Below are 142,646 nucleotides of genomic sequence, written 5' to 3' on the forward strand. Positions count from 1 at the left end.
CTTGTAGATTTTGCTGCTAAAATTTGGAGTGGTGATAAATTAAATTGCATCAATGTAATATGGGTCGAAACTTAAGTGTTATTTATTGTAATTAAATGAAGTGTTTGTTGTTTGTGATTAGAATAGTGTTGTAGAGGGCAGCCACCGAAAACCCGTTGCCTAATTAAAGTTGTGCCTCACTGTAAATTTACTTTACAACGGAATTCTTCTAGATCCTCCGTTTCTTAAACTTTATTTAGCCTTTTTATTTTTTGCATGAAATAGAAAGAATAACAATGGAAGAGATAGATCAGTCAAAAATAAATAATAAAAAAATGTTTAATTAAGAGTTAATATTTAAATTGTGAAGAATTAGAAGATGAGAAAACTTGTAGTGTACGGAAAAGTTGTGCCGCCTTATTTAAGAAAACACTTTAACAAAAATGAAAGCTTCTAAAAATTGATGGTGTGTTTGTTGGTGAGAAATAAACTTGTTAAAAATGGAAAATAAATGAAATATGAAAATATAAATTATCCAATAGAGTGAAATTGTTTTTCTTTTTCCTTTTTTCATTCACTTGTTTTCTGTTTTTGTTTTTCTCTCAAGCACTGTGAAGCTAGACAAAATGATCCCAAAGTGAATACACGAATACTACATTGAGGTTTCAAAGTTTGCTTTGTTTGTGGGCGTTGAATCCCAGAAAAAGAGATTGCTCACAACAAAACCATTGACATCAAATATATGAAGAAAGTGCTTAGTTCCAGTACATTCAAATCCGTGTGGACCCTGTGCTCACCACCAAACCCTTCATCACCATTTTTAATTTATTTATGTTGTTTAGCTTAAATTTAGGATGAGATGAGTTTGAAGTTGTCGGTTTGAGAGTCATCGAAAATAAATATGGAATGAGAGGAGTGAAAGATAATCAATAATTTATATTATATTAAGAAGTAAAATATGTATAAAAAATTATTTTTATATATTTAATTATAGATTATAAATAAATAAAATTTGTTTGTTGCGTCTTTTTATTGGACAATCAAACAAATTACTTAAAAAATTTCTTAATATATGTTGATAATAATAAGATTTCGTTCTGAGTTTATCAACAGAGATTATTAATGATTAAAATTTTGTTAATAAAATAGTCATTGATAAATTTTATTTAAAATTTATTGGTAATTACCGATAAACTAGTGTTAAAAAATTTACTGGGTTGAGTCTTTTGTTGTGTGTAGCTCTCTTTTCACTGTTGTATGTTGGTAGATGTCACTGCAAATTATAAGTTTTCTTCATCCACCTTTCATCAAAATGAAAATTAAGGCACTGTTAAGTGACGAAAACAACAAAAACATTTATAAGATGTAAATGAACCATTCAATTCATCACAAAACGACAGAGGTATGTTTTCCTTAATCACAAATGGGTACAGAAGATCAAAGTCATATAAATTTTAACTAAAATGTCTATACTTTTAGTTTTTTTTTTTTAATTTGTTAATAATGGAGAAGAAGAAGCCAATGAAAAGAAAAACTTTACTTGATATTTTCCTTTTTTTTTTCAAGTTCATTATTTTGCCTACCACCACATGAGATTATATATATTGTGGTTGTTTTTTGTCAGGAAGCACATGCGATTAACATATGTTAGCTTAAAAGTGATATAAGGAGTTGAAGTTTTTTTATACACCTTTTTTTTCTATGGCACATATTTGGAAAGTTAAAAAGGAAGCAAAAATTGATGAAAGACAAAAATTTCTACAAAAATCTCTTTGGCAGAAATTCTTAAGGTAGAAATTAAGTTTTTTTTTCTTTGAACTTGAAAATATGTATAAATCAGTTTATGTATTAAAAAAAAAAAATCCAACTTTACCAGCTATGATAATTTAAAATCGTAAATATACAACAGTGTTAAACAAATGTAGAAGAAAGTTGTTTTAAGTTAACTAGTATGCATCATACCTTAAATATGGTTAGTTGGGAATTGTACAACTTATACTATTATTTATAATTAACTCCAAAATATTAAATGTCATAAAAAGTACACGTGGGGAGTAGCTATGAGATTCAATGTTCCTCGTGCTTCTAAAGATAGGTTTGATTAAAAATATATGTAGGATTACATCAAATACAGTTAAATTTGAATTGCAATATCACATCATTGTTTTTCAATAATTACATAAAATAAAAAATAAATAAAAAAAGGTTTACTATTTTTCCCTAATATTTACAGCCATCATTCAATATTTTTCTTAATTTTGTTCTATTGTCTAAATGTTTACTATTAGGAATAAATGTGGTCATTTATGGTATATCACAATTAACTTTGTTAGAAATGACTTATTAGAAAGATACATATGTGTTTTTGAAATAAAAAAAGTTCATTTCATTTTCTCAAATCATCATGATTTGATTACATTAATACTAATTTAATAAAAATGATCACATGGATTATTTTTAACAAATATTACGACCATGTTAAATATTTTTTTTTTTGAAAAAAGTAATAATTATTATAAATACTGAGATAAAAGAATATTAAGCGAGAACTAGAAACAATTGAAATTAATAATTTTTATTAGTGATGTTAATAGAATAGGTAAAATACGAGTAATACGAGTAATAATTTATTAATACGATTACCATCGTTATTTAAGTTAAATATTACAACTTTTCCCATAATTAACACCAACAATATCACCAATGGAATATTTTTTATCTTTTTTTTTAAAGAACATTTGAATGAGATAAATGTAAGTTAACATGCGTGACCTAATTGACAATTCAAATTAACACGGAGTGCTCATTAAATATTATAAGTAAATCTGTTCCTATACTTTGTTTTGGAAAATTTTTATTGTTTGAAAAAATGAATAGGCATAGGGTTGTTGGAATATTTTAATGAAACATCTTTTTTTTTTGTTTTAGAAAGTGGACAATAATTGGTTTTAGTGGATGATCTATGAGAAAGAAATGTAAATTTCAGACATTGGAGCCGTCTCAGCAACAACCATTTTGAAAATCGAAAACAGAAAATACCTAACTTCTTGGTTTCCTTTATTAAATTTATATAAATAATTTGTCTACATCACATGACCAAGTAAATAAATACTATAATAATGTTTTTTTATAATGGGTGTAGGAGGCGAATTTCAAACCAAAAACAATGACACCTAAACGAGTTAATGAATTATTTGCCATCACCATTATCATCGTGTTCTTCTTTTCCCTCTTTCAAATCTTTCTTATCATTAAAGTTTCGTTTTCAAAATCTCAATCAAGCTCATCAATGAAGATACCAAAATTTTAACTTTAAATCATCTTCACTAAGTCAATCCTAATAGATTTTAGAGTATTTATGATGATGCAATAATTGAAACAACGTTTAATTTCAAATAAATTAGTATACATTTAATAGACATAGTTAATGTATATGAAAGATTGATTTGGACATGTCTCCTTGTTTGCTTACAATATTCCTCACTTGTTCCTCTTTGCGTTTAAGTATTGGTCATAATCTCCTTGATTCAAGCATCTCAGTGTTTTCCACATATTAGATGCATCCCAGTTTTCAGTTCTTTATTTTATTATTTTCTGTCCACATTCTGAGTTTTTGTTCATGTGAATTTCAGTGTCTGGCCTCAGTTTTTTTTTTTTTTTCTTAAATAATTGTAGGCTTGGAAATGTAAACCATAGGGTATCTACAATTGGGCCACATACCCCACTCCATCTTTTGAGAAAAAAAAAATTAAATTTTTCCTCTCTACACTTACCAAATCACCATTTATGTCCCCTTTCCCTGTTCTTTTACAACAACAAAAAAAATTAAAAACTCTTATTCTCTTTAAACTCTATTCATCTTCTGTATCATTTAGATCCCCTTTTTGCTTCTTGGTCTTAACTCTATTTTTACAACTCCACTCCATTAATTTGTAAACTCTTTGTCTAATTTGTCTCCTCGGTTTTCTTCTCTATAGAAAATGTAATAGTTTTTTTTTATCATATTTTCATTTTCTACTTTGAATATGATATGTTAAATCAAACTTATTTATGTTAGTTGTGTGTATTTTCATGAATCCTATACGCGACAACGTGCATGGAAAGGTATTTTGTATTGTGTGACTTCTTTTAACGGTACACAGAACTACTTTCCAATTTTTATTTTCTGAAGTGCGCGCTAAAACATAGTTACATAAATTGCTTTCCAAAATAGCTACATGTTTATAAAAAGTAATTTATGAGATTATCTTTTTGTAATTTTCCATATCTTCTTCATTAGTGTTGCTGTATAATCTTGATTACTTGTCCTCATCAGAGAAGGAACACCAGTGACAGAAATTGAGAAAAACGAAAAAAAATCCTAGTGATTATTGTTAAGAAAAAAAAGGATGATAAATGAGCATAAAAGAAAAAAAAAAAAAAACTAACATAGTTCAGGTTGACTGGAGTGGCCCGCCATACTTGAATAATTGAGCGTGACACAAAATGTGAAGGAATTTGAAGCATTGGAGATTGATGTGTGTTGGGAGAGTGGTCCCATACAAAGTAAAACATTTAGATTTGGAGAAAAATGTTTGAAGTGGAAAAATATTCAATGTTTTGGTTAAACGGATTTAAACCTTACTGATTAATCTTAAACTCATTAAGAGGAAATGAAATTAGGTGTTGAGGATTGAGCACTAACACGCAAATATCCATAATGAAAGGAAGTGATTAGGGTGAGGGATCACTCAATTGACCCGAAATGGAGAAAAAAAGTTTGGTTGGGTTTTGAACAAAAAGAGAAAAGACGAGTCACGTGTGTGGGAAAATTGAGAGGAAAATGAAAGAAAAATACAAAAATATACATTATTTTCACCACTCTTTTGTGTTTACTAGTAGTAGTAACTAGAATAAATAAACAACTCTTTTCTGTTACATCCACTCCTCATCAATCAGCGCTGGAAACGCACCGTTTCACCCTCTCTTAGCGGCGCAGCTTGCCAAGCCGAAGCCGCAATCAGGGGCCGGCTATGCCAACCCAGAGTCAAACACCCTTGATTCTCTTCCACGCAGTAACCCTCGGCTGAGAACAGAGTCAACAGCATGCTGGCTTGTTTGTAAGCGTTCGAACCCAAATGCAAGGGCCTGAACCCGGCTTTAGCCAGCCGCTCCCTCCATTTCGCCAGCGGCTCGTGCCGCTCCAGTCGCGCCGGTCCCTCACAGCACACCACGTTGCAAATCTCCCTCTGCAGGTACATCTCGGCGAGACCCTTGTCCGGCTCCACCGAACACGCTTCCAGCGAGTCGAACACGGTGGAGTAGTAGTGCAGAGCCTCCGTGAACCGCTCCAGAAACCCTTCCCCGTTGTGGTTCGCTTCCTGCTCCACAACCGTCACGATCTTAGGGTTTAGACTTCGGATCCAGCCTAGAACCGCATCGATTCCCGAACCAAGCACGCGGTGTAGCTGCATGATCGAGTTCACTGCCACCGCCTCCTTCGGACTCACCTGCAGCATCCACGGCTTCACGTCCTCCAGCCGCCACGCTGCCACTCCGCGGAAGGTGAACCGCACGTTCACCGAGTGCGCCAGCTCCGCCAGCCTTGCGCCGATCTCGCGCAGTGTGTCTCGCTCGTCCGGCGAGGGAGTTCCCACGCCGGTGAGCCTCAGCGACGGCGGACCTCCCGGGCGGAGTGCTAGCGCTTGTATGAGAGCCGGCCACTGGAGCCCCTGCATCAGGTTGAAATCGATGACGTGGACGCAGTCGTGGCCGTTGAACGCTTCCAGGATCGCCTGGTTCGCAGTGAAGTGCGCGAACTTGAGGTAGGGGCAGGCCTCGTAGTAGTGGTGGTAGAGAACGTCGTTCTCGTAGGGGGAGGTTGGGAACGCTGCGCTCTGCGGAGATGAGATTCGGCGGCGCAAGGCGTCGATGAAGTAGCCGGCGACCTTCCCGATGCCGCAGGAGGTGTTCACGTGAGCCAGCAGTGCCTGCATGCTCTCGATGAGGGAGCCCGCGAATGCGAGGTCGCCACGTTGCACGGAATCCGCACACGTGATGAGCGTGTGAACGAGTCTTATCCCGGAGTCTTCTTCGACGGTGGTTACCATCCCCAGTTGGCGGTTCGGATCCGTGGGCAAATCGGGTAGGTCCGAAGATAGATCGTAGGGCAACGACACCGTCACGGTTTGGTCGAGCTCGGAGAGAAGCGTGTCGACCCAGGAACCTAAACCTATGTTGGAGGGATCGTAGAGGAGTGCATCGGAGACTACTTGAGAAATGTCCCTGGATGAGTTGACAGTGTTGATGGCGTTCTCTAAACGCTCCATATTCTCAGCCACTTGACAGAGCTCCGATGAGCGGACTTTGTAGCCCAGCCCCGCCAGCTGCCCGTCCATCTCCCTGGTCTTGCTTTCGCTGGAACTGCCGTTCATTTTGAAAGATGAAAGCAAAACAAAGGAATTTAATTAATTAAAAATTCAATTTGGTACTGGATGAATCAGGTTTTGTTGACATGGGGGAGAGATTTAAGTTATTCAGTGAGGAGGAGAGTGAAAAGTGAGTGATGAAAAAGAGGGAGGGAAAAGGAGAGAGAGAGAGAGAGAGAGAGAGAGTGAAAGAGAAAGGGAGAAAGGGATGTGTGAGGAAATTGACGGAGAAGCTGCCTTGTATAATGTATGAGGATGATGCGTTACTAGTTTGTGTTGAGTAGCTATCCGCGGTACTAATGCATCAAATTGATAGATACTACTGCTAATATAATTTCTGCCCTTTTTTAAAAGGTACCCCTAATGTCGCGGTAACGTGCCCTCGATTTTTAGTACCCTAAAGGTGCCAACCTGCCCTACATGCTCTGCTCTGCCCTTCCCACTCTCGTCTTTGGATTTGGGAGGGTTATTCAGGCCAACATAAACAGCTGATACCCTTTCATCATTACTATGCTGCATTGCTTGCTAACCGGGTATAACTCTAGATTCATTTGCATCACTCTACACTTTAAAATTGGATTCCCTGTATTTATTTTATAAAGGTATAAGAATTTGATACACAGTCTTTTGTATAATGTGATATTTATTTCTATAAATTTATTTACTATAAAATGTAATATAATATAATTGTTCTCTCTTTATGATTTATTTATACGAAATACTATAATTAATATATTTGTATTAAAAAGTTGGATTGGTCAGATTCTGTTTCATTTATTACTATTTTTTTGGGTCCATACAAGGGAATTGAATGCTATGCTTTACTAATATATATATATATATATATATATATATATATATATATATATATATATATATATATATATATATATATATATATATATATATATATATATATATATATATATATATATATATATATATATATATATATATTTCTAACCTATTGAACTGTTTTAGTGTGCTGTAACTGTTAGGCTTATTACTTAAAACGTTTATATTATGGTTAATCAATCTAATCAATCAAATGAATATTAAGAGGATACCTTTTTCTGTTTTTTAATTTATCAACCAGAGATAAACAGATTCAAAGCAAGTAACAAAACTAATTAAAGGTTTGGCTTAAGGCCCTTCAAAGTAGCCAACACTAGTTCCTCACTATTATAAAAGAAAGTACAAATGAACTCCAGTAGTACAGGGAGACAATTAAAATTTTTAGTTAATACATCATGTGGTTCTTAGTACACTCAAGTAAAAAGAAAGGTAATGTCTGCAAAAAATGTATACAGTTTTTTCTATATGTTCTTGATTCACTTATTGTATAGTATTAGGACCCCAATTATTCAGTTTCCTCATCCATCAAAACCAGATAGGAGAAATGTGGGGTGGTATGTGGCCATGAAAAAATCTACAGAAGCTAAATGTAGGTATACTGCTCAAACTATTAAGTCAAATCCAGGACTGGATGGAATAGTTGCATTTGAAGGAGTTCACTCCACTGATATGAGCAAAAATATCTGAGGAATCAACCATATCGTCTTCATCCTTCACAACTACCTGCAGGTTTAAAAAACTACATCAACAAATAATTGAGAAGGTACAAATGAAAAAGATTCTCTTGATTTTAACTCGGGCTGGTTGAATGAAAAGAGCCCTCTTAAGTGTTGTTTAATAAATCAATGAGCCTTGGAAATCTTACTTCTTCTTCGTCATCATCTTCATGATTGCTACTAGTAGTTCTATTGGTTTCTCCAAAGTCATCATTCTTTGCAAACCTTCCTCGAACCCGAGGTCGGCTATCTGCCAGAGTTTTGCGGCAGGCATACTGCACATTTGGTTGCATCGTTAGTTGAACTTGGAAGTATGCAATATGAAGTGGTTTATAAGCAAGGAGTACCTTTTGCATATATATGCTAACGTAACATCATGAGATTTTAATTTTGTTTGATGATGAGGCTGTTTTGAAGAGGGGAAGGAACTTGAGTGTACCTTAATTTTCTTGCTGAAGTTTCTTTCATTTCTTTTCTTCATGTATCTATTGATCTTTTCTTTCCTTTGCTCAACAGAAAGTTTTCCAACCTTGAATGAGGAGTCCTCTAAGTTAGAGATTTCAGGTGTTAGAGTGGTAGAACTACCACCCCCGGGAACTAGTTGCTGACTCTCAGTACCAAGTGCCTAGGAAATAAATTACAAACAAAATCAGTTACTTTCTTGCTCAGCGCAAAGGGAAATTGGTCATCACAAACTATCATTAACTTGGTTAGAGGTTCTGGAAAGCGATATGCTAAAAGAGTCACTTATGAAGTGGGTCTTTACTGATGGTGGTGCTGCTTGTTATCAATTTTTGTGGAAAGTTGCCATTCCATTCTGACTCGCGCTACTAACTAGCTCAGATTTTATGCTACTTTATAAAGGTGAGAATGAGATTATAAAGTGGTTGATATGCTGGCTACTGTTTTGATGGATATGGGCATATATTCTACGGGGCATACAGCTTCTTAGAAATTTTTGGGCCATTATGGTTCGCAAACTTTTCACCTCCTGTAAAACCCCTCTTTATTGTCAAGAACCTTACTGCTGCGACCTTTCAGACTAGAAACCTGAAAGAGCAAGCTTATAAAAGCAACTTAGCATTAAAAATAAATAAATAAAAAATCTTGGACAATTGACTTCTTTTTCTGTAATTTCTGAGCACTGAACACTTTTTATTTGGATGACAGTTAACAAAATGCAATGACGGAGAATTTAACTAAAATAGTTTGAAAATCATACATACCTGAAGGTCCGGAGGGTTAAACACCCGCTGCATTGAATCTGTACAATACATTCTTCCATTTTCTCCTTGGTATTCCAATTCTTGTGTCTGAAGTTCAGAACCAAGAAGAATGTTTCCACCAAAATATCCAGAACTATCAGTTGATAAGGCAGTAGTAAGGGGGCCTGTAGGCATGTATGGTGGCATGCCAGGACTGAGATAAGTGCAAGGAGATGAAGGGTTGAGAGGCACATAAGAAGGAACAGAAGATATGCAATCCTCTTCAAATACAGAAGGTAATGGAGCCCCCATAAGTGGAGGTGCAACGGGGTCAGTGGGATACTGAGAGAAGCCCTCCACAACCGAAAATGCTGGTAATTGGACCTGAGGCTGCACAGAAGAGAAATCAAACTGTTCTTGCTGGGATGTGACTGGGAGAAATGGAGGAACATTGAAAGATGGAGATAGTGAGAAGTCTATGGAGGCAGAGATGTCATTTTCCATATCTTCTTGGGGGTCATCAAAGATAATAGACAGGTTACTACTGTTGGTTGTGTTGTTGTTGGTGGTGGTGGTAGTGCTAGTTGGCGTGGTGACTGTGTTGCTATTGCTATTCAATTTATTTTCTACATCTACAGTTAAAGATTTGTTTGTTGTGGCATACGAGGAGTTCTCCTCATAGCAACAGTTTGAGCTGGAAGTAACCTCAGAATTTGGCAGAGCCTCTGAGAAAAGTTCAGCGTTATAAAAGTCGAAAAGTCGAGCGCTAAAAGGGCTTGAAATTTCTTCCTGCAGAAAGTGATGTAAATACAATCTAAGCATCATGACTACCAAAAGAAACTGCTAAATACATTGATAACAACATTTAAATATACCCTTTTATAAACAGTTAGAAGACTGATTCTACACCTTATGGGACGGTTATGTGATCTTATCAGACTCGTTTCTATCAACAAAGGAGGAATTGAGATCAATCGTATAATTATCAGAGTCTAAACTTTCAAAAGGATAATATTCTCTTGTTAGAATCAGTCTAAACTTTGGTTTAATGCATGTCTTCATCAAATAGTGAGCATTCTGAATTGAGTAAGTAACACGCGTCCAAGCATCAGGTATGTTCATCATCACTCTGTCTAGAAATAAATTAAATATATCATGTATAATACCCTACGATGAAGAACTCCAAATATAGATTTAGTTGGTTGTGCCATCTAGTCAGTTGTGTTTATATTTGGTCATGTGCAGATAATAAGTTCTACATGAGAGTTGTTTCTTTTGTAACATGAAAAGGATGGGCATTTATGCCTTAATGGGACAATGTTACATTTATGTTTGTAACAAAGACGGAACCTCATCCCATGCTACGTTGTGTTTGTTCGACGTATGGAAACTGATTTAATGGGGATGTGAACTGTTTCTTAAATCCCCTCTTCCTCTCACACTGAATAAGAATATCAACATTGGCAAATGGACAAGCACAGGCAGGTATGTATTTGTGTATTCCACAATAATTGAAAGCTACGTTTAAATGGCTATCACACTGCAAATCATGCAGAAATAGTTATCACTTTGCAGTTTACGATGTTGCCCTCAGAAAATGACATATTGGTGAATTGTATTGTCTGAGATTTGATAGGATAATATTACAAAAAGATAAAGCCTAATAATTCTTACGGAATCTCTATTTTTTTTTTTTCTTATTGCTTGTTAATAAGCATTATGCTCCCCAACTATATAATATTGGATAGAAAAAAGAAGGAATTTGAGAAATAATGGATTGTAGATATCATATGAAAGTTGCAACAAAGAGAAAGAAAGAAAGAAGCGATGATATGATTGATGTGTTTACAATGGGGAGTTGCTGTTGCGGTTCGGCCTTTGGTGGCAGTGGCTGATCAAAAACATCCTGCAACATGGTGTATCCCCTGGCAAGAGGCAATGAAGCCAGCCCAGAAAGTTAAGAAAATAGAAAATGTAGACAAAAAAGTATATGTGGAGAGAGATGGTATATATATAATTGTACTATGATGTCGGAAAATTGTGTTGTGATGAGACACGTGTGTAGGAGAGTGCAGAGGGAGAGCCCATAGGGAAGAGGGAGAGAAAGAGGGGGAAGTTATGTGATGAGTGGTTAGTTAGCTAGGATGATGGAGAGTATGAGGGTGTCAAAGACTGAAAGAATTAGTTATGTTGATATATAGGGCCATTGGGTTGTCCCTTTAGGCGTCACCCTGGCGTCAACACGAGACACACGCTCGCCCATTCATTCACTCCTTTCCTCACTTGGATTTTCTGTTGACCTATTCCCTTTTCCACACTCTCTTTCTTTGTATTTTTTTCTATTATTCTATTTATCATTTTTAATCTTACCATTATCATTGCATTCAAATCATATAACATATCTACCACCTCATGTGCATTGCATTGTTAGTTTGTTCAAACATTCCATGCCTGTCAATGTTCTGTTCCACATGTTCTGTTCTTTCTCTTCTCTCCACTTCAATGTCTAATACCAACTAATGGGACAATCATCATAACACCTCTTGCTCACCATTACAGAATGCCTCATTAATTGCCTACATTTTACACACATCTATATACCAAATTTAACATAAATTCGCAAACAACCATGGTATAGTTAGGTATGGGGTTTGGCATAGTACTACAACATTTGTTAGCTACAGTCACATTTATTTTCTTACTAGCATTTATTATAAATGTTAATATGTTACCGTACATATATTATATCTACATTTTCTTAAAAAATTTACTATAAAATATATTATCAATTTTATTGTAACATTATTTTAAAAACGTTACCATAAATCAATATTTTTTTTCTACTTTAGTAACATTCTTTTATTATAACTAACAAAAATGCCAATATAAAATAAGTTTATAAATTAGAATAACAACTTTTAGATAAATATTATTATAAATTATATAAAGTTATATTTTGAATAGATGTTATTATAAATACATTTTTTTTACTTTAGTAACATTTTTTTATTATAACTAATAAAAATGTTACTGTAGAATAAGTTTATAAATTATAATAACAATTTTTAGATAAATATTATTGTAAATTATATTAAGTTATATTTTGAATAGATGTTATTATAAACTATTAAATTATATTAATAATTATACTGTAAATCTTTTCAAATAAATGTCATTATTATATTTGTATTTTTGTAACTAGTAGTTACATAAGTTATAATATTGTCTATTATAATTAGATTATAATGCTTTTAAATATTAAAATAAAAAATGTTACCATTAATTTATATATATATATATATATATATATATATTATATCATATATTTATCACTGTATCATATATTCATCTTTACACAAACATAAGTTTATTTAGTTCTCTTTTTTATCAACTTATAGAATGACACTGAATCTCCTAGACCTGACTCTTCAATCAGGCGGAACAAACACTTCCTCAATCTCCACTCCCTAAACCTGCCAGGCTCAGACTCGCTTGGGAAGACGACGCTGTAAGCACAGCGCGCACAAAAACAAAAAGGAAAGTGGTTTGCATGAGAATGTCGAGGTTCAGAGTCTCGTGTGTGGTGAAAATGTTTTGGATTTTAAAGGTAGAGAGATAGGTAATCGATTCGATTTGTGTAGGTTTCTCAAATATTGTTTTTCTTTTTTTGGGTTTAATGTTTTTACTATTGCACTATTTTTTTTTGAAAAAAATAAATAAATAAATAATGTGTGAACGCTCCCTACATCAGAAGTGTTCTAGTGGGAAGGGATAGGGATGTGAGGGGCAAAATACTAAAACGTAAGTATGAAAATGTTTTTTCTCTGCCTCTGGTTTTGCTGGACTGGATTATTTGGTTGAGTTGACGGTGTTTTGGAAGGCAAAAGTTTTTTTAGCCATTTATTAAGCTTCATAGTGCAAGAATTTTGTTTTCTCGTTTAACAGTTTAACAGTACGAGAGGTCGTGTCGTGTCACCATTCAGTGTACATGTTACATGTCTCTTGGTATCCACTGAAAATGCTTTCTATTTGAAGATGTTTGAAAATAGTCTACAAAACTTATTCCACCACAATGCTTCATCTTTTATACCCGTTTGTTTCTATTGGCAGGAAATGTTGGTATTTGATAATAATGTCCGAAACTTCACCCTTTCACCCTTTTTTTATCAATGTGATGTTTTTTCTCGTTTCATCAACTATATATTGAAGCATTTCACTCATTTTTTGTTGTCATGAGACATTAATGTTTCGTAGTATTCTTCTAATTATGATATTAATAATAACAGCTGTGTAGATGGAGAAAAAAAAGTACTCCATTCATGAAAATTTTTCTTTTTTGTATGTATGTAGTGGGCTAGTATCCAGGATTTTTAAGAGATCAGTGAAAATTCCTTAAAACTGTTGTGAATAAGTTGTTGAGTTCATGCATGAGACCCATCCTGGAATTCTCAGGTTATTTTTCCTACTTTGAAGTTTTCTTACTTTTGGTAGCATGTTATTTATTATGATACAAATCATGGTTTGGTAGAATATGATCTTAATCTAAGCTAACCTCTTTACTTGTTATTTGTTTCTGTGCAAGCCTAAGTTTGTAAATTTGTGATCACTCAAGTAATTGGCTGCAAGTTTTTCTCTCCACAAAGTGTAGCCATTTTATTATACAACCTTGCATATGACTTGAGTAGATGGGATAATCCCTCACACTCTTATGCATAAACTTCAGTACGAGAGTACGAGATAATCCCTTGACACAGTGATTGGTATTGGTATTTTAGATGGGAGAAAATGAACCGTTTGTGTCTGAGTTTTTGAAAGGCCTTCCCACCACCATTATGTTCTCTTAAATTCACGATTTTCATGACTCATTACTAGTTCAATCTTTCAAAATTTGAGGGACTAAAAATAAGATACATGTCCTTTACCTTGACCCCCTAAACTTGTTATGGATATTAATTATTGGTATAGCTATGGCCTTTATTCATTTTTAATGTTGTTTTGAGTGAGTTGCTATTTCTTATTTCTTATATAAAAGAGATAGGGGTCTTGTTTCATTAATTAGTTATTTCTTGTTCTTTATGTCTAAATTTTGTTATTTTTGTATCTCTTATTCTCCTATTATTTGTACTTTCCATTCTTTTCCTCTAATAAACCATTTTCTGTTGGAAAAAATAGAAGACTTTGGGTGTAATTTGACTATATACTTATAAATTGTTACTTTTATTCTAATTTTTTTCAATGTTTTTCAGGTCAAGGGAAAGGATTTGATGTAGATTTAATTAACTTGAGATCAGACGCTGTAAGTATCCTGTGATTGCAAGTAGCGGTGTTGGTGATCCTGCAAACTTTTCTGATGTGTTCAATGAAACAAATGCATCAGCAGCACTTGCTGTTGGCATTTTTCACAGGAAGGAGGTATTAATTCTATTACCTTATAGAAACAAATTGGCAAACTTTATGAAGATATTTGAGAGTACTTTTTATTTATACTTTTGACTTATTGATGATCTATGGTCATCTAATGCAGTTAGTGCTAACATCTTCGATATTTGTAGTACAGATTCTTGTTTAGGCAATGCTACAATCCTTGTCAGTGGAGTAAAGTATAAAATGGTATTTAACACTATTGGACCAATATCAATCGATATAGCTTTAAAATAAATCAGCCATGGTTTGAAAATATTGATCTCATATGGAAGTGGAAATTTTACTTAACAGTTCATAACTGCCTGAAATATATTATTTCAGGTGCTTTCAGAAAGGTAATAGTATCATATATTTATAAGAAGCACTACAATGATATGCAAAATTAATGATTGAAGTTGAATTCATGTTTCTCTATTTTATTGCCAGCCTTGAAATCTTGTTTGAATTCATTCTATCTTTTTCTTAATTTTACATGAAATTTCTCACAAGAAAATAAGGATGTGAGAATGAGTTTCATGCATTCTTTTGAATGGTGTTTCCTTTACTTGCAAGTTGCAATAGATTTACGCACTGTTAATGTCGTTTATGGTGATTTTCTACTGAACAGGCTAACTGGAAACAACATAAAGCAATCAAAGGAGGAATATCAGCTTGCTTTGAACGGGTTAGTCTTAGTTCATCACAGGTGGGCGTTAGAGGTAATACTTTTTGTTTATCTCACAATGACATAGAGGAGCATTTTTACATTGTTTTTTTCAATAAAAGCTTTTATCTCTTCTCTTTTTTCCCATCTAACTTCGTCTTGATTTTGATCATCCTTCTCTCCTCTGTCTTGAGATGTAAAATACCAACGGTTTCCTGTTGATAATTTTGTCAATTCTCTTAATTTTTCAAATAGTGAACCCAACATTGCAACTGTGATTTGGTCGGCATTGTCGGAGAAAGGTCATTATTGGTTAAAGGACGGTTAGATCAAGGTTATTCATAATTTTTTTGCGATTTGGATTGATGATAAGCGTGCATGTTGTGTTTAGAACAAATTATTGATATTGTTTATGATTTTGATTTAGTATTTTATTGTTAATGGTACCTACAATGTTCTCTTGCACTTTATTTGTATAAAGCTTTACATTAATAACATATTTACAATGTTGTCTCTATAGATATGTCGTCTCTGTCACGAAAAACACTTTTAAGTAATTTTAGTAACGTTTTTAACATATAACCTTTTATTAAAAAAACAGTTACCTTGAAAACTAATTAAACTGTTCAAAAGTATACTCATCAATACTTTTTGTTACCTTGAAAAAATTAGGAGAAGTTTACCTCTTAGATTAAGAAAGGAAAAAAACTTTCAGTTAGTAAGTATATATAAAGGTATTAATTTGTCGAGAATTCGTATTATTCTAATTGATGAATGTCTAAGGATCATCATAATTTTTAATTAAAATTTTATTTATGTGATGTGATCTGGTTCATAATAATTTTAGAATATTAGTTTTAGATAAAACCAAATGAAAAATATCATCACTTGTAATATTCTAATAGCTTCATTATTTTATTCCCTTGCCCTCTCAGTTAACTTTCTTTTATATAGTTAAGAGAAGTTCTCGTGTAGCATTAACAAATTTGAGTACTATAACATTTTCGAGTAAAATATCATTTTACTCAATTTTTGTGAGAAATTTGAAAAATAAAATTCAATATTTGATCCTAAATACTAAATAATCACGTAAGAATATTTTTGTGAATAAAAATTCATCACAATTAAAAATATTGTGACTACTCTAATTTATTGTATCACTCCTCAAGTTCAATCATTCAAAATAAATATTTATTCAAAATAAATATTTGCGTTAACATTATTTATAATGTAGTCAAAATAAATAATAATATTTATTTTAAAAATTAAATATTTAACATATAATATGTACAAAAATATATATTAAATACAAAATTTCATAGTAAGTAGAAAAACATATGTATGAGATTAAAGTGTTAAAATTTATACAATAATTATAAAATTGATTAACTAATATATTACATCTATGAAAATAAATCATATGAATATCTTATTATCCACATATCACGTATTTGAAAATTTTTCAACAAAGAAAAAAATCAAAACTCAAATAATTAATTTGTCTAGACTATGTTATGTTATGATTGATTAATTTCTAAGGATGGTTACAATTTTTAATTAAAAAATTATTTGCTTTATTTAGTTCATAATAATTAGAAAATTATTTTTAGATAAAACCAATTAAAAACATCACTTGTAATATTCTAATAGTTTTACTATTTTATTTCCTTGCAATCTCAGATAACCTTTTTTTACATAGTTAATAGAAGTTCTCATGTAACATTAAGAGTAATGTCCTAGTGTAGTAGATATAGGTGAAGAACGGATTGTTCTCTACGAAATTTGGATATTATAACATCGTCAAGTAAAATATCATTTGCTTATCATATATTAGTGGAAGTTAGACGCTTTCGGTACTACATTCTTTCATGTAATTCAAACCTGTTGTGCAAAGGCATAGATATTGAGATGGCTTGTATCATGAGTGAGGAAACAGTAAACGAAACATAGAAACATCTATAAAAATCAGATAGATTATCACAATCATTCATATGAAAACAATAATGAATGCATTTTTAAATATGATATATGAAAGTTACTACTCATATTCTACCTATCCTATTACTCGTATCCTATCTGCCCTATTCTACCTATCCTATTACTCGTATCCTATCAATACATAGAATAATTTTTTAATAATAAATTTTAACCATTTGCATCAAGCTCAAACTTCCTTATTACATATGCGATGACAATTTTGACCATGTAACTATAAAAAGAACTTGTTGAAGTAAACTTCGTTTGTTCACATAATCAATGTGTTGAATGGAAAGTCGTTTCAACTAAAAGAACCAAGCATGTCGTATGACAAAGAAGAAAAAAAAAAGGTGATTTCAGTACGAGTCAAATACAACCTTGACCGTTGGAACTTTGCTTTTGAATAATGGCATACCAGCATTAACCACCCAAATTAAATTGAAGGCCAGAGATTTAATATAACTGTTCAAATATAATTTAACCGTAATCAGGGAAAAGTTTTTCAAAAAGCTCATTGTTAATAGACAGGAAAAAGATTACATCATAAACAGATCAAACACGAGTAATTATATTTTAATACACTCAATCAAGGTTTAGAAGACATGAACCAAAGTCAATTAAATTACATAGTTGTAGATACGTTCTGTCATGTGGCCAACCAGTTTCCACCAATAGACATCCTTGTTCTTTTTGAATACATCTGAGAGCGTAGTGGCACTGCTTTAAACCATCACCAAAGGACTTGTCTCTAATTTGTTTAGTTTGTCAAATCAAATTGTAAAACCAGTGTTATATTTGTGGGTACTGAACTGAGGTACAAACTTCTCATGTTGTATACCTGGCCTTCTATAGTTAATGCATATATTTGCATGTAGAATATTCTACTACACAACCTTGTGTGCACACCATTTCGCTTTCACAAACCCAAACTTTAAAAAAAATGGAATTTCAAGCAACAATACATTACTAAAAGAATTTGGAACATGTCAGAGAATAGAGTAGGAACATCAAATTGATAAATAGTTCAAGGCTAAACTAAACTACATCCAAACAGAGAAGAAAAGTAGAAGAGAGAAAAGCTTCTTTTGGACATCAAACAAGCACCTTAGCCTTGAAAAGGGGAAGCATGCGCAAAACCCCACAACTGCACATAATAGAGATATAGTGAATGATGATTCTACATTAACAAATAAAGAAATGTGGAAGTAGTGTATTACCTCGACATTCTTCAACTGAAACTCTGGACTGTGAGCAAGACACGAGTTTCCAAATGTTTCACTTGGTCCACTAGTACCAGATAACCTTTTCAACCAAAAGGATGCATTCAATAAGAGAATCCAATAGAGCTACTTCAATGACAAATTAAATGTACTGGAACAAAACTAAGCGACATTATTAAATACTTACAAATCCTCTTCTAAGCATAAAGCATAACTACCCCCACCACCAAGTGCAAGTAAATCGTTCATACACATGCAGTAGTATCGGTTGACACCTGCACATACAATTAACACAAGTTCAGAGAAATAATAAAAGTTGAGAACTTTATACCGTGAACAAAGATAATTTATTGTTCTTATTATAGAAATAGAGTAAAGTAGTAAGGACTCCAAATGGTTCTAAAAACTTCAGACACCAGAACATCTAACATTTCTTATTGTCTTGATAAATTATCGTTTCTTCCTTTCGTTATATATGTAAACTGAAAATCCTTATAAGTGCAATGGTCAAAATGATTAAAACATATTGATATTCTCGTGGGAAAACAACTTTTTCTAAAGAAACAATTCAAAAGGTTTTTTTATGATCGTAAAAGTATGTGATTATCTGTAAAGAGTTCATATTTGTAAAATACTAATTCTGCAATGATCTGAAGTACGGTGAATAGTCATATTTACAATACGTATTAAAGAAGACCCAATGATTCCATTGATCCCAAACCTTTCTCAATTGCAACTTAAACTAAAAGAAGACATTCAAGAGGTGACAATGAGCCAGTTTTTTCTAACAAAAAGATTATTCCTATATCAAGCTTACATACTTCCACGTTATAAAATCCAGGTCCTGCTGAATATTGATGACTGCAATACAACATTAAGTTAAGATATTTAACCAACACATGTAAGTGTCACTCTAGCTGATACGAACTTGTCCGTTTGTTCACCAGTCGGACAATGCATCAATTTAAAACATTTTCCCAAGTTCCATCAAAATTCCTACCAAAAATTATGCATTAAAATGATGAGAATCCTTACCAGTAGGTAGAAACAACCTTGGCTGACCATATACAGTTGTAAAGACAAAAGTTTCATTCGTTCCCTGTCACCACAGTATACAAAATAAAATCACACTTCAAGATGAAAAAAGTTCCTTCACAAAGAAGCATTATCCATGAAAAAAGAGAGTTGACATACTTGATATTTTCGCTTTGCTGTAGGTTTCAAGGGACATTCTAGCAACCCTCCAAAAACAGCACCTTGCATATCTCCCACGATCTAATCGTTTTGCATGATAGACAATAATTCATTGTTAACAAAAGAACCACACCTTGATATGTAGATGAAATATTATGTGTACACCACGACTGGAAAATAGTTCTGAAAGGTTGACATACCAGCAAACCGGGACACGAAAGCTCAGCACTCTTGCGAATAAGTGTTCGAAGTGATACGCCATGTTTTAACGTACTGCCCTTAATATAAAGAACAAATGTTGAATCAATATTTCAAAGCAATGGCAAATTACTTTCAATACAAAAAACAAAACCCTACTGAGAAAAGTTACCTATATAGTAAGACCCATTGGCGTCCTTTCACTATATTAGGGAGGCATATTTCCAAAAATTCATACAATTCAGGAGATATAAAAGTAGATTCATCACTAAGATTGAGTCGAGACTTCTTTGAAGTCTTTGGCGTTTGCATCTCATTTGCTTCCTCAAAAACCTCAGAACTGCTACTGCTCCTTCTAGAGGTATGGTCCTCGTTAGTATTATTGTCATTACCATCTTTCACTGAGTCCATATTACTGTACATGGGACTACAGTCAACATAATTATCAGATGGAACATCCTGATAGTCAAAATTCTCATAATTATATCCAGCAGAAGGTGATTTACTCTCATTTTGATACTTGCTTGTATTGGAACTATCAAAGCTGATCGAAGGGATAATGTAAGATAAATATGAAGACGCGGGTTTATCCTCTTGAGAATAAGGACTATTCTGCACAAATAAAAACCTCATTTCAAATATAAAAGATAAATAAAGCAAGGTAAGGGGTTATTTTTCCAACTGGGATAAGTAGAACAAATTAGTACAATGTTACTATAATGCATGGCATTTGTACTGGAAGCATAAAGCAGTGACATAGGACATTTGAGGAAAAAAAAATATATTAAACCTGGTGATGCACCTAAATTTTTAAATAAAGTAAACCTACTCCAAATAAAGTTTGCTATCCACCTGAAAATTCAATCCCTTCATGATATAAGACAGATAGAAGAAGAGAAGGAATCATTTTCCTGGTTCATTTTCTACCCACCCCAACAAAATAACGAATAGCCCAAAAGCCGAATCTATATTCTACAACACTCGCAGCCAGTCAAACAGAACTCACGGCCATACCACATATATAATACATGCTACCAAAGACAGATAACAGAATAATACTAACTGTTAGTAATGTACACAGGCCATAAAACATAATTCTTCATGTGAATAGAAAACAGTAAAAAACCCATATACTCGATTACAATTCAAATTGAAAACAATATTCAGCTTATTAACGAAATGAAGCAACACGATTGCCTTTTCTTCCTTCTCTACCATGTATCTTCGGCGCATTTGTCGGAAAACTCAAAACCGTGATGAAAAATAATTAAGCCAACTTAACCCAGATTCAGATTTATTCACACACATAAATCAGATTGAAGATCGAGGGCAAAGACGATCAAAGCTTGTGTTCAAGGACAAAATAAGAGTGCCCACCACACCAAGCTCAGATTTTTATTTAATCGAGAATGACATGCACGATAACAAATAAGCAAATGCAGATCATGAAAAAAGAATACCTGGGACGAGGAGGAGTTGGGAAAGAGATGAGAGAACTTCTGCGTCACTTTGTCTCTGAAAGAATGCATTTTGAAGAGGCGAATTATGAATGCGATTCCATGAAATGTGATGAAAAATAAAGGGTTTGTATGGTGTTGTAAAGAATGAGAATTGGGAATTGGGAATTGGGAATTGGGAATGAGGAATTAGGAATTGGGAACGACAGGAGTATGAGTCGGTGGTGACAGAACACGACAACAAACAAAGAGGTGAAAAGAAGCCCAAAACGTAAATTAAGCAAGATTGATTGGTTGACGGGACAAAGATTTTATTTACGTCACCAAACAACGTTAAATTAATATTAATCTTCTCAATTCTGTTAATTTCACCGATCTCTTCAACATTTTCATGCTTTTCCTCTTTATTTTTCTGTTTTTGTTTTTCTAATAGTTGTTTTTATTCTGTCTTCTCGATTTTTTAACAACATTATATTGCTCCTAATATATATAAATGAAGCTCTTTAAAAACTTATGTATATTTATATAATGCTAATTATGCTAATTGATCATAGGGTTTTCATTTATATTTGTATATTCTTAATATATGACAAAATTACTAATATAAGACACAACACGTTGATGGCGTGACCATATGAACCAATAAATTAATGCACCTTTTTAATTAATATATATATATATATATATATATATATATATATATATATATTAACAAACACACACACAGGCACTGTCATGTATGTGTATCCGCAATTTTTAATTTTTATAAGATCAATAATATTTATTTTTAAAACATATATAACAAATTGTAAAATAGTTATTAAATAAAATAAGGTTTTTGAAATAACGGTCAAAATAAAAAAGATTTAAAAATAACGGATAAAAAATAATTATAAAATAAATAAATTTTAAAATATAATTAAAGGTAAAATTGGAAAATGAGAAGTGGACACAAAAAGATGAATTCCCTTTATATATTGTTATAGATGAATGATAGTATTTTAGTAGGTGATAATATATAAAATAAATTTATATTTATATTTATATTTATTAAAAATGAAGTGAAATGATAAAAATAAAGTGAAATGAATAGAAAAGTTAATTGTTGATGAATAAAAAAATAAGATAAAAAATTTTATAGAAAATAGGTAAAAAATAACCATTAATTTTAAAAAATAATAAATAATTATATTATAAAGGGTAGAATTGGTATTATGAAATGTGGACACAAAAGAGGGAATCCTCTTTATTATTTACTAGCGCTATCGTGTATGTGTATATACATTTTTTAAATATGCGTGATATTATATTAATAGGTGATAATATTATAATGTTATTAAGTTAATATATATATATATATATATATATATATATATATTAAAATTATATTTATTAAAAATAAAGTGAAATATATCATAACAAATAAAAGAATATCCATTGATAAATAAAGAAGAAGAGAAAAAATAGAAACATCTGATTTTATAAAAAGTTTGTAGAAGTAACGGTCAATTTTTAAAAATTTAATAAATTATTATATTTAAAGGGGTAAAATCGGTATTTTGAAAAATAGACACAAAAAGGGGAATCCCCTTTATATATTGTTATAGATTATTATAAAAAAAATAAGATAAATTTTTTTATAGAAAATAGGTAAAAAATAACCATTAATTTTAAAAAATAATAAATAATTATATTATAAAGGGTAAAATTGGTATTATGAAATATGGACACAAAAGAGAGAATCATCTTTATTGTTATACTAGTGTAAACACAGGCGCTATCGCGCCTGCATGTACGCATTTTTCGAATTATATTAATAATTGATGATATTGTAATGTTATTAAGTTAATGAACAAAATAAAAGTATATTTATAAAAATTAAAGTAAAATGTATGAAGAAAATATGAAAAAAATAATTGTTGATGAATAGTATGAGAAAAAAGAAAAAGGAGATAAATAAATAGTTTTATAAAAACTTGTAAAATTAACCGTTAATTTTTAAAAATTTAATAAATAATTAAATTGTAAAGGGTAAAATTGGAATTATGAAATATGGACACAAAAGAGGGAATCCCCTTTATATATAGTTATATATATATATATATATATATGTTAAATTACTACCGAATAAAATTTTTTACCATATTATTACTATTATTAACACTGTTAGTATACTAGTATATAACAATAGGTATAATGATCTCTAATGAATATAAATTATTAAAATCAGAATATAAATAAATCAATAGAGTATATAAATAAATCAATAACCCTATATCTCAATCTCCTATACGTAAATCAATAACCCTATATCTCAATCTCCTCCCTTCGATGCTAATTTATAACTATATATAAAGGAAATTTCCTCTTTTGTGTCTACATTTCATAATTTCAACTTTACCCTTGACAATTTAATTATTTATTAAATTTTTTAAAATTAACTGTTACTATTACAAGTTTTTATAAAACTATTTACTTATCTCCTTTTTTTTTCTTCTCCTACTATTCATCAACAGTTATTTATCTCATATCTTCTCTATACATTTTACTTTACTTTTTATAAATATACTTTTATTTTATTTATTAACTTAATAACATTACAATATCATCAATTATTAATACAATTTAAAAAATGCGTACACACAGATTGTGCCTGTGTTTACGCTAGTAATAATAATATATATTTATTTCCAACCACTAATATATTAAGAGTATTACCATTATTGGTTTATCAATAATATTATTAGCACTAGTGTCAAGATCTACTGCTGCTGATTCACAATTTTCATCACTAAAATTCATATTTATATTATACATTTTCAAAATTTACTAGCGAAAACAAATGTATTATGTATATGTGTTAACTTTTTTTATAATAATATAATATAATCAAATTTCAATTATGAAAAAATATAAATAATTTTTACAATTTAATTATTGATAGTTTTTTATTTATTTTGTAGATAATTTTCATTTATATTTAGAGAAAATAGTTAAATTTAAATTATAATTATTTTGAGGTAAATTTAGAAAAAAAAAATAAAAAAAAAAAATTATCTTTATATAATATTATAGATAAGAAGTAATTGTATAAATGTATCACATTTTAAATTATCAATTAACTTATGACCGTATAATCTATTAAGACCGTTAATAATACTGATACATAATAAATATAAATTTATTTTTTAGAAGTAGATAATGTACACGTGTACAATTTTCATTTAAAACTAATTGCATATATATCATACTAGAGAAGTACAATCTATAGTAGTTAAGGATGGTTTAGTAGTTAAGATAAGCTAATGACAATGTGGGTTAGGTTTAATGTACCAACTTGTAGGTTCGCAAAAAAAAACAAATGACAGTCTAAAATATTGAGTTCACTAATCCACATAATATGTGGTCTGTACAGGTTGGTCCACGACTCACATAACAAAAAATAATTGCACTCCCGTATACTAGTTTTTTTTCTTTTTTTCTAAACTTCTACATATGAATATTTCAAATTTTTGTATTAATGAAAAATAATGTTATGTATTCTTGAATGTGTTCAGATTTGAAAAATACATTCTATATGTTAAAGTACGAATATAAATATGATGAAAAGTTGAATTGTTAATTTATCATCCAACTTTTCAAAGTCTTAACTTCCAAAGTCTTTGCTTAATTTTGTGAACTTGTTAAAGTTTATCAATTTGTTGAACATCAAAAGTTTTACCATTAGATTTTTCTTTAATTTTATTTTAAAAAAAAGGTTGATCCACGAGCTTGTAAGCCAAAACTTATGTAGAATAGACCAAATTTTTTACTCTGCATTTTCAACATGAGACGGGTAAACCCAATCCACATTTTGCTGGCCTAAATAGGACAAGTCAACCCACAATATCACTCCTAAAATAAGTTATTAAAACCAATAATGCAGGTTCAAATTTCACTAAAATAATTATGGTAATTTTTTCCCTAAAATAAGTTATTAAAACCAGTAATGCAGGTCCAATTTTCACTAAAATAATTGTGATAATTTTTTCATTTATGTTTTAAGGTCAAAAATTTTATAAAACAAAATTAAATAGGTATCCGATAAATAAATACAATAATAATGGATAATTTTTTTACCAATCGAATAATAGATAAACATTATTCATGTTCGACTTAACCGTTGTCATTCCTGATTAAAAAGAATTAACTATGATAAAAGAGAGGTAAACTTAATTGGCGATGAGAATAACAAAGCCCTATCGTAGCGCCTTGTTCCAGTTCGTCAGTGCAGAGAAATTTGGTTAATCAACTTTTATTTCCTGCACTTAGGGATGTCAACGGGGCGGGTAGGGTACGGGTAGTAGCTCTCCCGTATCTTACTTGCTGGATAAATATTTGTCCCGTACCCGTACCCGTACTCATATCCGTCGGGTATCCATTATGCGGGTACCCGTTTATTTTTTTTCATATCCGCGGGTATCCACGGGTATCCGCGGGTATTTACAAAAATATTTTAAAAAATAAATATTTAACCAGAATTAGTGCTTAGATCAACAAGTCCCCTTTCTCCGATTGATTCTTGAAAAACAAACAAATAAAAAATCACTACCAATTTATATTGTAGTTTATTTTTGAATAAAATATTAAAGAAATTACTAACTTCATCAATGTCCACCTCTTGCAACATTGTATAAAGTTTCATGTTGTCTAATTTTAATCTAGAAAAGCCTTAAAACATAAGAAGTTCAGTAAAAATTTCTTACAATCACTTAATTAAAATATCTAAGTAAAAGTGTTAATTTCATTACCTTCCATGTTGGTCCATAATCAATCTTAGAGACACATCAATACCTCCACAATATATGGAAGTAATTTACTCATTTGTAGGGTAAGAATCTGACCACCATTATTAGATGAAGACTCATATTGTTGTTTACTAATATATATATATATATATATATATATATATATATATATATATATATATATATATATATATATATAAGGTAAAATTTAGCGGGTACGGGCATCCACGGGTACGGATACTATGATACCCGTACCTGCCCCGTTAACATGCGGGTATCAAAAATACTCATACCCGCGGGTAGCGGATATCCATTTTTAATATCCATTTTCTACCCGTTGCGAGTTTTATCTGCGGATACCCGCGGGTACAAATTTTTTTGACATTCCTACCTGCACTCCTTATCATATTTCTACATTCGGCCTCTTTGTATTTTCAAAATAACGAGTTGACTATGATAAAAGTGAGATCTGAATTACATATTTCAAAAACATTTTTTTTTTCAGAATCTTCAGAACAACTTTTTCGAAATAAAATTTTCAGTGAAATCTTTGGAACAAAATTTTCAAAAAAGTAAGAAATTTATTCCAAACAAGTTTTTCGAGAATAAGATTTCCAAAATTAACTTTCTGAAACGTATATATTTCTTCGAAACGTGTTTTCGAAATATCCTTATATAAAATGTGTTTCGGAAAAAACTTTCCAAATAAATGAAATATGTATAACAAAGAGTTATTCCGAACAATATTTTTTCTCATTTCTTTTTCCCACGGTAATGGTGACAGTGAAATCAATATCACTCGCAACATAAAAAATGATAATATAATATAATTAAGAACGATAATAGATTAGATCAAATTAGAGATGAATAATATTTACCTGCTACTCAATTCGTAATAAAAGAATTTATTTGTTATCCATACCGTTAAAATAATATGTAAGTATTCATAGATAACTGCTTTTTAATATATATTATAAATGTAATATAAATTTAATTTAATTTAATTTAATAAAATATGAATTAAATTTTAATTTTAATTAAATTTAATAAAATATAAATTTAATTTTAATTTTAATTAAATTTAACTTAATAAAATCTAAATTAAGTTTTAATTTTAAATTTTTATAAATAAAAATATCTACAAATAATATGATACTCATATCCATAAACACTAATTATCTGTCAGATTTTTATCTGTAAATATTTATGTATACGAGTAGTTTTATCATCTAAGTTGTTTTTGAGTATTTTTCTGATGCTGTTAGTAATTATGGAGGTTACAAAGCAATAGCCGATTAATTTTGGCCCAATAACTTTTGGAACAAAATTATTCTAAAAACACATCTAATTGAAATTCACCCTATCATCTTATCACTAAATTATTCATTAATTTTAATATACATGTTCTTGTTGAATAAACATATACTCCGTAATTCATTGGATTAAATTGTGATTATTATGATAGTGATAGGTTATGAAATATATGTTAACTATATATATGATGATGTATATAATAATTATAATTTATGCATTAGATATGTTTGATGAGATCAATCATTAATGTTGTCATATATCCAGATGTATTCAAACTGAGACCTGAGATATTGAGTTTGAAATTTATCTAGACATAAGATGTCTTATATTTTACTCATAATCCTATCATGCCTTAAAAATCTCATATTAACCATTACTTTCAATTAACTAAGACATTTTTTAAAGATAGTGTAGCATGCCTAATAAAAAGAGAGATAAAATGATAAAATAAAAGAAAATAACTTTAAATATTTTTTAAAGGAGAGAGACTAGAATAAAAGCATGAAAAAAAGTAGTGCATCTCCTCTGTTATTTTCTTTCTTTCGAGTCATACTTTCCTTCGAACCTTCCTTCATCAGTCCTTTTTTCTCTTAATCTTTCTTTCTATACTGATCCATTTCAAAAATTGCCAGTACTGCTGTGTAGTCAAAGAGTTAAAAATAATTTTTAACCGAATAGATTTTGGAACAGAGTAACTTCAATTTCTATCATTTATTCTTTAAAATAAGATTAAATCATTCTAGAGTTCTTTATTTTTGTAGTAAAATATCAAGTAGGTCCCTTCATTTTTATTTGACTCAATTGAGTTCTTATTTTTTAAAATTCGTTGCAATCAGTTTCTTTCCGTTAATTATACAGTAACAATGTTAATTAGGTGTCACGTGTCAGCACATATTTTTTTTATTTTTTTTTTATTTTAAATAAAATTGACACGTGTTAATCTGACATTGTGCCACGTGGCAAAGATAATGTGATGTGGCAGTGACAGTGTCACGTGATGTGAAAAAGTTTCAACGTAGTTCCTGTATTTGTTATTTTGTCTCAATTTGGTCCCAAAATTTTTAAAATTGAATCAATTTCGTCTCTGTATCAAATTTAATTTTTATATAAATTTTACAAAGATATTTGTATTATAGTTGATAATTTTAACAAAATTAAGTTTATTTAAATGTATATTTTGCACTGATATTTATTTATATTTTTAAATATTTATATATCTATAATTTATAGATAAATGTTAGAGTTGTTTTAAAAATAAAAACTTTATAAATTTAAATATAAAATTTTAAATATAAATTATAACATTTGTCTATAAATTATTGATGTATAAATATTTGAAACAATATTTAAATAAAGTTCAATGCAAAATATACATTTAAATAAACTTAATTTTGTTAAAAATATCAATTATAATAAAAATACCATTGTAAAATTTATATAAAAATTAAATTTGATATAGGGATGAAATTGATTTAGTTTTAAAAAAATTGAGACCAAATTGAGACAAAATAACAAATATAGGGACTACATTGAGACTTTGCACATCCAATAGTGGCACGTGGCACTGCCACGTCACATTGTCTCTGCCACGTGGCACAATGGCAGATTGACACGTGATAATTTTTAATTTTTTTAAAAAATCATAAAAAAATCAAATAATTATTAAATAATTATAAAAAATAAATAAAAAAGATAAAAAAAACCACGTGTTGACACGTGACACATAATTAACACCGTTACTGTACAACTAACTGAACTGATTGTAACGAATTTTCAAAAATAGGGACTCAATTGAGTGAAATGAAAATGGGGGACCTACTTGAGATTTCGCTACAAAAATGGGGACCTCTGGAATGATTTAACCTTAAAACAATTTGTTTTTCCTTTTTTATGTAGCATTTTTCGGTTGTATGTGATTTTTCTACACTCTGAACAAATTTTTGTTTATTAGTGATCATAAAATTATATTCTGATCATTAATTGAACTTTTCTTTATGTGGATAAACATATTTTAAACTCTGAAGTTATGCAAGAGAAGAATAATATTAAGAATATCCCTTAAGGTAAGGGAAGATAATTATTTTATTTATGTGATTTGTGTTTATAATTATATGGATAAAACTTTGGGATACATGCATTTTAATTGTGGAATTATTATTGTTGAATATTAAATTCAGTTGTGTTTGTGATTTACTGATGAGATATATATATATATATATATATATATATATATATATATATATATATATATATATATAATTGTTTGGAGGATAATTTGTTCAAGAAAAGTCTAAATGTAAGACTTGTTGAACTATGAAAGAGGAAAAAAAATATGTTTTGAATTATTGAGTCGTGTAGCAATGTATAATAAAAATGATATTAAGAAGGTGGATTATGACATAACTTTTGCATATATATATATATATATATATATATATATATATATATATATATATATATATGTGTGTGTGTGTAATTTTATGCTATTAATGAATTTTGTTAAATGACAGACTGAAATTTTATTTATTTAATTATTTATTATTTATTTTGATTTTTTATTTAAGTTTAATTATACTACTTCAATATGGTATATGTTATTGACCAATTAGTTTTTTCTTTATGTTTATCTGTGAGATACTTTTAATACAAAATATAAATTACATTAAATGTATGTTTATTGTATTATAATAATAAAAATATTATTTTATAAGTAAAATGTAGGAGATATAATTATTATATTTTAGATTATTGTTGTTAATTTATAATGATGTTTACTATTTTATGCTCGGTTAAATATTTACTTTTTAATTACAAAATGATGGATACATAAAATACGATTTTATAAATTTAAAACCTTATAATTAATCATCAATACGAAGTTATATAAATAATAAAATTATAAATATATTAATCATATAATTTATATGATAAAATTACGGTTGATTATAAAGTTATATTATTATATAAATTTAAAAGTTATATAGTTATACGCATTACCGAAAATTACGTATAATGATACTAAAAATTGTAAAAGTATAAAATCAGAAAATTATAAAATTATATATAGTTCATGTTAACAAAATTATAAAATATTAATTATAAATTATTCAATAGACTTAAAGTACACTTCAATAATAACTTTGAAAAGACTTTAAAAATTTATTTTTGGTTATAAGAATGACTTTGAAAGATTCTTTTGAGAAATAAAACTAGTAGATCATGTGCAATTCTCATTTTTTAATTATTAAGTCCAATAAATATTTAACTCAGTTTGGGTATTTTAAGTGTAACTAAGTTTAAAACTTCAAGCAATCCACACCGTGAGTTTATAATTTATAATGTTTATATTATTATGTTTTGTACAGTATTTATCTAGGATAGTTTAATTTTACAAAAGCATATGTCACTAAATTTATATTTTAATATACATGCATGAATTCTTTTATCAATATTTGAAAGAAAAAAAAAAGTGTTCACTTCTTATACTAATTTGTGCGGAACATCTTGTTACAGATCTCACAACTTTCTTTATATATATATATATATATATATATATATATATATATATATATATATATATATTTTCCAAGTTTATCTTTTAGATTATGGTTAATAAATTTTAGCATACCCAACTGAAATAATTCATATAAAATATCATGATGCAAATAAATTTAAGAATTTAGCCACACCACTCATGTGCTAACAATATTTCTGATTTGATTCTCAGATAGATGAAAAGCATTTATGTGAATCCATGTAACTTGTTATTCTATTCTCTTGTCCTGTTTCAAGGAAGAGGATTCCTCTCCATATATACCATATTCTCCTTTATTTTCTTTCTCTTATCACTCACTATAAGTAATTTCATTTGATTTGATTTTTTATGTTGCTCTTTAATTAGTCATTCTTATAATAACTATTAGTATAAAATCCCAACTTTTTTTATGGAAGAATAGCATAAAAAATAACATCAACTAAGGTATATAAACATTATCTATAGCAATTAAAATTAATTATTATAAAATTTATATCATTTTTCAATTATATCGCTATCTATTATTGATTTATTTCAAATTACAAACTATGTAGCATATAAAATTATAATTTGAAATGATTATGAATAATTTTATAAGGTTATTTATAACATAAATTATGATTTTTTATTACAATAATTTCAATCTAATCGCTTTAAAGTCGTTGAAGAAAAAGAAAGTTTTTTGCTGGTGCAGGTGGCAGAACTTCTGCAACTCACCGCACCGCTCGAACAATAGCACACACTGTTGTCTGAATTCAATTTGTTTCGATTAAAACAGAAATGTGCCAGCTATACTTTTCTTTCTAATTTGTCGTGTTCTTCTCATATTATCGTTTTAGCCAGCCATATATCTGTGATGTTTGCAGTCTTTTTTACAAATAAATCACGGGATTTGCAGTGACTTGAAGAAACAAAAATTATATTTGTTCAAAAGATTCTAATGTTTTAAACATTTTAACCATTTGAAAGGATTAGAATGTGATACATCATATCTTAGTTAATACTCATTTTTGTTAAGCTTTGTTGTGTAGAATTAAAAAGACAATGTTGAATTGAGATGAAATCTTAGATAGAGCACAATGTGTTATGGTCAAAGTGGCATGTTGTTTGTTCTCTCTTACCAAAACCAGATTCCTTTCTCTTCATGCACTCCAAAACCAAGACCTGTGAATATTTCTCCCACTACTTTTAACGCCTAATTAATTCAACCACTTTTGTTCTCATTCTCTTCAAATAATAAAAAACTGTTCACCATTCTCAAAAAACTTACACCCTCTTTTCAAAACCCATTTTCTGTAGTATTAACCAGTTATTAAACACTTTTGAGAAAAACCAGATATAGAGAGAGAAAGAGAGTATACATGGTATGATACAGCTAGTGCCCTTATGCACATCTACAGAGACATTGCACTATATATTACATTATGATATCCAATTTTCATCCATCCATCCAAAGAAAAGTGAATCCCAAGGACACAATTTTCAGAATGTAGAGTCACTCCACCACACCACCCAGAATCCCTTTCTCTACTGATTCAGCTAAAAGGCCAAACCTTCAATCACAACCCTTCATTTCTCATTTCCTTAATCAGACTCTCTCTGAATCTGATAGCGCCACACCACATCGTACCATACCACACACACATTCATACCCTTCAAGTTTTCTCCTTTTTTTTCCTTTCTTTCCCCCTCCAAAACTGTCATGATTTGATCCTCTCATCTCTCAACACCACACACTCAAATGGGTCTTCCTTTAAAGTCTCTATTTCTTTTTTTGTTTCTGATTTTGTCCTCAGAGCTTGCTGAATCTGCTTCTGATTACACCACCTTGGTCTACAAGGGCTGCTCCAAGGAACCTTTTACAGATCCAAATGGGGTATACTCGCAAGCCCTTTCAGCACTGTTTGGTTCATTGGTCTCACAATCCACTAAAACCAAGTTCTTTAAGGCCACAACAGGGAGTGGCCAAGCCTCCATGACTGGGCTCTTCCAATGCAGAGGGGACCTATCCAACTCTGATTGCTATAACTGTGTGAGCAGACTCCCGGTCTTGTCTGACAAATTGTGTGGCAAAACCACAGCTGCTAGAGTCCAGCTTCTAGGTTGCTACATGCTGTACGAGGTTACTGGGTTTGCACAAATCTCGGGGATGCAAATTTTGTACAAGACTTGTGGGGCAACCAATGCGGCTGGAAGAGGGTTTGAGGAGAGGAGGGACACTGCTTTTTCCGTGATGGAAAATGGGGTGGTGAGTGCTCATGGCTTCTATGCAACCAGCTATCAGTCTTTGTATGTGATGGGACAGTGTGAAGGAGATGTTGGTGATTCTGATTGTGGGGAGTGTATAAAAAATGCTGTGCAGAGGGCTGAGGTAGAATGTGGCAGTTCCATTTCAGGCCAGGTTTATTTGTACAAGTGCTTCATCAGTTATAGCTATTATCCTAATGGGGTTCCAGGAAGACACTCTTCATCTGCGGCTTCATCTTCCTCTGGTTCCTTCTCCTCATCTCCTTCTGGTAATAACTAATACCTAAACACCAAAAGAGATAATATTGACAGAAGAGACTGTTCATTTCTCTTGTCATATTGAATGTGTTTGTTTGTCTTTGTTTAATTTCACATACACACAGCAATTTTGCTTTAATTGTTCCATTGTTCAAATGCAATGGTGAATGTTCAACATTCCTTCCTCAATGTGGATCGTATTTGGATTGTGAAGTGTTTTGTAGCTAATTGATGTAATGGCAGGGCAAAATCCAGGGAAGACAGTGGCTATAATATTAGGAGGGGCAGCTGGAGTGGCTTTTGTGGTTATATGCTTGTTGTTTGCTAGGAGTTTGAAGAAGAAACATGATGGTATGTGTTAAACATCACTATATGGAATGGTTGGTTTTTAACATTACTAGGTTCAGTTTGTAGTTTGGTTTCTACATTTCTATATTCTGCTTCTGTCATCTAACAACATCATTTTCCTGCACAGATTATTGACAGTCGAAGATGATTGATTGAGGAGGCATAATTCTTCATGCAATGGATTGTTTCTATATATAGCTTTTGGATGAAAAAGATTGAAAATTTCTGGTAATTAGACTTTAGCAGATAGGAAAAGAGTCTGGGACGGTTAAATTTGGGACTCTAATTCTTGTAGTTAGGTGAGATGATTTTGCTGTGAAGAAGGGTGTAATTAGCTCATGAAAGTGACATTTTTTTACATTACAAGGTAAAGATGAAATATACCTAGAGTAATGAATGTTTGTCATCCTGAATGGGTGAAAATTTTGTGTCTATTTCTTTATCATTTGGATGATTCTTTATTCCCTTCTCTCCACAGTACTGAGTCTCTATTTTTGCATCAATAACTTTAACTTTTTAAAAAGTTGCATCATCCTCTCTCCTCCCTTTTTCCAAGCTTCCCCTCTCCAACACATGTTTTGGTTTGTGTGTTTAGGTAGACAATGACAGATACACTACTTCAAGTCAATTCTAATTAACTAAACATTTAAGTTACCGAGGGAAGAAGCAAAAGTTGGCACAGTATTTGGAGTTTCTGTGTGGCATTAACCTGAAAAGTCTGTGTTATGTTATTAACAAAGGCAGGAAGAAGTTTAGCTTTGGAATCATGGCATGTGCTTTGTGTCTTCTGCTTTCCTCATGGTTGTGTTGTGGGAAAATAATCATGTGTGGTCTACTTACTAGTATTTCTTTTCTCATTCATTCAGAAGAAAAAAGCAAATATCACCATAGCTATTTTTCAATCTGTCTATGCTTTGAGAGTAAGCATTGTAGATTTTCTGGTGGAACATTAATGCTTTGCCATTTACACTTCAAAAGTTCAGCATTTAGTATATTCAGGATTACTCTGGTACATGATTCACCCCCAAAAAAAGGATTTACATTGACACAGAAAAATTTAGAGGAAAAGATGTTCATTTCTAAAGTCAAGTATGTCATCAAATTCAATATTTTTATTTCTCATATTCATAGGAATTTGGGAAATAACTAGTATTTTTGAGTTTTCACAACTAAATATGATTCAAAATGGATAAGATGTGAAGTTGAGTGTAGCTCTTATATTAAGTTTGATGGCACTGTACCTTTTCTTTTGATGAAGCATCGAACCTAATCTTCTTGCAGAGTTAATTCATCGAAACAAAGAGACATTTTCACTGGCTCTTGGGTTTAAAGCAAAAGATGTGTTATTTGTAACTTGTAAACATATTCACAGTCACATAGACTATTAAATTTCTCAATTGTAAAACCTTAGATAATCATGTTAGTTTGAGCTGTTGCTTATTTTATTTTTATCTAAAAAAGAAACTTGCAATATGACCTAAAAAATGTTTAGTTTACAGATTTGATGAACTTACTTACGAGATTATTATGTCCATGGTAGAATCAAATGATGTCCATGATAATAAAGGAAATTTGAAATTTTAGAACTTTAATATAAGGATAGTTTAATTGAAAACATTGAAACTTTTAAGAAAACGTTATTAACTAAGATTTTAGGGGATTTCATTAATGTAAATTTGAAAATAACTATCTGTATACAATTATGGTAACATGATCTAAGACTGATAAGTTATTAAATTTTTTGAATAAGGAAAAAATAAGAAGATAAAATAAGTTGTTGTTTTTTATAATTTAAAATTAGTTTGTGAATAAATTGAAATTAAAAGAAGTTATATTAAATGATTTTTATACATTATGTATAAACTAATGTTAATTTATGGAGAAGTTAATTTTTTTATTTATGTATTTTAAGAGTGTTTAGTTAAAAGTTAGTATAATTTTTTTTAAGCTTAGTGTTAAATCCTAAATGGAAATTTTTGGTTAATTTCCAATACAAAATGTGCTGATTATTTAGTTTTATTTAGCTTTTTTAGTTATGAATGTCTGAACATCAACACTCTTTTATTTATTTCCTTTTATTCATAACTTTCAAATTGAAACATTTTCTTCATTTATATGTAGTTTTAATAATTTCAAATAAAATAATTATTTGTGTTGAAATATAAATAGCATTAATTTTCATTTTAATAAACACTTCAATCAAACTCTTTTACATCTTTTTCATTAGGTCTTCCTTTGATAAGAGTGTTGTCAAAAACTAAACTTAATTAAACTAAACTATAAAAAATTACATTAATTTTATTAAAATAAACTATTTTTAGTTGCTTTTTAAAAACTAAACTACTTAAAAAAAAGAAAAGAAAAAACTCAGCACACTATTGTAATTATTATAAGAATGAAAAACATACTTACATAATTATCTACTGTTAAGTGAATTTTCGATTGTGGTTTTTCATCAATAAACTTAAATTTGAAGTTGTTTAGTTCCTTAATAATATCTGCATTGTATTGCCATGATTTTACATTGTCAATGGCTAGTTTCCTTCCAAACTTTTATATTTGTGTTAGCTTATTAATAAATATACTATTGAAAAAATTGGTGGTTATATATTACTAATAAATGAATTTATGTATTAATTTGAGTTGAAAGAAATAATAATAAAATCTTTTTTGTTTTTTTTCCTTCTAGTGTATTAACAATGCAATTCAATCATTTACACCAGTTAGGTCTCCAAAGAAGGAAAAAACAAGCTCATTTTAGTAGTTTGAACTACATTTTAGTCAATTTAATTTGGACAAATTATTCTCTAGTTTAGTTGAATTTTTATGCAATTTAATTCAATTTAACACATTTGAAAACTTCTATTCAAATGGTGTTCTAGGAACCTGCTTATGAAAATTTATTACCTTCATTACTTTTTCTTTATTTATAACTATTTTAGCATATTTTGTTACGAAAAAATATGTATATTTAATGAATTATTTCTTTTCAATTTGGTTTAGTTGTTGAAGCTATAATAGTTCTATTTAGTTGTTTAGTATAAAAAATTAACTAAACAGTTTATTTTGTAACATCCCGTTTTTATAGTTTTTAAACTATTAAGCGAAACATTTAAATTTCAATAATTCAGAAGCAGTTAATGACATAGGTCAGCATAACTAGTACAGTCATCCAAAAGAAGTGCATACACTGATCAATATGTACAGCCCACATCACTGAAGGTTACGAAACATTCTAAACATTTACTAGAGAAACAAGTGGCTACTACAGCTGGGAAACGTCTGGGAACTCACTCAACGTCGGTCCGGGAAGGGTGTACCTTCACCTGCACTTTTATCTGCTCGCGCCGTTCATTAAAAACGATCATTGCAAAAGAAAAATAGAAGACACACAGAACACAAAAGAAACTAAAAGGGTAAGCTAACTGGACACGGAGTAAATCATGCAATTGGTATTTTTATTCTACCACAGAGAATATACTTTTGTTACATAATCAATTAAAAATCAATCCAATTAATCATGGCCATAACATCACACCTCATTCTAGACTCGATATCCGGATTATGTAAGTGGCATTGGAGCTCTTGGTGACTTGCACTTGAAGTGGCTTCTAAACTCTGCAGAGTCTTAGGCACAAGGGGTATTCACCCAACCACTCTCAAGGTAAATCCCATCACCTCTATGATGGATCGGAATCATAGACCAGGACCTCCTGCTACTTCCCCCGACGTAATCCATCACACTCTATTTGAGTCTTAATGGTTACTGGAAGCGTCAGGATGTCACCAATTTGAGTCCTCATGCCCTTACATTCACTAAACCACATACTTTAGGATTTCCCTTGAAATCCTAACTATAACATACTCCATTCACATCACACTCACACCCAAAGTTTGCATACAGTTTAACATACATAAAGATCTCACACAATTATCAACCCTCATCATCTTAAAGCAACCAATCAAGCATCAAGGAAACAAAACAGTGGGAAAAACAGTCTTCTGCAGGGGATCTCGCTTAGGCTAGAGGGTCTGGCCTAAGCTAGAGAGGTTATCTCGCTTAGGCGGGCTACCCTCGCCTGGGCGAGAGCCCTTACAGTGGCAAAGAGAAGTTCTGGACGAATTCTCGCTCAGGCGAAGCAGGCTCGCCTAGGCGAGAGGCTATCTCGCTCAAGCGACTTCAGCTCGCCTAGGCGAGATTTCGCACAATGACAGAGGTGAGCTTCTGGTATTTTCGCTCAGGCGAGACCAACTCGCCTAGGCGAAACTACCAGAAAATCCTCCCTGTTCTGCACATGCAAACTCGCCCAAAGGCCATCCCCACTCAATTTCATACTTTAGCAGTCTCAAACGTCAATTAAACAAGCAATCATGCAATCAAAGCACTCCCAAACGCAATTCACACCAAAATGAGTTACAAAGTTAGCTTCCCTTACCTTTTTGCCAAGACTTTAACTGGTGGACTCAAGCAGATTTACAAGACAGCAGAGTTTTAGCTTAACCTAGAGGAATTCATCACAACGACATGGAGAAGAAAGAATTTCGTGATTAGATTCAGAAATCAGCGAGTAACTAGAGGATTCTAGCTGGAACCGAACCCAATTTTAAAAGAAACCTACCTTGGGGAATGAAGGTTTGAGGGAGGAAGCTGCGGAGGTTCCTGCTGGTTGGTTCTTCCAGAATCTGAGTAGGAAAAAGGAAATGGTGAGATGGCAGCACAGAGAGAGGGAATGGAAGAGAGTTTGGAGTTGCAGAGGAGAGTGGAAGGAATGAGGAAGAAGAGTGAGCTTCTGTTTTGGAAGAGGGTAAAAAGAGAGGTATTACATATTTCATCTCAGTTCAATACATAATTAATTTAGTTTAGTTTTCTAACAGTACTTCACAGGTTAGCTTTTTCTACAAAAACTAAATTATGATCAGTCCAAGTCTCTCTCCATGCATCTGAATGCAGTGGTACAGTTGGAGGGTCAAAGTTTAATTTAATGTATCATCTTTCAGGTCCAAGTTGCTGCTATGGAGAGGATACAGACAAAGGGTGATTGCTTCCAAGAGGATTAAATAACACATCATCTCTTAATGACAGTTAAGAGAAATTAATCCACTTTTTATCTCTACTGAACTAACTAAAGAGATAATAATGGATAGAAAAGATAAAATAAATGTTTGATAACCATTGGAATGCATTTGACAATACTCTTACTATATAATCTCGAAGACAATTATTATAAAAATTAAGCTTATCAGTTAAGGTAGTTGATCATTAATTGACCATGTTAAGTTGTTTTATAGGATGTTTAGGTCATCTTCCCATAAATAAAATAAAATAAACTGTGGTGTCTATAGATTTCTTTTAAAATTAATATATGAATTGTATTATTTTTTAATCTGTGCACAAAAAAAATTAAGCATATAAAAATAAACAAAAATAACTCCTCCAAATGTGTAACCTTAAAGCCAGTGATCTAGCACTCTTAAAAAGAAACACTAGTATACAGTGAAGACGATTCTCCGTTGTAAAGGTTCCCAGCTGCTTTATAATTCAGTCACCGGCAATAGTATAATATAAGTTCTTCTCCATCTCTACTAAGAATGTCACCATTCTTGTTTCTCCAAAAATAGTATGAGTAGTTCTCCATCTCTACAAATAATGTTTCAATTTTTGTTTCTCAGATTGTTCTATGTATTGAAATTTCTATGATCCATGTCTCACTTTTTATTAGCACAAGCAATGCGGGCGGTATCCTAACTACAGCTTCTCTGATTGTAAAGGTTGAGGCTTGAGAGTGTTCTGCTTGGAGCTCTCTTACACACTAATGAGCACTGACCCGAAGCCAATAAGAGTGCACATGAGTTTGCCTCTTCAATTTCAAAATAGCTTTGGAATCACTGTTCATCTACTGGAGCATTTAAACTGAACAACACCTCATTTACTCCTTTTAACCTGCCAAAGCCATGGTAACCCAGATTGCGTGCAGCATCACTAAATTGAAACGCAGTGGCTGAAGCAATTGCTTAAGCGAACAAACTCTTAAGCAAAATTTCTAAAGTTGAAATGAAATGATAAAGGGAAACAGTAGTAACGACGATAGTTTAGATCATATGACCGTTGTGACAGCCACATCATAAACCGTTATCAACTCATTTCTAATACTATTGCTCTTGACTTCTATTCTAATGGTTATGGCTCAATAGTCATCTCTAACGCCCTTGTCTCCGTGCAAGAGGAGTAGATTAGCATAAGACAAATTTTCATTCTGGAGAGTGCACAAACAAACTGAAGAACATGAAATACCCTTTTGACCCAATGGCATTGTCCTGTAAAAAGTAGTGACAGAAAAGCATGGTGTAATTGTAACATTGAAATAGAAACAGAAAGATTAAGAATCAATTTAGCAAAAATAAAACTAAAATGGCATAAAAAGGGGAAAAAGTGTAATAAAAAAATCATATTACCAGTGATCAACCCTTTTGTGATCATTTTGGGGCATTCTGATACGATACCAGTCTCCATTCTGAATTCCCGGTTGCAAAGGCTTTAGGTTGCATTTCATATATTCTAAAATTCATTGGAGTGCTGTTAACATTAACACTTGATGATAATCAAATAACAGAACCTCTTGTTACCAATAGTTGCCGCAAGAACATTCGCCATTTCTAAAATGGTGAAATCTCTTCCTATCTCTGACAATTATCTCTCGATCTACTACTTTGGAGATAAATTTGAATGCACTATGGCAGTCCCCGCAAATCCTCAAATTTTTGAAAACCCGAATTGTAGCTCCTAAAGGAATTTTCATAATTCCGTAAACAACAGCAAGCTTTTCACTATGAGTAGACAAAGCATTTTCCTTTTGTTCAGATTCCATATCATGCAATACATACTTTGTATCAGGAACATAACCCAATTTCTTCATTTCGTGTACCAGATGCTCCAGATATTTATACACAGCATGCACCTCAGGGTGTACAGCATCATCAACCAAAAAGACATGGACCATGTTTTCAACCTCAATCCAACTACACCCAGGTTCCTTCTTAACCCCTCGCTCCCTCATTAATTTCCTCACCCTGGCAACTTCATCCCACTGACCTAAAGTGGCATACATATTGGAAAGACTAATGTAGGTTCCATCTTGCTGTGGCATAAGCTTTAAGAGCTTTTCAGCAGCTTGAATACCTAATTCCGTGTTCCCATGAATCCGACAACCAGAAAGAAGAGCCTCCCAAATTGGTGCGCTGGGCTCAAAAGGCATTGATTCGGTGACATTCTTTGCTTCCGAGAACATACCAGCACGACATAACAAATCAATCAAACGAGAATAATGATCCTCTTCTGGGGTTATACCATAATGGGCCCGCATTGTATCAAAATAATGGCGTCCCTCTTTGACCAAACCTGCATGGCTACAAGCAGAGAGAATTGTGAGAAAAGTTATCCGATCAGGTAATATATCCTCCTTCAACATCTGTTCATAGAGTTGAATGGCTTTTACACCGTGCCCATGTTGTGCAAGAGCAGCAATCATGGCATTCCAGGAAACTGAATCCACATACGGCATTGTGACAAACACTGTATCAGCGGCTTCAACAAGACCACACCTTGCATACATTGTAATCAGTGCGTTGCCAACTGAGAGGCTTGAATCATGACCTAACCGTATTATCTGAGAGTGTAGTTGTTGTCCATTGTCTAATGATCCCAGAACAGAACAAGAGGCAATTGCTCCAGCATATGCATAATCACATGGTTCCAATCCCTCTAACTTCATCTGGTTGAATAGCTTCAAACCGTCTTCTCCAAACCCATTTTGTGCTAAGCCTGATATCATCACAGTCCACGTCAACAGGCTCCTCTCCGGCATTTCCCCGAAAATGGAATTAGCTTCCTCAATACATCGAGCATTGACATACCCAGACAAAATCGCATTCCATGAAACAAGATCTTTCACAGGCATCTTGTCAAAAACTTGTTTCGCCTCAGCCAGTTTACCAAATCTAGTGTAGAAAGTAATCAAAACATTATTCACAGATAAAACAAAATGCTGTGATGGCTGCAACACTGTTCTTAGAACGTAAGCATGCACCTGTCTTCCAATATAGAACAACCCAGCATTAGAAGCAGCACTAATTACACTGGTGTAAGTGTACTCATCCAGCTGAATTCCCAAGGAATGCATTTTTCTTAACAAGTCAAACGCCGACTCATAAAAACCCCTGTGCACATAGCCAGAAATCATGGCATTCCAAGCAACGGCAATGTGATCAGTCATTCCATCAAGAAGCTCACGCGCGGCAACAAGGTCACCATTCCTGACATAGCCAGCAATGATGGTAGTCCAAGAAGGTTCATCCCTCACACCACGAGGTGCCTCATCAAAGAGCTTTCTAGCAGATGCCATCAACAAACAAGAGTCTACCAAAGGCGAAGAGGCGCAACCAACATAAGAACTCATCAAAGCATTCAAAACAGAAGGCCCACAGAGTACACCCCTCTTGAGAACCTCACAGTGAAACTGCTGACAATGCCTCTCTTCATCAGCTATCAGAGACAGGGCGCCAAGAACGCTTGAGAAGGAAAACGGGTCGGGAACAAAACCGAGCCTTTTCATTTGTATGAAGAGTTGGAGAGCGGCGTGACCATCGTGACTGTGGGAAAAGGCAGTGATCATGGCGTTGTAACTGACGGTATCACGAATGGTCAAGGGGGTGGCGTTGAAGAGTTGGTGGGCGAGTTTGATGTTGCCAGCAGCAGAGTAGGCGGAAAGCAGGGTGGTAGTTGCGACGATATCAGGTTTGGGAATTCTGTCGAACAGGTGGCGGGCATAAGTGATGTTGGAGGATTTGCAGTAACGATCGATGAGACGGTTGATGATGAGAGGGAACGGCTTGAAACCTGAGGTGAGGATGTGAGCATGGACGGCACGTGCGAGGGAGGTGTGGGTGAGTTGGGCCAAGTAACGATTGCCCATACTCCGAACGTCCATGTTGGTGAAGCGTCACAGTGCCTCCTCATTCAAACCTGGAGGATAATTGCTTTCACAATCCTTCACCTTCGTCCTGTTACGTAGCTTGTTTAGTTTGGTACTGTTTCATGCTAAGAATTGATACCATGATGAAGAACAGTTGTCGACATTTTCTTGGGACACTTCCCCAACCTCAGCGTGTTTTTTCTTGTTTGGTTCCTTTTTATATACATCCTTAGTGTGGTGTTTTTGGCGGGTGTTCTCGTGCTGGTTCAAGGAGAGTATTTATTTTTCTGTTAGATTCGCTTCAGGTTTAGGTTAAAGAAATGGATTTGCTTCAGGTGTGATGAATCAGGAGTTAATTTACCTTCATCTTGTCTTGAATCGATTTAATCATAGATTAAAAGAGTTTGTGATTCAATTTGAACTACATTTCAGAAGAGTAATTTTTTTCTAACTCAATCTTTTTGGTGATAAATCGAATTGACTCATAAATTTAAACTCATTTTGCCATCAAAATGGATTAAGTTTACTAATGTTTTTAAAATTTAATGAAGAGGATAAATAGTTGACCAAATTATATATTTATCTCACATTTACTTTATTTAATATTTGAGAGTATAGAGAAAAGGGAAAGTAATTCAAATCATATTTTGCTTTAATAACTACATTATTCTAAAATGTCTGTATCGAAATCCAAATTTACCTTTCATATGCTATTTTTAGGGACCGTTTGACCGCATGATGTTATGTTATCCCTGACCATTGTGTATGAAATTGGCTTTATTTTAGACCGTTATGGTTTTACAGAATTGATTGTAGTTAATTTGATTTTGAAGTTAAAGGTAGTAGTTTGTTTTTTTGTTTGAATAACATAATAAAAAAGTTTCCTTTTGAAGAAACTATTGTTTGAATTGTATGAATCGAAATTAGATGTTTTTTTTTCTTTCATTTCGTGTTAATTATTAAATTAAACATACATGTTAAATATTTCTATTTTTAAAATAGAACCCATAACCATTATAAAAATATTAAGATTGGATCATAAAAATAGTAAAATTGTAAAATTAGCAACAGTTGAAAAGTACCTAAATTAAATAAAAACTACTAGAAAGAAACATAATGTAAAATGCAATACAAATTTGAGTGCATATTGAGGGTGAATGAGAAACGAGAACTGACAACAAAGCTAAAATGAGTAGTTCGCATTAAATTTATATCCACTCAAGCGTCACGTAATCTACATACAAAACATACAGTATACGTAGAAAAATGTAAGATTCATGTTTGCTCCAAGGTATTAATTTCTAATACACATTAGATACCATGAATCGCTGCTATATGATATGCTTCCTCAAACAAGCTAAAAAGAAAGATTAAAAATGGGGGAAAACTGCAATATATATGATGACCCTTCGGGCATTGGCTTCTTCCTTAGAGAATCTTGCACGTGCGCATGAAATGGTCATTCAAAATTTTGAGGCAAGTATAGCATGCAGAAGTGGCTATATTACATGAAACACCAAAGCATGCATCATTGTATTCTCTCTTTTTGTATGGCAGGAAACCTAATCCTAGATTAAGATCACACTAAATTTTTATCGCCAAAAAACTGGTATCTAGTCATGCTCCTAGATTTCACCAAAACTAAAATCTCCAGGGTACCTTTTCGAACTTTATGCTACCTTTATGGGTTTTTTTCTTTCCTACAGAATCAGTTTCTTCTTTAGACCCAGGTTCCCTGTGTTTTCTTGTCTCTGGAGGAAAATCAGTGACATCATGCGATCTAACTTTGCAATGTGCGTGTCGATTTTGCAACACTGCACCATTCTTTGAAGTAGAAAGTCTTCCATCTCTAGTCTTGTTTCGATTTCCAATCATACTGTCATTATCTAAATACAAAAAAGTATTCCAAGCTCTGTAAGCAATCACGTCTGGGAACTAGCAAGCACCAAGATAACTCGTATCTCCATATATAAAAAACTAGAATCAGTATTGAACATAAATACATAAAACATACCGAGTAAGATTTAAAAGGGAGTTTTATTTGCATCTATTTTACTTCAAAATACGTCTATTATTGATTTGTGCCAGGTGCACAAATCACAATTGTTCAGAATTATTGATTTGAGGGAAAATTGAAGTAGAGTGTGAAAGGGAACACAAAATAGGCAAGCTAAGTTACGTAGAATGGTTGCTGACGATTGCATTCATTAATACAGAACTCACAAAATTACACCCACACCTTTTACATAGGTCACACTGCTAAAACATAGGTCACACTGCTAAAACAATTTCCTAATAACATAAAACAGCTCTGTATTCCTTGACAGGTCTAAATGTCATTATCTGAAACATAGGTTAGGGCTTTTATCTGAAAATCCCATTTTGCCAACATGTGTATTGCATCCCTTTGGAAAAAATTTTAACGGATAATAGGATATCTATACTCAGCTTTAGTGGCCAATCAAAAGAAACCCGAGATATTGCTATGCATATTATAAATCATGATAGTTCTTATGATCTCATTGTCAATCTTAGATTCAGAAAAAAATTCAGATATTCAAATTGCAAGAGGCATCTAGTACACAAATAAATTTAGCTAACAAAATCGGATGAAAATTATGAGATTTTACCAGGACTAGAAATGACAGCACGAGGGGGAGGAATTGAACTGGCTCTAATATTTACTTTAATTTCATCAGTACTGCCATCCTTCTCAGATCCTGTAGTTACTGGAGAATCAGATGCCAAACTGAAGTCTCCAGAATCTTCAGTTACGGGTACTCTTGGAATAGCTACATGCGGAACATAACACTCCGGTACTCTGACAACAGAAGGCATGGAGACAACTTTCTTGTCTGTCACTGTAAAATCAGACAATAGCGATTCTTTTCTATATTTAGTAAAATGAATATGATAGATCATAAAGACCAACTACAATTTTGACTAACTAGACGAATGAAAATGTTTAGCGTAATAATGCCAATATTGCATATATAATACAAATCACACTCTCAACCTCCAAATTTAGGCCAAAACTGCAGTGAAAAACCAATCATAAACTAAAACTAACAAAAGGGAAAAGGAAAACAACATCACTCACTCATCCATGTGATTACTAACCCAACTACTGCTTCAAAAATCTTTAAGCATGAAGATTAATGATAAAATCAGGATAATTCGTGCATTAAGAAACGTAAAACAAACAATCACATAAATGCCAACTCTAACAAAAAACTTCAGCTATTCGAGGTCTCAAACGTTTTCTCGAACAGTTTAGTTGCAAATTAAAACCAGCAAAAGAAAACAAAATAAAACACATGTTAAAAGAGTTCAAATACAATTTTAATCAAATTTTACTCTGTTTTATTGAATCCCCAATCTTTCTCCTTTTAAAATAGGGGATACTTGGTCTCTTGTTTTAGAAATTGGTCTATTTCGCTTTTAATCTTTAATTTTATATATATACTATTTTTCTTTTATTTAGTTCAATTGAAACTATAGATTAATTCAAATTAATATAAAAATAATTTAAAATATATATATATATATATATATATATATATATATGTAGATAAAATTAACAATGAATCAAAATTGGGAGCTTTCTAATAATGGAATTTAAACACGGGGGACACAATTTGCAAACTAAATAAAAAGAAAAAAAATTGTATTTAAACGAAAACAAATTAGCAATACCTGGAGAAGATGGCTGCAAATACAGAGACAGGAAAGCTTTGAGACCAAGTTCACCGTCGTCATCGTGTCTTACCTTCACCTTCGGATACACTGAAAGTTGCAAACAAACATATAAACAAAAGCAGCACACACAGATGGTAAAAACAAGAACTATAAAACAGGATTGAAATTACGAACTTGTTTGATTTAGGTAGAAAGTGAAATATGGAAAATCGGAGAAGAGAAAGTGTAGAGAGAGAGAGAGAGAGAGAGAGAATAAGAAGGCGTGTGATTGATTGTGAGGAAAAGGAATGATTAGGTTGAGTCAAAGGAGTGATCGATTCCTTTCCCTTTCGCTCGTTCCGCGTTGCGTTGCGTTGCGTTGCGTTGCATCATTGCATTGCACTGCTCCATTTCATCGCACCTGGGGAATGGTGGGGTCCACATTTACGCCACCTAAGTTGATTCCTTATTCAATTCAACTACGTTTTCAACGCTTCTTTTATCCTTCCACTCTTTTTGTTTTTCGATTCCCATTTCCTATTTAATAGCTTTTAATCACTTTTATTTGCTTTCAATGTCTACATTTATATTGCCTTTTTGAGTTATTACGTTGTAGCAAAAGGTTGCTCCATTTCTTTTTACAAAAATGGCTCTTCGATCATATTCAAAATTTCAATTGAATAATAATATTTCATGAAATCTTATGCTATATAAAAGGTCGAAATAAAACAATAATTTTAACTTGAATGACGTTTATAACTTGAGTATTTCTATAAATTAATTTTTTTTTCAATAAATGAATATATAAAATGTTTTCGCTGATGTAACTTTCTATTTTATTTAAGAAATAAAAAAGGAATTCGAAATATGTTTAGTTAAATTTTAAAAAGTATATGTTTTTCAACAACCAATATAAAAATTATTTCCCATTAATGTTACTAAGCTTGCTAGCCATTACTCGCTCCTGATTCAGTCAGTAACTTTTATTCTCATTGAATTTGGAATGGTGAGCCGCAATGTTGAGTATAAGAGAGCATTTAATCATGATAGATAATGTTAAATTTTTTTATAGACTAATAGTTTTATTTAAATATATGATTAGAATAAAAGATGTCTTATCATATTTACATTTTGAGATGTGAACTTTTTTAAAGTAAAATAATATATATATATATATATATATATATATATATATATATATAAATGTATTTATATAATATAAAAAAGTATTATTTTTGTAATTATTTTAAATTTTAAACATAAAAAAATTTTAAAATAAAATAAAATAAAATAAAAAAACGGGTTGGCGGACTGGCCAGTTTTGGCCTGCTAAATTGGCAGGTTAGGCGGACCAAATTACAACGAGTTGATGGACTGAAAAGTTTCAACCCGGCTCACCCTTTTTTTGACGGGCTGGCAGACCGACCCAATAGGCCTGATCCGTTTTGACATCCCTAATTATGGCACACTAGGTGGATGTAGTATGATGAATGTCATCATAAAAGTTACCAACCATTTAAAAAGCTATCACACTATGATAAAATGATTAACTCATATCTAATCAGGTCATTCTTTGAATGCCTACAAATACATTAATTTTTCCACAAAGAGAGAACTAACCCACAACATATTTTTTGTATGCAAATTTCGTACTCAACTCTCTCATTATATATTATTTAGATCCTTAAACTCTTACAATTTTTTCTATACAAATGTTTATTATCCTATTCACGAGTTTAAATTTATGCATAATTACAAATGTTTTTACCAACCAAAATTGTCTATCATTCAAACCTTAGAAACCAATGTATGTTTATCTTTCTATTATTCGTGAATGGCAGAATTTGGACAAAAAAATTATGATTATTAAATTAGATTTTTTATATGTAATTTTTTTTAGTTAAAAAAAATTCTTCATTTTCTCTTTTCATTTTCTATGCTTAAAACAAACACACGTAATAGTATAATTCAAAAAAATCTAACTATCATTCACTATTATATCATGATAAACCATGAATACCATTTTAGATAAGTCTTTCGTACCTTGTTAATAGGGATGGCAACGGGTTGGGTCGGGCACGGATAGTGCCTACCCGCAACCCGACCCGCCAAAACAAAATCCGCCTGCTACCTGCCTGTTTATCTGCCGGGTATCCGTTTAAAAAATACCCGCGGATATTTGTAAAACCTGCAAGTACCCGTGGATACCTGATACCCGCAAATATTTAAAAAATATATATATTATATGAATTGTTTAATATAAAATTATAAAATTAAAATATAAATTAAATTAATTATAATTAAATTTGACATAATAAAATATATTGCTAATTTTAATTTTAATTAAACTTAACTTAATAAAATATAAATTAAATTTTAATTTTAATTTTTTTGCGGGTACAGATAGTATGATACCCGTGCCCTACCCATTTATAAGCGGGTATTAAAATACCCACTACTCGCGGGTAATAAATATGTGCGGGTTCTAACTATCCATCGCAGATTTTATCCGCGGGCATGTGTATTTTTATCATCTCTACTCGTCAATTTGATTGGTTGGGTATTATCAAATTTGAAAAAGCTTTTCCTAGATGGCGTTCTAATGAAGTTTTAAATTCATTATATGTAACTCTAGGAATTTTAGAGTTTTGTTTTTCATTATCTTGAATTCTTGGTTCTCACGAGATTTGTGAAGTTTAGTTAACATAGAAGACTTTTTTTCATTTTTATCACAAACCTTCCTCCTTTATAAAAATAATCAATTATTTTACTCTTTATCATAATCTTTCTAATATAAATTTATCACTTCTCACCTGATTAGAAAAAGATAAAAAAATTATATTCATACATCACAATTATGACATTGCAAAACATAACAAAACTCATGCTTTAATTAAATAAGCAACCATGTATAAATTCAAAACTTCAAAAAAAATTACCATAGGTAAGAAAACACAAAATTCCTTAATTTCATAAGTAAGGGTTATACTAATTTGGGAAAAATTATAATTAGGGTTTATATAAATTTCATAAAAGAATCCCTAAAATCATAGTTAGGATTTATACTAATTTGGAAAAAAATATCCTAAAAAGAATCATAAATTTAACATACATAAATCATTATAAGATACTAACCTTGATATGTAAATGTAAAATTATATATTTCAATCTCAATCTATGTGTTCTTCAACCTCTCTTTCCCGATCTATCTCTTTGTATTATTTTCTCTTCACACACTTTCATAATAACTTATACGGTGAAAAAATCATGTAAAAAAAATCCTAACATCTTTTATAAATCAATGTCTCCATTAAATTTTTTATTTTTTATTATTTTCCATAATATAAACTTAATATAAATAATATATAATTATAATTTTAAAAATATATAAGCATATAAAAAACAAGTTAATTCCAAAAAATTTGGAGGAGTCATGGCTCTCCCTGTCCCTATAATATTATGTTAGGGCCCCTCACTTAATTTATATTTGGTTAAAAGCTTTAGATTGTTCTTATTTTTGTTCAAAATTCTCCATTGTGTCCTCGTCACAATTGGGTTATCATCTTGAAAGTATGCTCTAATTTGGTCATTTTTATTAGTATAACACTAACAACGTTAATTGTGTGTCACATATTAGTTTGTGATTTTTTTTTTGTTTTTGTTTTTAATTTTAATTCTATTTATTTTTTATAAAAGATGTCACGTGTCAAAATAGAATTTTGCCACATGACAACTCGTGAATTTTAAATTTTTAAACTTTTTTTAATTAAAAAAAATGTCACGTGTAAAATAAAGATTATGATATGTGTCATTGTTGATGTGAAAGATTTCAACGTGGTCATGTATTTGTTATTTTATCTCAATTTAGTTCTATAGTCTTTTTAAATTAGAACAATTTCATCACTTTCAAATTGATCCCAAATTTAACTTTTATATAAACATTACAATAAATATTTATTATAATAGATATTTTAAACTAAATTTATCTTCGTAATATTTATATAAAAATTAAATTTAAAATTTAGAAAAAGATGAAATTGTTACTTTAAAAAAAAATGAAACTAATTTGAGATAAATCAACAAATACACTTAAAATAAAACACATCTCCCCGTCTAGGATAACCATTCCGATGTTTCTATCATCATTTCAAGGTAAAGTTAAATATAAATGTTTTTCAACTTCAACCTCCTCTCAATTTTTCCTATAAACATTGTTACAAATAAAAGTAAATAAATCTTGAACGTATCGTCTCAATTTTTTATTGAACGTAAGAAACAAAACATGAACATTATGATATAAAGTTGATGATTCGTGAACAAATAAAGGCTAATCGTCACATTTTTCTACTTAGCAAGAGAGATAAACAAATTTAATGTCAACTACTTAGCAAAACTCAGATTATAAAAAAAATAATTAAAGTTAATAATTCTTTATAAATAAATACTTTAATAGCCTTTTCACATCAAAATTTTGACAACCTTCCAAATATATATCATTAATGGAAAAATTCATCAAATTTTGGTAGCTCCTTTCATTGACCTTTTCATTTTGTTAAAGTCAACTTAATTCTTTTACTCCTTATAATGCTGGAGACAGTTTCTTTTTGAAAAAAGTATATGTTGTAAATATTTGTACATATTTACATGTATAATAACGTTGAAAACGTAACACATGGCCATAATTTAGACATACATTTATTGTTCTTTTTATTATTCATATAGAATCGTTATCCTTATCGAAACTTAATTTTAAAAATGAAATGTTATAGTAATTAAAATAGTCTCGTATCATTAAATACTATAATAATATTTTAACCGTAATTAGAAGCCATAGTCATAGCATAACATTTATCTTAAATTGTTTTTAATTTTCTTAATGAATGTTATCATTTTGGAAACTTAACTTTGAAAGATTTACTTTAAAATATTGTTTACATAATAGAATGTTGTAAACATAGTTACACAATAAAAAAATCGTTATCGCATCCCAGTTATTAGAACCTTGCCCCAATAAGAATAAGAATACAATTATAAATTACAAAAATCTATTAGAATTGACTTTAGTAAAAATAAAAACTAATGAAAACACGCCATATATTCTTATTTTTTATGATAAAATATAAAATAAAATAAAATAATTATTGTTATAATTATAAAAGTAAATTTAAATAATTTTTACAATTGCTTATAACTTTTAGTTATTTTAGATAATTCTTTTACTATAAATAATTTTTTTAGTGAAAAATAATAGTCAAATTTTAAACAAAAACTGTTAAATTGAAAAAAAAAATTAAATTAAAAAAATTCACTCAAAAGATAAAATTGGTAAAATATATATATTTTTTTAAAAATACTTAAAGGGTAAAATTAAAAAAAAATAATAAATCTTCTTTTTTATATAATAGTATAGAATATAATTTTAACTGTTATATTATAAATTAATAACATTTTTATCGTATATAGATTAATCTTAATAACTTTACTAGCTAAAACAATTATAGAAAAAATTAAACCTGTGTTTAGAAAAAAAGAGTGACTATAAAACCATATATGATAAACTAATAACAAAGAAAGTAATAAAAACAACACTTTAAAATAACGTCTTTCGAATATTATTTTTATTTAGAGATATTATTTTTTATTAAGAAATATCATCAACTTATTAATGTATGTTGCCAATTATTTATCGCATTTGGAAAATGACTCATAAATTATGGACATTTTATGAGAAAATAACTAAAGCAGAAAAAACATTTTAAATACTTTCTTTCTATAAAAAAACAATATCAAACTTTAGTCTGATTTTTATGAGAAATATATTTAAATAAATTATATTATGTTGAATTGATTTATTAACCCCATTAATAAATTAAATATATACACATTATTGTTATAAAATATTTTTACATATTCGTCCAATAAGATTTAACTATTTTAAACAATATCTTGCTTATGCTGTATAAATTAAACTTTGATTTTTATGGTTTAAAGTTAATTATATGGTTAACTAATAAAAGTATATGACTACAAAAATTAATATTTTTATAATATGTTATTAAATGATAATATAACTTTTTTTTTTGCATTCCATATTTCAATTAAATTAAAACATGACAAAAAGAAAATATCTACTATCATTTTTAGTGAAATATTTAAAGGACCGATGTTCGCATGAAGAACCTTGTTATCAGTTCTACGGTGGAGCCAATGTTAAATTACTATGCATATGAGGTATTGTCGGCACCATCACAAAATTACTATGCATCTGAGGTAGGGATGACAATGTGGACCGACCCGCATAATGCTCGTACATCGCGAACTAACGCGTTTTTTTTTTCTTAATTTTTTTTAATTCTTATGATAAAATTTTCAATGTATAAAAGTTGAGAAACTTTAAGAAATTTCCAAAATTAAGTAAAAACTGTGGGGAGTTGGATGATAAATTGATAATTCAACATTTTCATCATATTTATATTCATACATTATGACATACACAATGTATTTTTTAAATTTTAGCATATTAAAAAATACATAATACTTGTATTTTCCAGTTATACAAGAATTTAGGACGTTAATGCAGGAGTCCATAAAAAAAATAACTAATATATATATAAGTAAAAGTTATTTTTTTATGCAAGCTTGCGAGCCGGCCCGCGCGGGCCGCAGGCTTATGTGGGCCGGGCTACTACGGGCTTGTGATTCACTATCATGGTCCGTCCCGTGTTTTTTTCGTGGGCTTGCGAGCCGGTCCAACAGGCCAGACCCATATTGCCATCCTAATATGAGGTATTGTCTGTTCTGAAGCGTCAAAACTGTCACAATTTTGTCCTTGAAAAGTATTTTAAAAAATAAAGAAAAAAATAGTATTTAAACTATTTTAGACCTCAACTTTTAAACAATATAAAACTATTGAGTGCCATAAAAACATAAATCTATCTAACAAGAATGAACAAATCATCCTACTGAAAAGCTTAAGGGACCTATCTTAAGGGAACATATCTAACAGAGCTATTATCCCTAAACAAAAAACTATCAAATAAATCAAATTTATATTTTGAACTAATCATGATGTTATTGTCATGTTAGAAAATGTCATCTGTCATTTTAGATGCACAAAATGGGACAAAACTTTATAAAGTGGACCAAATTTCATTAATTTTAAAAGGTAAAAGCCTAATTTAAGGCACTAAAATCTGAAACACCAAAATATCTCATATTGGGAATTAGTGCAGAAAAAAACAATTGTAATTAAGCCTGTAGAGTGAGACAGTGAAGTGGGGGAAGGCTCAAAAGAAAAGGGGGAAAAGGTGTAGCATGCTTCTTCTTCCATCATCCAGCAATATGATATCATCAACAACACAGCCTCAGACAAAACAAAACTAAACTCCGACATACCACACCACAGACAACATTAACTATACAAAAATAATTCTCTTTCTTTCTTTCTTTCTCTCCCGCTTTGTCTGTGTCTCAAATCTCACCTTCTTGCCGTGGTGCAGATCTCAAGAGGGATCTGAGGTGAGGTTTTGATTGGGGGAGGGGGCAAGACGCCTCCTTTTTAGGGTTTTCTACAATGGCCACACCCTTTCCATTTCCCCTCTCCGCTACGCAGGTTCACGTGTAATTTCTTTTTCCCACGTACCCTTTTTCTCCATCATTATAATTAACCTTAAAAGCAACCATTTTTGTTTTGTTCAGGTGGGTACTTACTTTGTGGGGCAGTACTACCATGTTCTTGAGACCAAGCCCGAGTTGGTGTATCAGTTCTACTCTGACGCCAGCACTATGGTACGCATTGATGGCAACGCCAGGGACACTGCCAATGCAATGCTGGTTCGTTTTTTTCTCTTTTTGTTTTCTATTTTAAGGATAATTTTATTTTATATTTTTGGCCTTTATATTGTGGTTTGAAATATAATTGCATTATTGTAAATTTGATTATTTGGAATATGTTATAGGGCATTTTCAGCCTTTCTATCTTCTTGTTCTGGTTTTGTCTTGTGTGATGTGTAATCTTTGGATAAGAGGTTCTGACCGATGTTTTTGAATGGTTTTAGTGTATTAGTCAGTTTATTTTGTGGTAGAACTGTTTTGGTTTTGTCCAATTATTATAGTGAAACTCTTATTTCCCCCAGAATTAAAGAAATTTCTCTCTGGGCAGCAAATCCACGCGCTTATTATGTCAATCAGTTTTACTGGAATTGGAATCAAGACAGTACAATGTCTGGAATCTTGGAGTGGTGGCGTTCTTATATCGGTTTTTGGTTCTGCGCAACATAAGGGCTACAGTGTGAGGAGGAAATTTACGCAGTTATTCTTCCTTGCACCCCAAGAAAAGGGCTTCTTTGTGCTCAATGATATTTTTCACTTTGTTGAGGAGGAGCCAGTTCATAATCTACAACCTGTATTTTTGGCTCAGAGAGACTCAAAATTGAATGCTCCCAGCACAATGAATAAACCAGGTATGTTCTACTTCAGCCTTTGGGATCTTTTTAGTTTTGATTGAATCTTATAATTATTTCTTCACTTATTAGTTATTGTCATTTGAAGATAAATGAAAAGTGCAATGTTGTTTCTACTGCTATATTTACTTAGAAGTTAGGTCTCAATGACTTTCTACTGGATGATCCCTGTTCTTTTATGTGGATTTTTTATCTGATTTTGTTCAAAACCGGACTTAGACTGGTAGTTGAATTTTCATTATATATTGCTTGTCTCAGAGGATCTGGTAGTTCTTAAGATGTTAAGTCAGAAAATGTAACTTATTGAACTTTATTCCCTTATTTGGATTCCTAAGCTATTATCATCACGTCCATTGCATCTGGTGCTACTGAAACTGATAACTGTGTAGCTTAAAAATCAACTTATGCTCTTTAGTGAAAATCTCTCGTTTAACTTCTCTGAAAATTGACTTGCATATTTTGATTTAACTTATGGAAGAATGTTCGATTTTTTTTTTTTTTTTTTTTTCTTTTATACAAATAGGGACTTAGTATAAATGGCAACCCCATATTTCTATCAAGGAGTTTCTAGCTTAATAAATCTGAACCATATACCATATGAATATAGCCATAATATGTGGTTGGTGGTGATTTTGTTTTATGATGACAAATGGTAAGTGAAGATTAATTGCCATAACAAAGAGCTTCTAGCTTTGTAAATCTGAACCATATATCCATATGAATTTATCCATAACAAGTGGTCGGTGGTGATTTTATTTTATAATGTAAAATGGGAAGGGACGATTAACTGCAAACTGCATTTATTGTCGATAAATGTTCTTATAAAGCATTAAAACTTCAAAAACTTTTACTCATGATTTGTTTTTTGTCTTATAACCGTTGTGGCTGGTTATGGAGTATACTCAATTCTTCAAACTATGGTATTTTCTAGTAATTGAGATCTATGAGTTTTACTTTTACAGTTTCCAACTACATGTTGGATGGAGATATACAGGCAAGGGACTTCATTGCTACAAATGAGGTCAAAGAAAATGGCGCAGTCAATACTCATGGATTTTCACAGCAACAAATGGCAGAAGTCCATGAATCTGAACATGTTCGGGAAGATGTTATCGCTGAAGAGTTACATGGTTTTCTTCAACCTTCTGTGAATGATGTACAAGAACACGCACCTTCTTCTGCCGAAGAACCTCCTGTGGAGCCCCTAAAACATACTTATGCTTCCATCGTATGTGTGACCTATCAAATGGATTACTTACTTGCCACACAATGTTTTTCTTTTGAGATTCTGTTATGACTTCGGAACTGACTATGTTATGAAACTAATGGAAGTTACAGGTTGCTAAAGGACAAGTTACACCATCTGTAGCTTCTCAGCCATCTCTGAAGAAATCGTCTTCTTTGGACAAGGAGCATTCTACACCAACTAATAGTCAGCAAACACCTACATTGAATAAAGCATTTGAAAGATCTGAAACTGATGCAGTGGAGGACATTCCCACAGCTGAAGATGAAGGTTACTGTGTGTACTTGTTGAGACTAATTCATTCAATCTTTTTATTTTTATTTTTGTAGATAGTTACTCTTTGGTGTTGATACCTGTTTATGACGGCTCATTACATCTTTTAACCAATAATCTAATTTGCTTAAAATAATCATTGCATGGTTTTGTAACTCCTCATCTATTTGTAACATTTTATTTGATTGAAAATGCCTTCAGATGAAATCAAATCTGTTTATGTGAGAAACTTGTCCCCTACCGTCTCTGCTTCTGAAATTGAAGAGGAATTGAAAAATTTTGGCAGGATTCGACCGGATGGTGTAGTCATAAGAAGTCGTAAGGTAGGTTTTTATATAATGTCTCCATCAATATTATGTATTTGTATTGCAATTTATGTAATGTGTAACTTCAAATTAGCAGTTATGTGGCTTTGCACTGCTATTAGGGAATGACTACTATGTTTCAAATAATTATTTTACTTTATTAATTCATTTGTATCCCATTACTGAGCTAATTTTTCCAGTTATCTCCAGGACGTCGGAGTCTGCTATGCATTTGTTGAATTTGAAGATATGAATGGGGTTCACAATGCAATCAAGGTTTGGATTCCCTTTTCGATAAATTTATGATATCCACTTGCTTTGGAATTAAAATCATGTTTTAATATCACCCCTTTTTTCAGCCAAAAATAATGTTAAACAAACTAGTTGCTCATAATGATTACACAAGTTTTCAATCTGCATTGCTGATCTACAAATTAAACTGTTTCTGATCTCTGTAGACTCATGTTTGTTTTGTATGTTTACAGGCAGGATCTGTTGAAGTAGCAGGAAGACAAGTATACATCGAGGAACGAAGACCAAACAGTAACATCCCTTCCCGAGGAGGAAGTATGTTTCTTAAGTTTTCTTCTCTATTGTGTATTTTTCTCTCCAAAATTTCTCTGTTCATGAATATCCTTGACTCCATATGTACATATAATACTTAGTTAAAATGAAAGTTCAGAGAACTTACATGTTTTGGAAGCTTTTTTTCTTCACTTTTTAGCTGTTTTTATGAATCTGAAAATTTGTAGCTTGTGATTATTTTCTAGAAACTTTTTTTCTTGTTCAGCTTTATGGATGTTCTGACTTGATCATGAACAGGGAGGGGCAGAGGAAGAAGTAGCTATCAATCAGAGACACAGAGAGGGCGTTTTGGTCCAAGAAGCTATGGCAGGGGAAATGGGCAAGATGGAAGTGAAAGAGAGTACAACAAAACTAGAGGAAACGCTTTCTATAGACCCACTACCCGCCAAGAGAGGGGATATTGAGATTATCAAGGTTCAACTATCACCATAAATTTTTACCAAGAGAATCAATTTTTGAGATTTCAGCATTAAATAGTCCCTTTCAATAGATTTTAAGAATCAAATATTGATATTTTTATGCCTTCATTCATGTTCTTGGAATATGATTGTTATTTATTTATAATGTAAGAGCCGTTTTGTTTCATTTGTTTTATGATTAGTTTGCACTGTTTTGAAACGTTCTGCAGTTGTTTTCATCGCCTTTGAAATTACTTATTTTTCTCATCACTTCCGAGTCCAAGTACTTCATTTTTTAAAAGTTATATGTCGATGTCTGGTCTTTATTATTTAAATAGAGTCAGGATCATTTGGAGTAATACGAACTGTTACATACTTTCTTGGAGGAAATATAAGAAACAATAAATGGTTAAAGTAATTTAATTGTTTCTAAATCAAACTGTGTATGGTCTGTTATTTTGCAATATCTGTGAAAATGTGCAATTTATAAGCGCTTTCATTACATTATTCCTGTAGAAACTTCTTACAGGTCCAGGAAACTATATATAATTTGTTAATATCTTAACAAAAAGTGAAATTATTGTGCGTGTGCTGGGGCATTTCAAACTACAATTTCCATTACAAATTAGTGGAACACAATTAAAAAAAATGATATTATTATGTTGTCTCTGTCATTATTATTAGCATAACTTAATCTTTACAAAATAAAGTGTAGGTTTTTTCATGGAGTTATTTGTGTGGCTACATTAGAAAATTTTATCCCTAACTAGCTCTTTGTGGATGGACATAGTATATCAGAATAGATTAAAATCAGGTCCATGAATTAGACAGGGTACACTCTTAATGGCTGCAACACTAACTAGGGAAAGAAATTTCTCTTAACTAGTTGAGTTTTTTTAACATAATCATAAATCATTTCGTAAGCTATTATTGTCCTGCTGCAACATTAGATACATGTCATTCTAGAAAAATAAAGGCCAAAAAAATGCAGTTAGTAAATAAATATGGTTTTCTTTATTGTGGATGAGTTGAGCCTTCTCCTTAGATGTGTTGATTGTGTGCGGTTTCTTAATTCACCAGAAGCCACAAGAATTTATTTGGCACCTTTTTCTGCAGAATATCACTTGAACATGGCTCTGCCTCTAAATTTCAGCTTTCCCCATCATCTGTTTCCCACAGAAACGACGTATATGCTGCCAGAACATTGCTGAAAGAAGAAAAGTTGTAAACAGTTGCATCTTAATTATTTATGTAAAGATTTCTTTTTCTTTTGTTCAGAATTAAGGGCACATATATACTGCATTGCACACTAGTTCTAGATGATTCAACAATGCTTCCAATGAAGGATCAAGAAGAGCCAGGCCACCATGAATTTTTCTCTCATATTTTTCAGAATTATAAACATGTTCAGAAGCATAACATTTTGTATAAGACGTGTCTCAAAAACTGTACCTATCCCCTGGAGTAGCCTGAACTGCTTGCTCAAATAAAAATGAAGCTTTTTCCTCATCATGATGAAGTTCCCATACTAGCTTGGCATATTCTGATATAATTTCACCGTCACTGGGATCAGCTACTATTGCACGTGAATAGTAATCCTCTGCTTCTTGATGATCTCTCTTGGACTGTACATTTAGGACCAAAAAAGAACAGAAAATAATGGTAAGAAGACCTTCTTCATTCAAAATATTAAGACAGTTGAAGAAGCTTGCATGTGTTGCTACATTGAAAAAAAATTAGACAAAGAAGCATCTGTTGGTGTCTAATCATATGTCCAACATAGTTCGTAAAAGATTTGTTTGACTCTGAACATTAAAATAAAACGAAAAACCTCACCTGCAACAGAAACTGAGCATACTTTTTCAGAAACAAAGGATTATTTGGATTTTCAGCAATCATCTTCTTCAAATAATCTTCAAAATTACTTTCGTCACCACTATTAGCTGCTGTAATTTGTGCTGCATCAATCTCCTGTCTACTTGAAAGAACTGAAAGTTGGCTGATTGGATCACTTGTTTCTTTGGAGGGCTTCAAAAGTTCGGTCTCTTGATTTTTCATCTCACTCTGCGCTTAGATATAAACCGTGAGTATTAAATAATCAATGTGTCATTCGGAAGACAAAATGACCCGTAAGGAATGAAAAGATCAGAAAAGGCAAAAGCACCTGAATTTCATGTTTTCCATCTTCATCCTCAAAATCTTCGACTTTCCAGAGAAAACTAGCATATGCTGCAAGAACATGGCTGAAAAAGGATACATTACATGTTTACTTTTATCTTATTTTAGTCATGGAAAGCTGCACAATTTGCATGTCTAAATAGAAACTTTAAGTTTCTACAGGCTACAAAAAGGTTGAAGAGCAACTTTTAGGCAAGTACTAAGCTCTAACTGATGACAATTTTATCCTTTAAACACAATGCCTATGCTGCAATCTACCTGTCTTGAGGTGCAGCTTGAACTGCACGTTCAAAATAGACTAATGCTGTATCCTTGTCACGATGATTCTCCCACGTTAGCTTCGCATACTGCGTCAAGGTTTCACTGTCATTAGGATCTGCCATGGTAGCACGAAGAAAGTATTCTTCAGCCTCTTGAAGGTCTCCGTTAGACTATCAGCATTAGATGTAAAAAATTGGATGTCAAGCTTCTGAGAAAAACTATGACAAACTTCATGCTAGCCTCAAAGAAACTAAAGATGATGATTAAACAATATACCTTTATTTGTCATCCAAGCATGCCTCCTACAAACCTAATTAACTCTTACAAATGATTTTTAGAAAACGAGTAGTCCTAACAAAGCATGTCTCATGGGATTTACTACAAACATGAAAGGTTCAATGTCTATGCCCATATCAATCTAAAACCAAGACCTGCATCTATTCATGTCAGAACCAAAATTTCAAAACTGATGTACTTTTGAATTGAAGAATACACAAACTAATCCGAAATCTGCAAGATTTGCAATAGTTTCATTCATGATTGACAACTCACTTGTAAAAGCTGCGCATACTTTTTGAGAAGCAAAGGGTGGCAGGGATACTCATCAATCATCCTCTTGTAATACCCTTCAAGATCCTCACTTTCTTGCAAGTTGGGATTAAATATATCACCATCCATGAGTTTATCAAATCCTGCGTCAGCATCAACCCCAAGCCCTGATGCAAGATACATGGGAGGACTTGCTGGTTCAACATCTTCCTCTTCAATACTCAAATTCTGAATCCCATTGGACCAATCATTCTCATTCTCACCTTCCTCAATCAAATCCATCTTCTTGTTCTCAAAACTGAACTCACCACTGCCCGTGACTTCCAAAGTGTCTCCAAACAAAACAGTTTTCTTCAAAATTTCATCTTGGGTGATGCCATCATCTCCATCAGGGTTGTTGTATATTGCAAATGATGGAGCTGAATGCAAGGTTGTTGATTCAAAGTCATCCTCCATCACTGACTTGGAACCGTCCATGGTGCTATCAACAAGATATGCCAATATCTGTAATTTGCTACTACTCTCAGAGATGTTAAAGTTGATATACAAGGATGAAAAACAGAGTCTAAAAAGGCAAGGTCGGTTGTTAGATGTTGCTAGCAAAAATATGGAAGAGACCGAGTTATTGAGAAATGGCAGTGTTTGTTTATTATGGTTATGAGCATTAATTCTGGTCCAAGCTTTTAAAATATCTTTTGCTTGCTTTATGTTACAAAAATCCAGATCCCGAGTCCACCTTTCATTAGACCACGAGGAGGAACATGACCACAATAATTGTATATTTAGTTCTCATATATTAATAAACCGCGTTTCTCAATTTTTTTAAACTGAGCTAGAAAAACTGTATAAATGTGTATAAAAATAAAATGTAATAAAAGTCTAGTTTTGTTTATTCTATAAACTAAGCAATACTTTCTTATTAACTGTTTGACAAATTTGAGCGGAGAAGCTAAACATTGAAAGCGCTAAAAGGGTAAAAAATAATTTATTAATTAAGATTCAAGTAAAGAATTATAATTGATTTTAGTTTTGAAGGTGGAGTTATGAAAAGAAGGTCAAAAGAGCACCCACAAGAAGCAAGACCAACGTGATTCTGCTGAAGAAGCGCAGGAAGAAAGAGTCTTGTCACATGAAAGTGCTTTTAGTGAATAAAGAAAACAATTTAAAAAGAATGTAATGGAAAATATTATTAACATAAAATGAATATTGTTGTTGAATAATATAATGGGTATTAAAAATAGTATTAATTGATAGATAGTTTGGTGATGTGAGAAGGAAGGGGGATGCACAAAAAAAGAAGGTTAAAAAAAGGAAGGAAAGGGTTTAAGTGGTTTTAGTTGGTTAAGGAAGGAAGCGAAAACAGCGGTGAGAAGAAGGGTTCAAAAGAAATGAATGGCTCCTCTGATTCGGTGCCTTGGTGGGTCTCTTACTCTCCATTTCCCACCCCCAATTCATGTCACGCCCTCCCTCGCCGTCCCCTGCCTGGACGACGGCGAGCGGCAACCCTCCCCGCATCCACCGCCGTATCGCCTCCGTCTTCAGCCGTCCCTGGATCAAAACCCTTAAACGCACCAAAACCGCCGACAGACTCTACGAAAAATACCTCCGAGGCTACAAGAACAAATAGAGCTCCACCATGCAATGCACGCAATAACCCCCTTCCTGCATTGCATCACTGTCACCAATTCCCCCTGATTTTTTAACAAACCAATCCCTATTGCACACAAATAATGTCTCAAATCATGCCACCTTTCCAGTTATTGGAACTCAGCGTCATTTCGGCTCAGGACCTGGCTCCGGTGGGTCGCACCATGCGGACCTACGCGGTTTCATGGGTCCACCCGGACCGGAAGCTCTCCACGTGCGTCGACACGCAGGGCCACAATAACCCGACGTGGAACGACAAGTTCGTCTTCCGCGTCGACGAGGAATTTCTTTGCTCCGATTCCTCCGCCATCATGATTGAGATCTACGCGCTACATTGGTTCAAAGACATCCACGTCGGCACCGTTCGCGTCCTCGTCGGAAACCTCGCTCCTCCACCCTCGCGCCCCTCCCAGACCCACCGCACCCCGCTAGGCACGCGCTTCGTCGCGCTCCAGGTCCGCCGCCCCTCCGGCCGCCCCCAGGGGATCCTCAACATCGGCTTCACCATCCTCGACGGCTCCATGCACAACATGCCGCTCTACACTCACAACCCATCCGCCGTCGGCTACCGCCACCTTATGGGAGAGAAGGACGCCTACGACAGCCATAACCATCTCAGCCCCCACGTCCTCGCCGGCGCCACCCCCAAGCCTGAGCTCCGCCGCTCCAAGAGCGACACAAGCTCCGTGGTGGCCTCGGAAGCCGTGGCGCGGCAGCACCGAGCCAAGGCCAACCATAACAGAGCGAACTCCAACATTTCAGCATACCAAGTTAACTTGGATAACACGAAGAAAGGAAAGAAGAAGAAGTCGAGGTCTCCGAGTAACATCAACGAGGAAACATGCTCTATGCTCAGCGACACCGTTCAGCCCTGGAAGATTAAGAGCGGAAAAACGAGTCCTCATGAGGACGATATACTCCACGTGGAGGAGATTTCGCCACTTCAGCACTACCGCAACGACGTCGTTTACGAAGATGTTCATAACCAGCACCATGACCACGACGCGCATTCCGACGCTAACTCCGATTCCGACGTTAGCATTGGCGAAAACAACTTCGTTACCGAGGCCATGGAGGAAGAATACGTGCCAGTTAACAACGTTACGTACGAAGTTCGCGCCACCCCCCAACACCAGTTCCGAAACTCTCCGGCGCCACACTATATAAATTCGCCCGCACCACAGTTCAGGAATTCTCCGGCAAGGCAGCATATGAGCTCGCCAGCACCGCAATTTAAGAACTCGCCCGCGCCACAGTATATGAACTCTCCGGCACTGCAGTATAAGAATTCTCCTAAACCACATTATATGAGCTCTCCGGCGCCGCAGTTTAAGAATTCTCCGGCACCACATTATATGAGCTCTCCAGCGCCGCAGTTTAAGAATTCTCCGGCGCCCCAGTTCAAGAATTCTCCGAAACCGCAGTATATGAATTCTCCGAAACCGCAGTATATGAATTCTCCTGTGCCACAATTTAAGAACTCTCCGGCACCGCAGTACGTCAGTTCTCCGGCGCCGCAGTTTAAGAATTTGCAGAATGCGCAGTACATAGCATCTCCGAAGCCGCAATATTTAGCGTCTCCGAAGCCGCAATATTTAGCATCTCCAAAGCCGCAGTTTCGAAACTCACCGGCGGTGGTGGCGCCGCAGTTCCGGGCGTCGCCGACGGTATCGAATCTCAATCCGAACAGGGGGACGCCGATGCATACGTACGGGAAGGTGAACGGGGGGATGGAGTACATGACGCCAAGGAGGTCAAACTTGGGGAACATGGGACAGATGGTGATGACGGAGTCGGAGCTGGGACCGTCTCCGTCGGAGGTGGCCGCGGCGATAGCGAGAAAGCCAATTATTGACGAGGGGGAAAACGAGATGGCGGGAGGGTGGAGCTTGGACGGGAGCATGGAAGGGTTACAGTCGAAGATGGAAAGGTGGCGGTCAGACCTGCCGCCAGTGGTTGATCAGGGCGAGCTCTCAAGCCACCGGTCGTCGAGCACAAAGACAAGCCGCCACTCCCGGAGGCACACCGACGGTGGTAGTACACCGGGTGGAGGCGGAGGCGGTAGCGGGAGTGGGGGTGGGAGCGGGGGTAAGGGTAAGGGTAAGGGTCGTAGTGGGGCTGGGTTGTTCTCATGCTTTAGTAAGATCTGCGGTGTTGAATGCTACGTTGGTTGCGGCAGCGATTCTAAAGGAAAGAAGGGCGGCCGCCGCCGCTCGTCCTCCATGGAAGACAATACCAGCAGCCTTCTCTGAAGAACCCAGCCCAACTACAACAACATGGGAATATTCGTGTGCCTTATTGCAAAATCTTGTTTCCATGTCATCAATACACACATCACACATGTCAACTACTCAAGTAAACTATTTTGTGCTTAAATAAACATGCTTGAGTAAGCATTTATGAGGCCAATTTCAAAACTTTCACATACCTCAACTCATTGACTATTCTTGTTTGATAACATGAAGAAATTAACTAAAAGAAGAAAAAAAAACACACCCTGTGATTGCTTAAGAAGCATTGTATTATTCTTGTGTTGTAATGTAGCATATGAATTCAACAGAAACCCTTGCATGTATATCTTGTTCTGTAAACATTATCAACCATAGCAATCTATCTTGACAACTTTCCAAGTGCTGTAGTTTTAAAAATCCCGCTTACAAGCTCATATTTACCAAATGCATCATTCTAGCTCTAGCATATAAATCCTTTCAGTTCTATCATTCATTTTTCCAAGTAGGTAGAAACTGCTGTGTACACATGGTAGCTTATCTACAGGAACTTCCTGGGATCAGTTACGAAACCAGTCAGTGCAGATGCTGCTGCAGTATACGGAGAAGCAAGATATATCTGCCCTTCTATGTGCCCCATCCGACCAGGGAAATTTCGATTTGTTGTTGAGACACAGACCTGCATAGAAAGCAAAAACAATAACACATTCAAAATATAAAAGAAGTTTCTGTACATTTATCTATAGCTGCTCCAGAAAATAGAAACCAGCCTTTTCTAAGGAATTTAACTTTAGCAGAAGGGCAGTGGCGCTAACTGGAATATGACCCAACCACATTTTAGGTTTTATATTTGGCTCTGAACAATAATTTTTGTCACATGATGTTTCCGAGAGATTCAACTATTTTAGCTACAAACTAAGATTTTTCTTTTTAAGCAATATTTTATGAAGGGTAAGTTCGATTTGAAGAAAGTGTAGGTTTACCTGGGGTTCATTCAAGCGTCCAAATGTGTCTCTTGGGCCACCCATACATGCAGCACAACTAGGACTTGCTGGAGGATCACACCCAGCTTCTTCAAAAATCTTTGAACAAGTCTTGCCACCTGAACCAGGTACCTCAAGTGTATACAGGTCCATCCAAACCTGAAAATTTGACAATTTTGGTAGTTGACACTAATGAAATAGGAAACACACCCCATAAGTTGAATAGAAACAGTAATCCTTCACCCACCTTCTGTGTAGCAGGAACAAGAAAAGTAGGAACTTTGACAGTTTTTCCCTACAATGGAACCAGTTTCATTATGCAAAAGATGATAAAGAAAGAAAAAGAAGTGCCAGTTACTATTGTTTACTGTGCAGAAAAATAAAAAATAAGAACTGAGATCAAAATATCCAATTGCCTCTCATACTCCTGTTCATAAAACCTGTGCTTTTCTTTTATGCATTGTAAGTATTATAATTTATAGTCTCATTTGCAAGAGTTATATATGGCTTACACATTTACAATCAGTCATAGATATTGAAGAAAACTTATCTATAGTAATTTTTAATTTGAATACTTCACTACAGGTGGAGTGAAAAATAACATGTTTGCCTCAATTCAAAATTCCTGATTCTAATTCATCAGCATGACAGATTCCAAACATAGACATGAAAGTCTCTGCAGGATTGTCATCCTTCATGCATGATGAGAAGTGATTGCTTCAATCCCTCCCCAAAATTATAACCTCTTCCAATCTCCACCATAAAATATGTGCAGTTTGTATGTTGTAAAGAATATAAAGTAGAATAAGAAATTGTAATAGACATACACCCGCTAAGAAAACTTTTGCTGCAGCCATAAAATCTTCAGTCTTTCCACCAGTACAGGATCCAATGTATACTCTGTCAATTTTCACATTGTTGCATTTTCTTGCCAAAGCACGATTATCAGGGGAATGTGGCTGTGTGGTGGTTTAAACATATTACGTTATATTAGCAATCAAACACAATGATTTTTTTTTACAATACAGTTCTTTACACTTTTATGGCAAAATGAAGCTAAACAATATGATGAGTTAAAGTCAAAGTACCTTCGCAATCAATGGTTCCATCTTTGATACATCAAATCTATACTGGGCTAGAAATCTAGCACATAGCAAGAAAAGACAAGAAAAAAGAAGAGAAATTTCAAAAATCACATACAAGAAAACCAAGGGTGGAAATATATGAACTATTCAGAAAAGGGAATTTATATCTTGGTTATTATGGATCAAATAAATTATATTTGTGTGTATATGAGTAGCAAACAGAACTTGCCTTGCATTCTCATCACTAAAAACTGGTTCATATGGTGAAGACGTCTTATCCTGTGCAAAACCACTCAACAATATAAAATCCATGGCACTGAGAGAAAGGGGAATGCATTAAGAAGTGAAAACTGTGTATAAAGTTATGCAAAAATTATTATACAAACATGTAATGCAATAGCTTATTTCAAGCATTCCTGAACTAGCCAATGTTTCTCTAATTGAAAATTCAACATCTTTCGTGTGTATACATATGTATATGTGAGTAAGTACATGCATAAGGAAATATTAGATGCTTCCTACCACCAGTGAGAAGAGAGACAGAATGAAATTAAGAAAAACATTATGGGTATTCTTGATAAACTCCAATAACCTCTAGGTATTTGTATGTGGTCCTATCAGCAGCAACAATACCATTTTTCCCTCCAGCTTCTACAACCATATTGCACAGTGTCATCCTTTCTTCCATCTACGATACACCAATTCCAAAGTCACGTACTTGAGCAAATAACATAGCATAGACAAAAAAAGAAAAGTTAAGTATACATACACTTAAACTTTCAGTTGTTGTCCCAACAAACTCCATCGTTTTATATGTTGCACCAGACATAGATATTTCACCAATTATCTGAATGAAGGTTAAGGGTTTCAAAAGGCAACACCTTTGACAGAAAACAATGATATAATATACTAGTGCCAAATAGTTTTGATTAGCCACATTTTATTCAAATGGAAAAAAAAGTGAGAGGAAAACATCACCCACGTTCAAAATTAGATCCTTTGCAAGCAAATAGCTGGGCATTTCACCATCCAGTATAAATCTTAATGTTGGAGGCACCTGCAGTTTAAGCATATTTCAGACATTACCCATGGTTGATAACAAAAAATACTAAGATGTTATGCAGAAGCAGAAATAATGGTGTTGGCTCATCTGGAAGAAAGACACAAAATTTGGATTTTCCCATACACTCTCCTTCACCCAAAATACTATTAAGCTTGGTGCATGGATAATATGGTGTGTCACCCAAAATATTAATAGTAGGATCCTTGGAATTGATATAAATAAGATATTTATGGATGATTTCATAGCAGTCTTATAGACTCATAGTCCTAATGAAAAAGTCTTCACCCTCATAAACAAAATCCAAGTATTTTTCACATATAACAAAATGAAGAAACTTTTTTACTTGCCTTGAGTAAGATCTTCCCTGTCCCTAATATAAAAGCTGCATCAGTGTTACCAACTCCTGTGGCAAACTGACCAAATGCTCCAGCTGATGTGGTGTGTGAATCAGTACCAAACAAGACCTGTTGTCACATATGAAATGATCAGAACATTTCTGAAATCTTTAGGTTTCAGATTTTAACATGTCTTAGCTTTGTTAACAGAACTCACCTCTCCAGGTCTGCAATGACCCTCTTGTGCTAGAGCCACATGACAAACACCTTTATAATCTGGATTAGCCTGCAAAGTGTCAAAGAATTAAGGTCTTGATATAATAATGGTTGACATTAAACAAACATTTTCTATGCTGAGATCAGTTCTTTGAAATCTTTAAAACGGCAAAGGATCAAGAATTTGGATTCTTTGTTGTGTTTTTTTTAATATTTCTCTTCTGTGTTTTCAAAATACATTGATAAACACTTATTTCGATCTTTTAAAATATATTACAAGGATTCTTAAAGTACCAACATCAGTGTATTTTGAAGATTCAGCAAAGTACAACACCAAACTGGTAGAAAATCTGGAAATGTAAATAATGTGAAAGCGCACCCTGAAATTACTGCGATCTTGAATATCATAGAAGTACTTGATATCTTGCTCCACACAAAAGTCTCTTGCAATATCCACGTTGCGGTGTGCACGTTCATCATTTGTAAATATATAGTGATCAGGGATAACCACAACCTTTTCACGGTCCCAAACCTTTTGGTGTACAAATTTCACATCACTATTATTATTCAAGAATGTAGTAACATATCACTAAAAAGTTTATTCATAACTAAAATTTCAAACATGTTCTAAAGAAAACGTGTTAAAAGACAAAGATACCTTTGCAGTGTTGCCAAACTGTTTCTTGAAGATTCCAGTTATCCCTGGACAAGTGATATCATTGATCATCAAAACATCCACATTTGTCCATGCGTTTTCCCCTGGTTTCACTTCACATTTCTCAGCAGCTCTTGCCAGAATCTTCTCTGTTGCGGTCATGGGAATTTTGGTCTACAGTGAACCAACACAGGACTCACCAATATTAGCACTATGTATAATTGAGATTGTTGTTGGAAAACAGGGAAGAAAGTGAACACAACTGAGCCAGTTGCAGAAGGGTTGCGTTTGTTCTTCTGGGATGAGACAACAGAAACAATCTTCTTTGATGATGTTTTCTTGCAGGTCTGTCTCTGCCCTATTGTAAAGGATTGTGAAGAAAGAGCAGAGAAACTCAAGTCTTTCTGAAACAAAGTATCAGAATATGTGAATTCCATTAATCATAATTCAGAATCTGAGATAGCAATGGTTATAGTCTATGATAATAAGAGAAAATTAACAGTAATGATAATGATGTAGTGTGTGTGTGTGGAATGTAAGTTTATTAGTGGAAAGACCTTGCAAGTTATGAAAGGTGAAGAGATGAATGCCATGATCAAATTATGATGCAGGGAAATCAATAAACAGATTTTTGTATTTTTGTATTTATGTTTTAGGTTGTATGTGTTTGTGTGAGAGAGAGAGAGACAGAGAATTTCAAGAACAAAACAGTGAAAGTTATGGCTACTTTCCTTTGAACTAAACAGCATATGGCTGCGATCCAAGTCTCTTTCAACGAAATTTTTTTGCTGAATGATTGTTTTTCCATTTAACCTTTCACTTTTCACTTTTTAATTCATGCTCACATTTGTCCTTCTTTCACTGGATTGTTGATTAGATTTGAACATTTCATGATCCTTAACCATGGCAAAGTATTTGAGTTTGAGTTTAATTGAATTGCTAATCGTTTCAATTAATTGCTATTCTTTTATAGAACTTTCCACAGATTTTTTTTTAGTATTTCGTCATTAAGTTTTAACTTCAAACTAGTAGGAGGTCTGCTATGAATGAAAGAAAAGTCACATAATTTAGCTATTTATTCTGAATCATTATTTAAAATACATTATAGAGTTTATATTGGAAATATCCTTCATATACCACTACTATAACGTATGTAAGAAATTACTTATGTAATACTCTAAGAAAAACTTGTTGTCAATGGTTAGGTTAAAAAAAATAAAGGGCAGAGTTTAATTCATTCTTTTAAAGGTATTATTGGAATGTTTTATCCTTTTTTTCGTTTCACTGTGTCTATAAAATATTGTGCTACTCCATTTCTATGGGTGTCAAATCAATAGGTAGGTAAACTTTGATTGGAATTAATTTTGTCTTCTTTCAAATTTTGTCGAATAATAGCAAATTTTACTTCCTCACATAAGGAATCGAAACTTCCAAGGAATTGGAGGAAACAAATTTCTTCTGCCCTGAGTTTGAACACTGTTTGTTAACAGAATTTTCAAAAAGCAGATACCTGATTTCAATGATACATTGCATCTGTTCAGTTAATTTAACCATCTGCATCCCTTTATCTGTCCCTTCCTCTTCACAAAAATTAATAAAAAAGAAGTTTGAAATGGTCAAAAACTTGTTGTAGTTTTTCTCTTTTTTGCATGTTACAAGAAAAAAACACAAGAATTCAACTGTGAGTCCATTAAATGGAAATGAGAAAATTAAGTATGAAAGATTTATAAACTGTCTTAAAGAATTTGAATTTGAATTTAATCAATTTCTTAGATTTGATTCAGATTATGTTGATATTAAATCTTCCTGATAAATGCTTTAACAAAAGATTCATAACTAATACTGATATTAGAACTAATAATTTGCCTTAGCGAACTAGTGGTTTATCTTGATGAATTGTCCTGAAGATGACCTCAAATGAGTATGATTTGAGCAGAGAGAACTTGTCGAGATAATTCACTTGTCAAGTGGTTTAACTCATCAATATTAATCTATAGATTTAAATCATCATGTTCATATGTCAAGAGTAATTAATATGTAAATATTACAATACAATTTCATTAAAATTCGGATATGATAATCAAGATCTGAATATTATATGATACTTTCACCAAATTAAAACATATTATATAATATAAGAAAATTATAAATTTAAATCTAAATATTAAATAAAACTTTGAATCATAAGAATAAAATAATTAATTTTCAATCTCAATAAAACCATTTTAACCTATTAACACCTTGAGTACGCAAATATCTTTAATTAATTAATCATAATAACGTTAAAATAATATTTAAATATAGTAAACAAATCAACCTTTTATTAAAATTTAAGTTGTACAAGACCTTGAAACAACAGTTACAAAAATACCAAAAAATAGTGACATAATAAAGCTCACAAAATGTGATAATATAACTCACATAGGGATGTTGCTCCTCGAGTTAGAATAAACTACATTACTTGATTAAAGAACAATTCAATTTGTCAATCTACAGAATATCATGAGTCATTTTGTTTAAAAAAAAATGCAGGAAACAAGGATCATAATTATCGAACCTTGTGAATCCATTCATGAACACAGGTGTGAGTGATCATTTTATATCCCAAACAAATACCATTTTTGCAACTCTGTCTCTCTCTCCTGAATTGAAAGCTTGAACCAAAAGCTCATATTATAACGATCTCAAGTAAAATTTACAAGTCACAGGCGATATAAAATGAAGCAATGTTTTTGCTCACGAGAAGTCGTTCATTACACGAATCATGGGAGTCGACCAGACAAGTTTGATGAAACAATATTTGAAGACTGCGCCGTATCAACTACCAAAACTGTATTTAGTTCTCATCTGCCCCCCAAAATTGTTAGATGGATATCATGTGTAACAAAAATAAGAGTGTTTTTGTCATTACAATCATTATTTTTTTCACCCTTTCTAACATCTTCAAAGTTCTTGATTTACATGCTAACAGAACAACAAATTACCAAAGGATACCTTTTTGTTCTCTTGAAAAACATTCATTAGCATCTTTCCAAGGCCAAAAACTTTTGAAAGTGCTGATACTAAACAGGTGTCAGGCCATTATTTTGGTAGTACCAGATGACTATGCATCTTTCGTCACAGTATCTCCTGGAAAAAGAAAAACAACTTAAACGCCAAAACTCAAGACATAATGCAATAGCTGATATGCATAGATAAAGCAGATTGACCACGTCTAATCTGTGTGATTAATATCTAACTACGATTGGAAAACATCATCTTTTTACTACAGCTTTACACGATAGCCATGTTATAACATTTTTTCACACAAAAACATATATAGTAAAAGAAATTCACACCATTAGTAAAACGAAATGTGCTTAATGCTACGTCACTGTTAACTATGCAGCCACATATGGAGTCAAACTGGGATACACAATGGTCAAAATTGAAATATAAAAGTATAAGTAGTTTCAAGAGAAATACAGTCTGATTTGAACTCTAATGCTTAGTTTTGGGTTACAGTGTATACGAGTAAATGTATTCATTTAGCTTCCCTATGATGATGTAATATTGACTATTTTACGATTTAGTGGGGTTTCTCTACGAGATAGAACTAAATTGCTATGTTGAACTTTTGTCTGTTTCGTTATTTTTTCATTTTTCGTCTTCTTACAATTTGACTAAAAATAAATATCGGCCAGTACTGTTTCCTTTCTTCTTCTTTTTTTTCAGAAAGTTAACTTCAACAGTTGACTCAACCGTTTTGCCTCCATCCCTGCTTTCTCATTTTCCCCTATCGCTGTTTCTCTATTATCAAAGGAAAATTTCAAAAAGAAAGGCTAATTCTCTCCTTGGTAGATAATCAGAATAAATTCACATGCATTCTTCTGTTTCGTTGAGACATTGCAAAACCAAAAAAACTTTTAAGAAGCATGTAACAAATTATCTCCATGGTCTTCCAACAATAATATTATCAACTTGCTTGATATACATTTAATATAAGAATGTGAAGGAGGTTTAGTTCACTTTTTCCCCAATTGAACCTCGCTTAATAAAAATGTAAGATCTTTTCGAGAAGGCACAAGCTAATCATTTATTATAAGGAATCAAAAGTATCAAGTTTTTAATGAAAAATAAAATATGTATTATAACAAGAACAGAAATAATTTAATATTTGTTTCTCCTAAGTACTTGAAAGCATGTAAGGCCTAATTGAACAAATGTCTCCATATACATTTCTAAAAGAGAATAAAAAAAAAGAAAAGAAATGTGCTTATCCATATTAGTTTATGTACAAGCTAATTTGTAAAAATTTTCTCATAGCTTTCTTAGATTCTTGTACTTAATTTTTGCATAAGCTAATTTTTACTTATAGAGAGACTCATTTTATTTTTTCTTCTTATTTTTCTTGTCAAGAAAGATTTATGCAGAATCTTACACAAATATGTCCAATTTAAAGTGTACTATATGGTGCTGAACCAGCTCCTCAGGAAACTAGTTAGGAAAACCCTTTCTAGAGAGACTATAAGCATAAGAAGGTCCATTCCCTCCCGAACAACAGATCATGTTATAAGCACATTGATACTCCTAAAGCACAAAGGATTAGAGTAAAGGAACAAAATTGGCCCCTAAGTTCCCAAATGCACAATGCCCAACCAATAGTTCTAGCATAGCTAACACAAAAACCGTATATAACAGGGAAAATGATTGTAGGAATCTATAAAGCAACCTAACGGTGAAAATAACTTCAACACAAAATTTGCTCCTTCCTTTCTAATCCACCAAACCACTTTCCACATAAACAAAGTCAAATTTCATTGCCTCACTCAATAGATAGAGTCTAGAGTAGGGTAAGAGAAGTAAATGAGTTACCTTGTCTGGCATGTGGAGGAGGCGCGGCATCTCCATATATGGCTCTGAGCCTTGCCAGAGGAACCACCAAAGAATCAGTAGAGGCTTCAGCATAAAGCTGCTGCTTCCAGTTCCAAATGGTCCTTCTAATGGACTTGTTGGATTTGGCTAAAGATTCCTTCTCAGCCTCAAGAGCTTCAATGGTCCATTGTTGATTCATAGATCTTACCCCAAGGGTTGCAAACGAAGCAAGCAGACAAACGTTGATCAATGTGTTGTTGTTTGCAGCTCTCGCAGCTATGTCCACTATTCGGCTAACAAACTCCATTTCTTTCCCGAAATCAAATCAAACCCTAAAACAGAGGCATTTCAGAAAATCCCAAATTCTCACCATAATAAGCAAATATTTTGGAGGCACACAAAAAATCAATGTCACATGCCAAAACTTAAGCCCTAATTGCATCCAGTGATATTCCATTCCAATTTCAAAACATCGATTTCATTGTTACCCTAACTTTTATACATTTAACTAAACTATTCTTTTCTTCTCCAAAATCATTCTAAAAATTCATCCTCAAGAATGCAATAGAGTTATTCAAAATTAAAAAGATGTATGTCGGAATAAAAGAAAATGATTAATCTGAAATCACAAGAACACCAACGTACCAGAAATGGTGGCGGCACCTGCGAGCAGCACCAAACGAGTGAGACGGATGATTTTATCTGACGAAGTAATAACATAGCAGAAACAGGAGTAAAGCATCGCAATAATTTTGTGTAAATTCTAATTTTCGTTATTTTAATTTTTTTATGTTATTCTAGTGGTCTTTCATTTTAATTATGTTTTTAATATCTGCAAATATGATTGTTTTAATCTCCGGAAAAAATTATTAATTTAAATTTATTATATTTTGTAATTATTTTAGTTTTTTTCACTGATTATAACTAGTTTAGTGATGAAAATGAAAGATATCGATTGATATAATTAAAGTAAAAAAAAATCAAATTAAAATACCTACGTGTTTAATTAAATAACATGTGTCTTATGTCTTGTACATTAAAAATAAAATAATTATATATAATTCTTATTTTTATTCAATGATTTATTTTAATATTTTTTTTATTAATAAACTCATTTTTTTAGATGTTTATAATTTCTTTTCTGTACGTTAGTTTTAGTATTATAAGCTCTAACTAAATTGCAATCATCTCTAATATAACTAAAACATTAAAATAAAATTGTGGAATGACAAATAAAAAATAGTATACATAATTATCTTAATTTAAATATTTTAACTAATATAGAAGAATAAAATTAAAATAATCAATAACAAATATAACATCTCATTTAGCCGTCTAAACCATCAAACAAAATATTACATAATTAATCAAATCAAAACATAAAACTCTAATATATAATTATTATATTACAGTCATTCAAAAAATAAGATAAACTGAAATACAAATACTATATATAACCAAATAAAAGTTTTTCAAAAGGAAAGAAAGACTATACACTAGAAATTCTACATAACAAACTAAACAATTGCATCTCTTCTTTCTTGCACCGATCTAGCCACAAGATCTTCAACTGCTAACACTAATCAGGTGATCATTACAAAAAAAAAAAATAGACACCAGAAAACAAGACATAGAGAAAAAAGGTAAACTAATGTAATTAAAAGAAAAAGTCATTTATAAATGAAGTTACATAAGTCACACATAATCTATCATTAAATTTCATATCAAGACTTCTATGACTTGATTATCTGAATACTTACATTGATATCAGATCCTAGTAAGTTGTGCACTTATAGTGGTATATCATGCTATGCAGAACGGTAAATAAGGAGTTGTACTCTACCACATACAAGGTTAGTCCTTTAACACCTTTAGTGAAGTTAAAACCCTATACTAGGACCTCCTGCTCCTCTCACCACATACATCATTCCTCTTTAATTAAGAATTTGAATGGTTATTACAGTCTCATGATAACTTCCAACTGAATTTGGATTCTCTATTGGGTTTTTTGTGTTGTTCCTCTACTATGTCTTCATAATACACTGATACCATATATTAAAAAGATATTTAAAATATCAATACAGTGAATTTTTAATGCTCAGTAGAGGAAACACCAAAAAAACCAGTAGAGAATCTGGACTCCAACTAGACCCCTACATCAATGCATACATTATACAATCCACTACTAATTATCCTTTAATTAGTATTAACAAGTTCTAATTCACCAGTTACCCTCTAAATAAATCATTCATAAAAGTTACCAAGTATTTAAAAGTTAATCAATCAACATTTGTCCAAGTTGTAATCCACATGTTCGGCGAACACATCTTCTCGCTGGACTAAAAATACATTTTCGTCCCGCAACAAACTGCTCATCCAGTGAGTGTATTGGTGGGACTCTAAAGGAAAAATCCTTCAATAATTCATCCAACGAGTGATTGCTCTTCCAGCAAGCCCTAAGTCAGTGAGTCCCTGACCTAAAGTTCGCTCAGCAAGTAAATGCTCGCCCAATGACTTTCAAGACAATGATTCCTTGTCTTAGAATTCATCCAGCGAGTAATTGCTCGCCCAACGACTTCCAAGACCAGTTATTCTCTGTCTTAGGAACAACATAAACATAATCAGGAAACATCATCAAAACCACTGATCAATGGAAAAATATAGAGGAAGCTCAAATACACATGTGGACTAAAATTTTCCACATACACAAAAATCAAAACTAAACAAGAGAAAATAACAGAAAAATCAACTTACTCAATTTGAGAAATTGATCAGACAAAATTAGAGAGTTTGTCTCAAGGATCACCTTATGGTCTCATAGATGAATACAAAAGTGAGAAATCTAGAGAGAAAATAATCTAAGTGTTAAGATAATATTTGATACAATACAAATAATAAAATTAAACACTATATAAGAAAAAATACATAAATTTATTTATTGTCTTAATATTTTAGATTAAAAGTAGTATTAATTATTTATGTAAACTGAATCAAGGTAATTTTTTTCTAATGAAATCTCCTAAATAAATGGATCGGAATCCTATTTCATTTGTGTTAAGTCTTCTTTTGAAAAAATCAGCATAAAATTGGAAGTATTATATTTGAGTTAAAAAAGCAATGATATTGAAAGAATTGTAAGCCTTTTAAAGCAATTTTGTTGTTATGGTGTCCTTTTGTTCTTGCATGCGCCAACATTGACAGAGTCCTATCCTCAATTATTGATGTTCCAAACATCTGCCAACAAGTTATTAAGACAAATGCTTTACAAGTTGAGGATTCCTCAAAAAAATATAAGCAAAACCAGAAAACTACATAACAGAAGTAAACATAAAAATTGCAACACAAAAGGATGTTAATTTTACATTTTTCCCTTCTTTTAGTCTCTCACTCATCAATTTTTTATTGTCCTTCTAACAAACAACATGAAATCGAATACAAAAAAACTCGTATTCCATAATTATGTAACTAAAGCATGCATTAATTTTGACATTTTTCTCATCTGTAAAATTTTAATTTAAAACATCTGGACTTACGACTTATTAAAGCATATAATAATTAGTGTAAAATTATTAAATATGAATCCGTGATCTCAATGTATAATCTTAAATATATGTATAGTTATATCAAACACTCGTAAAAAAAAAAAGAAGAAGAAAGAAACTCATAATTTAATGTGTTAGCTGGCTCCCAAGGTAAATTATTCATGTCAGACATGATAATCCGGAAATAGGGGATAGTGGGGGCCATTGACACCCTTGAAGTTCTAGAATGAGAAAACAAACATGTTTTGATCTTCTTCATTTTTATAAACACATTATATATTAATATTAGTATAAAATTGATCCAGTTTGATCTTAATATAAATAAAGTTTTTAAATCGAAATAAATTATTTATTATTATATTATGTATATTTTGAATTTAATTTAAAAAAATGGTCTAAAAATCATGCATACATTTTTATACTTTTAAATATCACTTATATGGTATCTTACCGTATTAATCCAATTACAAATTCAGAAAATTTAAATTAATTTATTTGTTTATTGAGATTATAGGGTATTGTAAATAGCATTTTTCATTTTATAGAATTATTGAAATTTTACTGAAAAAAGACTTATTTGTTGTTTACAGAAAAAAAAGGCAAAAAATTAAAAAAATACTTTTGCTGAATCCAGTTTGTGTGTTATATACAAGGAGATTAAACTTTATTTAAAGGATATTAATAATATATAGGTAAAACTTAATGTGATTGAGTCATTTATTTTTCTTCACAGGACTATTTCACTTATATTCCTGCCGTCTAAGCTAAGAGGATATAAAAAGAGAAACAAAACTGAGTCTCACAAGCTTCTAATTAAGCTCAATTCCAAACACTGTCTTGTCTTAACCTCTTCTAAAAAAATAATGTATAAAGTTTTAACTTAAACCCATCAAACAAGTAAAAAACCTAAAATCAAACCATGTCATCATATTACCAATACAAATATGTAACTTCAAATTTATGATTATTATCATCAAGTTGAGTCCATATTTATTATATTATATTTTTCATTTTGGGAAAAATTCAAATCTGAATAACATTGCATAGATCATGTTTCACTGGTCGAAGTATAAGGATGAAAATTTCAAAATAGGAGCTAGCATAACATGGTGAGTGTGCTTTGTTTTTTGTCATGTCTACATACTATACCACATCATTCTATTCACATCAAATTCCAACCTAAATTACTACATGCCAAAGAGAAATTACTTTATAACTTACAATTTTATAATTGAATAAATTTCTTTCGGAAAAATTATATCTTTATATAGGAGTTATTTTGTGAACAATAATGCAGTAACAGAAGTTAGTAAATTAAGCAACACATCAGGAGAAGTAGTTGAAATCTGAACATGGCAATAAGTCAAGTATTCATGGTTTTCTTTTTAACCCTTTTTCCTCACCTCACAAATGCAGCATCGTGCCAATCCAACGGCGCACATTCACCCGCAATCGACCCCTCGGGAACGCAGGCTATCCTCACCGTGAACGACTTTGGTCCCGACGGGGACGGCGGAGGCCCCTCCGAGTGCGACGGGAATTACCACCCGCTTCCTCAGAGAGTGGTGGCGCTCTCCACCGGATGGTACAATGGCGGTTCCCGGTGTGGGAAAACGATCAGGATTACGGCGAGGAATGGCAGGAGCGCGGTGGCGAAGGTGGTGGACGAGTGCGACTCCACGCAAGGGTGTGACGAAGAACACGCGAATCAATCGCCATGCAAGACCAACATCGTTGACGCATCGGAAAGTGTGTGGAATGACTTAGGGCTCAACACTGATGATGGTGAAGTAGCAATCACGTGGACCATGGCATAAAAAGCTCATCATCAGGAAATACATTATTACTGCATGTATGCGTTTTGTTTTCTTCTCTCTTGCTCTGTGATAATTATGTGCGTGTCTTTCTTAGTTTGAATAATGAAAGTAGTATTGTCCCTCCAATAAAAGCTTAACGGTTTAAATTCTGCTCAATAAAAATCTAACGAACAAAAATCTGCTAATAAAAAGCAAAGATTTTTCTTTTAACAATTAAATTTTCACAATTTTTTCTTAACTTAATGTGATATTTTTTAAGGGGTCTCCCATTTTTTATTTTTTTATATTCTAAACTATTTAGATAGAGCTGTCAAAGTGTGTTAAAACCCATGGACCAATCTGGTCCACACCACGTCCGACTAAGTTGGATTGAAATTTTTTACAAATTTCAGATCAATTTTTGACTCGATCCACGAAGAATCCAGTTCATTCGGATTGAACCCATGATGAGCCAATGACTCACCAACCCACCCGCTGATAAAGAACCACACAATTTTTTTTGGTACTTGTTTTGGGTTGGGTTATTTTTTTTTAGCCAACATATTGGGTTGACAAATATAAACCTAATATTTTTGTGATTTTGGTTTGTATTTGAGGTTGAACAGTATTTTGGATTATCTTGAAATTTATTCAGATTTTAATCACAACTATAATTTAGTTGTTTTGGGCTGAAGAAAATTTATTTTTTTTTAATTGAGCCCGTAAGCCAACCCGTGGTAGGTCGAGTCAAGTTCAAATTTTGTTGATTCGTTAATAAGTGAACAATCGGGCTGGGTTGGCTCACTAAGTGGCCAACCTGTGGTGGGCTGGGCCAGGCCGAGCCGAGTAATAGTTTTGACAGCTTTATACTTATAAAATGTCACATGAAATAATAAGAAAAAGTTGTCAAAATTTAGTTATAAAAACATCACTTTCATTTTATAATACAATACGTTGATCATAAAACCAATAATTTTATAAAATAATATAAATATATTTTTATAAAACTGAGATATAATAATTTTTCTATATTGATATTACTTATAAGATATATTTTTGTATTCCAGAATATCCAAAAGTTTCAATTGCTCACTTATTTTCTTGTGTTCGAAACGAGGAAATTTAAACTTTTTAAGAACTTTGTGTTTTTTTTTTCTGTTGCGGCTAGTCAGCCGTTGCATACAAACCTTGAAATCTTTGAATGCATGCAATGTAAATCTATACGATATTTTTGTCCTAATAATACAATCACAACTAAGGGTAAGTAAATTGAAACGAGTTGATCATTTGAAATCTAGATTCTATTCATTGGAAGATACCACCTATAATCTAAATTTTATTTTACGCAACTCTAACTTATTCGTTGTAAATAGTTTTAATTTGATTTATTTAGTTTATTTATAAACTATTTTTTCCAAAATTATTTATATTACAAATATTTAGTAAACCTTTTAATACTATATGTCAATTTCCAAATATTGAACACGTGATAACTGGAAATTAAAAAAAAAAAAACTCTAAATTTACTTTATTGTATTTTCATTATTCCGTAAGTAAAAAAATAACTTCATGACTATAAATAAAACAACATTTAAATAAGTCTATTGTTGTGATTAGTGTTGTAAATAAACACAATTGTAGATACATCTGAATCAATTTACTTGAAAATATATAATAATAACAACAATATATATTATAACAACATGTAGAATAACTTTGTTTTATTTGGTTCTTGTTGTGACCGGCAAGAAAAAATGAAATTCTTAAAGCTTCAATCCTTTTCGATATTTTCTAATCACCTATTTTTATAGGTTCCGAGGTTGCGTCATTCGGAATAAAAAAAAATGGTAACAAGAAGTGTCTGCAAAATCGAATCAAGTAGAGAGATTTTCTTAGCTGTTTTTTTTCTTCTGTTTTTGCCGTCTTTAAATTTTTTTACACGTTGTGTTTTTTTATTTTATTTATTGGTTTCACTTATAGTAAATTAGAGAAAGCTCCACATGGTTTTTCATGGGTTGTAAAAATGAAACTCTAATATAATTTGCTGTCTCACTAATACACAATAATCAAATATTAAAGTGATAAACCCGAGATTAATCACCCTTACCTTTGCCTAATATATATATATGAGAAACTCAACTGAAGTAAATAAGCGACATATTTAGTTATTGAGCAATGGCAAATATCGTTGCGTTGGTGATTTTGTTTTGCCTACTGAATGTGACAACACTTCTCACGCACGCAGCTTCATGCGGATCCAACGGCGCTCATTCCCCCGAAATCAATCCCTCTGGAACGCCTGCCATTCTCACTCTCAACGACTTCGGTCGCGACGGAGACGGAGGGGGCGCCTCCGAGTGCGACGGCAAGTTCCACCCGTTGCCGCAGAGAGTGGTGGCGCTGTCCACCGGATGGTACAGCAACGGCGCACGGTGCGGGAGAATGATCAGAATCAAAGCTAGAAACGGAAGGAGTACGGTGGCGACGGTGGTGGACGAGTGTGATTCGGTGAACGGGTGCCCCAGAGCATGCAAGAACAACGTGGTGGATGCGTCGGAAACTGTGTGGAATGATTTGGGACTCAACACTGATGATGGTGAAGTAGCAGTTATTTGGACCATGGCATAAAAATACTCATATAATAGATAGTAACCAATACTCAATAAGGTCACGTGCCATTTCAAATAATAATACTAATACTAATAATAATAATAATAATAATAATAATAATAATATTATTATTATTATTATTATTATTATTATTATGTATTGTGATAAGAAATATAGAAATAAAATAAATAGAGTTGATTAATTATTGCATAAGGATCTATTATTCCTTATGTACAGTTCCACAAAATCATTATTGTACTTTGGTCTTTGAATGAATAATTCACACGAAGTGTTCCCCTTCGTTCTTATGCCAGTTAAAGATTTCCTTTAAAAACGATATGAAAATTTTCATTCATCAAGTTAGCGTTGAAATAATGTTATTTAAAGATTAATATAGATTTAATCGATCAAAATTATACGAAATATAATGAATATAAATTAAAAATATTATTTATTATTATGAACTTTTAAGAAAGCAACATAAAATATCGTAGAATTTATACCACCTAAAGAATTATAATCTAAAACAAGATTGTAAATCTCAAGATTTGTTACACTATTTTGGTACAAATAGTTTTCCTTCAACGAAATATTTTAACTAAATTTGTATATAATTATAAATCAATTAATATTTAATTAAATATCAAAATAATAGTTTAAATTAATAATGTTTTTTTTTGCCGTAATTTTTTATATAACGTACAAATACTCTAATATATAACACGATTGAATAAAAATTAAGTGTAATACTTTAAGTAATTCAAATTTTTTCTTCAATTAAATTTACAATTTTACTATTTCTACATCGTGCAAAAACACAAGTTTCATATTATATGAATCATTCTCACAACATGTGAATGCATAATATTTAACTATAGTTATTTTAGTGAAAATATAAAATTAAATATCTAACCAAAATCTTAAATACGACTGTAAGTTTATATATATATATATATATTGGTGAATACGGTTTTCAACTTAGATAAATATGTTCTGAGGTTTTATAAATTCAAAGGAACATAATTAGTTTTAGTGCTTAAATAAGTATTAATTATAAGAATTGAGATCACTAATATAAATGAAAGGAAAAAAAGATAAATGAAACAACACAAGAAAAATTAAAGTGATGACAAATTACATTTTGACTCGTTTTTTCATTTTATTAGTTATAACTAAAAGTATTATACAAAACTTAACAGTGCTTTGTTTTCACCTCAAATACAATCCTATGTTGTTCCACTTTCTTTGATGGTGACTAATCTTTAAGACGATGTGTTTAGTATATACTATATATAATCTATAACCTATAACGTATTAATAACATGACATCTAAATATTTACATATTTGATTTTTATCCAATACTTAGTCTTATCGATTATTTTATCAATGAAATGATTTTTTTTTCATCAATGTCTTTGAAGAATTTTAGCTTAGTTAAATATATATGTCTTCTATAATCTCCTTTTTCAATTATTATTTACAAAACCGATCCATGTTTTTTGTTTTACATCCTTATATCCCAGTTATTATTTCTACGTATCCGTCGGATTTAGTGTAAAACAGAACAATAAATACTTGAATAGAGTAATAGGTAAATATTGACAGAGTTATAATAATTTAATTAAATCTTGGAAATTCACATAACAAAGATAAATTGGCCCCATGTTTTTTTTAAATTTTTTGAGATCATTAATTGGGTTGATTAAACTATAAAAGTATTTGATATTTTAAAAAATGTATGAATGGTTCAATGAGGGAGTTTCGATAAATTCTAAAGAGATTCGGGCATATATTAACATCACTAGGCATAAGCAAAACCTAATTAACGTTATAAGTTATGCTAACCAAGTTTAAAACAAAGCAAAAAATTTACATTTTACTGATGGCCGGTTTTAGGTAAATTTAAAGATAATTTTTAAAATAATTTATTGACCTTATTGAAAATTTGCTCGTATATTTTACAAAAATTTGCAATCGGTGTCCCTGATTTTTTTTTCTAAAAATCTAGTCACTTAACTTTAATTATTCATCTTTTTTTTTACATTATTTTAATTTCTTAATTTTTAATTATATATTACGTGTGTGTTTTTAATTTAATTATTTACAAATTTTATCACTTTAGATATAACTGGTTAAAATTAGGAAAAATGCATTATGCTTGTGCTTTTGTTGACAGGTTCAGAAAGATAAAAAGGGTAATTAAGGACTTATCACCAACTGTAATTTAATAGTAATTCGATATATTTTAAAAATTGAAGAATAAACAAAGCTGCGGATATAACAATAATTATAAAATGTTATTCTTATTAAATCATTTGATAATAATGAATTCAAAACACCACTAAAATAAAGATAAAGAAATCAATGTTAACATACAAATACAACTTTTTAAATACTTATATTATCTTTATATAATTGATGTAAAAAGTAAATATTATATATATTATACGAAGAATTTATAAAATAACTAATTTTTACATTGACCATATTTATAAGAATACTTGTTCAAACTATATTAATATTTTTGTAAGATATATATATATATATATATATATATATATATATATATATATATATATATATATATATATATATATATATATATATATAAAGTAGAGACTTTATTGTTTCATTAGATAATTTTCTTCTTTATTTTCTTTCATATTCCTAATTATTTTTTCTTCTCTTTAAGCCTTTCTCTCTCTAACTTTTATCCTTTATGATTTCTCTTAATTTATCACGACATTTCTATTTTAAAATCAAATCTCATTATGCGTAGCAGGCGAGTTTGGGATCATTATCAAGGATTCAGTTTTTAATTTAGAGTAAGTAACCTTTCATTATGAAAATCCCTCATCTTCCTTTATTTGATAGTTTAACTAACGATTAAGTTTTTATATGATCTAATTACTATGTTTAGATTCATTTTCTGGAGAATTTTCCGACCAAACAACTTGTAGGTAAGAGAATTATTTCAAACGATAATTAATTTGTTAGATGCTGAATTAATGATTTTTATACCAAGAAAAAATTGATGAAGGTTAATGTTTAAATTGATTTTTTGAACTTGAAAGTTTATTATGATTATTATTTTGCATTCATTTTTCAAAAATTTTATTTTTATAAGTTAATTAATTTAAAAAATCATTAGGCTTCACCTGCTAATTACTTTACTCGAATTCATTTAACTCCAAATAAGGTTATGTTAAGCATCAAAATTAGGGATGTCAACGGGGCGGGTAGGGTACAGGTAGTAGCTCTCTTGTACCTTACCCGTTGGATAAATATTTGTCCCGTACTCATACCCATATCCGTCGGGTATCGGTTATGCGGGTACTCGCCTATTTTTTTCATATCCGCGGGTATCTATGACTATTTACAAAATTATTTAAAAAACAGATATTTAATCATAAATTCAAATAAAATAAAATAAAATACATCAATGTCATAAATTTTAAATAAAGTTCATACAAGTCCAAATAATTATAAAAATAAATATAAAATGATTTTCAACACAATGAGAATTCTTTAATTAATGTTTTGATCAATAAGCTCACTTTCTCCTTGATTTCTGAAAAATAATCAAATAATAAACCTGAATTGTCATGTGTCAAGTATTCTTATTTTGATTCCATCATTTGACAACAAGCATATCATAAACGTCATTGTCTATATAGGGTTTGATGTATATGTCCAATTTCAAAGAAGGGAAAGAGAAGAATGCCAAGGAGTGTACTTGGAAGAAGATAACATATCAATACTTAAGGCTAAGAATGAAGACAAGACAATATGTGCAACTTAGAAAAAATTAGGTCTGATTTTTACTAATATATATATATATATATATATATATATATATATATATATATATATATATATATATATATATATATATATATATATATATTATCCTAGTGTTGCTTGCTACTATTACTTAGAACAGTATTGTAATATAAGCTACATAATACAAAATGTCGTGTGACTTATTTAACGTAAACAATGCTGTTTAATTTAAAATAACTTCATTGAAAACAACCTTTTACATGACATTTTTCTTCGATAATAAAACAATGGAATCTAGCTGAAGGGATTAGTTTGATTTGAAATTGTAAAGTGCGATTCTAATTGATGTCTTATGTGTGGTTAATAGAAGGTTTTGGAAGAAGAAAGAAGAAAGAAAAAGGTTAGAAATTTGAGGAGTGTATAAAGCGATAAAACCTAGATTACATTCCCTATTATATATATATAGGATCATACCACCTCTTTGGTTGCAACCACCTTAGAGAGATTCAAAATGAATAAAATTGGAGTGTTCATGCTTTTATTTGGCCTAACAATAACACATCTTCCATCTCTCGCAAATGCAAAGCGCAAATCCAAAGATCATCATCATCATCATCATTCCCCAGCGTACGAACCCTCTGGAACGCACGCCATTCTCACCCTCAACAACTTTGCTCGCGGCGGTGACGGAGGGGGCGCCTCCGAGTGCGACGGCAAGTTCCATCCGCTGCCGCAAAGAGTGGTGGCACTGTCTTCCGGATGGTACAGTCACGGCGTACGGTGCGGGAGAATGATCAAAATCAAAGCGAGAAACGGAAGGAGCACGGTGGCTAAGGTGGTTGACGAGTGTGACTCAAGGCATGGCTGCAAAAACAACGTTGTTGATGCTTCCGAAACTGTTTGGAAGGACTTGAGATTGAAGACCGATGATGGTGAAGTCCCAGTGACTTGGATCATGCTGTAAACTCATCAATCATCATCACAATAAATTAAATAAATAAATGAATAGGAATAATTATTATTATTATTATGATAATAATAATAATAATAATAATGATAAATAATGATGATGATGAGAGGCATATGTTTACTATGTGTATTTGGATAACTGCTATGTTCATTTTCATATCAATCACAATATATGTATCGTATATATATACGTCTTCAACTGTAATTGAAGATGACATCATATTATATATATATATATACATTAATCATATAGGGAAATTATCTTTTTGACAAAAAACATTTTGACAAACTTAACAAACTTTCTAAAAATAGAATTAAAATAGATTAAATTTTTATTTTTTAATTAAAATAAAGTAATAAAATAATATTTTTTACCTAAATAGGAAACTTTGTTAAAAAAACATTGTCAACATATAATAGCTCATTTATATATGCACTTCACTTTGCTTTCTTCATCCTTCTATATACAATTTCTGGTTTCATTCAACAGTTTTCCTGCTTTATTTTCATGCATAGTATAGGAAGTAATTATACAGCACCATTTTTAAGGGAAAAATATGCTGACAACTATAAGAGTTGTTCAAAGGAAAGAAAGTTTGGAAGGTACGAAGTTATGTTTGATTTGCTGTTACATATAAGAACAGTATCTCATGTAACAGAGAAGAACCTTATCAGAAATTGATTTTTGAACTTACTAATTTCAGAAGTTTGAATTGGCTTTTTAGCAGGAGTAAAAAGAATTTCTTTTTCATTCTTTATCCTACATTAGTTCATAGATAATATGTATACAATTGTATCGCAGGGTATCTCCTACCAAAAATAGATCTAACCATCTATATATAACATAAAATATATTTGCAAAAAAAATATGAATGTCGAACACATTCCCATAAATTAACCTTTCCATTAGATTCAGCAAGAGAAAATTATTCTTTTCATAATAGGTTGTTTATGATCATTCCAAGACATAGTTATCTCATTTGTAATAAGTTTGTCTAAAAACCTTAACACCAAAATAATATAACATAAATGATGACAATAAAGAGTTAGAGTGAAAGATATTAATATTATAGCATATAAGACCCTTATACTTTGTAATATTTTGGTCTACAGAGATAATAAAATGTATCTCATTTGTGTTTTGTTATATGCGGAATTTCAGTGCTATTTTAGGAATTGTATGTTGAAAAAGAAATTTAATATAAGTTCTTATCTCCTCTATTTTTTTAGTTATGTACATGAGTCGAGAAATTTCTAATGTCTCATTCTTTTATTCATATATTAATTATTCCTGATAAAAAGAATGGTCTTCCAATAATTATGTTTTGTATTAAAATTTTGTCATGGAAGGTTTCGAAAATTTATATAAAGATTATTATATGGTGTGCTTAGGTTTCTTTCTATAATATATATATATATATATATATATATATATATATATATTTTTTTTTTTTTTTCCTGTCTTTGGCCGATAAAAAAACTATAAGAGGTGTTCTTCTTAAGTAGTTAGCAAAATATTTAAAACAAATCTATAAGAAAAATGTCGCAATTGTAGTCTTAAAAGTATATCACCCTTCAAACTTTAATACATATATCACTATGTTTCTATTAATAACCCCCTTTTCAAGTATTTCAAACTTTTTAAGAAAATTAATTAAAAATAATAAGTTTGTCTAGTGCTGTTCTAAAATTATCTTCATTATATTTAAATATAAAATTGATGAATGAGGTTTTGATATTAATGAATACTTATATTCTTAAATTAGTTTTAGAAAGAAAATGTTCGATGTTATAAAAATTTCTAAAAGTTATCTTGAAAATAGGTGCAGAGTAGTGTTTAATTAAACGACATTTATAAATTGATTTTTTTAAATGATTGCTTCATTGATATGAAAAAGTGTTTGGACAAATCTTAAACATGTATAGATTATTAGTATATGCATAGGTAAAACCTAATTACGTTATTATTTATGCTAGCCGCCACATTAAGCAAAACAATTAAAGGCCACTCAGCCGGTTTTACCTATCCTTATATACAGAAATTTAAAGTAACATTTCTTTTAATAAATTAAGATAATCAACTAAAAATACTGTATGGAGTTTGAGAAATATATAGATAAACTTATTTAAATATGACATTTATGCCATTTAATAAAAGTACATGACAATTATATATTAAATATTAAGTTAAGTTAGACTTAACTTAAATATAGATTGTTATTTAAGTGAAGCTTAGGTCTTGTTTGGAAAATTATAAGTCTCATTGTTGTTTCATTTAATTTTGTATTCACATTTAATATATTTTTTTGTGGTTATCTCGTCTAATTAATGTAATATGCAATATATATATATATATATATATATATATATATATATATATATATATATATATATTAATGATAAGTCATATATAAACAAGTTATATCAATATATGTAAAATTATATGTGATGTTTTGTTTATATAGAATATAAAGTTGATGTAATGTTATTTTTTTAAATATATTTCTGTTCACTTTTTACATATAATTAAAGGTATTAATGATGTAATATTTAGTATAAGTTAATGAAATTTGATCTCTTTCCATAACACACATAATTTCGATGTCAAATAATGCAATAAAATATAGCATCATCAAGGTCAAAAGTTTTAGCACACCTAATAAAGTTTTACACGGCTTAAAAGTTGATTATATTTTATTTACTCTATTCTGTCTTGACCCAACAATATGTTTTTTAAGGATAAATATATGACAAAAAGTTACAAGTTTATAAAACAATATTTCAAAGTGTTGATTAATTAAATATAGATAAAGATTGATATAATATATATAAATAATTTATTAATTACTTTGTTATTCGTACCATTCATTACAAAATTTAACATACTAATTATGATAATATGAAATTACACTTTTGCTGGAGGGATTTATATGTATATGCCTTATATATATGCTAAAACTTGTACCTGATTTATGAAAAGCCTCCCAGAATATAAAATTATTAATAATATAATATTTGACGAGTTAGTTATATTTAATTTCTTTATATTTACATATTTTTTTTATCAACAATATTAATTAATATATTATTAGTTGAATTCACAATATCTTGCATCATTCCTTCCAAAATTGCGTATTCAGCATCTTTCAATTTAATTACATTTTTTTTTCTAAAACTATATCATTAAATTGAAAAGCTCCTCTCACAATAAATTTAAATTATATGTATACATATTATTTGATCCTTGTATCTTTCATTTTATACGGTGAAGAATTTAAAAATCTGATCTCTATGAAATGATTTGACACAAGAATAAGCATAGTGAGAGTGTGAAATTCGTCATCATGAATTCATCATATACATGTTTAACATAATTAAGGTGATGAAAGAAAGTGATTATTACATAGTTGCAGGAACAGTCTGAATATGTGTGTTTCACACTAAACACTATCTTAATGAAAACTAGAGAGAATTTGGAAGATGGAATGCTGAATTCTGGAGCTTCAAATGATTTTGGTTTGGACTTGAAAAAGAGAAGCATGGTGGATGACGGTGAAGATGATGGGTACGTAAGCCTACCCAAGCCTGTGGCTATCTTGTTTTCAATATAAGAGGATATATAATCCAAAAAGGTTGACCAATTCACCTCTATCTTCATTCAGTCAAAAAGTTAGAAGAAAAGTGCACCCAAAAGATCGGGCTGAACTACACAGTATTTTTTTTTAAGGAAAAATTATGTTTGATACTATTTAACGACTATTTCATCTTTTATATAAAGATAAAATAATCTTAACAAAAATTAATTTTTAATTTTTTTTAAAAAAATAATTATAAAAAATAGTGTCACATGATAATAAAAGAAGGAATGATATTTAAAATATCAGTATCCTTTATGAAATATTATGATATTTTGGAAGTGATTTGATTAACATTGTTGTCCACATAAAACAAAGCATTGGTTAAATTGGTCGGTAGTGCCAAACAGCCAACACAAACTCGGGATCGGATCAACAACGACAATTAGTTTGGTTGGCACTACAGGTCCTAAAGTTTTTGACATAGATATGTGTTTGCGCGTGCCTTTAATTTCTGACATTCAATGGATCACTAAATTCTTCTCATCCTAAGTTAAAACGTTTCACTTACACAACATTTCCACCAGTCTTGTATTTAATATTCATTTCATGTGTAAGGAAAACACCTAACATACAATTAATGAGTTATTCTAACGCACAAAACAAAGTGAGGCATGCGCTTAATTTGAATCATAAAAAATAGGTATAATTAGTTGTATAGTACCCAGTTTGGGGTTAGGGTGTCAAGTACTCGGTTTAAAAAAAGTTTCAATTGTAGTCCAACTTTTAAAAAAGTGTTTCAATTAGGTCCCTTTCAGACAAAGTTGACTAACACCATTAGTCAACGTGTCACGTGTCAGTCTGTGGTTTTTTTTTATTTTTTTTTTAATTTTTAATTTTTTTTTTAAAATTTTTTGAAAAAAAATAAATAAAAATGCCACATGTCAAGTCCATGTGTGTGACACGTGGCATTGTCAGTGCCACGTGGCATTAGTGTCACTATTAGATGTCATTGTGTTGATTTCGATTTAGTCCTATGTCTTTTTGTTTCAATTTAGTACCTAAGTATATGTATCTGATTCAATTTTGTCCAAATTTTTTTTAATAATTAAAATATTTTTGTAATCCATTTTTTATAAGATTAAAAATAATTAAGAATAAATATTTTTATTAAATTAAGTACTAATATTTATATTGTTTCTCTCAATTTCAGACCAAATTTATTATTTATATAAATTTTATACTAATATTTTTTATTAAAAACAAATTTTTAACATATTACTTTATTAATTACTTTTTTATTAAGCACTCATGTTTTGTTATTTTTTTTTAAATAGAACAATATTGTCTCTTACTAATTTTAAACCAAAATTTCTATTATTGGTTTGAATGTTATACTAATTTTTTTTATTATTAAAAATGACTTAATAAAATGACTTTTACCACTAAATTTTAATATAAATATCAAATACTTAATTTTTGTTAAACTTTTATACTTAATTACTTTTAATTTTATAAAGAAATGGATTTTAATTATTAAAAAAATTGGGACAAAATACTTAGGTAATAAATTAAAACAAAAAAAACATATATGGGGACTAAATAGAAATCAACACAATGACATCTGATAGTGATACCGACACGTGGCACTGACAATGCCACGTGTCACACACATGGACTTGACACGTGTCATTTTTATTTTATTTTTCAAAAAATTTAAAAAAAAATTAAAAGATTAAAAAAATTTAAAAAAATTTAAAAATCAAAAAAACTACAGACTGTCACGTGGCACGTTGATTAACGGCGTTAGTCAACTCTGTCTGAAAAGGACATAATTGAAGCATTTTTTAAACTGAGTACCTATTTGACACCCTAGCCCCAAACTGGATACTGTACGACTAATTATACCTAAAGAATATCACCAATCGAGCATCGAATCAAGGAAGGAAGTATATTATGCAAAGCTCTAACATTCACGTTAGTAAGATATTTTAGAATATGAGTAAAAATATTATGAAATGAGTAATGACACGTATTTATATCATATGAGTTATTATAAATAGATCTTTTTATATCGTAAACAATATCATATATATATATATATATATATATATATATATATATATATATATATATATATATATATATATATATATATATATATATATATATCATAAATATTATTTTTTCACTTATTTTAACAATGTTAATATATGATATGTTGTATCTCATACTTGGCAAAATAATAACAATATTGTAAATGCATGCCGGGTAGATACAATAATATATTTGTTTTTTCATTTTCACAGTCAATTTAGAGTGAATTTTGTTTTTTTATGTAATTTAATTTATTTATTTTTAAAATGGGGTTAAATATGTTTTTAGTCCTTAAATTTTGAAATTTGTCTTTATCCTAAACTTTGATATAGGTTAGTTCCCAAATTTGAAAAATAAATAGTTATTATCTTTTAACCCAACTTCACTAAACATTTCTTATGTATTAAACCATGTTTTAGAATGACCTTTGAGTTGTTAGAATCGTTTGACACATTATATCTTAAATGTCGATATGAAACACTGTTTAATACATAAAAAAATAAAAAAACTATTAAATTAAAATGATTGTATTCATTTATTTATAAAGTTCAAAAGCGATGTATCAAAGACTATAACATTTTTATTTAGATGGTAATAATATCTTACACATGTTATACTAATGTATTCAAATTGATAACATAATATTATGTTCATCAGGTAATTTAGTTTAAAATTAGTAATGAAAACACGTACGCATGTGTTCGCATTTTTTAATTTTAATAAAAATTTAAATTAAGATCAATAAAAAAATATAATTATTTTTTAAAATAATTGTTAAATATAAAATTAGAAAAATAAAATATATGCAAAAAAAAAGTTTTTAAAATAATTATTAAAGACATAAGAGATTTTTAGAATAATAAACTATTTATAAAATAATTAATCTTTAAAATAATAATTAAGGATAAAATTGAAAAAACGAAATATGGACACAAAATATATTATCTCTTTATATATTAATTAAATAATAATAATTAAAGATAAAACTAAAAAAAATAGATGTAAACACAAAAAAGAGAATATCTATTTATATATTATTATAAATTATAGATTAAAAGTAAATAAATTTAAACAAAACAAAAATCAATTAATTTTAACGAGTTAAAAATCCCCATAAAGTAAATTCAAACAGTCCTTGTACTATTTTTCAGTTTGACAACATATATGCGCAGAACAGAGAAGGAAATGTGCTATGTTTTGGAAACAAGTTGCAGTGTTTAAAGCTTGAAGCCAGTGATTGGTCACTGGTTTCGTAGGCGTCATCTCTTCCAACAGTAAACGAAGAATTATGAAAAAGGAAGTGAAGATAATACTCAGAATTATGAAGTTAAAAGTTAGGTCACAAAGGAACTACAATCATTCTGAAAAGTACTCTAAGCCCCACCTTTTTGGCAGGTATATGTGTGAAATAGTGCTATGACCTAAGTTGTCTCATTTATTTATTGCAAAACTTTGGTTGTTTTTGATCTTTAACTTACAGTCACTAATTGTTACATAACTTTTCCCCTGCTTTCATTGTTAAACCAGTGGTCAAAGACTTGAACAGTTAGTCAGATTTAGCCACCCATAATGGTTGTTTCAGTGTCATTACAACTTTGAGGGCACACTAAAACTTACCTACTTCAACACAATTGGATAATCAACCAATACGAAATGGTGTATATCATTCAACGCGCTATTGCAGCTGTTGTTAGACTAAAAAAGAATAGATATATACTAAAAAAAACACCATATATGCTTATATGATGTTTGTTAAAATGACCCAGTTAACTATTTAGATTTAGACCAACAAATGTGTTTGATATAACATGAATTTAGTTTCCATGACTCAGACTAATTGGTACTTAATTGTTTTTTTATGGTTTTTGAAGTAAATGATGGTAAAGGAACATAAAGTTTGTAGGGTTCAAATTCCAATATTGTTGTTTTAAGTAACTTGAATCAATCGAACACCAGCACATCATGAACATTGCCTTCAAATAAATATGGTCGCAATCGTTGGGCACACATGCACAGATTATTTTGTTTTGCAGTATAAAATTTTATTATGCCCTTTCTGTTCATCATTATTAGGCTGCCATTCAAGTTATTCATTGTATTAAGGGATCTCATTCACAAAGATGATTTATTCTTCCTCACTGATTTTGATCTAGGCCTTCAATTATTTTGATTGTGCCTTCATAAAAACAAGATTATGTCACTGGTTATTTCATGTTCCTTGTATTTTTTATTTTCTTTTCATTTCATGAAAATCGAAGATGCAAGTGACAAATTTCCCAGTGCTTTCTGAAACTGAATATTGAATCGTGGCTAGTAGTGTATCATCGTGGCTACTGTATCACTTGTGAGTTGCAAGTGGTAGAGTTATTTTTTACCTGTGATTTCACTCCAACTCTTCTCTTTTTATGACAGTCAATTAATCTGCACAGTGTATTGCTTTTGATCTTACTTTTCATATAAAACATGTTGAGGAGATAATTGTTGAATAGTTAAAACCAAAAAAAAAAACTTGAAGCTAGACTCTTTTAACTGCTTTTTTTTTTCCTTCCTCAGACCATTTTGCATATATTTTTTCAATAACTTGTCACAGTTCATATAATTTTTTGTCCAACCTCTACATTTACTCTTCAGCTTGAGGAGTATTATTTTTTGCCTGTTGTGTGAAAATTATTGGTTCGTTAATGTACAAGTTAATAGCTTCTGTGCAATTAGTTCAATGGATTCATTCTTTTTGTAATATATTACAAAATTTTTATACGACTAATTTTGATAATTGTAATCTCTTACTAATTTAAATATTTACTTGATACATTCCAATATTCTCGATTAATTTCTTTATTATTAGACATGGATACTCAACAATCATGAACATGTCCAACCCATTTATAACAAACGTCAAGGTTACAAGCAAAATTCTTTCTCATCTCATAATGACCAATGAGGAATAAGGAATAGACAAACACAAGAAAAACATATCAACTATAAAAGATTCGAATCATATCATCGAAAAAGATTGAAGCTGAACCTAGTATATAAATAACCCAAACCAAGAACGAGGGAGCATATATATATATATATATTACTTTTATTCCTTTCTCAAGTTCTATCTGCTGCATTTTATTTGGGTTAATTTAGCGGTGGTTAAGATGTTCTTTATATCCTTACAAGTTTTTAATTCTTCCTTTTCAGCAGAATTTGCATTTAATAGAATTGAAGATGGCAAAACACACATTAGCTACGGAATTTTAAAATATTAGAGAAAATATTCGTAGAATTTATCAAATCTATTGGTAAAAAGTGTCCATAGTTTGATGTTTTGTCACGTTATGCTTAAGGTTGGGTACCGTGAGTGGATGTGCAAAAGGGTTTAAATAAGTTGATGCATATACTATTTATGGTTAAGCTAATGCTTATGCGATTGTTAGAGATCATAATATCATTCTAAAATTGTTAACTTTGTGTTCATGATTTGAGGACACTACCAAGTTCTCTAGATTGGTATGTTGGTATTCAATTAAAAAACGATGTCACTTTTCTATTCCCAAGTTTCCAACTCTATTAGCTATATTAATTGTGAGTCTAATATTTTACTACAATTAATTAATATTCATATCTCTCTTTCTCCACTTTCTTGCTTTATTTTCTGGTAAGTAATTCCTTCAAACACAAATCGATCATGATTAGGCCTTTTTAACGTCTTGCTTTTTAAGATCCAATTCTCATAATTTTCCGTTCAAGCAAATCGTCTATAAAACCATCTTACAATTAACAATCTAAAAGCATGTTTAACTCTTGACTTAATTAATCTTCTTGCAATTAAGTATTCAAGTCACGTTACGTTGATGATGAGTACACAATCTTTCTAAAAGCCTTGGTCGATATGAAAAACAGTATCACAACTTTTAAATTTTATCAAATTGCAAAGTTAATTGGCGAGTGTCAAAGTTTGATCTCATTAACAAATGGATTTCCAGAAGACACAGCACAATTAATATATGTGGGTCGTGTTAAACAATTAGATTCGATAGAATAATGGTTCGATTTAAATACTCTCAAGTGTCCCCGCAACGACAATGGCAAAACCTTGATCCTAATCTGTGTTGAAAGGACAACCAAAGAAAGAACAAATTACATGTGTATCCACACAAAAAAATAATGTTAAACACAAGAAATCACAAACGATCCTCTTTTTTCACCTTTAGTTTTTAAAAATTTGGTTTGAGTGCGCACACATGCTTAGCTGTTAAACAAAGTGTTTTAGTAGTACAAGTATATTTATAATATGTTGTTTACTTTATTAGATCATGATCGATCCGTACCATACACGGATATTGCTTGCAGTATCTACACATATACACATTTTTAATGTTATTATTTGAATTAAAAGAACGGAACATTATTATTATGTTTGGTGGTGTTCGTGCTTCTTTTTTCCAGTGATGAGTGTTTCAAAATGATTCACCTATGTATGGTGCAGCAAGTGAACGTTTGAAATTAGTGTGCGAGTTTCAGTGACGAAGCCAATTTGATAATTATGACTATGGCTTTCAATGTAATGTCTGAGGTTCTAACACTTCATCAACAATCCACATAACATCCTTTTGAGATTAAAATACCAAAAAGTGCTATATAGGAATGTGGAATAAAGAGTAAAGAGCCTTGTTTTCGATAGATAAGGAACAAATTAAAGAGCTCAAGAGATCTCTCTCTAACAACGAAAGTCCATTTTTCCATTTTTATTTTGTTTTAAAAGAAATAACCTTAAACTATAAAGTTTAGTTTATTAAATTTGTTAAACATGTCACATCAATTAAGAATAAGAACGAGTTAGAATATATATATAAATATAATTCAATCATATTAAGAATTCAAATATAAGTCTAAATCTTACATTAACTAAAAATACAAAAATTAAACATGTTATAACAATGAAAATTCACAAATTTATTGTTTTAACATTTTAAGTTAAAAATTGTGTTAATTTTTATATGAATTTGAATTCATGTCTTTTTTTGTAAATATTTCTTCAGAAGATCCATCAAATCCTTTTTAAATTCATTTTTATTAGATTGAATTAAATATAAATTCACTATTAGAATGATATAAAATCTAATATATATTTCTACTTATTGACTCTCACCTTTAAAGTTTAATAGTTTTCATTAAACTAAAGTAATGTAATTAAAAGAAGAAAAACAAAAATATGAATTTGTTTTCATTTTCTTTTGAATAATAATATATTAAGATGAATTTCAGTAAATATCTCTAAGAAAAAAAATTAATATAAGATATATAACTTCTACGAATAACAAATTAATGCTCAAAATATTTTTCTTTACTAAAAATGCAAATAAATAAAAGAGTTTAAATTTTTTACTAATTTTATTCTGCTGTTTTTTTCTAACATCAAAATATATTGATGGTCATTAATTTTAAAATTTTAAAATATATTAAAATTATTTTTAAAATATCAAAATAATATATTTTTAATGTTTAACATAAGACAATATAACAAAACTCAAAAGAAAAAAACAAACTCTAAATTAAACATAGGCAAGTGACAACTAATTTAGCTAAAACCTCACATGTGAAATTGAACATCAATATTTTCAAAATCAAATGTGTTTTGTTTTTTTCTGTACCAAAGAAAAATGGAAAATTCACATGTCCAGCATCAGTTCACGAAGCACCATGGTTGGAAGAAAAAAAAAAGCAAGAAACACCAGCTGTCCCAAGATGACGTTGGACCCATCATAGCCATAATATTTAATTGGCCCCAATACCCAAAAATAGTATCCAATTAAATAATATTTTAATGAAAAATCACAATTATCTGTATTGATCCCCGAAAGAGGCAAGCAGTCCAACACCTGGGGAATGCCCATTGGGGATCTTGTACTTTTCACTTTAAAAAAAACATCACTAACGTTATTATTTTATCTTTCATTCCTTAGATTATGCTTCTCAAGCAGTAAAATTTTGTGTCCAGATCCATCACCCTACATAACACGTGTCACCACAACAACTTTTCATAACCATAAAAAATTTTAATTTCTCTTTAATTTTATCTTGTCACCTAATAGTTTAACATAGTCTTCAATTTTCTAATATACCCTTCTCTTGTATGTTATTTCATCATTGGCTGATTGCAATTTTCCAAGCTCTTTCAGCGGCTCAAGATTTTGTTGGTGAGGAAGTCGATTTTTCTTAGACAATCACGTTTCAAACCCCAAACACTCACTAACATCAACCTGACGTAAATAATAAAGCCTGAGGGTATTTTCGTCAATTATCAAAATTTTACCTACACATGTTTTTCCATTTACATAACTATATAAAATCATTACAAATGTATATAAAAATGATGATTAAATTTAATTAAACCACATTTCGTCTAACATATATAATAATAATTAGTTATATATACTGTTAATTATTAAAGCAAATTATGGTTAAATTGATATTTTTAATAGAGTATGTTTTATCTTTTATATTATTTCACAAGAATACTTAAAGAAACTTTGTCATTCATAACAACTTTATTAAACTATAGCATGTGATTTGTTGTAAAAAAATGTTGTCTTTTCCTTCTAACAGTGACATGGACAAGGATTACAAGAAAATAACATTGGTTGACTGACATAATCAAGTTGAGGTCCAGCTGCAGGTATAAATATGCAGCAAACATTGAACACAAATCAGTGCCATAGAATTTACAACACAAAACCTTTCCCAAAGAGACAAAAAACTTTAGAAAACTTTTTGTATGTATTGGGGAGTTATGGCAGGGAACATGGGGTGGGGTGTGATGGAGGAACAAGGATGGAGGAAGGGTCCTTGGACTGCTGAAGAAGACAGATTGCTCATTCAGTATGTCAGATTGCATGGTGAAGGCAGATGGAACTCTGTTGCAAGACTTGCAGGTCCCTACCACAACCTTTTTTTGTCATTTTTCATTCACAAATGTTATTTGTTACTATTTTGTTATTGAAAAGTTGAACTCGCAATCTTTTTTACACTCTTCTCACTTCTTTTATCATAGCTTTATGCACTATTTTTTTTCTTGTTAATTGCTCTCACATACTTAATTTACACCTATTCTCTGAACAGGACTGAAAAGAAATGGAAAGAGCTGCAGACTGAGATGGGTGAATTACCTGAGACCAGACCTAAAGAAGGGCCAGATAACACCACAAGAAGAAAGCATAATTCAGGAACTGCATGCTAGGTGGGGAAACAGGTAAATTTTGAATCTGAATCCCTTATACTTGCATGTTTTCTCAACATAAATATTAATATTTATTTATGATAAGCATAATGATATTTTATCAATTAAATTTTAATAATTTTTTCTTATAACACGAGGTGACAAAATAGAAAAAAAAAATGAGAAAGTACTTAAAAAATATCATTTATAACAAAATAAAATTGTTAAAATTTAGTCATTAAAAAAATGTTTTTCTTATGGTAAAGCTTGTGAAACTAAATCAAGAACATTTCAGGTGGTCAACAATCGCAAGAAGCTTACCGGGAAGAACTGACAATGAGATAAAGAATTATTGGAGGACTCATTTCAAGAAAAAGACTAAGAGTCCTTCTGATGCTGCTGAGAAGGCTAGAATCCGTTCCTCAAGGAGGCAGCAGTTTCAACAGCAACAACTGCAGTTGAAGCATCAGCAGCAGGTTCAGCAGCAGCAGCAACAATTCCAATTCAACTTGGACATAAAAGGGATCATAAACTTGCTTGAAGAAAATGATCACAGAGTGCCTTCTACATCTCAAGAGACACAAGAAATGGCTAACATGTGTCCAAACAGTTCAGAGCAGCAGGGCTATTTCTACTCCATGTTCAATGTGAGTGACAATGTCTCTGCACCAGACTCCTCAAACGAAGAAATTCTCTGGGATGGACTCTGGAACTTAGACGATGTTCTTTGCAATTTCAATGCTACCAGCAAAGCTAGTTTACACAATTTAGTCACTCCTTTCAGTTAAAGTTTTTTCTTATCTATTTAGCTTTGAAAAGTGTTAGAAAGATTTGTACTACAAATATGAGTCACGGCTTGATAAGGCTCCTAAATAAGGAGCTCAGAGTTAGGATTAATTGTTTCTTGAAAGTGTGCAAGTCAGTGTAGTGACTAGTGAGTGATTTTCTGAAGGCGAGTTATTGTATAACCCCTTTAATAAAAAGTGTCTCAATTTTGCTCATAAAGTGTTTGCTTTTTTGCTTTGAAGTAACAGCTTTTTGTTGCCGTAGGAAAGCGCAAGAAATGGGGAAAAAATTAACTAGATTTCCCTTTACATTTTCTTAATCATTCTCATTTCTCATTAATTTTCTCCTCTTACAGTAGTCTGAAACCTTAGTGGAAATAGAAATTTAAATTCTTTTTAAAATAACAAATCAATTTACAATATTTATGTGAATTAAATCTCACGTTATAAACTTTTGTTAATGACATCAAAATAGACTTAAAATTTATTTTTAATATAATAATAATATATTGAATTAGAACTTATAAAATTTGTTACTTTTATTTTTGTCTATCGGTGTTTTTTAACCACCGATAAATAAGAAAACAACAAATTTCATTAAGCTAAGGCATGCCCTTCATTACTGCATAAACAAATTTTAAACATAGATTGTGAGATACTTTTGGTATTATTGGTAACACTCAACATGAAGCTTCTTAACACGTCTTTTCTCACCTTATTCTTTTTGTCTATTTAACCAACACATACTACAAATTCCCTTTTGTTTTTCATTTATTGATGAATAAATTTCTTAAACCAAGATAGAATTTGATGCTTTAATTCTCACACATCTTACGCAGTATATATTTCATTTATTTAACAAATAATCTTTTTACGTGTTGATTACACCCTGAACATGTTTGAAGAAGTATCTCTGGTTCTGACATTCTGCAAGTATCTCAGAATCTTGAATTACAGAGGGAGAGATACTACCTGAAACGTTAAGAATTTTTTTTTGTATTCGTACGGTTCAGGTTGATTATATTGACGATAAAGAAATGATGATAAAAGAATCAATACTGAAATAATTAATTTATGTATGAGAATTTATTTTAGGTGTTAATTTTTATTTACATTCTTAAGCACTTTTATTCCATTCAATAATTAATTTCTGCAGCATTTCGTTTGTTTTCAAAACAGTTTCTGAGATTGCATGTTAAATAGAATGAAAAAAGAATTTTTAGTTCTGAAGGTTGACTTAGATTTGAAAATAGTTCACGGTCTAAACTTAGTTACTGTATATATATTTTTAAAATTATTATTTTTTGTCTTTATTTATGAATGGCGTGAAAAATAATAAATAGTGTATTATGTGTTTTTTTTTTTTTTGAAAAAATTAGAGTCGGTTAAATCAATTCTTTTTACAAAAATTAAAAAAAATTATCTATGAAGTTTGAACTTTGATAATAATTCTAGAAAAGATTACTAAAATAAGACATAAGAATAAACATTGTTCGTTAAAATAAAAGGAAAGAGTACACATAAATGAGTCAATTTCAATTAGTAGTAATACTTTAGTCAATTTTGTCCATTCTACAAATAAGTGTCGAGAATAAAATTTTGACCGCAATTTCTTTTATGGTAACTGAATCTAATTATTAGTTTCAGTGGCAAATAGCTTAATAATCTATAAGCTTCAAAATAATTTTCAAATATTATTAATATAAGGGAAAATGTTGTTTATGTATTATTATTTTCTTTCTTCTGCTTCACGTATTTAAATGATATTTTAATTCTTATCAAAAGAGAGACTAAAATATATGAATGCCAAAATAAATTAACTAAAGCAACCGAAGAGACATAAGATAGGAACCGAAATTCAACTAGATAACTTTTTTTTTCTAATCTTTTTTAAAGTGCGTAGCGATAATTTATAAAACAATTTCTTAACGAACTTTTAAATATCTATTATAAATTTAAAAATGAATGCAAATTATTATTCTCTACACCTGTACCTATTAAAAACATAAGAATGGCACAATAATCTCAGTTTTTTAATTAAAGGGAGAATATTAATGCATAAGCCCCACTCACTCGAACCTAAAATTATACCCCTGCTACTTTTTCTACGCTGTGAAAGTAACTGAATGCATATAAATAAATATAATATATCATCAATTCATATTTACGGTCAATTTTGTATAATTATATATTTAAAATTCTACTAAATAGTTAAATTAATTTAATGTATATACTTTTTTAAAAAACACATCCAAATATACAACTATAAATGTCATGTTTGTTTAGATTTTGACATACATTATTTTTTTTATTAAGAGTGAGGATCCTAGGCTCTCGTTCATTAAGATTAAAATATTTAATGATTAAATTAGGTTAATCTAATGATACGTGAAGCTTTATTAAAGATTGTATCTTAAAAGAGTTATTCCTAAAGTAATATTAAGTACAAAGTTAGTGTAGCATAAACATGGTGCATATATTAAAGGTGGGTTAAATATCTTTTTAATTCTTTAACTTTCAATGAAAATTATAATTAGTCCATCTTCGAAATTTTGGTCCAATTTAGTCTCTCAATTTTAGAACTGTTTAAATTTAGTCCTTTTAACAAAATTTTGTTAACTTTATTTTATGTTTCATACGCATTCTATGTTAGCATAACATTTGAGTTGAGTTGTTTATACTGTTTGATATAATTTCAGTTAAATGTTAATCGAAAAAAGTGTTTAAAACGTCAAATAAACTTAACAAAATTTGACTAAAAAAACTGATTCTAAACATTTCTAGAATTAGAAAACTAATTTGGTCAAAGTTTCAAAAATAAACTAATTTTAATTTTATATAAAAAATTAAGAGATAAAAATATATTTAATCCGAAAAATGTGTACCATATTAGTCTAACATAATTTTTATCGGTATGTTTACTAAGACAGTACAGTTTTGTACCAAATTAGGAGAATGAACACATTTCAAAGAATTTATCATATCATTTATGGGTAAATTATGCTTCGCACGTATGACTTTACGTGGTAGAAGTCGTGTTCATCAGTAATAACTTCAATCTCAATTTAAAATAAAGGCTTAATTTTTTTTTTCTCAAATAAACTCCCAATTCTTATCTAAAGCAATTAAATTCTTTGGTTTATAAAAATAATTCAATTACATCATTTTTTATATATCGATGATAATGTTGCGTACATCTACAGTTTGTGATATTCTCAAATTAAAAAAATAATATTCTAACACTTAAATTTGACTCACTTTTGATTCAAGGAAAAATCTAAAGGAATGCTCTTGAGGAATGAGAGAAAGAAAATAATAGCGAATGGCAGATAAAACCTTATATCAGAGTGTCTAAGTAATTAAAGTATAATTTACCAAAGTATTTTGTAAGAGAATACTAGTAGTTTTGTAAAACATACATGATTAAAGCACACCTTCGTTTTGTACTAAAAAATAATATAAAAACAGACATATCTTTATCCTAGGTACATGCTTGCAAAAACATGTTTTATTACACGAGTGAAGGTGATTTCTATGTGTACAAATAGTATGATATATTTGCCCCAATTTTCTTTCAGGGAGGAAGAAAGTTAGAGAAGGAAGAAACAATGAGAAAATACTGGAACGCTATAGTTTCAAGTTGATAAATTTAATAGATCAAACATGAAAAATATTTATAATTATACGAATTTATCGTGATTTTAATGGAGCAGTGTGGAACCCTAGTACAAGACAATGTTGCGCTATTGTTGTGTTGTGCACATGGAAACACATCTCAAATGTCTGTTTCAACTTAAACCGCCAAATTCAAACTCAACGCAACTTCTGGTTCTTATGGTTATGAGGAGGGCATTTACATTTGCCCTAATAACTTGTCGTTATTACACTTCTGCCATTGTCTCTCTCCCCCGTACAGAGCACAGTCTCCTCCATCTGCTTCAACTCTGCATCGACCTTCGAGCTCAGAAACCCGCTCAACAATCTCACGCTCAGATCCTCGCCAATGGGTATGCGCAAAACGTTTTCCTCGCCACAAGGCTCGTCTCTGCATACGCCACGTGTGGCGGGTTGAGATCGTCAAGGTTCGTCTTTGAGTCCGTTGAGGCCAAGAACGTTTACCTCTGGAACTCACTGATTAATGGATACGTTAAAAACCACAACTTTCACCAAGCCTTTGCTTTGTTCGGAGAAATGGGTCGCAATGGTGTGTTGCCCGATGACTACACTCTCGCGACGGTTTTCAAGGTTTCCGGTGAACTTGAGGACTTGGTTTCCGGGAGATTGATTCATGGGAAGAGTGTAAGGGTTGGGTTTGTGTCGGATGTTGTTGTTGCGAATTCTCTGATGGCAATGTATTGTAGGTGTGGGGAGTTTGCTCAAGCGGTGAAAGTGTTTGAGGAAATGCCTCAGAGGAATGTGGGTTCGTTCAATGTTGTAATTTCTGGGTGTGCTGCCTTGGGAATTTGTAATTCTCCCTCTCATGACGATTTGTGGAAGTTTTTTGTACGAATGCAATGTGAGGGGTTTATGGCCGATGCTTTTACTGTTGCGAGTTTGCTGCCTCTGTGTTGTAGCGATTCTGGTAAGTGGGATTATGGGAGGGAGCTTCACTGTTTCGTGGTGAAGAATGGGTTTGATTTGAAGATGGGTTTAGATGTGCATATGGGGTCTTCTTTGATTGATATGTATTCCAGGAGTAAGAGAGTTGTTATCGGAAGGAAAGTGTTTGACCAAATGAGAAACAGAAATGTATATGTTTGGACGGCAATGATCAATGGTTATGTGCAGAATGGAGCACCTGAGGATGCATTGGTTCTTCTTCGTGAGATGCAAATGAAGGATGGTATACGACCCAATAAAGTATCACTTGTTAGTGTGCTTCCCGCTTGTGCCTCGCTTGCTGGATTAACAGGAGGGAAACAAATACATGGGTTTTCTATCAAAATGGAGTTAAACGATGATGTTAGCCTATGCAATTCTTTAATTGACATGTATTCCAAAAGTGGGAGTTTGGATTATGCAAAAAGGGCATTTGAATCTGATTCCTACTTCAAAGATGGTATTAGCTGGAGTTCAATGATCTCTGCGTATGGATTACACGGGAGAGGAGAAGAAGCTGTAGTTACGTATCACAAAATGCTTCAGGAAGGGTTCAAACCAGACATGATAACAGTGGTTGGTGTTCTTTCTGCTTGTAGCAAGTCAGGATTGGTAGATGAAGGCATTAGTATATATAAGTCGCTGATGACTAAGTATGATATAAAACCAACAGTTGAAATTTGTGCTTGTGTTGTGGATATGTTAGGCAGATCAGGCCAGCTTGATCAAGCCTTGGAATTCATTGTAGAAATGCCTATAGATCCTGGTCCAAGTGTTTGGGGATCTCTTTTAACTGCCTCTGTAATGCATGGGAATTCAAGGACAAGAGACCTGGCTTATAGGCACCTTTTAGAGCTGGAACCTGAAAACCCTTCAAATTATATATCCCTTTCAAATACATACGCTTCCTCTAGAAGATGGGATGTGGTAAGTGAGGTGAGAACAAGGATGAAAGAAAGAGGTTTAAAAAAGATTCCAGGTTGCAGTTGGATAATTGTTGGTGGTAAGACTCATTCTTTTTGTGTTGCTGACAAAGCACATCCTTCGTCTAGTTTAATATATGGAATGCTTGATGACCTCGTATCAATAATGTCAGATGGTTGTGCTGAAAGTGATATCCTGATTTGAATCTGCAAATCTTAAAGTGTCTGGTGAACACTGAAAACTGGCCAGGCCAAGCATTCTATATGCAGATGAGATGCATGGAGGTTCACATGCAGCCTTACCATCGTGAAGAAGAAAACGGGAGGGGAGGAAAAAACATTTCCTTCAAAACAAGCCCATTTTACAGCATTGGTGTTAAAAGATAGCAAAGATCCACATTCTGATTTACGACCTGGATGGCAAAGATCTCCATTTCAAATATAATAGCATTAGGATTGATTCAACAACAATCCATGCCACCACGGAAAAAAAATTATGTGAATCAACTGTTTCAAATTCTTTAGTTTCTCAGGGTTGTTAGTTTGAATGCTTTTTTCGATAGTTTACCATAATTATCTGGGTGAATGATAATTATATTCCGTCAAATACAGGATCATGAAATGGTGTTTAGGAGGATAAATGAAAGTGGATACAGGATATAAGGAATATTTGTATTTTCACTGGAGTGATACTGCTTCAGCAACCTTGTCTTTCTTGCATTCCATACGCAGTCCAAGCACACGAAAAGCCTAGTAGGGTTAAATAATTGATAGTCATTATTAACTTTAAACCGTCCAAATTGACAGACAAATTTTCTAATACGAACCCGTGGGCATTGATTGGGAAGAAATAGTTACACTTAGCTAAATTCTACAAATTATTTCAAAAATAAATATTAAATTTTTTCAGGAATCTCCTTATTAACCTGGCTGTTTAGTAAGTCTTAATCATACAATTTTATATAAGGTGTTTCTACGTCTACCCTGCTAATTTTTTTTTTTAAGGAGAATGCTAACTAGCGTCCTAAGTACATTTGTTAAGGAATAATAAATGTGTTTTGATATCATCATTTTTACATTGAAAGCTGAAATAATTAAATACAGTAATTAAAATAGTATAAATGTACATAATAAATTTTATAAAGACAAAAATATCCTTTTAAATGTGTAGACAATAACTTAGTGTTACAAAACAAGATTTTGAAATTTTTAAGGTTTCTACTAAAAAAAATCAATTAAGTCTTAAATTGACACTTTAATTATTCCTTTTTTGTAACATTTTTAGATGTTTAACACTATTTTTTTTGTTGGTTTTTCTGTTAATTTATACTTTCTTATGTTTTTTTTTAAGTTTTAGATGTTTAACACTATTTTTTAAAATTTTCTTATATCTAATTTTTAGCAACATTAAAATATAGTTATTTTATTATTTAATTAGTTTTAAATTTTATTTGTGAACATTAAATAAAATATTAAATACACATGTACAATATTTATGGGCATTTTTGTCTTTAAAAAAAATAAAGTTGCATTAATGGTTATTAGGTCAAGATTTATTTAATATTACACTTATCTATGTACTCTTGTAGGATCCAATGTATATTAATTATCCTTAACCAGTGCCCTTAGGACACTGGTTAGCAAGACCTTCTTTTAATAATCTTTATTTATTTTGGAATGAACTCCCCCCAAATGCAAATAAATCATTATTTTTAAACACTCCATAATATATAAGATATTTTACTCTTAATTCATTTTTAAATTTTTTATAAATATAAATTTTATTAGTTTTTTTTTATTGAATACTTGAAATTTTTTATAATTTTTAATTGTTTGAATATAATGATTAAAATATTATTTATATTTTTTTCTGTATTAAAAAAGATTTTTTTTATTGATTAAAATGATACTATTAAATAATAAGATGGTCATGATTTTTGTGACATGCTATTTTAGTTGACGTGAGTGAATGAATTGATCTTCTTAGTCGGAGAAGTTACAATTGGTAACTTACTTTTGGAGGTGAATTTTTTACCTATAAATTGATTTTGGAAAACCAACCAAACAACAACATTATTTTAATGATTTCATATATACTAAAATCAATTCAGGATGCATCTCATATACACTAAAATAAATTGATATTTATAACTTCTCTTTGAAAATAAATTTTTTAATTTTAAATTGATTTTAAAACCAAACATACATTTTGATTTGAAAATTCATAATCAATGCTAAACCAAACAATGAATGGGTGTGTTTAAAGTGAAACCAAACAAAAAAAAAACTAAAAAATAAGTATCATTTTTGTCATTGCTGTAAGTCATAATAACAATCTATCGCTATTCAACACAAAATAAAAAAAATTACTTAATATATAACTATAATATTATTATTTGATATTAATAAGAAAACTTTACTTTTTAACATCTAAAAATACTTAAGCAAAAATGACTTCGATAAATTAAAAGCATGATAAAAACTCAAAAGATAGTAACATTATTCATAATAGAGTTAAATAATTTGTGTTCCGATAAATGGAAAGTAAAAAGGTGCATAACTAACATAAACAAAATGAACTCTAATTTGGAGAAGGTGGTCTAATTTTGAGTTTAACTTTCTATTAACAAAACTAACAACTTGTCAATAAAAAAAAATCATCTATAATAAAAAAAATAGAATATGAAAAGATAAATAAACCAAAGTCTGAAAATTAAATTGGTTTAAAAAAATCCAATATCCTTTTGCGGTGGACGAAGGTCATTTCAGAAAATATCTCGCTATACTCCACTGTCCCACCTAACTGTTAAATAAAATGCTTCTTATAATCTAGCCAACAAGTTAATAGAAGTGATATAAATTAAATATCAATAATTTTTTATTTGAATATATTTTTAGAAAAAATGTCTAATTTTCATTCGGGTTTTCGTCTTTACTATTAATTTTAATTTTCGTAGTTTTTTTTTTAATTGTTAATCACATGTTTTGAAGCGCTTCCAAAGGTTTTTCTGAAAGAGATTAACTTAAAAAAATGAAAAAATTGTGAATTAACGGTAGCTAACGAAATAGTGTAGTGCAGAGTGGGTGTATAAGAAGATTTTAGAAGAGTGGGACAAAAAATGCGATGCGCGAAGAAGAAAGCAGAGATCGGGAATGCCATTGCTCATATCCAATTCCGCCAAAGCGTTTAGCTTCTCCAGGCGAATGTCCTCTCATCCTCCCGCACTCAAAACGCGCCTAAGAGGCGTCGTTTTCGACATGGACGGCACCCTCACCGTCCCGGTCATCGATTTTCCGGCCATGTACAGGGCGGTGCTCGGCGATGCGGAGTACCTCAGGCTGAAGGCGGAAAACCCTTCCGGCATCGACATTTTGGCTCACATCGAGACTTGGCCTCCTCATAAAAAGCACCAAGCCTACGACGCCATCGCCGAGGTTGAGCGTCAGGGTCTCCAACGCCTCCAAATCATGCCTGGTTTGCATCCATTTCTCTCTCTTTCTCTCTTTCTCATGAAGTGTGCATAGTTTTCATGCTCGTTCTGCAGGTGCTTCGGAGCTTTGTGCTATTCTTGATTCCAAGAAAATAAGGTCCAGTTAAGCGCATTTTCTTCTTCTTCTTCTGTTCTCTGCTCTTTGCAAATTGAGATTCAGTTAAACGCGGTATTGGTTATTGGTCCTGGTTCTTAGGGCATCTCAAACAGGAGCAATCTAGGAGTTTCTGGCATAAAAGTGGGTCCCACATTAGCATATCAACTAAATTCTATTAGAAGAAGCATCGTCGTTAACTCCAACCAACTCATTATTTTATATATATTTTATTTAAACTTGATTATAATATATAATAATATTTATGAAGATAATATTTTTTTTTTATTGTAAACAATAATTATTTCTACAAGCAGCTCAAACTTATTTTAGCCTTCAATCTCTAATGGTAAAGTTGCTGGAAGCAACTCTAAATACATGTGAACTTAGGCACATTGTTTAATTTGGACAACTAACGTATTTATGTGATGAAACTTACTTTACACGGTTTCCAATAAATAGTTAAAGTTCAGCTTAGTATCTGTGATAAATGTTTGTACTAAAGGTCAAAACAGATTACCGTGTTGCTTTCTCAGTTATGACAAGAGAACAATGCTCAAAACATTTAAGCAATCAGTTTTGTTCTATCTTTTCTTAGGACAGACTTACATTTAGTTTCTTATGTGTATGTACTTTTGGTAATGCTTTCCTATTGAAATTAAAACTTTATCTCAGAATCCTATGCGAATCTTTATTACTATGTGAGGTAAAACTCTAATTCTTACCCAAAAAAATATTACCATAAGCATTTTAGGAACTACACTTAAGTTGTGCTCTTTTATTTATACATATTCTATGTCTATGCTAAGATTTTGTTAACATCTAGACACCAATGGCAATGAGTTGTTAAAATCAATTGATTTTTTTTTTACTGTAGCACATATCTATAACATGCTCTAGAATATGAAGTTTATTATGTGAAAATAGTATTCGTTAGCTAACTGTGATTCCATTTGTTTGAAGTTGTTTGTCCCAAGAAGATAACGATAGTATGATTTTTTTTTTTACAGTAGACATTTTGGTATTGTTTGTTATAAAATGTGAATAAATTACTCATGATCTATAGCTTTTTTTTAATAGGAGGGGTTTGATCACTAGGAACATGAAGACAGCAGTTGATTTATTCCATGAACGATTTGGGGTGAGTTTGTCAACAAAATGCAACTGTGTGTATGTATATATACTAAATTTATTTATCTCGGACTGTTGGATTGGATTGATATGGGAAATTGTTTGTGAAATTAGGTTGTTCACTTTTCTCCTATTTGATCTTTGTTTTTGGCTTTGCTCTGATATTGTGCCAATATAAACTAGAAAAGCGTGACAGAGTAAGGGATTTTGCCCTGCTGCTTTCTTTTGTCCGTAGGTATGACATTCATCAGTTTGAAAATGAAGTTATATAGTTGCTGGATGGATGCTTGTATAGAATGGAATCTTATTACATTACATTTCCATTATTTTCAAGAAAAGTTGGTGTAACCTTATAAAGACAGTTATAAAAAAACTCCTTTCTAAAATGTGCTATCTATGGTGGTTGCATACTTCATAAAGTCACCATTATTGATTGTGACTTGAAGACTGTGAATTTTTAGTGTAAGGTTAAACCTCTAACTCTTCATTCTTTTAAAATGCTGAACTACTATATATTATCTCTCATTGCTGCAGATTACATTTTCTCCAGCATTAAGCAGGGAATTTCTTCCTTATAAACCTGATCCAGCTCCACTATTGCATATCTGTTCTCTTTGGGAAGTTCAACCGAATGAAGTAATAATGATTGGGGATAGCCTTAAAGATGATGTAAGTGATTCTTTTCCTAACGTGAGTATTCAAATGCCACACTTTTCATTGTAGCTGTGCAATGTACAATTTCAAGTGCATTGATTCTTATCATCATCACTATTTGGGAAAAATGCTTACGGCTCTTCTTGGTTTCTCTTTTCACATTTGATTACAAATACATAATAGTAATAATTGCAAAATCAAAAGCAGAACATTAAATATTGTAGTAATAAAATCCTGAATCTAGAGAAATAAGAGTGCATTTCAAATCTTTCTCAGAGTTGGTTCTGTGATGATGACCGGTAAACTTTATAGTAAAAAAAAATTGAGCATCAGTATGCAAACCAGTCTGTGTTTGCTTGCAATATATATATATATATATATACTGTGACTCGTGTCCTTATTTTATTTACCTAGTGGTATTTTAATTTTATCATTATTTTGTCTGTAAGTTTTATGCCACTACAAATATCTGCATTTGATCAGTCAAAGATTGAAGATTGTGCTGCATTAATAAGTGGACCACAAGGGGAATAAGCTCTGTATAACAAAATGATAAATTACATGCTTTTAACATTTCCTTAACTATGGTGAGAGACCTAACAGATTTTCGTTTAAGGTAAACACAATAAGTTATATGGTAAATCACATTTCCTTGACTATTCAGGGCCATATGATTTACCCATGTTCATAGTCCCCCAAAACTATGATGAATAGAGGAAATTGTATTTACTGTTAAATTTAATAGTGGCAATCTGTTCATGTGGGAGGCAAAGTAGTCTTTGTTTTATGCGAAAGCCTGCCAAATTTAATTGAGAGTTGTTTTATATTTGTAAAACGGATTATTATTTCCAACATGGCTGCAAACAAATTCCTTTCCATTTATGCTGTATTTTCCTAGTATATTTATCATATTTGAAATTGGCTGGTAATTGATTTATGCTTAATTGCTTATTTAACCCTTTTACAGGTGGCTTGTGGGAAGCGAGCAGGAGCCTTTACATGCTTGCTTGATCAAAAAGGAATATATGATTCTCCCGAGTATGCTGATGTTGAATTCAAACCAGATTTCAAGGTGTCTTCCCTTGCTGATGTTTACTCAATTCTAGATGTAAATTTTGATCTGACATCTTGATGTCAAGGATTGTTCACGCGAGCCAATTATTGCGGTTTATGCTAAGAAGAGATATGGAGATGGCATATATATTAGGGTAGTTTTATATCTTACCTTGGTAAGGTCATGAAACAAAAATATCATTGAAATATTTAGGTTTGGAGGATTTAATAGGTGCCACTTTAATAATAATATTGTAACTTAGCTTGGATCATTTTCATTGTCTTGCATGCGCATGAATGCCATCCAAAATTATTGTTCTGAAAGTTAGCGTCAGTAACAAGATCCATTGGATTGTGCTGTACATGTTGCCTCTCTTTGGACTTGCAAGTTCTGTAGATGTTACTTCAGCTTCTTTGACCCATGGGTTTTGACACGATATTACGTGTAGGAGCTCTATTTATTCTGAAATATATATATATATATATATATATATATATATATATATATATATATATATACTTTGTCAACCTTTTCAATCTTTTGGTCTTGTGATTTGTGGTATATCACATTAAAAACGAATTAATTTCAATCAAGTTCATCAAACTCAAACCTTATTTTACAAAATTTAAAAGCTTACTTATGTCTATTTTTAATACCTCATTTAAAAATATTACTTAAATAAAAAATGGTTAAATATATTGTTAGTAATTAAAGTACATAAAAATTAGAATTTGACTCTTTAAAACTTTAAAATATTTTAGTTTTCAAATTTAAAAAAAAAAAAATATATATATATATATATATATAATTATTTTAATCCAATTATATATATTAACTTGAAAACACGTATGATACGTCAAAAAAGTTTAATATAATTAAATTAAAATGATTATATACATATACTTTATATTTGAGATCAAAATGAATTTGAGATCAATGTTTCAATCAAAAATGAATTTAATTTTATATTAAATAATTTAGTTTTATATTAGATTTGGAGAACTAAAATTATAGTTAACTCTACAACAAAAATATAAAAGAACAAAAACTTATAAATAAACCAAAAATTTGAATGGTGTGTTTGGATAAAGTATTTTAATGAAGTAATTTTTCTTTTCTTTTTTTAAGAATTTAGATTTTTTTTTTTTTTGTAATGAAATGTTTTGTTTGGATAGAAAAATTAAAAAAAATTAAAATTCAAACATTTTTGTAAAGTATTCTAATTAGCTAAAGTAGTAGAAATTCAAATATTTTCAAAATAGGTGGAATTTATATTTCTTTTCCCTCACAACCTCACACGCCAAACCTTAAATAATATAAATTATTTAAATATTTTAAGTTGACCAATATTTTTTAAATTTAACTTACAAATTTTATACATTAATATAAAGGCTTAATTATGTTTTAAGTCCTTGATAACTTTGAAAACTCTCAATTATACATTATAAAACTATAAAATTAAAAAAAATAAAAATTATATTTGTATATTTTGTAAATTCGTAATTATGAAATTATATATTTTTATAATTTTGTAATTTGTTAATTTTTGTAATTTTATATTTTTAAATTTTATAATTTTATTTTCATAATTTTTAGTTACATGTTTTATATTTTTGTAATTTTTTTAATTTCATAATTTACTTAAATTTAATAACTATTTTCGTTAAATATAATAAATATTCGAACAATATCTCCTAATGAGAGTCTCTTATAACAAAATATTATGTGACGACATTCATGGAGAGTAAGTAGGGATGACAATAGGTGAGTCGGGAAGCATAGTGCCTACCTGCAATCCGACATGTAACAAAAAAATCTGTCTGTTACTCCTCCTGCTACCCAAGCGGGTACCCATTTAAAAAATACCCAATTAAATTTATATAAAATTACAAAAAAATGTAAAATTAAATATTAATTTAATTTAATTTAATTTAATCTAATAAAATATAAATTAAAATTCAATTTTAATTAAATTTAACTTAATAAAACAATTATTAATTTTAATTTTTTTACAAGTAACAGATACCGAGTACAATATAATACTCACACCTGATTCGGATATTAAAATACCCGTTACCAGTAGGTAGCAAATACCCGTAAGTACCAATTATCCGTCACAGATTTTATTCATATATACTCATGGACATAAATATTTTTGTCACATCCCTAAAAGTAATAGTATAAGTGTCACATCACAAATTATTAATGACTCAATTAAAAATTTATAAATTTATCAAAACTTCAAACATAACTAAGCCTCAAATAAATAATTTGAAAATAAAATTTTATCTAGTACGAAAATCAATTGATTTATCTAAACGTGAAATTGAAATATAAAATATTTTAATTTTTTTATTCAAACAAATTATTTAAAAAATAAAAGAAATTAATTACAAATAATTCAAATAGAATACATTTTATTTTTTTTATATTTATCCAAACATAACGTAAATATATTATAAAGCAATCTTAATTAGAATAAAAGGAATATATATATATATATATATATATATATATATATATATATATATATATATATATATATATATATATATACCGTAAAAGTAACAGGAGAAAAAGCATAATTTTTTATCCATTAAATTTCTAGTTCACATAATCGAATGAATCTAATGTTACTAAAAGAAATTAAAGTTATATTTGAAGTTAAGAAGATAAAGATATTATATATATATATATATATATATATATATATATATATATATATATATATATATATATATATTGTAAACTTTATATAAACTATTGAAGATAAAAAAATTGCACAGCATTATAAACAGTATGCATGAAATAAAAAAGTTATGCATTTGTCACTTTCAAAAAATAATTTTTAACTTATAATTTTAATAAATAAAGACAACCATTTCAAAATGTTGCTTTCAGCTGAAATGATCACATTCCTTTAACTAATCGAATGTAATAGAGAAAATTATTACAATTTAGTAAAATTATCGAAAGCTATAATTTTTATTTATTCATTTTACCATTACGAGCTAGTTTGATTAACTTAAAATAGGTGTTTTTACACTAAGTGATTTTTAAAATGCTTTTACTATTTAAATAAGATTTATTTATTAACAAGTTGTACATATTTTTAAAGTAAACCTATTTAATAAACACATAAAAATAAAAATTTACTTATTTATATATAAAAAATTGTATTAAAAAGCTCACAATAGAAATTGTCATTTCTTTATGAATAAAAAATGTTTAAGATATAAATCGTTACTATGTGTTTATCGAATAATTTATTTATTATTATTATTATTATTATTTCCAGAAATAAAATTAATAAGATTTATTTTTAAAAAATAGATAATTTTTTTTATTAAAAGGAACTGTTTATTTTTAATATTTATTTATTTTTTATTTCAAAATGAACGATAATGTAAGGAAGAAAAAGTGAAGGGCCGAACCAGAGGTGTGGGACTCACCCTTCACTCTTCCATGGAGTTCGTTGCAAGCTCTGTGAATGCTTCTTCTTCTCTTCGATGCTGTCACAATACCCCTTTTCCTGCTATCTCCATTACTAAGGTTCTTTTCTCACTATTTCCCTTATCTTCTCATCACTTTCACTACTTTTTCTAATCCATTTCCCCGTTTCATTCCCACATTCTGTTTGGTTTCTGAGAATAAAAAAAGTGTTTTTTAAAGCTACTCTTTATTTAGTTGTCTCTGTAATAAACCAATTTAAAGATATATGATCAATGAAAAGGACATGGTTATTTTGAATTGAGTAATATAAGTTTTCACTGAATTGTAATTTGCACTATCTGCAGGTGTCACAGTGGAAATGTTTTTCATTAAGGGTTTTGGAATCTCGGTTTCCGTTGGCACATAGCAGAAACAAATGTGTTGGTTATAGAGATAGGGATTCTAGAAGAGATTTTTCAGTTGGAGTTGTGTCACGGATAAGCTGCATCTGTTATCCTAAGTGTAGCTATTTTCCATCAAGTTGGGGTTTCTTTTCTAAAAGGACGAAATGTAATAGTCTTCTACGACTGAAGGATTGTTCAGAAAACATAAGACAGCATGCTTCTATTCTATTTGTGCGGCTGGTTACTGGAGTGATGTTGGTCATGTCTGTTTCTCTGGCTTCCAGTGAGCAAGCCTGTGAGACACCTTGATTTTGAGCTACGGTTCAAATTTAAAATATATCTGGACAGTGAATTTTTTATAGAATTTTTTTAATTTTGTCTTAACGTTGTATTTTCATTTTTGGTTCTTTCTTATAGGGGGGCTGTCTGAAGAGAATCTTCTCTTTCTGGAGGCGTGGAGAACAATTGACCGAGCGTATATTGATAAAAGTTTTAATGGACAGAGTTGGTTTAGGTATAGAGAAGATGCACTTCGCAATGAACCAATGAACAATCGAGAAGAAACATGTATATCTTTTATTCTCAATCTTTTTTCATATTTTTCAACTTGCTGCATAATGACAACATTCTGTGATGGTATATTTTGTGTTTTCGACATAGAAAATTAGCCATGCTTTCCTGTTAGTTTTCGAGGAGTGGAATCACGTTATTATTTCTTCTTCGAATAACTTTGTGTTTACTTTATAAGTAGTACAAGGTTTTAATTGAACTTGGGCGAAATTTTAGCTGAGACAATGAAAATTTGATTGAAAATGTTTTCAAGTTAAACAAATTATAGTTATCAATAAACATCATGTTTTGAATTGCACTTGATATCTGATGATTTAACCTCCAAATAAACTGCTCTGAATTACTTTTGCTCTGATAGTATACTCATTCATAATCAATTAGTGAGAAAAAAATAAGAAAATTTAATAAATCAAACTAGTCCATTACACCAGCGGCAACAATAAAGTTTTATCTCATTAGGTAAGGGTCAACTACATGGTTCACATGATGTCATTTATTATTGTTAAAGGCCAAGGCTTCAAGGATAGTATATACCATGAAATCTCTCTTGACAACTTCCTTCCATGTCCTTCTTGGTCTCCATCTCCTTCTTTTCCCAGGTCTAGAAGTCTTGCAAACTTGATTTAACTTTTCCAAAACATGAGGTGTGTAACTTGATTTTAAATTATAGGAGAAGTTTAATTCACCTCCCTATTTTTTTTTTCGGGTACTATTATTTTGACACCCAACAAACTTTTACACACACTTTACATCTATTCTACCCTTCAATCTCTTTCTTTACAAACACAAAAGCTAACTTTTTTAATGACCAAAATACCCTAAGTGGGTTGTGAAATGGAGCATCTGGTGTCAGAAAAACATTTTCCTTTTTTTGTTCTCGTTAGTACTTAATGAGATGTTTATTTGAACTTGACCTAGAATAGAGTAATTGAAGTTTTATATAACATGGATATTGAATACATTCATCTGGAATTTTACTCAAGTTCCTGCTTTTCTCTCCTCTGGTAAGTTATATTTTTGTGAGTGTCTACAATGTGTATCTATGTTTTCTGATGTTATCCCTCAAGTTTTGATTCCTACATTACTAAATTCAGTAAATTGTATTACTTGGTGTCTGCAAAGTAGGTTTGTAACTCTAATTTATACACATATATCCAACAAAGTAACAGAAAGAGTGGTAGAATGCTTAACCATTGATTCCAATAAATGGTTCCTGGACACAGTGATGAAAAGTAATATCACTAAAATTTTCTTGAATGCTAAGAACTAATTGTGGATAATCCATTTATATGTGAATTATGGTAAACAACTTATATTTCTTACTTTTAAAATTGACTTGCCTTCATTGTCCAGATGGATCAACATAACTGTGGAAATTTTTGTTAACAATTCAATGTTGATTTATATCTTCAATAAACGAAGGTTGCACTGTTTCTTAATAAGTTGCATGCATGGTTATGATATATATCTTAAATCCAGTAGGATTGCACCAATCGTTGTAGTAGAAAGTACACCAGTTTATCATAAATTGATGTCATTGCATTTGCACACAGATAAGGCAATAAAAAAGATGCTTGCCACATTGGATGATCCATTCACCAGATTTTTGGAGCCTGAAAAGCTTAGAAGTTTGAGGGTAGAATTCTCTCGTTTTAAGTTTTCTTTTTACTTATTTTACTCATTGTCCTGGCCGCATGTTGCATAATGCGTTTGACCAACCTAGCAGAATATATGTTTCCCTACACATTAATCTCTAGCACTAATGTTTTATTGAAGGCAGTCTGGAACTCAAGGCGCTTTAACTGGAGTGGGGATATCAATAGGCTACCCATCAAAAGCTGATGTACAAACTGGTGGACTTGTTGTCATTTCAGCTTCTCCAGGAGGTCCTGCATATAGAGCTGGTGTTTCATCTGGAGATGTTATTCTGGAAATTGATGATACAAGCACACAAAACATGGGGCTGTATGATGCAGCTGAGCGCCTACAGTGGGTTTTTCTTCTACATTTCACTTTTGCATTTTCCTTTGGGAGAGGGGGAGATAAAAAGATAAAAAAAATTATTGTGAATATTGTGGAGAAAGAGCGAGAATTAGGACTGCATTTAGTTCTTAAAAATTTTCCAACAAGTTAAAACTGCATATTGTAGTACTGTATTTTGTTTCTTTATTTGTTGACCCATCTTAGTTTTACAAGATTGTCCCTCATTTATTGTCTGTCTTTTTATTGTTACTCTAATATGGGAGCCAGTTGTAAGGTTTTAGATACTTGTTTTCAAACAAAAATGCAAATTTAAGCTTTCACTATTTGCCTTGAACTTATCAATTGATTGCCTTACCTTTTAAAATTAATTGCAGGGGACCAGAAGGAACCTCTATAGCTTTGACTATTCGGAGTGGTTTGGACGTAAAACATCTGGAATTAACGTTAGTTTCATTTCCAAACAGAAGTAAATTCGAAGTTTAGGCCTTTGAGCATATTTTGTTTTTTGTGATGAAGGCTTGTAGTTTGATAATGATTTATTACGTTTAGCCACATTTATATTGTTAACTCTTTTTTGTTACCATTGTTAGCCCTCCTAAATTCTTTTGTTTTTGTTGTAGTATCGTACCTGGTGGTAGGCTTAAATTATGTTTGCTTTTTCTTCCAAAATTTCAATATTATTTCTAATTAAAAGAACTAACGCCAGAGTTTCTGCATATAAGGCGTGAGAAAGTTTCTGTGAATCCAGTGAAGTCAAGACTGTGCAAGCTACCTGCTTCAGGAAATGATCCCCCAACAGTTGGTTATATCAAACTAACGTCTTTCAACCAGAAGGCTTCAAGTAAGTACTAATTGGAGGGTTAAGCACGATTTGTCTTGCTTCTATACTGCTATGGAAAAGGATAATTTCTTAACTAATATATGCTTTCCTCATGTGACATTTGTTTGAACCTAATATTTCAAGGCATAGTTCTTACTACGCTCAGCAGTTTGGTCTGGATAAGAGTTGCAAAGTGTCTCTAGTGTACCATTTGTACTCCTCCCCTTCTCCAGGAATATGCTGTTTGACCAATTACTATTTTTTTTTCATAAATTAACATCAATAAGAATTTTCACTATTTTATGGTGTATACTTAAAAGACTGAAGCAAGAAATGTGAAGATATCCAAAACGAGTCTTCTTGAGCATTTTATGAATGCTTTTCATTGTCCTGTCTGCATTGTTTTTTGTCTGATATGTTATAAAGCTGCTACTGTAACCAATAATGACCCCCCCTCTCACCCCCAAAAAAAAAAATATAATGCTAAAGAAGTTTAAGTGTTTATGAGATTTTATTGAGTAATAGATTTCAATCACACTTTATTAAATATATTTTAATAAACTTTATGGTATCAAATTCAGTCATTAGGATAGCTTTACCATTAATTTGTCCAAAATACAGTACCACTAAAGTATCAGTGTAGGTCCTGTAGGATACCAGCTTTGTACTTGCAAAAGAAGCCATACTCAAGGAAGGCTCATAACCCATGGAAGCATTGTTCCCAAAGGAAGCCTCACTTCCTTTGCTGTAGAAAAATTTACTTCTAGTGGCCTGCAAGGTACCATGAAGTTGGAATGGTGTAGAAGCACCCTATTCCTTTTTGTTGTCATTTTCAGCTCACAATACCCTGGGACAGTCACTGACCATGTCTGATTAGGAAGCATAAGCAGCTCAGCCTTGGCCAGTACAACCTTGACCGGTAGAATTTCACCTAATCATGCATTTGCATAGCAGAACTTTCTTCACAGAAGTGTATCATAGGGCTTTGTCTTTCCTGTAAATACCCCAATTCCAAAGACATTGAAGACAAGGAGAGGAGCAGTGATATTGCACCTCATCATCCACGTAATTTCTTTTTTGTTTCTTCCATCTTTTATCTCCTCTTCCACATTTATCCCTAGTAAACCTCCTATACAGACACTACCGTTTCTGGGTCTGTGCTGTATTCATATTCTATGTTATCTTTGTACTTATTGTTTTGTTTCGCTTTGAATTTTACATTCTTCATGATCAAGAAAATGATCTCTTGACTACGTTATTTCCTTAAACATTACATTCAATTCATCAACTCAAACTATGCTCACATTCTAATTTCCATTTATATACACCAAATCATTTGACACATAAAAGAAATCGTTGGATAGGAATTTTACTTCACTTTCAATTTAGATTAAGTATGATTTATGTTATCGAATATATTGATAATTGTTTGTCATTTCCATAATTGGTTCTTTGTTTTCTTTGATGATGTAAAAAGTTTATGTATCTATCTTTCCTTACTTTCTGGTGGATGTGCCTCCCTGCAGGTGCTATCAAAGAAGCAATCAATACATTAAGGAGCAATAATGTTAATGCATTTGTTTTGGACCTAAGAGATAATAGGTGATTAGGCAATGAACATTTCCCATTATGTACTTTCAATTACTAGTTTTCTGAAGCCTTTTATTTGTTGCAGTGGTGGTCTTTTCCCAGAAGGAATTGAGATTGCCAAAATTTGGTAAGATAGGATTATCAACTATTGGCAAATTTACACCTTGTATTATGTATCATTTTTCTTTGGTGGCACTTGAAAATATGCTTGATAGTACAGCTTATAGTCATTCCATGTCTGCATAGGTCACTCCATCATTCTTATCTTTTATGTCAGAAGTGTTCAAACCATATCATCAGAAACACCTCGTAATATTTAAAATTATTTGCCTAACTAAAATAGGTTGTGAAATTCTTTCAACAATCAATAATCCAGTAGATCCAACAGTATCATCTTTAAATTTTCTTTTACGTAACTATCTTGCATGCAGCTTTGAGTTCTAGTTAAATTAAGAAAGCTAAATTCTAATGGATATTATCAACCAGGTTGGACAAAGGAGTAATTGTGTATATTTGTGATAGTCGTGGTGTTCGAGATATACTTGATACAGATGGAAGTAGTGCACTGGCAACATCAGAACCCCTGGCTGTACTGGTAAGTCTTGCTTTCCTCTGTTGCATCAACATCGAGTAAAGAGTAGGCCCAAATGCATACTAGAGAGATATGATAGTTCTTATGGTCTCGTAGGTTTTCGTGTGCAAGTTCCTTAAACATGATTTTACAGAATTGCAAGTTGTGTTTGGCATGAGAAGCAGATTTCGAGAGTCAAGTGGCATTGAACAGAGATGCAGAGCTATTAATTAGTTGGGGGTGTTTGAGAATTCCATTGACTCATTATATCACAGTTAAAATACTCTCTCATGTCATTGTGGTCAACAGACAACTTTTCAAACCATCTGAGTTTTGTTTGTATTTTTTTTTTTTCTGTAACATGATATGCACAACATCTGGAACTCTATCATTAACAATATGCATCTATATTTCACACTAGTTTTCCATGCATTAGGCTTGATTCATCCATAATTGAGACATTGGACGGTTCCTACCTGTTGCATAATTACTTAGGAGCTTGTGCTGTACTCACATGTGCTTTGGTACAAGTTGAGAGTGCTTCTTGTCAGAATTCAATATACTAGTTTAAGGATCGTTTTAGAAAAGTACGAGGTCCAGATAATCGGGAATTCTAGGGATGTCAGTGGTTTGAATTTGAAGATGGTGAATAGTTGTCAGGATTATTTGTAGACTACACTGTGAAGTCTGGATTGATTATTGTTTTCCGTCATGGAAATTTTTAGGGAGTTGTTCTATTAAGAAGTGAATTTTAAATTTAACTCAATTTACAAAATTAACTTGTAAGGTGAGATTTGCACCCACTTATATACTGTAAATTGACTTGATCTCTAGTTGATGTAAGACTTCCGACACTACTGGATGTCAGCTAGGTTTATAAATGTTATGAAGATGTCAAAGTAGGGAGTAAACATAATGCAGTTATTACGTAATTGTCTAAAAAATTTGTTTATTCCGTGTTCATGGTTCATTCCTCCAGAATTCTAACTTGCTATTCACTCATTTGTATAGTTAAGAGAAATTAAATATCTGGTGCCTGTTTCAGGTAAACAAGGGAACTGCAAGTGCAAGCGAAATATTAGCTGGTGCATTGAAAGACAATAAACGGGCCATATTGTTTGGAGAGCCAACATATGGAAAAGGGTACTTACTTTTGGTTAAGCTCAAACCCAACAAACTAAATTTTTTGTCATTTTTCCTAATGAGAGCTATACACATTGCAGGAAGATCCAATCGGTTTTTGAGCTCTCAGATGGCTCTGGATTAGTTGTTACAGTTGCTCGCTACGAGACACCTGCACATACAGATATTGACAAGGTTGGCGTCATTCCTGACCATCCTCTGCCTTTGTCATTTCCTAAGGATGAGGATGCATTTTGTAGTTGCCTCCAAGATCCTGCATCTTCTTGCTATGTTAACAGGGTCCAGCTGTTTTCAGAATGATTTTTTGGAAGATTGTTGTACATTAGTTCTTGTGAAGCATTACAACTCTTTGACAGAACATAACGTTTTAGGGGCTTATTATTTTATTGAGCGGACATTGTCGCCTCAAATATGACGATGTATATGAAAACCGAAGACTAGGGATTTTGTTCCTGATATCAACTGAGTAAGGAAGGGCAAAAACAAATGAGTGTACCTGAATTATATAATTGCTCGCAATGTGAGATGTTGTGATTAAATTGAAGTGTAGATGTTATTAGGGGGTGAATATTACTGGAAGTTTATGAATATTTTTATCCGTCAAACATGAAATATTAAATAATAAGTGTACAAAGAATATTTACTTAGGTTTCAATAATCTTCAAACTTCTAAAAAATGAGCTTTTTAATTGCGTACTGAGTTCATTATTAAACTGTATTGATATGTTGTGTAAATACGTAGATACAAATTATTTTGTCCACGTAGATACCACTTATGACAAGAAAAATGGCTGTCACTAACGAAATGGAGGATAATTCAACTTCCTGCAACTAAATGTATTCTCAGATCATCCATTTATTTTGAAATGAACTATTTGGAGTTATAAGAAAATCTGAAATACTAAATTTGAAGATGAAATGTGTAAAATGAAATACACGTTGAATAAATATATATTATTTTCCGTTGATTTAATTGAAACAATCATTATAAAAATAAGCTGAATGTTCGAAACATCTGTGGTTATGTTACGAAAGGTTTTCTTTAAATAACTTTTGATGCATTAAAATATTATAGCTCATTAACAGTTCCTTTTTCTTTTCACTTCTATACATTTTTTTTATCTAAAAATCACCTTTTTGCAATTATCCGGAACACATCTTTAGAGTGTGTTTGGACAGAGTATTTTAATGAAGCAATTCATTTCTTTGAAGAATTTAGATTTCTTTGTAATAAAATATTTTGTTTAGATAGATAAATTAAAAAGCATTTCAAATGCAAGCATTTTTTTTAAAGGATTTCAATTAGCTAAATTAGTATAAATTCAAATACCCTTAAAATAGGTGGAATTTGAAATTCTTTTCACTCAACTCCACATTCTAGACTCTCTGATAGAGTTGTCAAACGGGTATGACGACCTAGACGGGTTGGGTGGGTTCAACGACCAAGATGGGTCAGGCGGGTCTAACGACCAAAACGGGTCAAGCGGGTCTGATGACCCAACCAGGCCAGGCGGACTTGACGATCCACATGGACTGGACGGGTCAGACGACCTAGATGTGTGGACAGGCTCGAAGACCTAGACATGTCAGGCAGACCCGATGACCCCAAACGACTTAGGCATGCCCGACTGACCCAACGACTTATTAGGTCGGGCCAACCCAACGACACAAACTGGTAGGGCAGGCTTACAACACAAACGAGCTCAACGAACCAAATAGACCAAGCAGGCTTGACGACCTAGTGGGGCCAAGCTAGGCCAATGACCTAGACGTGCTAGACCGAGTCATATTGACGAACTTGACTGCACAATCATCTAGTATGGGTCGTCGGACCTCTGAATCATTGGACCGACCCAGCCTATCTAGATTTCCCAGCCGGTCCAGTCCGGGTGAGTCATCGAGTCAACCCGGTCCATCTAGGTTGTCGAGTCCATTTCTAAATTTATCATGAACTCAAAACATAATTAAACCTAATATAAATATTCTTAAAATTAAATTTTATCTCATAATAAATTCAAATTTTTTTTCCAAACAAGAAATTAAAATGTAAGGTATTTTAATTTCTTTATCAAAACAAGTTATTTAAAAAATGAATGAAATTTAATTGTAAGCAATTCAAATACAAAGTATTTCAATTTCTAAGCATGTTGAAATGCTCCATCCAAACACAAGGTTAGTTTCTCCAAAAAAAAATGTTCACTCAATTATCGTTGAAGCCATTTTGTGATCGCTAATATTCACATTTGACGATCATTATAAGTCTTAAAATTGAAGCCATCACAACAATAACCAGACACATTAGAAGGACACAACCTATGGAAGTTCATAAACAATATCATTTTCTAATAACTCAATTTCATGATAAGGATATTTCACGCAACAGTACACATACTTCAAGCTAGCTATAACCAATTCCAACACAGTTAACATCAAGTCTTCCAAAAATCCATCACTAAATCTAATTTTGACGTTCAATCTAATATACTACTGAAATTTTGCCTTCATCACTGTATAAGTGAAACCTTGAGTGCGAAATTCTACAGCTTTAACATTCAACAGGGGTAATGAAGTGATCAAACTATCCGCATCATACATTCTACAGCGTTAACTGGCGAGGGCATCAAACTTCTGTGAAAAGGAAGCTTTATGTTCTTGCTTCACCAACGAAAATTATTACAATGGCAAATTAACAACGCCTTGTCTCATAAATAAATGTGATCACCTATCAAACCGTGAACCTGCACTAGTATGGCCTGTATCGTGTGGGTCTTCTATACCTTGGAACCCTTCTGCAGGCAAAAAATAATAATTATACAAGGTAAAGTCCGGGGAACAAAGAATAACATTCTATCAAAAAATCAGAAAGAATGACAAATCAGAGAAATCAAAACATAGTTTCATACATTGTCATTAAATTAAACTTTTTCACATTATCGTGTTCAAATCAAGCGATAACTGTTCTCACTTGATGATGATTTATTTTCCTCCAAATATGAGAACAGATTTGACTCAATAACGTGCATCTATGGTTTTCTTCGTTTTTTTTTTTTTTGTGGGTGGGGAGTGCGGTGTTCTCTCACATGGTATTGCTACATCTTTTGGGTGCAGAGCTAGTCCCCACTTAGCATCTGATGGCCTTATCCTGGCCAAAATGCTGTCGGCAGTATTCAAACTCTAGTACTGAGTGGTAAAGCTCACCGATACGGAACTTAAATCTATGTAGTTTTAAATTGGAGTTACATCCTCTCGGTTTTAAATTGGATTTACAACCTCTCGTGTAAGAAATACGTCAACTTAATGTTGAGAAAGAATCACAATTATAATTTGCCCCAACATGTGTGTAGGCGTCATTTCCTCAAAGTTAACGACACCTATCATGAGATGTATTACGTACATATATTCCTCACTTTGAAATACCCCAGTAATAAGGAACCATTTCAATGAAAAAAAAAATTACTGAGTCATCAAAATTCACAAAACAAAGACGGAAAAGACAAAATGTATCCAAGATAAATTCTTCATTTTATCCAGCTTCTAATAATTGCTTACCCATAACTATACGGTGGAAAGAATGGAGCAGGCATGAAAGGCCTCCTAGACCGGAAACCAGTAGGTCTTCTTCCATAATACTGCTTCATTCCAGGAACGTTTGTACGCTTGGCTGACACCTGAAGGGAAAACCAGATTTCAAGTATAGCCAAAGGGACACGGAATGATTAATTTGAATTTACAAAGATTAATTGATGGTATAAGACCTTCAGTTGTCGACCATGCAATTCCGATTCATTTAACAGGAGAGCATTCTGAACAGCATCAATCTCCACAAATTCTACATAAGCAAATCCTTTTGGTTGACCAAATTTGTCTGTCAGTATGGTCACCCTGTTCACAGTTCCACAGGACTGAAAATGCTGCTGGACTTCTTCAGGCGTACATGCATAGTCAACCTGAAACGTAATTTTGAAACCAGACAAATAAATTAAAGCATTATTAAAGCTATATAAGATCATAATTAAATCAAAGCATCCAACAGAAAAATACACATGCGGTAGACAAGTGACCATGAGAAGCACTAGTTCCTATCACATTCAGGTCACCAGATACATTAATGTTATTTTGTGGAAAGTAGTAAACGGATTAAGTTTTTAAGATTAGCATCAACATGAAGTCCGTATGAGGTCCCATTATAATTCATAAGATTTCCATAAGAATTGCAAATAATAGGTCTTGCAGCCTTAAGAAGATGCATAAATTTGTATTTTTTTTAATTTACTAAGTATTTCAGTAAATCTGCACAATATAGGTTTCAGTAAATCTTGCAGCCTTAAAACTTTCTAACAAAGGGTCTAAATTTTTTCAGAGATTTCTAGGGTCACCACATTTCAGCTACGAGGGACAGAGTTGTAAACACTGAATAGTAGCTGACTTCAACAACACAGTAACAACAAGGCAGATATGGTCGCTATACTGAAGATAATAGAAAATATACATATTAAATTTATACTACTCACATGCATTATAATTGTTTGTCACCCACTTCTGACATTGACCATTCTATTGTTGTTCAAAAAGGAATATACCGTAAGACCCAGTAATATTTTAATGTTAGATTTTATAATGAATTAGATGTGACATCTATTAATAAAAGTTAGACATTTATTTCTTAGTCCATTCTGAAATCTAAGTTTTCCAAAACTCCTCACACTACATTCTCTCTACATTAGGGAATTCACGTGAAATTTGGGTTTGGGTTGCTCTGGGGCAGAGTATCGCTACGGTGACGTGTTCTCACTTGAGCGAGGCCAAACATTGTGCATTAATTGGACTAACAGCCTTAAGTCATGTTCTCACTTGAACGAGGCCAAACATTGTGCATTAATTGGACTAACAGCCTTAAGTTACTCAAGTGATGGGTCAGTCATTCGAGCAATGTGGTAGATATAAAAGCGAGGGCTTGTCGAATGAGCAAAAGAGATATCAAGACAATTTTCTCTACTTTGGAAGCACATCGCTCAAGCGTTAGGCTAGTCACTTATGCGATGTGGCATGTGGCTCAAGCGTTGTTTTTTACTGCTTAAATGTGGCATGAGACAGAGTAAACATGTCATAGCATAAAGTACTACATGACACGTAGCCTCGGTCCTCAAGCATTGGTTGGACACTCAAACATTGCAAGACAGTGAATGAGCCTTCTCGAACTGGTTGGATGATGTTTCAACACATGATTGACATTCAAGCATTAACTGCAACACTCAAGTTATGGACACTTAAGTGATGGCACAATCATTTGGAACGAGGAGAGCTTCGGGAGGGTGTTGCTCTAAAATTGCATTTCGCTCAATTGGCTAGATTGTTGCTCGATAGAAATGGTTAATGCTTTATGTATGTTGCTAAGGTCGCTCAAGTATGCTGCGATAATAGTGACGATAACGTTGTCATGCTTGATGTTTGCATATATGGTGTATGCTTTTATACATATTTTATTGATGGTATGATGTATAAAAGGTGAGATTAATTATATATTCTCTAGATAGATATATGATTAATGTTGAGATGCATGACATATGTCCTTTGGTGACTCTTCTGGGTGGTGGATCCTAGATATATTGCTTATATACCATGTATATGCATCAGTACATGTGTACATAATGTTTGGCCCTAGATGGGTGACCTGATTAGCTGGTTTGCATGGCCCTAATGAGTGATTTAGAGATACCCACTGATGTTTGAAGATATCACTACTACAATTGTCAATTCTAATATGCAGTTCGCAGGCATTAACTAAATCTCTAAAAGGGCCAGGATCAATCACATTTGAAGCAAGCTGAACACATGACTTACAGTTTGAGGAAAAGTGTTATAGTTATATAAATAAGGAACATATCTTTATAATAAGAAATTATTATTATTAGAGGATATCAAATCTATATTATCTTAGGATCATATATTATTATTAGAGGATATCAAATATCCTAATATTTATTGAATCGATTTCCTTTTGTCAATATAAATAAGCCACTCATGTCACAAAAACACAAGATTTCAGTTCAATGCTTCTCATTATCTTTATAGTGTGATATGAATCATGGAAAAGATATTAGAGAAAATAGAAGGGGGGAAGCACATGCATGTATAAACTATGAATAGAGATACAAGGAGAAGTGGAATTGACAAAGTTAAGGGTCTCAGAATGGAAAAGCAAAGTATTTGCTGGAAAATAAGTCATTTATCAAAGACAATTGGTGAGGGAACAATGCAGTGACCTACTGCGTCATTCTTTGAATACTAAAGGGTTTTGAAATCACTTTTCTATATGATGCAGAAAAATTACGAAATTTCAAAACAATTCTAAAGAAACCTGAAGTATGATCAAACAAAATGATGGCAAAACAGATGTGTATGAACTATGAATATAGTATGCGAGAAGGAACAAACATCATACAGTCAAGGGTCTTCCAAAAATAATAAAGCAAAAGCTTTGCTGGAAAATCAGTCATCAGCCAAAGAGAAGTAGTTCAAGGAACAGAGCAGCGGCGTATTGAACCATTCTTTAAGGACTGAAGGGTTTTGAACTCACTTTTCACTCTGATGAAGAAAACTATGAAATTTCAAAAAAAGTTCCAAAGAAATATTAAGTATGATCAAACAAAATGATGGGAAAACGGGATATTTTAGTTGTTTCCACATTATATGAAGAAATATTAACCAGTTTTACAAATAATTAATCTCTGCCCAAAAACCTAATTAGCCAGCTTTAATGAAATAACTCGTCCCAACCATGTTTATTACATTGGAAGACTCGAACCCAAAACATCACTTACAAAATTCAGGTCCAGTTCCACTCAAACCAATGTAATGTTGGTGGCCAAAAAAATATTAATGGTCTGTTAACATGGTGACTGCATGGTCAGGATTTTCCCATTACCTGCTCATAATTCACGCAGCTATTACTCCTCAACAAAAACGTAGTGCATTCCATTCATGAAAAGGTTGTGCCTCATGACTATACATTACTCTAGTAATGGTTATTATTAAGTTAATCATGTCTTCTGCAACTTGTCCTGTTTGTTTCTTTTTTGTTAGTGTTGAAGATTTCACATCTATTAGAGATATAGTCAAATTATAATATACAAGACAAGAGGGTGCAAGCCTCACACAAACCTCATTTTGTAAGACTAAGTTAGACTTAAAGCTCACTTTATAATATGATATCATATCATATTCTAGTATCACCTGCCATTAGGCAGCTATCAAACTATCCACAAATACCAAGCTCTGCACTTGAGATTTCCAGTCATCAACATGAAGAGGTGTATTGAAGATCCCACATTAATCATAGATATGATCAAATTATAGTAAATAAATGAGAGGAAACCTAATCTAACAAGTCGATTTTGTTTAGACAAATTAAGCTTAAAGTCCCTTTTCTGACAGCATGTCTATAGAACAAAGAGATGGGATAAATTATAAACACTATTACAAGTTCGAAATACTATGCCTTACTCCACCAGAAAACCAAATTTATCAGTTTTTGTCATAACTGAGAATAGAGAAAACTTAGTAGAGAGAGGCAAAGAGCATAATATGACTCATTGGTAACTGAGAACAAAAACTTATGAAGGGGGATTAATGTACTCGCTGAATAGATCCACAGAATCAAGCTTTGGGAACAGCTGCCACAAGTTAGGCAACATGTATCTTCACCAGACTTCATAGATCCAAATTTAATAATCCGTCACCAACATGACAAATGTCTAAGAATTTAATCAACAAGGCCAATTTGTAAGAAAAAAAAAAACGCAAAATCCTTAAAACCCTAAATTTATCAAAGCACTGGAACAACAAAGGACCAACAACTAGCAAGCACAACATGGTAGAGCACAGACCAACAAACAGCCAAATCAACCAACTAATACAGTGTCCGAAGAAATAAAAAAGCGGAACAACAAACAAAGATAAGCAACCCTCACATTACCAACATAGATTGACCGAGCATCCACTTCTTCCTTTTCAGCTTGAGTTGCAGATGGACCAGACGAATCTGTAAACGAAATACCACAAAAATTACAAAAATTGAAGTCAAGACACAAAAATACCGCCAAATAACAGAGAGATCTGAAAGAATAAAACAACGAAACCTACCTTGAACAGCTCCCATCTCTTTCTCAACCTTGGCCTGCATTTCTCGAAGGGCGCTAGCTTCTTCCTCGATCTCCTTCAGCCTCTTCCTCATGTCCTCCAATTCCTGAAAATTTGACGAAAGTAGTTGATGTAACGTTGCTATGGCGAAAGAGAGAAAGAAGAAAAGCAGCGTAACCTAACTGCGAACCCTAACTAACCTTGGTTGTGTGATTGGAGGGAAGTTGGTCGTCTTGTTGGTCGGCGTCGGCGTCCATGTCAACCTCCTCCTCGGGAATGTCTGCACCGTATACTTCATGCTCTTCTTGCTCCATTCCCTCTTCTGTTCTGCTCTCTCTCACGCCCAACTGATTTTTTTGTTTTCCTTTTTTTCTACACCCTAACTCTCATCTTATTCAAACATTCTATCTTATCGCCTTTTATAGGAATGCAGTGAAAAAAAAAAATCTCTCAAAAGTATCCATTATATGTGTATACAAATTACCATGTTAAAGGAAGAGGAAATATTCATAACTTTAAAACATTAATTAGTTCGTCAATTATAAATATATGGTATAAATTAGTCAACAAATATAAATTAATAAAATGATATCATTTTCATTATATAAATAAAAAATTGTATTTTTAAGAAAAATATATGCTATTATTATTATTATTTAGTTTTAATTTAAAATTATTCAAAAAGTAAGTCATTTTAATTGAATTTTGTAATATTTTTATTTTCTAATTTGAATAAGTTATTTTATGTAAATTAGTATATTTAACAAATAAACTTTTTATTTTATGAAAAAAATGTCTATTTTAATTTAATTAATGTTACATTAGTTTCATTTTTAAATACAAAATTTTTATTTAAACTAATTTATAAATTGTTAGATGATAAAAAATATTAATAATTAATTTATTGAAATTAAGACAGAATATTCTAAATCCATAATATAAGAGAACATGTTTTAGTCAATTTATCAGCATAATTTGTAACGTGTTTAAAAAACAAAAAATAAATAAATAAATTTATGTTGTTCTATATTGTTAGTATATTGCTTTCACTTTTATATTTTATTTTAAGATGATTATTTATATGAGTATGTTATTTTTGTTTATAATGTTTTAAATTTAATTTGGTATTCTCTTTTTATATGTCAATATCTTTTGATATATATGTCTTTTTAGCTTTCTATAAATATGCTTTTGTTTAAGAAAATTAAACTCAACTTAATGTGGTTGTAATTTTGTATCGAAATTAAGTTTCACAATTTAAATATTATTTTAAGTTGTTTATTGATCTATATGTCAATACTTTTCAATATATATTTTTTTTAGATGTTTATATTTGGATGTGATTCTATTTTAAAATTTTGATCTAATATTAAAGTTGCTTTAATTATGTATCGAGGTTATGTTTTACAATATGTATTTTTCTTATTATTTAAGCTTCTTTTTTATGCATGTTATTGCTTTATTATATTGTGGTTTTATATATGGTTATTGAATATCTTTAACTCTTGAGCTAATTTGTTTCAGCGCTTTTAGTGCAGGTTAAAATAACTGTGTTATCTTTTGACAGAATTTAGTATTCGTGTTGTCATGAGTATTGTAAAATAAATTAAATTTATTTTCATTCTATATCAGAAAATATGTTTCTCAGTGTGTTTTATTGACATTGTCAACTTGTGTTGCTTCACTCTATAGGTTAAGTTATGTCTCAAAACATGTTTGTATATATTTTGTCAAACTTTATTTAGATTGACATAATATTTTATTTACATATGTTAATTATTGCATTTTACTAATTATTTATTTTATTATGTATCTTAGCATGTTGTGACTTTTGATGTTCAATTTGTTTTCTAAATATGTCAAACTTGTCAAAATAGGTCAATTTGTGGTTGTTGCATTTCAGTCTTCTTTTTTATATTACAATGTAATTAAATCTACCTATTATTATTTTATCTTAAATTAAAATTAGGTGGAACTCGAGAGGTATTTATTCACTCTCATTTTTGTACTTTTGTTTCATTGATATACATTGTACAACATGACCAATAAGTTATATGGCATAAAAAATATTTATGGTAAAAGGGATTATTTGGCATAAAAGATATTTATGGCAAGAGGGAGATGTTGAAACTTAGTTTTATAATCACTTATGTGTGGTTTGTTTGAAAATCACAATTACAATGGGCATGTTCAGATGATTTTTATAGACAATAAGGTATATACGATATATATTTCAAAATATATTATCACATGTACATGATAATAACAATGATCTTAATAGTCAACTTTGCATAACTTATTATATATGCATGATTTGTATGGTAGTATGATATTTGTTATAGTTAAAAAGAAAGATTTAGCTTTGTAGAAGGATAAGTTGTAAAGAATGACACTAAGATCATGCATAATTTTAAAATCTTAAAGAATCGATAACAATGTTAGGTATGTTATCATCCTTGTACATTATTGTTTGCATATTATACTAAGTAATTGTTATGATATTATGGTCAAATAAAATTTGAGTGTTGGACAATGTTAAAACAAGCCACATTTGTGAAATATTGTCTTTAATGTCACAAATCAAAAGCAAGTACGTTGATTTATATCTATTTTTTTTTATTAGGGCTCCTTAACATCCCTAAGGAATAATAAAATAATAAACATATATATATCCACCAAGGTTTGAACCCATGACCTTTCACTCATAAGGCCAAAGCACAACCACTATACCAAATCACATTTAGTGACATAAACCATCATCACAAGTTTAAATTTCAAATTCCACACTCTTACGTATTATTAAAATAAATCATAAAACAACAACACATAATTGGCATACATAGGACTCGAACCCAAGTCCTCTCACAAAAACCAAGCACTTTAAACCACATGAACTAGTACTTTTCCACATCACATTAAACAACAATTAATTCCATAAAGGCACCTTCTACCCACATTTATTTATTAATTAATTATTTAATTAATTAATTTTTCCCGGGTCTTACAGGCTCTACTATTGGATTGATTTAATTGCATATAATTGTTAATATGTAATGTTGGTAGAATAAGTTGTACATTGTGGGATGGTTATGGCACGAGATTTGAGTAATTGTAACTGTAAACAAAATTTTTATATGATAGTCATTATTTTGAGTCAAGCCAAAATAAAACCTCTTTCAAGTATATATTTTACGTATTTATCTATTTTGTTAACTTGCTTAATTTGTTAAGATCACAACGAGTTTCCTTATCCATCTCATGACTCGGTTCAAAGTTGTTGATGGATGATGACATACCAAATATAAAAGAAATGAAGAAAAAATTCACATAGTATGTCACTTTGTCAAATCTTTGTTTAGTTCTTATAAATATTTAGTCTTTACATGTAATTAAACACTTTAAGTTCTTTCTTATGAAATTTAGTTAATAATGACTTCATCTGTATAATGTCTTTAAACGAGTCGAGTCAGATTCAAGATTCAAAGTAGATGGTTCATCATAATATATCGAATAAAAGAGATTTATGTTACAAGTCTAAAAGATGTTAGTATGCAGAAAATAACTTTTTCAGCAAATAATATCTATCTAGGATGACATGTGTTTTTGGTTAATCTTGATAGGAAGTATATTGTGTACCTCTTGCTACTCCAATTAAATTCAATTTGAATGTCTACGAATGGACATAGACATATAATTTCAAAATGCAATCAAGAAATAAATGTGGTTCAATGATGAAAATTTGGTCAAATAGTGAGTATGTTCAAGAGATCATAACTTTATTTCATTTATTTAATTATATATATATATATATATATATATATATATATATATATATATATATATATATATATATAATATTCCTATTGTCCTATTATCACGTAATAGTATACGATAGCGGATATTGACCAAAATGTATGGGGAGTCAAAATAATATATTTAAAATTTGTATATTTAATTATTAACATTACTTCAATAAAAATAAACACATAATTTAATATAGTTATAACTATAAAAAAAATTACATATATTATAAAAGATTGTTCATTGTTTTAAAATATTATTGAGCTCATCAATGTTGAATAATAACTAAGTCTTTCAGCTATTTTTTACTTTTAATGTAAATAATCATATTATCTATAAAATATACATATTTCATTTTATTAATGTACATAGATTATTCAAAAGCCTTCATAAGTTTTCTTTCCATTGTTATGCAATGAACAACCATATTATCATATTTTAATCTCCACCGATTGTTTCTTTTTTGTCACTTTTAAAATATGATTTTTTTTTTCATTGCTTTTTGCATTCGGACTTGAACAAGTTTTAGCTTGTCTATGAAAAAAAAAAGCTTATATAGTAAATGATACATTTCTAACAAGGTACCAAGAGCTAAGAATTAGTTGTTTATTTTGTATGTTAAGAAGTCGATGAAATTGGCTTATTGACAACGTAAAATCTTCAATACACTCTTCTCACATTGATATATATATATATATATATATATATATATATATATATATATATATATATATATATATATATATATATATATATATATATATTGAGCGTGAAACTAGACATTAATGAGTAATCCGATAACGACCCAATAATGGGTGACACGACAAGTCCAACAAATAATGAATAATGATCTTTCGATGGCGGGTGGTACAAGGTCAAACAAACAACAAACATGGTTAGGATAAACTATAACTCATGACTCTAATATCATGTTAAGAAATAGACTTTAAGCCTAATTGAATCCCACAAAACCAACTTGTAAAGTAAGATTTATATCAATTTATATACTATGAAATTGTCTTATCTCTAGTCAACGTAGGATCTCCAACATTCTCTATTTTAGTTTGTGATTTTATTCCTTTATTGATAGAGATAATTATAGAATATCTCTTTTGTTTTTGTATTTCTGATGTACAATATGTTTTTGTTTTTTTTGTTTTCCTTGACTTGGATACCTTTATATTTAAGCATTTCTTGTATCCTTGATTGTGATTGGAATATACTAAACTATTCATCTTTCTTCTCTTTCTCTTCATTCCAGTTTGCTCACATGGTATCAGAGCCAGATTTCTTGGATATTGATTATGGATAGATGCGAGTAATTTTGTTTTTCTACAACTATGGATTAACCCTTAACAATGATTATTCTAGTTATCTATTGTTATTATTATTATTACTATTATTATGTGTATATTTATATTTGTATGAGATTAATATTTCTTTGTGTTTTAAACTGTTTATATCAACGTGTTATATTTATTTTGTACGAGATCTTATTACAAAATATACATTTCATTCTAGTATAATATATACCTCAAACATTTAATTCTAAATTTTAATCATATAACGATAATTTTTTCATACACATCACCAACTAGTTATTATGTCATTTTATAATTAAAAAAAACATATCCAAATATTATTTTTTAATCTTATTATATTGGTATTATTAATTATACTTTTAAAATATATTATTTTAACATAATAAACTTATTGAATCATTTTATTTTATCTCCTATATAAAAATATATTCATAATTAACTTTTTATCTTTTTCTCGTATCGTTATACTGTTTATTTAAATTTTATATTTATAACTATATATATAATTATGACGGTTACTCATAATCGTATAAATAATTTATTTATATAAATATAAGAATAATTACATTAATTTTTAAAACAAATTAAAATAAAAAGTACAACTTTTTCCAAATATAATAAAAATTAATTATTCTCTTAACTCATCTATTAACAATAGTATTAATAGTTTTTAAGCTATTTGTATCAATTTGAAAAATGTTAACATCAATTTTATATTTTATTTATTTTATACCTAATATACGTATATCTTACTTTATTATCGATTATACAACACACATTTTATTTTAATATAATATATAATTAATAAGTTTATTATAAATATATACATATTTTATTTTAATATAATATATAACTGAAAAGTTTATTATAAATATATACATTTTACTTTATCACCTGATTCTAATATAGTATATAACTTAAAAGTTCATTATAAATTTTAATTATACAACATCACTAATCAGTGTCAAATTTATAATTTAAAAAAATATCTATATCTACATATTATTTTTATTCTTCTTCTTATTATTGATATTATTATTATTATTATTGGTATTATTAACTCTATTTTCTATAATCCATTAAAGAAAAGAATACTAAAATAATAATATTTGTTTTTAATTAATTTGTTTGAAAAAATAATGCTAATTAATTATTTTATATTTTATATTATCTAATTTATTATTTAAAGGTTATATATAATTTACATTATCATAACCTGTAAATATAATTATGTAAATAAAATATTTATTTAAATATAATTATTATTATATTTATTTTTAAATCATTTTTTTTTAAAAACTATCCATATGCAAGGTTTTAAAGATTAATTTTTATATTTATTTTATGTGTATATGTATTATTATATTTGTTGGAAATTTTAATTAATGTTATCAAATAATTAATATAGTATCAAGGAGTGAAGGAGTGTAAAAAAAAAAAGAAATGGGGTGAAAAGTTTAATTATTTAAATTATAAAAATAGATAAAAAAAGTTTATAAATAATTTAATTAACATATAAAATGAAAAAATATCAAAGTCTAGTTAAATGTAACTAATTACAAATAAACATTTAAATGTATTTCATCAACAGAAGTTATACTAACTTATCTTAAGCTAATATTTATACTTTAAAAACACAAATATATCATAACATTATTTATGTCATGGTTGGATTAAAAAAAAAAAAAGTGGACCACCCCTTCCGGCACGTCTTTGCCACGATTGTTGCTCTGCATCGTTAAAATTTTACTCTGCATCATTGAAATTTTATCTTCCTCTTATGGCGGTAAATCCTCTTCTTCTGTTTTGTTCCAAGAAAAGTGTATGACAAATGAAAGACGTTGTCTTTTCTTTAACGGTGTGTTTGGTCTCGCATCAATTTGGATGTGTAATTGATTTCAGAAATAAAATTCACGTCAAATTAATTAAAAGTTTCAAGAAGCAACATTCAAAAATGGATTCAAAGTTTTGAACGTGATACCAAACACACGCTAAGTCTACTTTATATATTGATTTTACAATTCACATTATTTCTTTTCACTTCTTATTGTTATGCTATATGACGTTATATAGGACTAAATTTTTTATTTATTTCATTAATATCCTATATTATCAAGTGTAAATTTAAATTTTATTATAGTTTATTTTAATTTTATTTCATAATATGTGTTTAATTACATGTAGTAGATAATAAATAAATAATCATTTTTATTTGTTTTTTTAATTGCTATATACTTTCATTAAAGCATTCTTTAGATAATATACTTAAATTTATAATTAAAACATTATAAAAAAAAATTGTTTATATTTTTTCAATTTATGCAAAACAGGTCCACAAACCCATATTTTGATATTTATGAAGGTAGACTGGACCTATTAACTCATATGTCAGTCACTATACCCTAATTCATTTTTATTAGCATATTGAGCAAAAGGTGAATAGAAACAAAAGAAGACAAAATCATATTATCACTTATAATTCATTGTTTAATATTTCACTACTCAACAAATTTCATGCAATTACAAATTTTATACTATTTTTTTAACGCTATTATGTTTTTTGTCTTTAGATACCAATTACATAATTAGTTCCATCTTGTCTATAATTTTTTTTAATTTCTCTTTTCATGAACAATCTTCGCAATCTTTGTTATTTTTATAAGTATCTCTTATTTTCATGGCAGACATTAGGTAAACTTCACACCAAAGAAGATGGGAAGGAAAGTACAAAAATAAAAAATAAATAAAAAGTAAAGAAAGCAAATCATTATGTTAATAATTAAGCTATGGACGAGCTATTATTCTCCCATAGATTGTAATTTTTTAAAAGGAGTTATAATGGGTAAATTACCATTGATGTAATATATGTATTATGTAAGATATGTATCGAATACGATAAGTATTTAATAAGATAATACGTTCGTTTTAAAAATAATAAAATATGATTATATATATATATATATTGAAAAAATTATAATTTAAAAAAATGATAAATATATATTTGTTATTATATAAATTTAAATTCAAATGATATGTATTAAATATTAACAAAATAAACTATAAATTATTTACGTTATAAAAGTATTATTACTTTATAAATTATATATTTTATTGATAAAAAATGATAAAGTATTTGACAAAAATTTTTAATCAAATTAAAGTATAAATGCATTATAAATTAAACCTAAAGTTTTATATATATTTTAATTATTAGATTATTTAATGATAATATCTTAAACAGACATATTATATTTATGATTTCATAATAAGATGAAATAAATAAAACACATCAAAAGTTGATTATTCAATCAAAAATTTAAAGACTAAAATTGCAAATAATGATAAAAAGATTAAGAATGAAAATACAAAGTTAAAAGAGAAGGACAAAAAAGGAATACTCATGGTTGGAATATTTTTGCTGGAGAGGAAGTATACCAATGTGGTTGGACTCACCATTGAGAAAGAGATGGTTATGAATCTAAGTATGAGTCTAAGTCTTACATTGGCTAAAAATGAGAAAGTAGAACACTATATAAGGATAAAGACCCATAAACCCATTGTCTTAAGATTTTGGGTTGAAAATGGTGTCAATGCCTTATGTGTTTGGACTCAGGTCTCATTGGTGTTGTATCTCCCCAATGAAACCTCCTCCTCTGTAAACCTAACACACTTGATAAATGATATTTACTATTTAGAAGGATGAGAGAGGAATAATTTTAAAAGTGATTGAGGTGTTCATTTCTAAAGATTTGAGAGAGAGGGGAAGGAAGAAGTTGAGAGATTCTATTGTTTTTCCATCTTCTCTCGTATGTAGAGATTTGAAGGTGAATTGCATAAGATTATCGTAATGTCTTCCATTCTTTATTTGTTTTCTTAATTTAAGTTGATTCATGAACATATTTTCTTAATTTATGTGAATTAATAACACAAATCATCACTGATAATGTTACATGATTATGATAATAATGTAAAAATATGACTTTTAAAATTGTGCTTACAACAATAATTAATATCCTAAAGTTATAAACTATTTACCAACAAAATCTTAATATGTACATATATTGTATTTTATTATGTTTTTATTAAATTATTTTTTATAAAACAAATCTAACTTGTCTGACTGTAATTTCATAATACTTTCAACATTAATGACAATTTGATAATTTTGTTTTTATTTCAATTAAACTTAATTTTTAATCTATCACATCAATCAAATCGTTCACAAATTTTACTCCTAAACTCATTCACTTTCACCTTCAAATCTCTTTAAAGTGAACAATACAAACTTCATCATCTAATCCATCCAAATTCATCATTTTCATCTCCTTCAAATCAATATTCACAAGTGAACACACTCTAAAATATTCTTCCCAAATTCTTCCACCATAACAATCTTTTTTATACAATTTTTTTGTCTACCATTATACTTACCCTATTTTTTTCATGCAAAACCTTGACCCATGGTGACTTATTCTATATTTCTCGCTTTAATTCCCGAGGCCCAGTGCCCTATTGTAGACACAATAATTCCACTCATACAAACTTCGTCTCTCCCTTTTTCCTTCTTATGAGAATCTTCTTTGTAACGTTTAGAATTTTTATGTAAATATTTGTTGAAGGTTTGGAAAATGGTGGATATTTTCCACTCAGGCTCTAAGAAACCCAAAGAAAATGTTAGAATGAACATTGTGTCTATGGATTGTTTGGTGGAATTTTAGTGTGTGTTATGGTGGTTTAAGAGAGATAAAGTAGTTCAAGTGACGTATGTTTGTAAAAATGTGTACATGTATTGTTATGCATGTGTTGTGAGGAAAACTATTAATATTTATGATGTATATTGTAACATCCCGGTAGGATATTACTTAAAAATAAAATAAAATAATATAAAATAAACAGACAAATGTAATGCCTCATTTATTAAATAGTCCATTTCCCAAAAATATGGAAAATTTTAAGCTGAGCCCCCTCTCCGCCATTAAGCGTCTCCTGGCTTACCTGAAACATCATCTACTCCCGGATAATAAATTACCTAATCATCGCCACACACAAACAGATAGGATGAGCTATACACATAAACATAATTAAATATGAAATTAAACCCCCAATCCATTCATAAGTAATCATTTGTTTATTTTCCAAAAACACCTACATTTCCACACTCATAACCGATATGAGTTCATGCATGTACTCTAACTCTAGGATTTCATGTGCTTCCACGACCCTCCTCGCTCGTGGTCCAACCTACAAGCTTATCCCGCTTGTAGTCCTGCTTCACGGACTTCTTCGCCTGTCATCTGAACTCCTCGCTCGGACCCGGACCGCATAACTGCCTTTCCTACTATGAACTCCCTCGCTCGCTCGGACCCGGACCGCATAACTGCCTTTCCTACTATGAACTCCCTCGCTCATAGCATTCTCAAGTTGAGCATGAAATGAACTTCCTCGCTCATTCATCCCAACAAGAGTACCTCCGGTAAACTAACTGTTCACGTTCCGCATGCGGTCCTCCCCATCACGAACTCCTCGTTCACGACTCATTCCAAGCACATCCCAGAATCCTATGGACTTAGTCCTTCAAGCCCACTCACCACAAACACATTCATATAACTTCCTATAAGTTAGGAAATACCAAGCAACAGTCCAAACAGTGCATAAGAACCTGGCTCCTCGCCATTCTCGCTTAAGCCATGCTTGTTTGCCCAAGTGAGTGCATCTGTCTCGCCCAAGCTGATTCACCTCGCCTGAGCGAGTGTGAAACAGTGGCCTCACCATAATATCTCGCTTAGGCGAGGTCATCTCTCGCCCAAACTCACAATTCTTTCTCGCCTGAGCTACAATGCAAGTAACACACCAATATTTATCACGATATCTCGCTTAAACCAATACATAAGACTCGAACCCAAGTCCCTTCAACACAATCAAGTACTCTCAACCACTTGAGCTAGTACTTTTCCACATCACACCAATCAACATTTAATGTCATAAAGACTCTTTCTACCCGCATTTATTAATTAATTAATTAATTTTTACGGGTCTTACATATATGTCCATAAAATTAATTATGTATGATATGCATGTTGTGAACATTATAAAGATAAAATCATTATTGAGATATATGTATATGGATGTAAGACATATATGTTTGATGATACAATTTGATGTATTGATACTCAGGATGGTATTAATTTGTGTGGTGAGTAACTTGTATGACATGTAGTTTGTATGACAATAGTAAACATGTTAACTAATTAAGTAAGTAAGATACTATAACTTTATTAATGATTTAATCTCATAAACTAAGACATCAAACAATAAAAAAATAATAAAGTTTATGCATCACACTTTGATAAGTAAATAAGTAAATGTAAGAACCAACTCATATAGGATAAATGTTAGTTTCTAATAAAACTTGTTTGATATTGATGTATATTGAATATGTTGGATATGTGATTAAGGATTTTGACATTTCATTAACAAAATTTGAATTGAGACTTATAAAAATATCGTTAAAAGATATCTTTATTTTTACTCACAAGTATAATTAAGAATATATTTGCTATATACATTGATGAATATGTTCTTGAATTATACTTGTGCATTACGAATCCCAAATTAAAAGCTTCAATGTTCATTACAAATTATATAATTTTTATTAGTAACCGGACATTTAATGCATATAGTCGTTGTGACCTCGTTTATGAGATTATTATTCACCATTATTGTCAAAACGTTCAATCACAACGGTCATATCCTCACAATTCCATATAAGCAATTTGAAGAGGAAGTGCAACTCTTATTCATTATTGATACTTTACTTATACTTTAA

At 30.9% G+C, this 142,646-nt stretch overlaps 19 protein-coding genes and 1 long non-coding RNA gene across 32 annotated transcripts; 11 read left to right on the forward strand and 9 right to left on the reverse strand.

The window, feature by feature from the left end:
- Positions 1 to 4,802: 4,802 nt before the first annotated feature.
- Positions 4,803 to 6,879, reverse strand: LOC114191473 (protein SLENDER RICE1-LIKE 1-like). The gene has a single exon (XM_028080653.2). The coding sequence runs from the start codon at positions 6,390 to 6,392 to the stop codon at positions 4,914 to 4,916; it is 1,479 nt and encodes a 492-aa protein (XP_027936454.1). The 5' UTR covers positions 6,393 to 6,879; the 3' UTR covers positions 4,803 to 4,913.
- Positions 6,880 to 7,581: 702 nt separating this feature from the next.
- On the reverse strand, positions 7,582 to 11,314 carry LOC114191474 (uncharacterized). The gene is made up of 5 exons (XM_028080654.2): positions 11,012 to 11,314; positions 9,184 to 9,951; positions 8,397 to 8,582; positions 8,107 to 8,232; positions 7,582 to 7,964 (listed from the first exon to the last, which is right to left on the reverse strand). Exons 1-5 carry the CDS (start codon positions 11,075 to 11,077, stop codon positions 7,857 to 7,859), a joined length of 1,254 nt encoding a protein of 417 aa, XP_027936455.1. The 5' UTR covers positions 11,078 to 11,314; the 3' UTR covers positions 7,582 to 7,856.
- On the forward strand, positions 8,578 to 15,720 carry LOC114191475 (uncharacterized). Its single transcript, XR_003605939.2, has 5 exons — positions 8,578 to 8,821; positions 9,128 to 10,647; positions 12,599 to 12,769; positions 14,409 to 14,574; positions 15,194 to 15,720. It is a non-coding gene; the product is annotated as an uncharacterized LOC114191475 (long non-coding RNA).
- Positions 15,721 to 18,149: 2,429 nt separating this feature from the next.
- LOC114189787 (uncharacterized) lies at positions 18,150 to 21,563 on the reverse strand. Of its 2 annotated transcripts, none has more exons than XM_028078473.2 (8): positions 21,279 to 21,563; positions 19,991 to 20,430; positions 19,821 to 19,893; positions 19,621 to 19,701; positions 19,462 to 19,525; positions 18,614 to 18,701; positions 18,424 to 18,508; positions 18,150 to 18,350 (listed from the first exon to the last, which is right to left on the reverse strand). In XM_028078473.2, exons 1-8 carry the CDS (start codon positions 21,345 to 21,347, stop codon positions 18,312 to 18,314), a joined length of 939 nt encoding a protein of 312 aa, XP_027934274.2. In that variant the 5' UTR covers positions 21,348 to 21,563; the 3' UTR covers positions 18,150 to 18,311. The 2 variants fall into 2 exon arrangements, with proteins under 2 accessions (XP_027934274.2, XP_085531684.1); XM_085675558.1 differs by having other exon boundaries at positions 19,991 to 20,425; positions 21,279 to 21,471.
- Positions 21,564 to 32,254: 10,691 nt separating this feature from the next.
- On the forward strand, positions 32,255 to 34,239 carry LOC114190394 (plasmodesmata-located protein 2-like). The gene is made up of 3 exons (XM_028079257.2): positions 32,255 to 33,427; positions 33,660 to 33,767; positions 33,892 to 34,239. Exons 1-3 carry the CDS (start codon positions 32,653 to 32,655, stop codon positions 33,897 to 33,899), a joined length of 891 nt encoding a protein of 296 aa, XP_027935058.1. The 5' UTR covers positions 32,255 to 32,652; the 3' UTR covers positions 33,900 to 34,239.
- A 2,629-nt stretch (positions 34,240 to 36,868) lies between these two features.
- On the reverse strand, positions 36,869 to 43,069 carry LOC114189559 (Pentatricopeptide repeat (PPR) superfamily protein). Of its 2 annotated transcripts, XM_085675505.1 has the most exons (5): positions 40,218 to 43,069; positions 39,212 to 40,079; positions 38,384 to 38,447; positions 38,201 to 38,266; positions 36,869 to 37,102 (listed from the first exon to the last, which is right to left on the reverse strand). In XM_085675505.1, exon 1 carries the CDS (start codon positions 42,746 to 42,748, stop codon positions 40,385 to 40,387), a length of 2,364 nt encoding a protein of 787 aa, XP_085531631.1. In that variant the 5' UTR covers positions 42,749 to 43,069; the 3' UTR covers positions 36,869 to 37,102; positions 38,201 to 38,266; positions 38,384 to 38,447; positions 39,212 to 40,079; positions 40,218 to 40,384. The 2 variants fall into 2 exon arrangements, with proteins under 2 accessions (XP_085531631.1, XP_027934933.2); XM_028079132.2 differs by lacking the exons at positions 36,869 to 37,102; positions 38,201 to 38,266; positions 38,384 to 38,447 and having other exon boundaries at positions 39,204 to 40,079.
- Positions 43,070 to 43,905: 836 nt separating this feature from the next.
- On the reverse strand, positions 43,906 to 46,887 carry LOC114192376 (uncharacterized). Of its 2 annotated transcripts, none has more exons than XM_028082081.2 (4): positions 46,607 to 46,887; positions 46,430 to 46,519; positions 45,364 to 45,594; positions 43,906 to 44,694 (listed from the first exon to the last, which is right to left on the reverse strand). In XM_028082081.2, coding segments are annotated over exons 1-4 (348 nt in total). In that variant the 5' UTR covers positions 46,608 to 46,887; the 3' UTR covers positions 43,906 to 44,668. The 2 variants fall into 2 exon arrangements, with proteins under 2 accessions (XP_027937882.1, XP_027937881.1); XM_028082080.2 differs by having other exon boundaries at positions 43,906 to 44,619; positions 46,607 to 46,886.
- Positions 46,888 to 53,655: 6,768 nt separating this feature from the next.
- Positions 53,656 to 59,192, forward strand: LOC114190721 (nuclear transport factor 2-like). 9 transcript variants are annotated; one of them, XM_028079704.2, is made up of 10 exons: positions 53,660 to 54,023; positions 54,110 to 54,244; positions 54,573 to 54,873; positions 55,836 to 56,101; positions 56,206 to 56,395; positions 56,594 to 56,715; positions 56,908 to 56,973; positions 57,183 to 57,264; positions 57,520 to 57,696; positions 58,797 to 59,192. In XM_028079704.2, exons 1-9 carry the CDS (start codon positions 53,985 to 53,987, stop codon positions 57,684 to 57,686), a joined length of 1,368 nt encoding a protein of 455 aa, XP_027935505.2. In that variant the 5' UTR covers positions 53,660 to 53,984; the 3' UTR covers positions 57,687 to 57,696; positions 58,797 to 59,192. The 9 variants fall into 9 exon arrangements, 8 of the variants coding, with proteins under 8 accessions (XP_027935507.2, XP_027935505.2, XP_085531641.1 ...); XR_003605841.2 differs by lacking the exon at positions 58,797 to 59,192 and having other exon boundaries at positions 53,656 to 54,023; positions 56,898 to 56,973; XM_028079706.2 differs by lacking the exon at positions 58,797 to 59,192 and having other exon boundaries at positions 53,658 to 54,023; positions 56,212 to 56,395; positions 57,520 to 57,867.
- On the reverse strand, positions 58,541 to 61,953 carry TPR4 (Tetratricopeptide repeat (TPR)-like superfamily protein). Its single transcript, XM_028079709.2, has 6 exons — positions 60,672 to 61,953; positions 60,117 to 60,289; positions 59,845 to 59,923; positions 59,517 to 59,744; positions 59,133 to 59,305; positions 58,541 to 58,887 (listed from the first exon to the last, which is right to left on the reverse strand). The coding sequence occupies exons 1-6, from the start codon at positions 61,143 to 61,145 to the stop codon at positions 58,830 to 58,832; spliced, it is 1,185 nt and encodes a 394-aa protein (XP_027935510.2). The 5' UTR covers positions 61,146 to 61,953; the 3' UTR covers positions 58,541 to 58,829.
- An 83-nt stretch (positions 61,954 to 62,036) lies between these two features.
- Positions 62,037 to 64,738, forward strand: LOC114190719 (uncharacterized). Its single transcript, XM_028079701.2, has one exon. It carries the CDS (start codon positions 62,399 to 62,401, stop codon positions 64,565 to 64,567), a length of 2,169 nt encoding a protein of 722 aa, XP_027935502.2. The 5' UTR covers positions 62,037 to 62,398; the 3' UTR covers positions 64,568 to 64,738.
- An 80-nt stretch (positions 64,739 to 64,818) lies between these two features.
- On the reverse strand, positions 64,819 to 69,623 carry LOC114190720 (3-isopropylmalate dehydratase large subunit, chloroplastic-like). 2 transcript variants are annotated; one of them, XM_028079702.2, is made up of 15 exons: positions 69,438 to 69,623; positions 69,144 to 69,284; positions 68,884 to 69,054; positions 68,605 to 68,757; positions 68,227 to 68,295; positions 68,022 to 68,138; positions 67,594 to 67,668; positions 67,381 to 67,458; positions 67,204 to 67,299; positions 66,841 to 66,890; positions 66,615 to 66,669; positions 66,354 to 66,485; positions 65,774 to 65,821; positions 65,527 to 65,685; positions 64,819 to 65,222 (listed from the first exon to the last, which is right to left on the reverse strand). In XM_028079702.2, exons 1-15 carry the CDS (start codon positions 69,471 to 69,473, stop codon positions 65,085 to 65,087), a joined length of 1,518 nt encoding a protein of 505 aa, XP_027935503.1. In that variant the 5' UTR covers positions 69,474 to 69,623; the 3' UTR covers positions 64,819 to 65,084. The 2 variants fall into 2 exon arrangements, with proteins under 2 accessions (XP_027935503.1, XP_027935504.1); XM_028079703.2 differs by lacking the exon at positions 66,354 to 66,485.
- A 1,971-nt stretch (positions 69,624 to 71,594) lies between these two features.
- Positions 71,595 to 74,507, reverse strand: LOC114190434 (uncharacterized). The gene is made up of 3 exons (XM_028079311.2): positions 74,380 to 74,507; positions 73,735 to 74,066; positions 71,595 to 72,009 (listed from the first exon to the last, which is right to left on the reverse strand). Exons 2-3 carry the CDS (start codon positions 74,039 to 74,041, stop codon positions 71,984 to 71,986), a joined length of 333 nt encoding a protein of 110 aa, XP_027935112.1. The 5' UTR covers positions 74,042 to 74,066; positions 74,380 to 74,507; the 3' UTR covers positions 71,595 to 71,983.
- A 4,086-nt stretch (positions 74,508 to 78,593) lies between these two features.
- Positions 78,594 to 79,171, forward strand: LOC114191381 (ripening-related protein grip22-like). Its single transcript, XM_028080550.2, has one exon. The coding sequence runs from the start codon at positions 78,629 to 78,631 to the stop codon at positions 79,091 to 79,093; it is 465 nt and encodes a 154-aa protein (XP_027936351.1). The 5' UTR covers positions 78,594 to 78,628; the 3' UTR covers positions 79,094 to 79,171.
- A 2,059-nt stretch (positions 79,172 to 81,230) lies between these two features.
- LOC114191382 (ripening-related protein grip22-like) lies at positions 81,231 to 81,739 on the forward strand. Its single transcript, XM_028080551.2, has one exon. It carries the CDS (start codon positions 81,248 to 81,250, stop codon positions 81,698 to 81,700), a length of 453 nt encoding a protein of 150 aa, XP_027936352.2. The 5' UTR covers positions 81,231 to 81,247; the 3' UTR covers positions 81,701 to 81,739.
- A 4,238-nt stretch (positions 81,740 to 85,977) lies between these two features.
- On the forward strand, positions 85,978 to 86,430 carry LOC114191383 (ripening-related protein grip22-like). Its single transcript, XM_028080552.2, has one exon. The coding sequence runs from the start codon at positions 85,978 to 85,980 to the stop codon at positions 86,428 to 86,430; it is 453 nt and encodes a 150-aa protein (XP_027936353.2).
- A 12,366-nt stretch (positions 86,431 to 98,796) lies between these two features.
- On the forward strand, positions 98,797 to 100,297 carry LOC114190754 (uncharacterized). Its single transcript, XM_028079760.2, has 3 exons — positions 98,797 to 99,030; positions 99,218 to 99,347; positions 99,610 to 100,297. The coding sequence occupies exons 1-3, from the start codon at positions 98,874 to 98,876 to the stop codon at positions 100,100 to 100,102; spliced, it is 780 nt and encodes a 259-aa protein (XP_027935561.1). The 5' UTR covers positions 98,797 to 98,873; the 3' UTR covers positions 100,103 to 100,297.
- A 3,484-nt stretch (positions 100,298 to 103,781) lies between these two features.
- LOC114190645 (pentatricopeptide repeat-containing protein At3g57430, chloroplastic-like) lies at positions 103,782 to 106,325 on the forward strand. Its single transcript, XM_028079605.2, has one exon. It carries the CDS (start codon positions 103,835 to 103,837, stop codon positions 105,824 to 105,826), a length of 1,992 nt encoding a protein of 663 aa, XP_027935406.2. The 5' UTR covers positions 103,782 to 103,834; the 3' UTR covers positions 105,827 to 106,325.
- Positions 106,326 to 108,681: 2,356 nt separating this feature from the next.
- Positions 108,682 to 112,481, forward strand: LOC114190196 (Haloacid dehalogenase-like hydrolase (HAD) superfamily protein). Its single transcript, XM_028078993.2, has 5 exons — positions 108,682 to 109,096; positions 109,167 to 109,209; positions 110,287 to 110,347; positions 110,872 to 111,006; positions 111,959 to 112,481. Exons 1-5 carry the CDS (start codon positions 108,775 to 108,777, stop codon positions 112,121 to 112,123), a joined length of 726 nt encoding a protein of 241 aa, XP_027934794.1. The 5' UTR covers positions 108,682 to 108,774; the 3' UTR covers positions 112,124 to 112,481.
- A 2,955-nt stretch (positions 112,482 to 115,436) lies between these two features.
- LOC114189976 (carboxyl-terminal-processing peptidase 2, chloroplastic) lies at positions 115,437 to 123,102 on the forward strand. The gene is made up of 12 exons (XM_028078707.1): positions 115,437 to 115,597; positions 115,843 to 116,176; positions 116,299 to 116,448; positions 118,005 to 118,087; positions 118,232 to 118,440; positions 118,809 to 118,877; positions 119,157 to 119,275; positions 120,781 to 120,856; positions 120,930 to 120,971; positions 121,331 to 121,439; positions 122,461 to 122,558; positions 122,639 to 123,102. Exons 1-12 carry the CDS (start codon positions 115,511 to 115,513, stop codon positions 122,856 to 122,858), a joined length of 1,596 nt encoding a protein of 531 aa, XP_027934508.1. The 5' UTR covers positions 115,437 to 115,510; the 3' UTR covers positions 122,859 to 123,102.
- Positions 123,103 to 124,876: 1,774 nt separating this feature from the next.
- On the reverse strand, positions 124,877 to 131,110 carry PABN1 (polyadenylate-binding protein 1). The gene is made up of 6 exons (XM_028082643.2): positions 130,898 to 131,110; positions 130,701 to 130,803; positions 130,529 to 130,599; positions 126,314 to 126,505; positions 126,108 to 126,226; positions 124,877 to 125,347 (listed from the first exon to the last, which is right to left on the reverse strand). The coding sequence occupies exons 1-6, from the start codon at positions 131,009 to 131,011 to the stop codon at positions 125,302 to 125,304; spliced, it is 645 nt and encodes a 214-aa protein (XP_027938444.1). The 5' UTR covers positions 131,012 to 131,110; the 3' UTR covers positions 124,877 to 125,301.
- Between the last annotated feature and the right edge of the window lie 11,536 nt (positions 131,111 to 142,646).

The sequence above is a fragment of the Vigna unguiculata genome, chromosome 7, assembly GCF_037176805.1.
Source record: "Vigna unguiculata cultivar grain cowpea cultivar isolate G323 ecotype 2 chromosome 7, ASM3717680v1, whole genome shotgun sequence".
NCBI classification, from domain to species: Eukaryota; Viridiplantae; Streptophyta; class Magnoliopsida; order Fabales; family Fabaceae; genus Vigna; species Vigna unguiculata.

Bases quoted from the DNA above. Each gene is read 5' to 3' on its own strand.
- LOC114191473 (XM_028080653.2), bottom strand. From the start codon at position 6,392: ATGAACGGCAGTTCCAGCGAAAGCAAGACCAGGGAGATGGACGGGCAG.
- LOC114191474 (XM_028080654.2), bottom strand. From the start codon at position 11,077: ATGTTGCAGGATGTTTTTGATCAGCCACTGCCACCAAAGGCCGAACCG. The intron at 8,233-8,396 runs GTACACTCAAGT...CCAAATGTGCAG, and splicing joins ACTTCAGCAAGAAAATTAAG to TATGCCTGCCGCAAAACTCT. The intron at 7,965-8,106 runs GTAAGATTTCCA...TTAAACCTGCAG, and splicing joins AAGATGATGACGAAGAAGAA to GTAGTTGTGAAGGATGAAGA.
- LOC114189787 (XM_028078473.2), bottom strand. From the start codon at position 21,347: ATGCATTCTTTCAGAGACAAAGTGACGCAGAAGTTCTCTCATCTCTTT. The intron at 19,894-19,990 runs GTAACTTTTCTC...TATTAAGGGCAG, and splicing joins CAATGGGTCTTACTATATAG to TACGTTAAAACATGGCGTAT. The intron at 18,351-18,423 runs GTAATACACTAC...TATTATGTGCAG, and splicing joins TTCAGTTGAAGAATGTCGAG to TTGTGGGGTTTTGCGCATGC.
- LOC114190394 (XM_028079257.2), top strand. From the start codon at position 32,653: ATGGGTCTTCCTTTAAAGTCTCTATTTCTTTTTTTGTTTCTGATTTTG. The intron at 33,428-33,659 runs GTAATAACTAAT...ATGTAATGGCAG, and splicing joins CTTCTCCTCATCTCCTTCTG to GGCAAAATCCAGGGAAGACA.
- LOC114189559 (XM_085675505.1), bottom strand. From the start codon at position 42,748: ATGGACGTTCGGAGTATGGGCAATCGTTACTTGGCCCAACTCACCCAC.
- LOC114192376 (XM_028082080.2), bottom strand. The intron at 45,595-46,429 runs GTATTGCTAATT...CTGATTTTACAG, and splicing joins TTTGCAGCCATCTTCTCCAG to TGACAGACAAGAAAGTTGTC. The intron at 44,620-45,363 runs GTAAAATCTCAT...TTTTGTATTTAG, and splicing joins TGCTGTCATTTCTAGTCCTG to ATAATGACAGTATGATTGGA.
- LOC114190721 (XM_028079704.2), top strand. From the start codon at position 53,985: ATGGCCACACCCTTTCCATTTCCCCTCTCCGCTACGCAG. The intron at 54,024-54,109 runs GTTCACGTGTAA...TGTTTTGTTCAG, and splicing joins TTCCCCTCTCCGCTACGCAG to GTGGGTACTTACTTTGTGGG. The intron at 56,974-57,182 runs GTTTGGATTCCC...GTATGTTTACAG, and splicing joins GGGTTCACAATGCAATCAAG to GCAGGATCTGTTGAAGTAGC.
- TPR4 (XM_028079709.2), bottom strand. From the start codon at position 61,145: ATGGACGGTTCCAAGTCAGTGATGGAGGATGACTTTGAATCAACAACC. The intron at 59,924-60,116 runs GTAGATTGCAGC...ATCCTTTTTCAG, and splicing joins CAAGCTGCACCTCAAGACAG to CCATGTTCTTGCAGCATATG. The intron at 59,745-59,844 runs GTGCTTTTGCCT...ATCTAAGCGCAG, and splicing joins ATGGAAAACATGAAATTCAG to AGTGAGATGAAAAATCAAGA.
- LOC114190719 (XM_028079701.2), top strand. From the start codon at position 62,399: ATGTCTCAAATCATGCCACCTTTCCAGTTATTGGAACTCAGCGTCATT.
- LOC114190720 (XM_028079702.2), bottom strand. From the start codon at position 69,473: ATGGCATTCATCTCTTCACCTTTCATAACTTGCAAG. The intron at 66,891-67,203 runs GTTATTGGAGTT...GGTTTTGCACAG, and splicing joins CCACATACAAATACCTAGAG to GATAAGACGTCTTCACCATA. The intron at 66,670-66,840 runs GCAAGTTCTGTT...GCTATGTGCTAG, and splicing joins TTTAGTGATGAGAATGCAAG to ATTTCTAGCCCAGTATAGAT.
- LOC114190434 (XM_028079311.2), bottom strand. From the start codon at position 74,041: ATGGAGTTTGTTAGCCGAATAGTGGACATAGCTGCGAGAGCTGCAAAC. The intron at 72,010-73,734 runs GTAACTCATTTA...TTCTTTTTCCAG, and splicing joins TCCTCCACATGCCAGACAAG to GAGATACTGTGACGAAAGAT.
- LOC114191381 (XM_028080550.2), top strand. From the start codon at position 78,629: ATGGCAATAAGTCAAGTATTCATGGTTTTCTTTTTAACCCTTTTTCCT.
- LOC114191382 (XM_028080551.2), top strand. From the start codon at position 81,248: ATGGCAAATATCGTTGCGTTGGTGATTTTGTTTTGCCTACTGAATGTG.
- LOC114191383 (XM_028080552.2), top strand. From the start codon at position 85,978: ATGAATAAAATTGGAGTGTTCATGCTTTTATTTGGCCTAACAATAACA.
- LOC114190754 (XM_028079760.2), top strand. From the start codon at position 98,874: ATGTATTGGGGAGTTATGGCAGGGAACATGGGGTGGGGTGTGATGGAG. The intron at 99,031-99,217 runs GTCCCTACCACA...TTCTCTGAACAG, and splicing joins CTCTGTTGCAAGACTTGCAG to GACTGAAAAGAAATGGAAAG. The intron at 99,348-99,609 runs GTAAATTTTGAA...AGAACATTTCAG, and splicing joins CATGCTAGGTGGGGAAACAG to GTGGTCAACAATCGCAAGAA.
- LOC114190645 (XM_028079605.2), top strand. From the start codon at position 103,835: ATGTTGCGCTATTGTTGTGTTGTGCACATGGAAACACATCTCAAATGT.
- LOC114190196 (XM_028078993.2), top strand. From the start codon at position 108,775: ATGCCATTGCTCATATCCAATTCCGCCAAAGCGTTTAGCTTCTCCAGG. The intron at 109,097-109,166 runs GTTTGCATCCAT...CTCGTTCTGCAG, and splicing joins ACGCCTCCAAATCATGCCTG to GTGCTTCGGAGCTTTGTGCT. The intron at 110,348-110,871 runs GTGAGTTTGTCA...TCATTGCTGCAG, and splicing joins TATTCCATGAACGATTTGGG to ATTACATTTTCTCCAGCATT.
- LOC114189976 (XM_028078707.1), top strand. From the start codon at position 115,511: ATGGAGTTCGTTGCAAGCTCTGTGAATGCTTCTTCTTCTCTTCGATGC. The intron at 118,878-119,156 runs GTTAGTTTCATT...TCTGCATATAAG, and splicing joins GTAAAACATCTGGAATTAAC to GCGTGAGAAAGTTTCTGTGA. The intron at 121,440-122,460 runs GTAAGTCTTGCT...TGCCTGTTTCAG, and splicing joins CAGAACCCCTGGCTGTACTG to GTAAACAAGGGAACTGCAAG.
- PABN1 (XM_028082643.2), bottom strand. From the start codon at position 131,011: ATGGAGCAAGAAGAGCATGAAGTATACGGTGCAGACATTCCCGAGGAG. The intron at 130,600-130,700 runs GTAGGTTTCGTT...TTTCGTTTACAG, and splicing joins AGAGATGGGAGCTGTTCAAG to ATTCGTCTGGTCCATCTGCA. The intron at 126,506-130,528 runs GTGAGGGTTGCT...ATTACGTTTCAG, and splicing joins GGTCAATCTATGTTGGTAAT to GTTGACTATGCATGTACGCC.